General features: G+C 50.4%; 33 protein-coding genes across 33 annotated transcripts; 17 read left to right on the top strand and 16 right to left on the bottom strand.

Annotated features, from left to right (window-relative positions):
- Positions 1-18189: 18189 nt before the first annotated feature.
- MIND_01001100 (Glycoside hydrolase/deacetylase) lies at positions 18190-19912 on the top strand (the record flags this gene model as incomplete). The annotated part of the gene is made up of 7 exons (XM_037366613.1): positions 18190-18228; positions 18277-18379; positions 18430-18701; positions 18745-18813; positions 18860-19324; positions 19371-19686; positions 19734-19912. 7 exons carry the CDS (start codon positions 18190-18192, stop codon positions 19910-19912), a joined length of 1443 nt encoding a protein of 480 aa, XP_037216007.1.
- Positions 19913-20905: 993 nt separating this feature from the next.
- On the top strand, positions 20906-23071 carry MIND_01001200 (uncharacterized protein; the record flags this gene model as incomplete). The annotated part of the gene is made up of 11 exons (XM_037366614.1): positions 20906-20992; positions 21044-21106; positions 21158-21239; positions 21289-21303; positions 21349-21407; positions 21453-21555; positions 21598-21869; positions 21917-21985; positions 22036-22479; positions 22529-22838; positions 22890-23071. The coding sequence occupies 11 exons, from the start codon at positions 20906-20908 to the stop codon at positions 23069-23071; spliced, it is 1686 nt and encodes a 561-aa protein (XP_037216008.1).
- Positions 23072-23156: 85 nt separating this feature from the next.
- On the bottom strand, positions 23157-26059 carry MIND_01001300 (Nuclear pore complex protein; the record flags this gene model as incomplete). Its single annotated transcript, XM_037366615.1, has 13 exons — positions 23157-23337; positions 23384-23486; positions 23540-23618; positions 23663-23877; positions 23926-24301; positions 24349-24466; positions 24514-24636; positions 24685-24995; positions 25042-25151; positions 25202-25349; positions 25398-25722; positions 25770-25874; positions 25926-26059. 13 exons carry the CDS (start codon positions 26057-26059, stop codon positions 23157-23159), a joined length of 2328 nt encoding a protein of 775 aa, XP_037216009.1.
- Positions 26060-26812: 753 nt separating this feature from the next.
- MIND_01001400 (uncharacterized protein) lies at positions 26813-27792 on the top strand (the record flags this gene model as incomplete). Its single annotated transcript, XM_037366616.1, has 3 exons — positions 26813-26933; positions 26988-27189; positions 27237-27792. 3 exons carry the CDS (start codon positions 26813-26815, stop codon positions 27790-27792), a joined length of 879 nt encoding a protein of 292 aa, XP_037216010.1.
- Positions 27793-33855: 6063 nt separating this feature from the next.
- MIND_01001600 (uncharacterized protein) lies at positions 33856-36541 on the bottom strand (the record flags this gene model as incomplete). Its single annotated transcript, XM_037366617.1, has 12 exons — positions 33856-34232; positions 34444-34522; positions 34572-34633; positions 34683-34788; positions 34834-35145; positions 35190-35407; positions 35456-35593; positions 35639-35727; positions 35779-35962; positions 36014-36184; positions 36234-36295; positions 36348-36541. The coding sequence occupies 12 exons, from the start codon at positions 36539-36541 to the stop codon at positions 33856-33858; spliced, it is 1992 nt and encodes a 663-aa protein (XP_037216011.1).
- A 178-nt stretch (positions 36542-36719) lies between these two features.
- Positions 36720-40400, top strand: MIND_01001700 (CCAAT-box-binding transcriptional factor; the record flags this gene model as incomplete). Its single annotated transcript, XM_037366618.1, has 10 exons — positions 36720-36896; positions 36944-37686; positions 37736-37850; positions 37897-38016; positions 38063-38676; positions 38724-39108; positions 39162-39287; positions 39334-39660; positions 39704-39937; positions 39984-40400. 10 exons carry the CDS (start codon positions 36720-36722, stop codon positions 40398-40400), a joined length of 3258 nt encoding a protein of 1085 aa, XP_037216012.1.
- Positions 40401-40480: 80 nt separating this feature from the next.
- On the bottom strand, positions 40481-41260 carry MIND_01001800 (uncharacterized protein; the record flags this gene model as incomplete). The annotated part of the gene is made up of 4 exons (XM_037366619.1): positions 40481-40782; positions 40833-40856; positions 40904-41213; positions 41258-41260. The coding sequence occupies 4 exons, from the start codon at positions 41258-41260 to the stop codon at positions 40481-40483; spliced, it is 639 nt and encodes a 212-aa protein (XP_037216013.1).
- A 3306-nt stretch (positions 41261-44566) lies between these two features.
- Positions 44567-46405, top strand: MIND_01001900 (CCAAT-box-binding transcriptional factor; the record flags this gene model as incomplete). Its single annotated transcript, XM_037366620.1, has 7 exons — positions 44567-44608; positions 44650-44708; positions 44758-44872; positions 44919-45038; positions 45085-45698; positions 45746-46130; positions 46184-46405. The coding sequence occupies 7 exons, from the start codon at positions 44567-44569 to the stop codon at positions 46403-46405; spliced, it is 1557 nt and encodes a 518-aa protein (XP_037216014.1).
- Positions 46406-47032: 627 nt separating this feature from the next.
- Positions 47033-48382, bottom strand: MIND_01002000 (uncharacterized protein; the record flags this gene model as incomplete). The annotated part of the gene is made up of 1 exon (XM_037366621.1): positions 47033-48382. One exon carries the CDS (start codon positions 48380-48382, stop codon positions 47033-47035), a length of 1350 nt encoding a protein of 449 aa, XP_037216015.1.
- A 1055-nt stretch (positions 48383-49437) lies between these two features.
- On the top strand, positions 49438-51421 carry MIND_01002100 (uncharacterized protein; the record flags this gene model as incomplete). The annotated part of the gene is made up of 3 exons (XM_037366622.1): positions 49438-50401; positions 50459-50646; positions 50702-51421. 3 exons carry the CDS (start codon positions 49438-49440, stop codon positions 51419-51421), a joined length of 1872 nt encoding a protein of 623 aa, XP_037216016.1.
- A 258-nt stretch (positions 51422-51679) lies between these two features.
- Positions 51680-53377, top strand: MIND_01002200 (DUF4211 domain-containing protein; the record flags this gene model as incomplete). The annotated part of the gene is made up of 6 exons (XM_037366623.1): positions 51680-52139; positions 52186-52569; positions 52618-52871; positions 52926-53059; positions 53107-53248; positions 53300-53377. The coding sequence occupies exons 1-6, from the start codon at positions 51695-51697 to the stop codon at positions 53375-53377; spliced, it is 1437 nt and encodes a 478-aa protein (XP_037216017.1). The 5' UTR covers positions 51680-51694.
- A 199-nt stretch (positions 53378-53576) lies between these two features.
- MIND_01002300 (Aph phosphorylate) lies at positions 53577-54820 on the bottom strand (the record flags this gene model as incomplete). The annotated part of the gene is made up of 4 exons (XM_037366624.1): positions 54758-54820; positions 54393-54708; positions 53955-54341; positions 53577-53908 (listed from the first exon to the last, which is right to left on the bottom strand). Exons 1-4 carry the CDS (start codon positions 54806-54808, stop codon positions 53577-53579), a joined length of 1086 nt encoding a protein of 361 aa, XP_037216018.1. The 5' UTR covers positions 54809-54820.
- Positions 54821-54919: 99 nt separating this feature from the next.
- Positions 54920-56230, bottom strand: MIND_01002400 (uncharacterized protein; the record flags this gene model as incomplete). Its single annotated transcript, XM_037366625.1, has 1 exon — positions 54920-56230. The coding sequence occupies exon 1, from the start codon at positions 56225-56227 to the stop codon at positions 54920-54922; it is 1308 nt and encodes a 435-aa protein (XP_037216019.1). The 5' UTR covers positions 56228-56230.
- Positions 56231-56463: 233 nt separating this feature from the next.
- On the bottom strand, positions 56464-58342 carry MIND_01002500 (uncharacterized protein; the record flags this gene model as incomplete). The annotated part of the gene is made up of 4 exons (XM_037366626.1): positions 56464-57618; positions 57667-57893; positions 57940-58017; positions 58066-58342. 4 exons carry the CDS (start codon positions 58340-58342, stop codon positions 56464-56466), a joined length of 1737 nt encoding a protein of 578 aa, XP_037216020.1.
- Positions 58343-58504: 162 nt separating this feature from the next.
- On the top strand, positions 58505-61043 carry MIND_01002600 (uncharacterized protein; the record flags this gene model as incomplete). Its single annotated transcript, XM_037366627.1, has 8 exons — positions 58505-58640; positions 58693-59110; positions 59161-60125; positions 60170-60323; positions 60372-60457; positions 60507-60526; positions 60574-60901; positions 60949-61043. The coding sequence occupies 8 exons, from the start codon at positions 58505-58507 to the stop codon at positions 61041-61043; spliced, it is 2202 nt and encodes a 733-aa protein (XP_037216021.1).
- Positions 61044-62163: 1120 nt separating this feature from the next.
- On the top strand, positions 62164-63451 carry MIND_01002700 (uncharacterized protein; the record flags this gene model as incomplete). Its single annotated transcript, XM_037366628.1, has 6 exons — positions 62164-62221; positions 62284-62708; positions 62757-62881; positions 62933-63118; positions 63166-63269; positions 63318-63451. 6 exons carry the CDS (start codon positions 62164-62166, stop codon positions 63449-63451), a joined length of 1032 nt encoding a protein of 343 aa, XP_037216022.1.
- A 381-nt stretch (positions 63452-63832) lies between these two features.
- Positions 63833-64863, top strand: MIND_01002800 (Alkyl transferase; the record flags this gene model as incomplete). The annotated part of the gene is made up of 5 exons (XM_037366629.1): positions 63833-64027; positions 64077-64219; positions 64271-64537; positions 64584-64704; positions 64753-64863. The coding sequence occupies 5 exons, from the start codon at positions 63833-63835 to the stop codon at positions 64861-64863; spliced, it is 837 nt and encodes a 278-aa protein (XP_037216023.1).
- A 178-nt stretch (positions 64864-65041) lies between these two features.
- Positions 65042-66408, bottom strand: MIND_01002900 (Clavaminate synthase-like protein; the record flags this gene model as incomplete). Its single annotated transcript, XM_037366630.1, has 5 exons — positions 65042-65204; positions 65257-65541; positions 65591-65885; positions 65932-66102; positions 66153-66408. 5 exons carry the CDS (start codon positions 66406-66408, stop codon positions 65042-65044), a joined length of 1170 nt encoding a protein of 389 aa, XP_037216024.1.
- Positions 66409-66626: 218 nt separating this feature from the next.
- MIND_01003000 (uncharacterized protein) lies at positions 66627-67298 on the bottom strand (the record flags this gene model as incomplete). The annotated part of the gene is made up of 2 exons (XM_037366631.1): positions 66627-66981; positions 67030-67298. 2 exons carry the CDS (start codon positions 67296-67298, stop codon positions 66627-66629), a joined length of 624 nt encoding a protein of 207 aa, XP_037216025.1.
- Positions 67299-67331: 33 nt separating this feature from the next.
- MIND_01003100 (Peptide chain release factor erf subunit 1) lies at positions 67332-68925 on the top strand (the record flags this gene model as incomplete). Its single annotated transcript, XM_037366632.1, has 6 exons — positions 67332-67453; positions 67504-67543; positions 67589-67827; positions 67876-68308; positions 68357-68573; positions 68624-68925. The coding sequence occupies exons 1-6, from the start codon at positions 67371-67373 to the stop codon at positions 68923-68925; spliced, it is 1314 nt and encodes a 437-aa protein (XP_037216026.1). The 5' UTR covers positions 67332-67370.
- A 2643-nt stretch (positions 68926-71568) lies between these two features.
- On the top strand, positions 71569-72838 carry MIND_01003300 (F-box domain-containing protein; the record flags this gene model as incomplete). The annotated part of the gene is made up of 2 exons (XM_037366633.1): positions 71569-72015; positions 72068-72838. 2 exons carry the CDS (start codon positions 71569-71571, stop codon positions 72836-72838), a joined length of 1218 nt encoding a protein of 405 aa, XP_037216027.1.
- A 456-nt stretch (positions 72839-73294) lies between these two features.
- On the top strand, positions 73295-77075 carry MIND_01003400 (uncharacterized protein; the record flags this gene model as incomplete). Its single annotated transcript, XM_037366634.1, has 11 exons — positions 73295-73898; positions 73951-75168; positions 75221-75841; positions 75888-76036; positions 76084-76228; positions 76279-76381; positions 76424-76483; positions 76530-76777; positions 76828-76850; positions 76898-76988; positions 77038-77075. The coding sequence occupies exons 1-11, from the start codon at positions 73418-73420 to the stop codon at positions 77073-77075; spliced, it is 3177 nt and encodes a 1058-aa protein (XP_037216028.1). The 5' UTR covers positions 73295-73417.
- A 3018-nt stretch (positions 77076-80093) lies between these two features.
- On the top strand, positions 80094-81237 carry MIND_01003600 (uncharacterized protein; the record flags this gene model as incomplete). The annotated part of the gene is made up of 5 exons (XM_037366635.1): positions 80094-80141; positions 80192-80258; positions 80304-80449; positions 80502-80630; positions 80680-81237. 5 exons carry the CDS (start codon positions 80094-80096, stop codon positions 81235-81237), a joined length of 948 nt encoding a protein of 315 aa, XP_037216029.1.
- Positions 81238-84470: 3233 nt separating this feature from the next.
- On the bottom strand, positions 84471-86520 carry MIND_01003700 (FAD/NAD-P-binding domain-containing protein; the record flags this gene model as incomplete). Its single annotated transcript, XM_037366636.1, has 7 exons — positions 84471-84515; positions 84560-84613; positions 84661-84796; positions 84843-84981; positions 85033-85713; positions 85762-85914; positions 85959-86520. The coding sequence occupies 7 exons, from the start codon at positions 86518-86520 to the stop codon at positions 84471-84473; spliced, it is 1770 nt and encodes a 589-aa protein (XP_037216030.1).
- A 1364-nt stretch (positions 86521-87884) lies between these two features.
- Positions 87885-89441, bottom strand: MIND_01003800 (Gtp-binding protein ypt3; the record flags this gene model as incomplete). Its single annotated transcript, XM_037366637.1, has 12 exons — positions 87885-88012; positions 88064-88144; positions 88193-88386; positions 88437-88470; positions 88520-88642; positions 88689-88697; positions 88746-88780; positions 88833-88898; positions 88942-89084; positions 89134-89252; positions 89307-89352; positions 89409-89441. 12 exons carry the CDS (start codon positions 89439-89441, stop codon positions 87885-87887), a joined length of 1011 nt encoding a protein of 336 aa, XP_037216031.1.
- A 687-nt stretch (positions 89442-90128) lies between these two features.
- Positions 90129-93123, top strand: MIND_01003900 (Glycoside hydrolase family 81 protein; the record flags this gene model as incomplete). Its single annotated transcript, XM_037366638.1, has 10 exons — positions 90129-90409; positions 90458-90635; positions 90682-90856; positions 90903-91218; positions 91268-91482; positions 91528-91576; positions 91625-91811; positions 91865-92057; positions 92107-92383; positions 92430-93123. The coding sequence occupies 10 exons, from the start codon at positions 90129-90131 to the stop codon at positions 93121-93123; spliced, it is 2565 nt and encodes an 854-aa protein (XP_037216032.1).
- Positions 93124-93317: 194 nt separating this feature from the next.
- MIND_01004000 (Glycerol-3-phosphate dehydrogenase) lies at positions 93318-95828 on the top strand (the record flags this gene model as incomplete). The annotated part of the gene is made up of 6 exons (XM_037366639.1): positions 93318-93639; positions 93692-93872; positions 93935-94883; positions 94939-95074; positions 95121-95692; positions 95739-95828. 6 exons carry the CDS (start codon positions 93318-93320, stop codon positions 95826-95828), a joined length of 2250 nt encoding a protein of 749 aa, XP_037216033.1.
- Positions 95829-96348: 520 nt separating this feature from the next.
- On the top strand, positions 96349-98299 carry MIND_01004100 (uncharacterized protein; the record flags this gene model as incomplete). Its single annotated transcript, XM_037366640.1, has 7 exons — positions 96349-96757; positions 96805-96996; positions 97046-97480; positions 97534-97802; positions 97856-97995; positions 98046-98181; positions 98228-98299. The coding sequence occupies 7 exons, from the start codon at positions 96349-96351 to the stop codon at positions 98297-98299; spliced, it is 1653 nt and encodes a 550-aa protein (XP_037216034.1).
- A 963-nt stretch (positions 98300-99262) lies between these two features.
- MIND_01004200 (MFS general substrate transporter) lies at positions 99263-101333 on the bottom strand (the record flags this gene model as incomplete). Its single annotated transcript, XM_037366641.1, has 8 exons — positions 99263-99715; positions 99767-99905; positions 99954-100022; positions 100073-100578; positions 100628-100686; positions 100739-100889; positions 100942-100953; positions 101004-101333. 8 exons carry the CDS (start codon positions 101331-101333, stop codon positions 99263-99265), a joined length of 1719 nt encoding a protein of 572 aa, XP_037216035.1.
- A 5065-nt stretch (positions 101334-106398) lies between these two features.
- MIND_01004300 (uncharacterized protein) lies at positions 106399-108949 on the bottom strand (the record flags this gene model as incomplete). Its single annotated transcript, XM_037366642.1, has 7 exons — positions 106399-106828; positions 106876-107097; positions 107157-107517; positions 107573-107591; positions 107638-108549; positions 108593-108856; positions 108914-108949. The coding sequence occupies 7 exons, from the start codon at positions 108947-108949 to the stop codon at positions 106399-106401; spliced, it is 2244 nt and encodes a 747-aa protein (XP_037216036.1).
- Positions 108950-109147: 198 nt separating this feature from the next.
- On the bottom strand, positions 109148-110430 carry MIND_01004400 (uncharacterized protein; the record flags this gene model as incomplete). The annotated part of the gene is made up of 6 exons (XM_037366643.1): positions 109148-109221; positions 109274-109388; positions 109436-109538; positions 109587-109772; positions 109820-109944; positions 109990-110430. The coding sequence occupies 6 exons, from the start codon at positions 110428-110430 to the stop codon at positions 109148-109150; spliced, it is 1044 nt and encodes a 347-aa protein (XP_037216037.1).
- A 2984-nt stretch (positions 110431-113414) lies between these two features.
- Positions 113415-114858, bottom strand: MIND_01004500 (uncharacterized protein; the record flags this gene model as incomplete). The annotated part of the gene is made up of 8 exons (XM_037366644.1): positions 113415-113444; positions 113498-113663; positions 113711-113775; positions 113822-114017; positions 114065-114157; positions 114205-114604; positions 114652-114718; positions 114766-114858. 8 exons carry the CDS (start codon positions 114856-114858, stop codon positions 113415-113417), a joined length of 1110 nt encoding a protein of 369 aa, XP_037216038.1.
- Positions 114859-118312: 3454 nt separating this feature from the next.
- Positions 118313-120662, bottom strand: MIND_01004600 (IZH family channel protein; the record flags this gene model as incomplete). The annotated part of the gene is made up of 5 exons (XM_037366645.1): positions 118313-118434; positions 118482-118622; positions 118672-119406; positions 119459-119712; positions 119758-120662. The coding sequence occupies 5 exons, from the start codon at positions 120660-120662 to the stop codon at positions 118313-118315; spliced, it is 2157 nt and encodes a 718-aa protein (XP_037216039.1).
- Between the last annotated feature and the right edge of the window lie 15056 nt (positions 120663-135718).

Here is a 135718-nt window from a genome sequence, read left to right on the forward strand (position 1 = left end):
GGGATCTGTTCTTCGCGAAGGAACCCCTCAGCACGATAATGCTTCCGTTCGTCAGCTTCTTCCCCGACTAGGCCGGTCTTGGTACGGTAACATTCTGGTTGTCCGTAGCGAATCGAACTCCTGCGACCAACCGGACACGGATGGTATCGGAGATATAAGTCGTCTCGATCTTCTCACCGCCAGGGCGATTGTCAAGTAGTTCGTACCGTTCTGTCGTTTATTGGACTCACTGCTAATGTCATTTCCCAGTCTAATCCGTGGGCGGCTTCTCGGAGAAGATATCCTCGCCTGTCAGGGGAAACCCTGATGCCGTCACTTGATCCCATCAAGCGCCGCGTCTCCGCTCGCGTCTCCGCGTCTCCGCTCGTGTCTCCGCGTCTCCGCACCCTGACGCTCTCCCTCCACTGCCCGCACCACATCCCACATCCAGTGATCCCCAGTCTTCGACTTCCCTGGCCACCCCTTTCCGGGAGTCTCTCCGCCGGCGGAGTCACCATCAGGGATCACTAATGCCATCGGAGACCCCTCCGGATGTGGACGCACCACTTCCCTCCGAGACCTTGAGCCTATGGCCTTCTAGCCTCTCTGGGCTGTCACTTATCAAGGTCTCCCTACGATCTCTACCTGCTGGACCTCTTGGGTGTCCCCAACCCATGTCAGCGTTCGGGCTTATGTTCGGATGGCTGAGCCTTGCCATGGCTCCGCTCTCCACTCCGCCACCACGGCCCCCGTCATCGGGCCTTCCCCTGGGTGAGGCCTACTGCCGTTAAGGCTCGTGCCTACTGCAGCGCCCCAGGCTGCACGCCCTCACACCTCCACCTCTCTGGAGACGTCCGGGGACGTCTCCGAGTGACCCCTGTCGCTACCCTCCAGTTGTCATGGCTGGCCGCCATTCCCATTGGTCCTCTTCGACACTCCCGGCCCTTGGGCTAGACCAGACTCCTTCCCTTTCCGCTCCACGCCTTCCCTCTCCGTTTCCGGCCGTCACGTCACGGTCACACACCCGGAGTCGATTCCGATTCCGATTCCGATTCCGGTTGTCACGGTCACGGTCACAAGCGGAGACGCCCAGAGGCAGCCTGGACCTCCCGAAGCCCTTCTTAGGCCTTCTAGGGATGCCTGGGCCCCTCCCTTGGCATCACGGTCCCAAACCTGCCTCTCCGGAGCTTCAAGGGCTACTCGACACTCACCTAGGGTCCATTAGCGATGCCTGACTTCTTCCATCCGTCATCCGTCACTATGCAGTCACTCTATCATTACTCCGGTCACTGGTATATAGTAGTGCACCTGGGCAGAGGGCTCCTTGGCTTGTTCTCTAAGGATTCCCCCTCTGCTCAGGTGAGTCTGTAGCGTCCCTTCCTGTTGTAGTAGTTCACTAAGGATTCCCCCTCTGCTCAGGACTCTGATTTCGAGCCTCGCGAGGTTGCCCTTACAGCAGAACAAGCCCACCAATACGGACCTCACCTCCCAACTCCGTTGCCAGGGCCCGCAGTCTTTGACGCCCCCTGCCGGTAACCTGGAGGTGGCCTCCCGGAGGGGCTGCATGCAGGAGGCTCCTGGTGGATTGCGACAGATGGCTCCGTCCCGGCCCCACCCGACCTTGCGCTGCACAGCCCCAGCCCCCTTCGAACACTTTGGTCCTCGTGAGGCCTCAATACTTCCTCCTGCCCGGCCCTTGGTGTTCTCCTCCGGCCGTGGTTTAGCTTTCCCACGCCCCGCGCCCTATGGCCCCGGGCCGTCCTGAACCACTTCCGGACCCCCTTCCCCCCCGATTCCGACCGTGGCCCCGCCTTCCTTCCCTTCACCCACGGCTAATGCTGGCCTCTCCGGCCACTGCTGGTCTGTCCCTAGCCATTCCTGCTGCCAGCCACCTGTCGGAATGGGCTTCCCCTGCCATGCGGAGCGCCCTGATGGCATCAAAACGACTCCGGATTCCGATTCCGATTCCGATTCCGCTTTTCCGCGGTTGTCGCTGCGATGGCCATTACCTCTGCATGCTCCCCACTCTTACTGCCAAAGACACTGATCATAGTGTCTTTGCCGGTGCGATGACTTTCCCTTCCGCACCTTCTGCCATCACCATGCACCTCGCCTCCTCTGTCTCCTGCTTAAACCGCACCCCCACCACGACATCATGTGACCGCCTAGATTTTGGCAGACATGTGACAACTCCACCGGAATTTAGGCGGCACATGATCCCTGGATTGATTCCGGGGGCATCTCCGGAGACCTTTCCGCTGATGCTGTCATCGTGGCTTTGACATGAGACCGCTCACACCCCGAGCAAAGGCTTGGCTTTCTTGGGAGGCAAGTCTCCATACTCCATCACCCGTGTGCCCCCTACGCCACGTGTCTCCCTGGGCCCCACAGCCCGGCCCCGATTCTCATCGGACTACCCGGGTGACCTTCCCTACGTGTCCGGCTCGACGCGTCCAGTTCGACTCTGGACCTTGGGATAACCGCGAGATGGCTGATCCCTTTGATCGGCCTGCGACACCTTGGCATGACACCACTCGTTGCTGCCCCGCTAGGTTCTGGGCGTGGCCTACTGCCGTATAGGCCCGCGCCAGATGCGAGATGACGAGTCCGCTCGCCTAGGGCCGCCCTACTAGGCCACGAGTGGCAGGTGCTGAGTCGGAGTGCCGACTTTCCCCTCACTCTCCGGAGACGGACTCCACCCCACAACGTCATTCACATGGCATCGGAGTTCAGCTAGCACACCCCCCGGAGACGTCTCATACGTCTCTGGTATCAACATAGCTGCCCCAGGAGGGTACCCTTGCCTTAGAGGATCCACCCATGGTGTTACCTAGGCAGTCACTGCAGTTCAGGGCTCTGCAGGTGCCCCTTCCGTTCATGGGACCCCTCTCCGCTTTCCGCCTGTCACGTCACGGTCACGCGCTCGGAATCGCGTTTCCGTTTCCGGTAGTCACGTCACGGTCACGTCACAAGCGGAGATGCTCAAAGGGTCCCATTGTACAGCCGGACCCCGAACAATGGAATCGCTTCTGGAATGCCTACGTCAACCCGCCTCTGCCGCACAACTAGGATGGGTCGAGCTGTTGCCACCCAGTCCGCAACACTAGGCTTAGTGCCCCGGCTGACAGCGCAGTGTCCGGAGTCACACTGCAATTCCTTTCCCCCCAACCTGACATCTGGGTGCAGTAAAAGTGAGCTCGCCACTCGCTATGCTATCACCCCATGGCAAGTCATTTGCCGCCCAACGATCTCCAACAACCAGTAGAGATGGTCGGAATCGCCCTGTGACGTCACAGGCGTTTCCGGTCACGCTCGGAGACGTTTCCGGGCACAAACGGAGACGTTTCCGGAGGTGTACTTGGTGCTTTGGCTAGCGCAGACCCCCTTTTTTTTTTTCTGTGGTGCGTCGGGGGCGCCGCACTCTTGAAGGGGGGATGGAGGAGGTATAGGAGGGGACTCGCAGAGGACCCTCCCCGGAGCAACATGCGACCAGAGCGCAAGCGGGCGCACACGAGCTACGCAAAGGTGTAGTTGCACCATCTCTCGGAGAGGCACCGGGACCGCAGGTCTCCGGGGCGTCTCCGAATATGGGCGCGCAACCAGTGGAGAACGCAAGTACTCCATGGGTTGACCTTGGCAACAGCAATCACTGGAGCAACGCCAAGGTACCGTCACACTGGCTCTTGGAGATGGACAGTCCCTGGACATCGACAGAGACAGGAGCTTGGCCACCGGAGGACAAGGGACTCCGGAGGACGAGCTCAGTGACCCCCGATTTTTTTCCTGCATCGGGCGACGCAGCTTGAAGGGGGGATGATGTCAGGGGAAACCCTGATGCCGTCACTTGATCCCATCAAGCGCCGCGCCTCCGCTCGCGTCTCCGCGTCTCCGCTCGTGTCTCCGCGTCTCCGCACCCTGACGCTCTCCCTCCACTGCCCGCACCACATCCCACATCCAGTGATCCCCAGTCTTCGACTTCCCTGGCCACCCCTTTCCGGGAGTCTCTCCCCGGCGGAGTCACCATCAGGGATCACTAATGCCATCGGAGACCCCTCCGGATGTGGACGCACCACTTCCCTCCGAGACCTTGAGCCTATGGCCTTCTAGCCTCTCTGGGCTGTCACTTATCAAGGTCTCCCTACGATCTCTACCTGCTGGACCTCTTGGGTGTCCCCAACCCATGTCAGCGTTCGGGCTTATGTTCGGATGGCTGAGCCTTGCCATGGCTCCGCTCTCCACTCCGCCACCACGGCCCCCGTCATCGGGCCTTCCCCTGGGTGAGGCCTACTGCCGTTAAGGCTGTGCCTACTGCAGCGCCCCAGGCTGCACGCCCTCACACCTCCACCTCTCTGGAGACGTCCGGGGACGTCTCCGAGTGACCCCTGTCGCTACCCTCCAGTTGTCATGGCTGGCCGCCATTCCCATTGGTCCTCTTCGACACTCCCGGCCCTTGGGCTAGACCAGACTCCTTCCCTTTCCGCTCCACGCCTTCCCTCTCCGTTTCCGGCCGTCACGTCACGGTCACACACCCGGAGTCGATTCCGATTCCGATTCCGATTCCGGTTGTCACGGTCACGGTCACAAGCGGAGACGCCCAGAGGCAGCCTGGACCTCCCGAAGCCCTTCTTAGGCCTTCTAGGGATGCCTGGGCCCCTCCCTTGGCATCACGGTCCCAAACCTGCCTCTCCGGAGCTTCAAGGGCTACTCGACACTCACCTAGGGTCCATTAGCGATGCCTGACTTCTCCCATCCGTCATCCGTCACTATGCAGTCACTCTATCATTACTCCGGTCACTGGTATATAGTAGTGCACCTGGGCAGAGGGCTCCTTGGCTTGTTCTCTAAGGATTCCCCCTCTGCTCAGGTGAGTCTGTAGCGTCCCTTCCTGTTGTAGTAGTTCACTAAGGATTCCCCCTCTGCTCAGGACTCTGATTTCGAGCCTCGCGAGGTTGCCCTTACATCGCCACTTGAATGTTTTACTACTTAATGTGATGCACCTTGTCTCTGTGTCCCGCACCCCTCTCTCTCTCCGGCCTTACCATGTTGCGAGACGCCAGCACTCTCTACCAGATCTTCTTCTCTACCGAAACTTGTGTTGCGGCAACGCTGGAAGCGTGTCCCTGGCCTTCGTTCCTCCAATTGGCGCAATGCAATCAGACGACTATGAAAACTGCCAGAAAAGTTTTCCGGGAACGAGTCGATGCTCGTCTACGAATCTTCTTCTATGACTCCCTTGTCACTGAAAAGAAAGCCATGTGCGCATTAGTCGACATCTTTTTGACGATGCTGGAAGAAACGGAGTCTGTTTTAACCGGCGCCATTCCGTTGGCCCTCTTCACTTTTTCGGCTCAGGAAGACCGAAAGGGGTGCATCACCTGTTTGGACATAGTATGCCCCCGCGTCGCTGTTAATCGCTGGCGTACTTTCTTCGAGATTGTGCTAGGTTACATATCGTAGGCGTCGCACCACCTCACTTGCTCAACGAAACAAGCTGACATGTTGAAGATCTTCTCATCTTGGCACACGCGTTGAGTATACTTTGCGATGTCGGGCGGAGCATGACTTTCATGCATCCTCGTCGCGTGAGTCCCCAATCCCCTCCATTGGTTACTTCCAAATATCTCAATGCTGCTTTCCTTCAGCGCCTCCAGGTCTCGCTCTTGGCTTCCCATTCACACAACGTGATACCCGTCGTGCTGTCGGGGCGATTCACTTCAAAGATGAATTTTCTTACCGGGCGGAGTGCTATATGCCCTTATCCGCGGCTCACCCGCGAAAGACTAGCGTTACCCGGGTGGAAGCACCCAAGCTCATGGTCATGGTACATAGATTTCATGGCTAATGACGTCGGGCCGCTGTTCCCGTGGATCAGATTGCTCCCCGGGAGTTATCGCCTGCATCGCCCATGCGGCGCAGAGTGCCCTCGAATCAGTCGTTCCTGGATGGGCTTCAAGGGAATTCGCGTATTTAATTTCGGTGGCACTAACGAGGACAAGCCTCGCCTCCTCGAACGCAATATTGAGCTGGAGTGGACTCTATCGGGCACCTGCGACAATCGCCATTGTGACCACCGAGGCTCGGATAAGGAGTAGTTAAAGCACCAGGGCCGCAGACATATTTAAAAAGCTTATGTTAAACGTCACATCAGAATCAACTTTTCTCGTCGTATTACTCAGCGGCTTGGTTACCGTAAACAAGTCACCGCGACATTTGTTTGCTACTATTTACCCATCGATGTTTTGACTCTTTTCAACATACCCTTTCCATCTCACTCGTCCTTCCTCCAAATCTTATCCGCGAAAAGAAGTGCGTAGACGGGCGTGGAGATGTTTGGGAGTCTGTCGAGACTCAGGCTCCCTCGACCGACCAAGAAAGACACCAAGGCAGGTCCGGTCAAGGCCGACGTCGTCTCACGCACGCGATTCGTTTTGAGAGAAGGGTTCCGTTCCCATCTGTCAAAGTCCAAAGCTGTTAGTAGACGTTCTAAACGATCAGAGTCGATCTTAGATGACGCTGGCGCGAACCCCACGGAGCCGAATCCTTTTCTTCCCTTCATCGCAGCGTCGATCGATGACTTGACAGGCATACAAGGTTCTCTCCTCATCATTCGCCCATTGCTTCGGTTTCAGTTTTTATATCTGTTTTTCTTTAGCGTCAGGGCTGGACGTTCAAAAAGAGAGGCGCTCGACAGACAACGCGCGGGTTCCGTGTCCTCAGACAAACCATCGTAATTCAGCATTGACGATGTCGACTCCCGAAAGCCAACTCGTAGCGAAGTCGGTCGATGGACGTCAAGAAACCCTTGCGACTGGTGATACCTCTAACCAACCTTTTGTTTTGTCCCCCCCCACTGTCACTGACTCCCTTTTGGCGTCCGGGCCTTCCCAGCTACCCGCCTTGAGTGTTGAATGCGATAGTCCCCCACAAGGCATTTCCTCCCCCCCCCCCTCATACCCTCAACGCTGAACAGCTCGCTTAGTAGGTTCACCCGGGGGTTTTACTGGGGAAATACCTGGCACTTTGGGACAAAAACGGGTCGCGATTAACCAGAAGTTCCTTCAAGACTTAACTTCACCTACTCGTTCCTACCATTCTTGCGAGTCGGCCGGGTACTCAGCCTCTGGCCGTCCACCATCCCCATCCGAACTCAGCCATTCCCTCGAAGTAGTGCTGGAATTTCACGAATTGCCGCGTGCGGTAAAGCGGGCTCGCAACGAGGAAGACAGGGAATCCAACGCGGGCGAACAACTCAGTGCCTCTGGTAGATTCTGCCCCCAACGGCGACCGTACCGTGAACTAAACCTTTGGTAGACACCGCCGCTACTCAACGCGATGAGAGCACAGAGTCACCGCTTTCCGTGCCGTCGTCGGTTACACCTCCTCCGATACGCAACCTTAGCGTTACTTTGATCAGTCGCAGTGCAGTGCCTTCCTCGACCAATGGAACCCTTAACCAAGGACCTCTACCCCCCGAGCTGTACAAGGACGTTTTCGATTACCTGCCTTTTCCGACTCTAATGCGACTGATGCGCATCTCCAAGTTCTTTCGCTCCACGGTGAAAGATTATCTGCGTAACCGCTACCGTTCCCTAGCGCGTCGTGTGTTTGGTCCAAACGCGCGAGACATCACAGCCGTTATCACGGCCCACCATGGGGGTTTCATTGGAGAGACAGCGCGTTGGCTGATGGTCGCACCTTTCGACAAACTTCGCTTCTTCCATCTGCAAGTGGTTTCTGTGGGTGTGGGTCCAGGCGCGCTCTTGGTGCTCGAGCCAATGCTGAAGGCAGCGGGCCTGATTCGAGGTCGCCGATTCCGTCGCGTCATACCTTTCATGCACGACACGCAAGCCGGCATGCTTGTCAATGCGTACGGGGCTAACTTCGCAATGGGACACAACAGTTGTCGAGTTCACCAACGGCCCGCCTCCTAAACCTCAGAAAGGAAAGCTGCCTCGTCTTTGGCGCATGGAGGACATAGCGCAGTCTGCGGATTATTCGACTCAACCTCGTCACACCGTCGTACTCATCCACGAGGGAAGGGGAGCTGTTTATCCTCAAGACCTGGCCGTCCACGCAAATGACACGTACCAAGGCACCATTTGCACGGAGTCAACACTTATAGAACCTAACGTGTCGCAATTCGTTAAGGACCAGGTGTTTGTGAAGGACGGAACAGTCGAGACAGCTCGCGACTTGAACCTTCAACGCTATACCGACAACCTGAAGGCTCGTCATATCGACGTCATCATCGGGGACGATGAACTTCCAGACGGTAGCCTGCCCCAGATTTGTCGCGGCAAATTTTGTCCCATGCGAGTCCGTTGCTTTCAAGGGGAGGACGAGGACCGCGGGATAGTTACCTTCAACGACGAGGCGTTACCTCGCGATTTCATAGGTCGCCAAGCGCAAATTGGTTTCCCCGCTAAAGTTTTTGCCTTCAACACCACCTTTGGACCTTGCGACCGGCTCAGCTGCCCTCTCCACGTACTCAAACAATCTTTCGTCGTGCTTGATCATAGTTTGCTTTGGCGGGCTAGCAACCTGAGTGACTTGAAGGTCGTGGCTCATGCACAAAACATGGCAGTCGTTAGTCGAGATGTACGTACAGTTTTGGTCATTTTTCCTTCAGCGTAATCTGATTGCGTCCCAGGGGTATCGGGGACGCACCAGACCCGCAATCTTGTATGCGGCGCAGAGCACACACCCGAATTTCGTCCGCGTCCCGGTCCTGCGTCACATCTCCAGCGACAAAGTGACTCTCAACGGGCTCCAGACTGACTTGTGGTTAGACCGACCTGAACAGGAGGGTGTACACCGCACTGTGGCGCTCTTTTCGTTCACCCCTACGTTTCCTTGGTGGATTGACATTCTGCCCCTACATGGTTAGCTATGTGACTCCCCCTGAATCGTCGGTGAAAGTACCAGGCATCCGCCTTGCCGTGATGTTCAACTCTGACGACCAAGACCATATGCGCAACAAGTGCCTGCTCGACCCTCGGGACCACGTCAAAGGAGTCCGCCGCGTTCGTTGTGTAACCGGAGACGTCCTGGTCTTAGCACTTCGGGGAGAGTATGTTGTGGACCCTCGGGCGGGTTTTCCACAACGCCAACGACATCACAGGCTTGCTCATTGAGTAAGTGCTCGAATACCACCAGTCTCATGAGCTCACCTGTTCGAATAGTTGGTGGCAAGAACAGCCCGATCTGAATTTTGATCGGGATCACCCGATGAACGTCACTGCTAACTAAGCCTACACCTCCTTTGATCCGTGCTCTTATGCTGTTACCTGCTTCGCTCTCCACAGTCTGCTCTCGCTCGCTATCTAGAATCGAATCTTGCTATCTAAACTCAAATTTGGTTATCTTACGTGTACCTGAACTCCCGCTACTCAGATTTTTTGGTTTTTTGGTCTGCTTCTCTCTGATGCCTGATAAGTCTCAGTCGTCCCTTCTCGCTTGCTTGTCATCAGACCTGTTGTAATATATGCTGAACCTAGACTTATCGGTGTGGGTTTCCTGCTCTCCTCTATGGCGTTCTACCACCTCTCGCAGTACACCCTCCATGAAGATATTCGTCTTGGTCCTCCTCAACCGATTGGCAATGAATCTTACGCTCGATCTTACCTGCGAGTTAGAGACGACAGCGTCCTACAGGTTGTTTTCCCCGTTCAGTTGATGGACTATGTAGTGGGGGGGGACGGCTACATGGTCAACATCGAATACGAGCGCAAACGTTTACAACTGACCGCCTTCCAGAAACTTACCATGCGCGCCCCTTCGCCGAACTCTGAAAATCTACGCGGTGTTTTCCACTCGACCGTCAATGCTCTCAACTTCATCATGAAGTGGGAGGAACCTTCCGATGCGGTCTGTCTGCCGCGCCTGTTAAACTTTCGTAAATATGACCAACTCAAAGCTCCACGACGCTATGTACAAGTGGACCCATGTCGAGCGCACTTCTCAGACATCCACCCTCTTTGTCCAGTGCGATAAACACACACGTTGGGTAAGTCATGATCCATCTCTACTCCCCTACCCATTTTTTGTTCCCCTACTTTTCTTTCCTTGCGAACAACTCCTTCAACTGGCACGATCGTTACAGGACTCCATCGATTGGAACTCGAACGCGCGTCTCCGATCCTTGCTTTATCAGAAACGCGAGATTCCTTGGGGACCTAAAGAGGTCAACCACCTGGAACGGGGCGGACTGTTCTCACTCACGGCGGAGTTGCGACGCACAGAGACAAAAAGCGGGATGTCAGATGAATGGATCAGAAATGTGGATTGTGGTAAGCTCCGACCCCTGAAACAATCGTAGAACTAACTGGTGTTATCAGAAATGGGAAGTTTTGGCTAAGAAACTGACGAAGCTATTCAAGACGGCATTGCTGGAGGAGGCAATAAGTACCGAAGAAGCGTCGCCGCTGACACAGGAAGCGCAGCACGTTCTGGGGATGTAAATTGACGATAGACAACGTCTCAGTATTGGCCATGCCTATAGCCAGTAGCATCAAATCATATCTGTTCCCGGTTTATTACCTCGGAAAGAAGCACAAGTCGGAATGAGCGGTCTGACAGCGAAGAAGATCCATCTGCAAGTTATCGCCAAAGAGAAGGGGACCGCTCGGCTGTCCACCTATCGACATCTGCCAGGGGTGGAAGGCCAGAGTGACACCGTGACCACGGTGATGTCCGGACTCACGCTTGCGGATGACGTCGACCTTACGTCGACCGTAAACGAGAACCTGTTACCTGACGTCGGAACTTGTCGCGATGTAATTCCCACCTCGCAGCCTGCGAAACTTTGCGCCCATGGGTCCCAGAGAGGATGAGTTTTTTTTGGGCACTACGGGAGGCGCATAGGTACGTTACACGATGTCGTGTTGGACAGCGCGTGTTCTCTGAACTGGCTCGAGCAGCACTTCTTTGCCTTAGATGTATTCGAATGGTGGAACGGAGGCTATGTCCGTCGTCCCTACCGAGCGCTCGCCATCCAAGACCTTCTGGCTCCGTGAGTCTTTCCCAGACTACTGCCTGCGAAACAGCAACTTTCTTGTGTGCAGGTGTGTCACTGGAAGGGTCCGTCCACGAACGGACCAGCACGTGCAAAGCCCGCTGCCGTCTGAGGGGAGCGCGGGATCTACCCAAACAAGCGGGATTGCGCCACAACCCCAATGCCTTTAAAAGGGGCTGGCCTCTGACCATCGTCATCGGCACCTCTCTCACTCTTGCAACTCAAACAACATGCTCGGTTTTACACGCTTTTTCTTCTGCATTGTCCGTTCTCATGCGTCATTCAGACCTCGTTTCGTTACGCGAAAAGATGATCAACTCGCCCCTTTACTTGGCCTCCAAGAAGTTAAGCTACACTTGGAAGCGCAAGGAAAACGGGCACATTGTATGCTTACTTGACGGGACGGGCAAACGGGGGAAGTTGGCAGTATTTACCGCTATCGGCGCGGTGTCGGAGGCGCATGTCAACGTCGATGGCGTAGGAGGATGGCGTTCAAACTTCACGGACGGTCTCGAGAAAGCCAAGTTCTCGTTTATGTTGGAGAAACCTGGTAAGCACCATCACTGTTCGAGCTACCATACTAACCATGCCGCTGCAGAGGGGACTGTTTTCGCTGCCGATTGGGACCGCCAAATCGAAGCTGCGAACCGCATTCAGATGAGCATATGCGACAACACCAAGTCTCGTTATTTTATTGCGACAGACGCGTCGGGGAAGGTCTTGCGCTTCTCTAAGCCAGTGTTCGAGAAGAAAAAGGACACTGATACGGGTAAGTCATTCCAGTTACTCTGCTCCACGAAATTTGACGCTTGTTAGTCGCAATATGGCCCATGGAATGGAGTGTTCCGATGGATTGCCAAGAAATGTTCAACGAGGTCTGCAAGAGTCACCATATCCGGCCACTTGTGGTTTATAACGAAGACAACGAAGAAGTCACCGGATCTGGCATGAAGGAAGCTTTGGTTGGTAGTCTCGTAGAGGTCAGCTTCGCTTTGAAGCACTACACGATGAAGGACCACGAAGGGAACCCCTACGACTCCTTTACGGGTGCGCGGGTTTTTTTTTCGTCTCTGTTCGTGTACGTTAACAACCTGCAGCGACGGTTGTTGCCATTACGGTGTTGCAAGCTGGGGGGCCTGACGACTTCTGCGATTTCGTCACGGCGCGCGATATTCGAGACGCCGCCAATATGGAAGACATCAATCCGACATTGCGTGAGGATTCGGTCGCCACCATGGATGGTAATGCCTCGGACACTGGGGACGTACCAGTGAACCAGTCCCAAACCGCTACAAGCGTCGTGGTCCCTGGTTAGTGCACCGCTTAATCCCTTTGATTGAAACTGACAGCAAGTGAAAGGCGCGAATGCAGTCGGCACGGGCGCTCCGCCTGCTGGTCGATCCAGTGCAAAGAAGCCCAAGCGTCGTGGTCTCGAAGGTCAAGGTGAAGCAGACGACAAGACCGTAGAGGGAAAGAAGGCCTTGGACAACGCAGACGGGTTTGACGTGATCGACACTCCTGAAGTTTGACGTGACTGTGAATAAGTACCAATGAGATCGCATACATAGAAATGTTGACTTGTGTTTATCGAAGAGGTTTCCTCACATATATTTCATTCGGATGTCCGAGAATACTAAACAATACCCCTTGCCAGGGGCGCGGATTTAGGTTCTAACTACGCACTCACACCACCAACGCCGTGCTGGAGCCGCTCAGGTCCAAGGTCAATGGAAGAGAGAACAATGCTCACGAATAGCTGATTCATGGCTAATATCTCCTGTGCCTCCCGTAGCCACGCAGAAACCAGTCCGGCGGGTTCCGCGGCGTGACGCCGGTCTTGCGTAGAGCCAACTGAGAATGTAGTAAATACACTTGGTTGGTTTTGCTGTTGAAGCTAAGTGCACCTTGGAAACAGAGGTAAGGGAGGATTTTCAGAGCGGTAGAGGTTGTCAGAGCCGGGTTCGTCATGCGTGGCGCCCCATTCTACTTCGAAAGACGAGGCTGCTCGTACCATCAGCCCTTGTAAGGTTTAAACGACCACGGCAAAAACGAACCTGTTGAGCGATATGAAAGTCCCAAAGCAGATTGTTGTTTGGTGGAACCGAGTGCGGCGTAAAGTGCACTTAGATACTCCTCTTTTCGCTTAGTCTGGTGGGGGATTGGACAGTGCCTTGAACTGGGTTTGTCCCGTTTGCCTCTGCGTAAGCGGAGCCCCGGATGACTAAACCTATGCGATGTTCTCTCTTCCAGGGCCTTTCGGATAAAGGGCTGACGTTCTGAATTGGATAGCGCACGCCAGACCTCTCCTATGGCTGTCGACTTGAGTACTTGAGAATGCTCGGTATGCAGGTGCGTGGCTTTCAAACACTCGGATCTGGTGTGCCCGTCACCCATTAGCTACACCCAGATATTAAAACACCATTCGTGGCACATACCTGAAGATGATAAACGGGTTACGCGGAGGACGAACAACAGGTTGTATGTCGGGCTGAATGTCTTTGGGACCGCGCTATCTCAAAAGAGGTTAGAGAAGGACATGAGCCGCAGTAAACAAACTGACCACTAAGTCGTAAACACACAGGTGTTCTCTGCCCTTCTTCAGGTATCGGCGACAAGGAGATTCTCCTGTACATGTAGAATGGGAGGCCCGACAGCACGCACAGATCTTGAAACTTGGTGTACGCCTAGACAGTTTTTGAGGTCTCACTGTGGTAAGAGGACTATACAGTGACTTACATATCTCGTCTTCGAGGAACGAGACAGCTTGCGGAGAAAGTACCCCTGCTTTGTAAGTGAATGAAAGACAAAGAAGTCGTTATCTAAAGGCTGTGTCGCGTGACCATTCTTATGACCCAAAAAAAACATCAATCAACAGAGTACAATTTCACACGACCGTTGAATCCGATCACAGGCATCACTTCGTCGTCACACTACCTTGTCACCTTCGTTCTCCTCTGCAACCTGGACAACATCCACGTCCCCTTCCCCCCCCTCTCTTGCACGTTTCTCCTTGCATTCGTCACACTCCGTCCCTCCCTCTTCCTGGGAAGCGGACCCAATGTCCTCGCGACGCATGCGGGCAATGCGATTTGCACCTAGCACCCAGGTCTACGAAAATAAGAGTTTGCTCGACCATGGCAAACAAAAACCCTCACCGTATTCCATACATGGTCGCCCAGGTCAGGGGCATCCTCACGATAAATGGTCACATCGCAACGCCAACAACACACCCTTTTCCATGACTTCGTCACTAGCCTCCTCGACGGGGACGAAGGGACTAAAATGGGACAAAGAAGGCCGTCCTTTCCAGATGTTGTTGCACTGCGAGCCCGTGAGTCAAAGGAACTTGCGCCTTAACCAAACAAACGAACCAACATAGTCGTAGCGTCAACTTGCACCAGAATGTAATTTCGGCCCCGAAGATGGTCCAGCTGCACGCAAGAAAAAACTTGCATGGGCGTCTACTCAGTCATCTCGATCAGTCAATATCCTGAAATAGCAACGGAGTAACCGACACGAAGCTGGTCGCGCCAAGCCTGTTCCATATCGTGCAGGAAAGTCACCGTACGCAAGAAGGCGTCTGCGAACGGCCCTTCAGGCGCTTCCATCAAAAGGGACTGTAAATACACGTCAGTTTCAGCCTTCGTTACGCTTTGCCAACTCACATAATGCCCAGGTCCGTTTTTGTATAAGCCGACCATAATCCCGTAAAACGCGAGCGAAAACGCCGCGACGCCCGTTCCGATTGGAAACGACACGACGAAGCTCGGTGCCAGAGTCTGCCACAAACAGGCTGCGGTCGAGTTCAAGCGACCTTTCCTGTCGCAAATGAAGTGCGCGCATATTTAGGAGGAAAGAGGCCATTACTGACTCACGGATCGTCTAGTGTCCTGCATACGGTACTTAAAAGGTTGTGTTGTCGCAACGAAATCTCACGACGGTTGCCTGTCATAACCCGCGAATCGGACAAATCAATGGGCAATTGGGATCGCATTTCCACGCCTATCCGTGAGAGCGACCTGCACGGTACTCTGCCATCGATGCAGCCAAAAACCGTGTATGCCTGTCCGATCACGGAGGAAGAACCTGTCCATGTGGGAGAACTGGTGTCAGTTCGCTTGCGCAGTTCAGACCGCATAACTAAAGGCAAACTTGCGTTCAAATTAGGGACACCTCCAGTGACATCCCTTATAACGTCTAGCCACCTCTTGCCTTCGACATCGCGAAATGCAAGCACTCGGAGCCTCCTATCTCACCGACACCGATCGTTGTATCCAACAAATAGGTCACCCTTTGAAGGTACCGTCATTGTCGCTGCTTCGTTTCAGGGCCTAACGAACACAACGCAGACTCCTGCACAAAGGCTGTTGACCGGCGACCCTCAACTCAACGACTGCTCAGTCATACTCGTATACGCCTCGACCACCGATAATTGGCATCTTATGTGGCCAATACTGTTCGCATTGCTCGACAACTCGCACCTCCCCCCCCAAACAGTCCACTTCGCTCAATACACCTCCTTGCACAAGACCCATGCTGAGATCGCTTGGATGATCATCGTCGAAATGTCCGAAAACGATACACTCTGGGGTCTGTCCAGCCACATGGTATCCATATGGGAACGCTTGTGGCCTTGGCTTTATATGTTCATGCAGAACACTGCGTATCCAACAAGGCGACAAGCAGTCAACTCGCAAGGAGTACATCGTTCCTTGATCTCCCTCGCCACCGTTTCCCGTTTCATTCGCAACGACGCTGTTCGTGCACGTATGATGGGGGAAGTGGGGTTACTGGGACTTCTCATATCGACGTGGTCGCGCTGTTGTGAAGCCCAAACGCGTCAAAGCAGATGGTCTCGCTTGTGTTTGCTGGCGATCTACGACCTTCTCAGACTGGTTATCCCTCTTATCTCATCTCAGCTCGGCGTCATAGTCGACGCTGCTGGTTACTCCGACTCTGCAATGGCAAAGTTTTGTACGAATTCGCTCTCCCTAACTCTAGAGTTGGACGACGCGTCAATAACGGACTTCGCTATCGTATCAGTGACCTGTTTCTGGAAAGCGGTGGACGACGGCCTTGCCTCCAACACTTTTCGACACCGCCTGATACAAAGCCAGGTTTTGCGCGAAACAGCCCGCGCTCTCTTGAGACTTACCAACAACGGGCCTATGTCAGACGATCGTGATAGGATGGTAGGAGAGCTAATGGTATTCATGCTGAAAGTCAGCCAGAATCACTGGCACCTTGGGGTGTGGCAAACAGCCGTGACGCATCACGGTATCAATGCGGCATTACAGATAATGCAGAGCACAGGCATGGAGACGAACCAACGTCTAGTGGACATGATCTTATTCGCCGCTCTGGGCAGGAGCATCTGGCGTCACTCCATGCTTCGACGAATAATAGCAACCCCGTTCGACACTGTCATGCTCCGCGCTACTGAACGCCTACATAGCGACGATCATCGCAAATTGCTCGACATATTCCTCAAAGGCCTTAACAACAGACTGCACCAATTGTTGACTTTCTCAAGCGCGTCGGACCGCCGGATGTGTTGGACGGTGCAACATTCTACTCTTACGTTCCTGTTCGAAACTGACCATCGTTAGTGCGGTACCATCTCCGAAACGGGCACGCTCAAACGATGCGGGGGTTGCAAAGAAACGCACTACTGTAACCGCTCCTGCCAAAAGGATCACTGGCCAAGTCACCGAAACGAGTGTAAGATACGCGGTTCCAACCAAACAAGTTAGTCCATGTTATCCATACCCCGATCACCCAGTACCTTCTCTTACATTGGTCAGTGTACAGGCTGGACGGACCGACTCGGCGTCTCTTGCGCCATTTCATGGATCAAGATCTCGTGGCAGCGCACGACATCCTCAAAAGATCTGTACCAGCCGCTATGACGGAAGACCCGGTCAACGCTGTAGTACTCATCTTCGACTACCGTTCTCCCAACTATGGCGTAACGTTTCGTTCTAGCAACAAATGCGTGGAAAGCGGGGTGTTCGGCAGTTATGGTAACCAGGATTTGACTAAAGAACGAAACCGAATGGGGGATCGCATAGCTTTGGATATTGTCCGTTTTGCGGGACAGGAGACTGACCACTACTACGTAGTTCCTCGCTACGCGAAGGTCGCGATGGACAAAACCTGGTGGGAGCAGCTCACCGACGATACAGCCCGCGCCTGTTTCCACTGACCATCATATACTTTTCATACTTTGTTTGGTACACTACATTTGAAACTATGTCCTTTTCCTACACGCACGCTTCCCTTGAAAGCAAGGTCCCTGTTTCCGGCCGGCACGCCGGCAACCCCTTGTCTATATCACTTTTTCAATTTGTCACGTGCACGGGCTTCAAGTTTTGCTTCCACGATGCTTCAACCACACTCCACACACACCCTGCTTTATGTTGCATGTTCAACATTCACTGTGCCGCTCAGGCTCTCGAACGATTCCACTCTTCTTCAGACGTAAATTGACCGTACCATGATTCCGATACCCGACAAAGCCTTGGCTTTTTGGGTTATGAGGGTAAGGAACAATTTCCTATCCTTCATCCCTTTAATTGCGACTTTCATCCTGAAACGGCAAGGAACAACATCCTTGGCTCCTACCTGTCAAACGCGTGTAAATGAGAGGGACCCCCATAAATACTGGACGATCCCTTTGCCTGTCGTCGCCCGAAATGTCCTCTTTGCGTTCGGTAGCATCCACTCTTTTCACCCTGTCCATCGTTTTCTCTCTAGCCCACGCTCATCACCACTCTCACCTCGTTCGTCCCACAAACTAACCCCATTCGCCTCACTTATGTCGTCCAGGAAGCCCGTGCCCCCCAAGTATACAGCAAATGCGTCAAGTCTAATCAAATTGCGCTGACCTTTGTGGGTACTCTCTTCTTCTGCTGGGTCGACTTTGATTGAGTTAACAGGATGATGGTACTTTGATCCACTCTCCCTCACCATCGTCTTCACGTTCCTCCAGGACCCCATGATGGCCTCCGTAACATCTCTGACCAGTTCACTGCTGCTGGTGCCAAAGCTACTTTCTTCTGGAATGGCAAGTACATCGCTTGAGTTGATTGGGATGAAATTTAACTATTACAGGCAATAATTTCGGCTGTAAGCTTGCTCTCGAGGGGGAAGAAGGCGTTCCTTGACGTGCGACAGGCATCTATAACCCCACCCGAATGGCCGATGTACAATATGCGTTTGGCAAAGGGCATCAAGTAAGTTAACAGGCTTCGTTTCGACGCTTTCATCTCAGACTTGTCTAGGTCGCCAGCCATACTTGGTCTCATCCGACACTAACCTCTCTCTCTGCCGACCAAATCCATGATAACATGTATCGCATCGAGGAAGCTTTCTCTCGTATTCTCGGTATGATGGACATCGCTCTGTCGCCAAAGCTTCCCTGACCATCCTTCCAGGCATTCGCCCCGCTTTCATGCGACCTCCGTTTGGAGCTTGGGATAGTAATGTCCAGTCTGTCTCCGCCGCCCGTGGTCAATCCATTGCTATGTGGGATGCCGACACCAAAGACGCTGATGGTGGCACCGTGGCCTCGGGGAAAGCGGTTCTCGATGGTGTTGCCAATGCGAACGCCCCGAATGCCATCGTCTTGGCCCATGAGACAGTCAGCACGACCCCCAGCGAGCTGGTGCCATACGCAATCAGCCTCTTCAAAAACAAGGGCTATCAAGTACGTCTGAATACGTTATTTGCTCTTCGTTAACATCGTCTAGCTTGTAACTTTGGCGGAGTGTCTTGGTGTTTCGCCCTACCAAGTCGTAGGTGTTCCCCAACAACCGATGGTATGTCTTCATCTTGATCCTTTCCTCTGTTGTCTCATGTCGACAGCCCCACTGGACTTGCGACGGTACTCCCAAGCCTGGCCTTGCATGTGGTGGAAACAGCGGTATCTCGTGCCAAACCGGCACTCCCATTGTTGCGAGTCCTCCTAACAACGATCCTCCGACTCCCGAACCCCTCACTAACCAATACATCCATCCGATGGCCAACTCCGGCAAATGTCTTGCGGTCGCCTCCAACTCGGACGGTGCTGCCGTTACCGTCCAAGACTGCCAGACTAGCAACTCCCAGGCATGGACGATTACTGGCACTGGTCTCATTTCCATCTACGGAAACAAATGTCTTGATGTTCCCAGCGGTTCGACGGCGTTGGGCACGAAGCTTCAAGTGTGGACTTGCTCCCAGAGCAATGCAAACCAGCAGTGGACATTGGGCGCCGCTCAGACCCTCCAATGGACTGGCAAGTCTCGCTGCCTTGACCTCACAGACGGTTCTGTGGCCAACGGTAATCGGGTATGTTCTGGCTGTTGTTGATTACACTCTCACTAATGCTCGACAGATGCAAATTTGGTCTTGCGCGAACAACCAAAACCAACAATTCACCCGCACTGATGGTCCTGGCTCTGGAGGAGGAGGAGGCGGTGGAGGCGGATCCGCTAAGACTATCCGCCCCAACAAGAGCGGCAGCACATGTTTGTCAGCCGTCTCGAACAACAACGGAGCGGCGGTCGTCGCTCAGCCTTGCGTCACTGGCGCTGCGAATCAACAATGGACCCAAAATGGAGGAACTCTCCTCGTGCACGGAAACAAGTGTTTGGATGTGACCGACGGCAATACTTCGAACGGCGCAAAATTGCAGATCTGGGCGTGCAACCGTATGTTGCCCCGTTTTTATGGTTTCGTGTTCTAACCGTGCTTGTAGCTGGCCAAGGCAACGCCGCGCAACAGTGGACTGTCTCCGCTGCGAGAGCGATTAGCTGGAATGGCCGCAACAAATGCGTCGATTTGACGGATGGCCGCACGACGACTGGCAACCGCATTCAAACGTGGGATTGCTCGCCATCGTCGCCAGGCGCCAACCAAATTTGGAACTTGGTTTGAAACTCACATAATACCTGCATTACACAGCATGGACAGATAGTACAGTACATATCCTCATAACTACACACTCTCCCTTATAACACTTTCTCTACTGGTTCTAAAGCATCGTTGAGTTAATTGGTGACACTAAACAAAGAAGTCAACGTGTTCGCCTTGAAAAGCAAGTTGTGGGTTTTCGGGTACTTGTGGTCTTGGGCTTTGGCCAATAGAGCGACGAATGGTAATGATCGAGACGTGATTCCTCTTTGTCTGCATATGAATTTGTCCTTGCAACTGGGGAAGATTTAGCACGCGTATAATGCCCTGCGGTCAGCATTGGCCGCGACAGGCATCGCAAGGGTGAGACGGACGTGATGGTAAGTTTAAAATGCGAGGCGGTTTGTATTGAGCAGAATTCGAACGGGGGTAGGTGTCATTGGAAGGCGGTGAAAAATGGACAGAGAAGCACAGAGAAAGTTGGCGAGAGTCTGAAATTGCAGCGTCGTTGACTCAAGTTGCGTGGTTCGACCTGGACAGGATTGGGATTTGCGGGTAATACTTTGGCTTGGCGATCCAGCTGCAGACGCATCGTCGCCTGTACTCTATGGGGCAAGGCCACCACGAGTTATTGTTAAACTCAAACGCTTGTCTGTCGGCAATTGCTGTGTTGAGTGTCCTCGTTGATGTGATGCGCGTTATGGTCACATCACGAGGTTGCTGTCACATTTTTCTTGTTGTCCGCATCGATGTTGGGCGAATTCACTGGACGTCGAGCAGAAGCTTTTCACCTCATTCTTTCGCGAATAAATGCAGCTGCTATGGCTCAAGCTCCGTCGACGAAGCGGGTCGTACTCAATTCTTCGTCTTGTCTTGTCTCGTCGAAAAACATCTTGGCCTTCGCTAACATCGCATAGCATAATCTTATCCATTTGTCTCCTACCTGTCAAGCGCAAGTGAACCGTATAAATTCTGCCTCCAGCTCGCAATGCCTGCACCTTACGTCGTCCACCCACCATGCTCGCGATGGTTTGGCCACTGCTCGCTCTCTCTACTTTCGCTGCTGTTCTTGCTGTCCCTACTCCGCAGAACCATTCGCATCTCGTTCGTTGTCCGATTTCTCTCCGCTCTTGTGTTTATCGCCATGTCTAACAGGAAGCCCGCGAACCTCAAGTCTACGGGCATTGCGTCAACTCGAAAGAGGTCGCGATGACGTTTGTAAGCTCTTCGTCGTCGATTTGGGCCTCTATCTGATGACACGCAATACAGGATGACGGACCCTTCGACCATCTTCGCAGCATCTCTGACCAATTCACGGCTGCAGGCGCAAAAGCTACTTTCTTTTGGAACGGTAAGTTGATACTGCTTCGATTGACTCAGGTCATCTGACTGCCTCTCAGGAAATAACTACGACTGTGTGTCTTTCAACACAGCTGGTGGCCGTTGCTAACGCCGTGTAGGTCTCTATAACCTTGGTCGAGCCGCCGACATGAGATATGCGTTCGCTGCTGGGCATCAGGTCGGTACCCTCTTTCTCTCATGAATTCTCTCTTAATTGCTGCAGGTCGGCAGCCATGGTTGGACCCATGTCGATCTCACGACCCTCTCACGACCCCAAATTCGTGACAACATGTACCGCATTGAAGAGGCCTTTTCGCGTATTCTTGGTAAGAAGTCTTTTTCGCTCACGACCTAGCTTATTTGTCTAGGTATTCGCCCGGCTTTCATGCGTCCTCCATTTGGTGCTTACAACGGAAATGTACGCGATGTCGCAACTGATCGTGGTCAATCCTTGGCTTTATGGGACCACGACACCAAAGATTCTGACGGCGCTACCGTTTCGTTCTCTCGAAGTGTTTATCGGCAAATCACGAACTCAATGAAAGACAACGGGTTGGTTCTTCAGCACGAAACTGTCGGTTCGACTGCAACGCAGCTGGTGCCTTACGCAATCAACCTCTTCCAAAGCAAAGGCTACAAGGTTTACTGATTCGTAGCCCACTATCTAATTGTTCACCATTCACCTAGCTGGTCACGTTGGCGGAATGTCTCGGAGTCGACCCCTATCAAGTTGTTGGCTTCCCGCAACAGCGAACGGTACGTGGTTGCACACATCTCTGAATCATACTTGCTCATCTGAAGTATAGCCTGCCTGGACGTGTAACGGCTCTCCTGGCCCTGGTACTGCTTGTGGTGGCTCCAGCGGCATTGCCTGCAAAAGTGGAACGCCTCCAGTTTCGACAGGCATCAATATCCCCCTCCCCAATCAGTACATCCACCCAATCGCCAACTCAGGAAAGTGCCTCGCAGCCACCTCCAACTCGGACGGCGCCCCGGTGACCATCCAAGACTGCACGACTTCTGCCTCCCAGTCTTGGACGATAACTGGCACGGGCACTCTTTCCATCTATGGCGATAAATGTCTTGATGTGGTCGATGGACGAACTGCTTCTGGCACGAGGCTTCAACTGTGGACATGTGCGTCTGGAAATGGCAACCAGCAGTTCACACTGTCTGGCCAGACAATCCAATGGACTGGCCATTCTTCCTGTGTAGATGTTACTGATGGTGTCTTGACAAACGGCAATCGGGTACGAGACTCGAAAGCCTACTTCAGCGAACTCTAATTCCTGATTATAGATGCAAATCTGGGAATGTGCAGCGGGTAACCGAAACCAGCAGTTCACTCGCACGACTGGTCCTGGCTCAGGCAACAACGACCCGACGCCCAAGACCATTCGCCCCAATAAGAGCTCGACCACTTGTCTGACAGCTGTCGCAAACAACGACGGAGCGGCAGTTGTCGTGCGACCTTGCACTAATGGTGCCGCCCCTGGTCAAATTTGGACCCAAAATGGCGCAACCATCGTGGTGCACGGCAATAAGTGCTTAGATGTGACGGACTTCAATGACTCCAACGGCGCAAAGATGCAGATTTGGTCGTGCACTCGTGCGTTTTCACCCTTTTCTTCTTGCTTTCCACTTATTTGTTCGTTTGCAGCGGGTCAAGGGAATGGTGCGCAACAATTCACCGTCACCCCCGAGAAGACTATTCGTTGGAATGGTCACAACCGATGCGTTGATTTGACTGAGGGTCGTACTACGACGGACAACCGCATTCAGAGTTGGGAGTGTTCGTCGCCTTCGGCACCGAATCCCAATCAGATTTGGAACTTTGTGTGATGGGACTTCGACATTCTTTTTCGCTTTACTTTTGGACTGTTATGTAGTTTGTTGGTTTTTTTCGCAGGAGGACAATATCATTTTATCACAGTGACAATATCCTGAATGGATCTGACCCACCGCCTTCAAGGCCACCCAAAATCGTTTGACGGACTGCCCCAAGGTAGTCACCTAGCCTCCGCCCGTCCTCGTTGACAAAGTCCTCGTAAAGTCGGTATCTTGAGTCTGCGACGATGTTCGCCAAATCCAGAGTCCTTTTGAGGTTCCTAAGTTTGCGTCAGCACTGCACGAGACGAAACAAGCAGATCGCACCCTGGGAAGTGGCCCCGCGACGAAAACAGCACAAAGTGTAAACGAATAATCAATTCAGGTATGAATATTTGTCGAATGCGGATGAGGTCGCGGCGGCGCCGGTCTGTGGGATAAACAGTGAGCTCTGGTTGTGCTTGTAGCACGAATGAAAAGTACCTAATGATTCATCGACATCAACCAGCCAATCTGATGTTAGTAGCTTTGTAATCTGGTCATGTGCCTGATCGATCAACCCCTGCAGAAAATTAACGACGGAAAGTTAGCTCGAATAAGCCTGACCTGGTAGTCCTGTAACCATGCGGCCTTCGTACTCCGATTCATTTGAGGTGTCTCTAGTGCCTGACAGTCAACCACACGCTCCAAAGTCTCCCAAATCACGAAAAATTGCCGGTAATGGAGATATTCAGTTGCGCGTTCTTCAGGTTCGGGGATGGATGCGAGCTCGATGGGAAGGAGAACGAGGAGCTTCTGGGCGAGTTGTACTCGACCAGATCCTACAAAGCGCCATCAATACGCGATTAGAGGAAATGAAGCATGCGGACCCAAGAAGTAGCGAAGGATGACATTCGCCTGTTCAAGGGCAGTTTCGTATGTCTTGTCATCGAAAATGGTCCATTCGATGGAACGAAGCAAGAACATTTCCTCGTCTGTGGCTGGCGGAGGCAATGCGATAATTGACGGAAGCCGTCCCTTGAGAGGAGGAAGCACTTGGAGGGCTTGGTCAATGGTACGCTCTGCCGTGACCACAGCAACGCGGTCCATGTCCAGTCCATGCTCACGTGCCCGTGTAAGCGCGAGCTTCCGCTCATCAATATCGACAGATAGTTCGAGGGAAACGAGAAACAGTGCATAGCGCTCCACAGCATTGTCGCCTAGAGCACCAGCATACATGGCGATCAAATCTCGTTGACCGGCAGCCTGTAGAAATGGTCAACATATACTAAGAGAAGTAGACCAGCAACCACCTCGAGAACTTGCAGATATGATTCAAGAATGACTTGAGTAGCAAGTGGCGGGACTGGAATGTCGATCATTTGGAGGAACAGGCACAGGTGGGCGAGAAAGCGACACATGGTTGTGTACCTTTTGTTCTTGAGCAACTCGAGTTGAAAGGATAAAAAAAAACGCACTCGAAAGAATCTGGAGAGTAAGTGCCATCCTGGATACCCGTTGCGAAATTATCCATTAATGGGTCGATTCGGTTCAAGATTATCTGAAGCTGAGAATAATGGAACGGATGCTGAGCACCAGGACTAAAAAAAAGTCAGTGTTTACCAGGGAAGTCTGACATCCAAACGCACCCGTCCATTACGCCAACACTCTTCAGAGCTTCTAGAGACCCTCGTACTTCCCTCTCCCATTCCTCAGTTTCTATTTCCTCTGTCTCTGCAGAGATGACCCGGACACCACTTTCGACAGCGGCCAAACCGCCCTCCCAGAAACTCCCTCCAACTCTGTTCATCTCCATGCTCTGTTTTTCTTCGCAAACAACACTGACTTGAGCCCACAGATGGTCTTCCCATGTCCGACAAGCAGCCTTCAAAACATTGGATGTCTGTGGCGTCGGAACGAGCGCTGCATAGAGGATTCGGTCGTGCTCGGGTACATGGGGCTGAAGACAAAATCAATCAGTATAACCAACAAGTGTCGAAGCATACATTAGTTGCAGCCTTCGTACACGTTGACTTCCATAGCTGTCTTCGTTGGTTGCCTTGCCAGACGTCAGGGAAGTCCTCCTCCATCGCCTCGTCCTCGTCATGCTCGTTAGCTAAGTATTGGTTCAAGAAATCTGCCAATAACGCGTATAGACACACGCACAGATCGCTTTCCATTGGAATAACAAAGACCCGCGTATACTCGCGGCGCGCCATGGCTGATGAGCATTTCGGCATAGCTCGACGGCCTCCTCTAGCCGCCCAGAACGGATGTAACCATATAAAGCCTGGCTCAGGCCTTTTTCGTGACTCTATGTGGGATCAGAATCACCGAGACACATCTTGGCCATTGAACACACCGCGTCATCTGCCGCAAGCATTCTCCCGTCGTCTCTATTGACCGCGTCGGGGTCCATTTCCTTCACCAGATTGTCCCTCGTGGCACCACCCATCCGCTGGCTCTGCATGATATTGTGTTTCGTGAACTTCCAATAGCCTGTTGTCGCTTCTGGATGTTGGGGCAATGGAGCACTGTCTTGCAGCCATTCTCGAACGGCCACGAGTTCAGAAAGAAGGGGGGATGCAAGGAGGACTGCTTGTGCCAGTGTTGATGTGGGTGTGTAAGGATTTTCTGCGAGTAGGTCGCGTATCGTCGGCATTGGGGGGGTTTCGGTTTTGCGGGCACTGTGTAGAGTCTCAAATCGAGAGATAAAATGGTATAGAAGACGCACGGCATGACTGCTTGCAATAGTCCCCAAGTATCGCGCTCCAGACGGAGAAGCTCAAGCTCGTCCTGAGTTGTTCGCGCGTCGCGGTTTTCCTCGAGGTCCAAAAGCCTAATGACACGCTTTAATACACGCAAGAATGAAGAAAATAAGAGTGCTTACTGGTCATGGCATATTTGGCGCAGTCGCGGGGCAAACCCAGTTTCTGGATGGAGAATAGCCTCCAGGTCGTCGTTCATGGACTGGCATATCGAAAGCACCTCTGCACTAGAGACATACAGGGCGGTCTCCGCCATGAGTAAAACGCGTCAAAGTCGTCAATGGTGGTGGTTGTGACTAAGTTAGGAAAGCAACACAAAAAAATTTCTATTGTTTACTCGACGACGAGAAAAGCTATCTAGCATGTTCGAGCCATGGTTTCACCGGGCCGTCAAGGCCACATAGTAGCGTACGGCTGGTTATGGTATATGGCGCTGCCTCTGCTGCAAAACCGAAAGTCAACGCCGAAGCGGACAGTGGCCCGACAGCAGAGACTCCTTCTCGTGAGTGTTCTCCCGAGGATAACACCTTGCCTCCTCAACCATGGATGGCGCAATGGGCCGAGTGAACGACCACGAGCGCTCCGGTAGTTGGCGGACACTTGAAAGAAACACTTTTGCCGAGGCGAGCCTTTTATGCAGAAAATGTGGTGGCTGTGTTCATCAGCCTCTGAGGTAAAGAAGTACAAACACGCGATGTTTCCGGAGAATTCATCCCCGAGTCGGTCTTTCGACTGCCCCCACCCTTCAACGGGGCACTAGAGGGACTTTCAAGCTGAAGTTTGGCTGAAGTTGACGCTGTTGACTTGAATGATGACCTTCTTTTCCTGTACCTTCTTTTTTTCCTGTACCATCAAAAGTGAGCCTTTATTGTCATTCCTTGATTGGCACAACACCATCTATTATCTGAGCTCGTCAAGAACAAGGACACGGCATAGCAACCATTTTGTTTGGTTGTCGCGGTGAAGAACTATAAAACAGCTCTGGTAATGGAGCTATGTACCAACAAACATGCCCACCAACGGAAAGAGTGAGCGGCAGGACCTTTGGAAACAGTGGTGCCTAGAGCATGCCTGGCAAGGCCCACGCTCACAGTTGAGCGATGACGATCAGGTTATTTACAAAACAGTAGGTGAGCGAGACTCTCTCATATTTCACTCGTATTCTAGTACTTATGCGACCTCAGTCTACGGCAATTACCCAATAAGAAAAGACTACGAACTTGCCACTGTCGAAGCGTTCAAAGTTGGTCGTCTGACGCTCTTCAGACACGAGGAAATTGTGGACCTTTTATGGCGTAAATTGGCTATTCTCCGATCTGGTCTCCTGCCTCTGGATGAACCCGGATGGAAGGATGAGCTGTTTCGACAAGGATTGGACCCACCAAGGTCGGCATCGTGATTTTCATGGTTGCGCTAGATAAGCTCGTTTGCAGGACATGCCAGTGGCCCACCATTAAAGATTACCGCGACGTCAAAGATCGTTTTGAGAAGACGAGGAAAACCTCAATTCATCTTGACCAACAACAGTCGGAACCAGGATTCTCCCCCAATCTCCCCCAATTTGACGAAAGATCGCAAGAGGAGTTTTTAGAAGACGAGTCATACGAAAATTTATTTGATCGTTTTGTGCGGACAGGGTCGCAACAAACCAACTCTGAATCCACCGTCAATCAACTTCGAAGTTCCATCCTGGAGTATGAAGCGGTCGATGATCAAGCTGGAAAAACCTCTTTAGAAGTCAACCAAAAACCTGGATCCCGCCTTCATTCTCCTCCGATTGACGAAGGCGAGTCTTTTGAAGATTACCTCGATCGCCTTCTGCGCGAGCGGCCGAGAGAGACGGAGGACGACCAATTGACTGAGTGCGGATCTTCTCATGGCGAAGAGCCCCCTGACACCGTCCATGACCTTCCGAGTGCTGGTCTGCGTATTGAGGGTCTTGAATCGCTTTCAGCACACTTGGAGAGTTATCTGTACTTGAGAGCGTAGCCGCTGGCAAGAGATGTCTGTAATAATTTGTACTTGGTGTAGCCTTGGAACACAGATTGACGGAGACTTCAATCCAGTAGACGGCTTCTCTATGTAGACAATTCGTCCGTTCAAGATGAAATCCATGTTTGCCTTCATTCGGAAACGGCGTTGTAGCGCGAGTGAGATCGACTGGGCGCGGCACGACCTTGCAGGGTGATTACCCAGCCAGATAAGAAGTCCACCTGCTGGGCGGCTCTCAACCTGGCTGGCGAATGGTTTGCAGGCGCATTTGCAGCGCGAAAACCTGGCTTGATCACATGATGTGATCCAGCCCTGAGTGACGTCACGATTCTCGAAGTCGTCTCTCTCGTCTTGTTTAGACCGCGTGTATCTCACGAGGCAAGCGCGCTGATTCCCTCAAGCAGTTTAACTTGCTTGCTCACTACCTAACAGAGCGCGCCATGATGCTGAACAGTCTTCGCAAACTTGAGAATGAGCGTCCCGTGTCCGTCCCACCCGCCATAGCTTCCTCAAGGTCCGAACCACTCAATGCCCGACCTACTTCTATCCCCCCTGGTGGCATGCACCCTACTCGCGCATTAAGTGACGCCCAAACTCTTTCAAAGGCTCCGCAGACAACTTCACTCGACCTTATGGCTCAATTACAGCGCTCAGAACACGCGGTTGTCAAATCCAGGACAGGCAGCGTGTTAAGCAGGGGCTTTATCCTCAAGACAGACCACTATCCCTCAGGTGAGCCTCGCTGTTCCGTCAACATCAACCCCAACTCTACCAGGTCGCGCATTGGACCTCGATTTGAACGTTCATGGAGCACCTAACTTTCGAGCATCGCGTGTGGGCAATTTGAATGTGTTTGGTGTTGCCCAGCCGCGAACCCAAGGACTGCGTGCCATCCTGGCTGTCTTGAGATGCCGACCTGGTACCCCAGATCCTTCACATGTCGTTTGGTTCTCAACTCGGGAAGAGCCGATAAGTATGGGTCAATGCCGCTGCAGTGACACCACCCTTGACTACACATCCAGTCTACATCTCTGGCAGACCATTTGTTTTGCGCGATGGGACACAACCGCGTCGGACATTACTACTCTCGGACCGTGCCGAGAACTTGGAGGCGATAGAAAACCGGATGAAGCATGACATTTTGCAGGAATCTACGCGGTACGAAATTTTGACCAGCTTGTTTCAAGCCAGCTCACACTCAATAGATACGGAGGTTTGTCGTAAATCCCAAGTTTTTCAGACGTCATACGAGTCTACAGGTCTCATCTTAACACACAACGAGATAGGTAAGCAGCTGCTCTTTTTATCCTCGTATGAGCTGACTGTCTTTGTGACCACAGCGGCAGAAACCGGCGAAGGAGCTATTCTACCGACGTGGACTTCAGTCGACAACACAAACGTCAGGACTTCTCGTGAACTCTGGGGCCAGATGAAGGCAGACGGATGGAATGTCGATGTAAGGACCCACGATAAGCTAATTCTTCCCTCGCTGATCTACGATAGTACCATAGGTCAGTTTCTCTCTTCAACACCACGAACGTTGGACTTCATCTATTCCAGGATACCTATTGCCCCCGACCGTCCCATTGAGGACAACTACCTCGACGCCTATCTACGAGTGATACGCGCGACAGATCCCTTGCGAACTTCACTTGTGTTTTCTTGCGGAATGGGAGCAGTCCGAACGACATTTGCAATGGTCGCTGCTTCCATCGTTCGTCGGAAGCAGCTTATCGTTCGTGGTTTTGCCGATCCTTACGCGATAAAGGGAAACGCCAATACCCCTTTAGCTATCGGAACACCGACGAGTGGTGGTTTGGTATGTGACACAATATCGATCAAGTTGTTCTTTCCTCAATAGTGCCGCCAGCCCTCAAGCCAAGAGACCGAATTACGGATCATCCAGGCTCTAGAACAGGCCAATGCGCAGCAGGATCTCAACAAGTCACTGTTGCGACTGACCTACCTCCTGCAGCAATGTACGAGTCTATTTCAAACTTCTCGCATTATTGATCGCTCAGCAGGCCTCGAGAATCCAAACTCTCAATCAGCCATAGAACTTCTGATGCGACAGCCTGCGCTGCTTGAAAACCTTCGCAAAGCACATACCGGAAGTTATTCCGTCATTTTAAGCCTTCTCGGCTGCCTCGATCATGGACTTCAAGCAAAACGACTTGTGGATAGAGTCATTGACGCAAGTAGGACGGCTTTTCGTTCAGTCGTAATCTCGGTCGCTGACACCATTAGCTAGCTGACCAAGTGACTAATCTTCGTGAGGATATACTTATTCACCGGCTGAAATACTCGATGACGAGTATGGATGCCAAGGGCGATGACCATCTCATCAAAGCTGTGAAGGCTATCGAGAAATAGTCAGTTGTTCTTGTCGAAGAGCTCATTCGATTTTAACAGCCATTAGTTTCTTCATCATCGCCTTCACGTCATATGTCGACAACAGCAATGATTTCTCGCAGAGCTTCTCTGATTGGTTGAAGGTTCGCAGGTCTCTCCTTCCCAATGCAGCGTCTGTATTAACTTTGTCTAGGATCGCACAGAGATATGGAAGTCAGTGACGCATATACCTGCCCCTGCTGCATTAACACAGAAGGTTACAGCCAAATCAAGTTTTTACGCAAATCATATGGATCCAAGCTGAACGTCTTTGCGCCAATCAATGATCTATCGTCGCTTTCTAAATCCAACTGGGAAGACCGCACCCTCGTTCCTGGTAAAAAGAACGATGTAGCTATTGCTGGAGGACAGATCTTAGGAGACGAATATTCGACTCATGTTGTGAAGGTGTGTTTGCTGCCCGCTTTGCCGAGCTCGGTGAATCAAATGGTTACAGAACCGGAACGGTATCATATTACGGGAGGGGTGTGTAGAGACTCTCTTGATTCTCTTTTCTTGCTGAACGATGACAGCACGCTCCTCAAGTCAGATCAGTGGCTCCAGGAATCTGCTCACGTTGATCACGATGTGCGCGGGGCGATCAACTTCCGTCGAGTGCCAGGGACTTTGTTGTATGCTTTGGGCCAGCCGACTCTGGAGGCCATCAATGAAGTCGTTTCTCGGATCAAAGCGGCACACCCTTCCGCTCGCCGAATCGTATGGATCACATTGAGAGAGGAACCTATAGTGTACATCAATGGGTCGCCATATTGCTTGAGGAGAGAAGGCTTCTCTCTCAGGAACATGAAAGGCAGGTCCACTCTGTCCACTACAATCAACGCTTAATGTGGGCAAGATTATGGTGGCATTTCCGCTTCACGTCTCGAAATATTGGAGGAGCGCTTGCGAGATGATGTTATTGCTGAACTCAATACCTTTGGTGGTCGGTTAGTGCAAACTGTTTGGACTGCTGAGACCAAGTTTAACTATCATTTTAGCCTTTTGCTTCACACTGAAGCTGACGATGGCACCGTGCTACCTGTATGGGAAGACATCGCTAATGAATGTGAAGACGTGGTGGTGCTTAAGGATATCATGGCAGCCCACAAAGCAATCGATGGACTTGAGCTAGACTATCATCGAATCCCCATCACGGCCGAGAAACCACCAGACTTTTGCGACCTCCAGGATCTGATTGACGTTGTGCTTTCTTCATCCAAGAATACACCAATTGTCGTGAACTGTCAACTCGGAAGAGGCCGAAGCACCCTCGCATCGGCAAGTTTATATGCCAGGCCAATCATTATGGCTTACCGCTCGTAGATCATCATCCTTCTCATCCGTCAATGGCTGGACTCGAGACGGCCGCCTACAACGCCTGAGGCACCTTTTACCATCATTCGGTCCTTCTCCAAGCTTTCTATCCCGCCCTCCATAGAGCTGGATGAACCGTCGAAGAAACGGCATTCATATCAAGTCATAAACAGTACGCCACTACCCAAATTGAGCACTGTTCGGTGATAAGTCATCTAGATTTGCTTCGTGTTGTTCGCAGGGGCTTGCTCGTCAAGAGCGTCGTCGACGAGGCTATTGATCGCGCTGACGTTGTGTACAATCTGCGTGATGCTATCGAGGAAGCGCGGACGAGGGCAGACCAAGCCACGGATGAAAGGGAGAAACGAAAACACGCGCAAAAAGGTTGGCATCCTCTTGGTATTTTCTTAGTGTCATGACTTTCTTCAGGATTGCAGAACTTGCATCGATATTTTGCGCTTATGGTGTTTCAATCATACCTTCAATCCACGGAGCCCGACACTAAACAGTCGTTTGAGACGATTGAGTCGTTTGTTCAACGGCAACCTGGTCAGCAGATCATGTGATTAGGACCTGACTATTGATACCATCATTTAGTGATCGGGACCTTCGAAAAAGAGCTTTTCGCAGACGGACAGAACGCGTTGAAACCATTAGAGCGCGCTTACGTGACAGATGGTGTTGCCCATCCAGATGAGGTGAACCTCATTGTTGCAAACAGATCAGGCAGTATTCTGTCGGCATCGACTATATTGAAGAACGATATGTTTTTGAACTTGCAGAAAATGACACTTCCCGAACGCATAGACGGCGCGCCGAACTTTAGGCGACTTCCGCTAACCCTGCGATCCTCTGACTCGCCTATTGCGACACCCACTAGCACAGAGTCGTCGGAGTCCCTGGTGGCGGAGAAAATGGTGTGCGGCAGCGGGATGCCAACAGTTGAAGGGTGAGTTTGCTTTTGTGCGAGGAGTATCTTTCTGATCAGTCTCCCAGTCTACGAAGAGCTTTGTTTCGAGTCGATGCGGGTCCTGCTGGCGACAACAACGTTATATGGACCTCGCTTCGTGAGGTAACATTTCGTGCATTATACTACTTTCCAGGTTTGAGCGTTGTGGTTCTAGGAGCCTGTCATCTACATTGCCGGAAGCCCACACGTACTACGTCTGTCGGATAATCCTTTAGAGAATGTCCAGTCAGTTGACTTGAAACCCTTTTCTTGGATCACTAATATAGTTGGCACAGAGCGACTGGTGTCACGACTAGCATGGTAGAGCAGATGGAGGAAAGCTTCAAGAAGGATGTTCTGCGAGAGCTGCGCGCCAATGAGGGCAGAGTGTTATTACACGACGAAGTCGAGGAGCGGCCGGGAACTTTTGCTATTGTGCCCATCTGGGAGACGGTTCTGGAGGAAGATATTCTGACTCCGCGGGATGTGTTTACATTGATGAAGAAGGAAGGCTTCAAGGTATGTGGCTCTTGTTTTGCTGCATCAACGTTAACCTCAACAATGTATAGATCGACTATGGGCGAATCGCGATTGTGAGTGAAGCGCTCTTTCTGATGTGATAAACAGTCAACATTGGAACAGACCGACGAGCAAGCTCCTCTACCAGACGCCCTTTCACAACTGTTCGATAGAGTCCACTCCAACCTGTCCCGCGCCGGAGACTTTATCTTCAACTGCCAGATGGGCCGGGGCCGGACAACAACGGGGATGGTCTCCGCGTGTCTCATTGCCACAATCGGCAAGTGGGACGGCAAGGAGCCCCACTACGACTTTGACGAGGCCCGAGGAGACGCGTATGACTCGATGGATGGGCCGTCAGAAGAGGAGGCATATCTTCAGGGCGAGTACAAGACAATTTTGCAGCTCGTCGGTGTCTTGTCGTATGGAAAGCTGGCCAAACGCTTGGCGGACCGTGCTATCGACCTGATGCAAGACGTTCAGAACCTCCGCAAGGCCATCTACGAGTATGTATTTCTCCTTGCAGGGTTGGCGGTTGTTATAAGCCCTTGTAGCTACAAACTCAAAGTGGACGCGTGTGAAAGAGGGACACCCAAGGAGCAAAAACTGAGGAATGTCGGGGTCAACTACTTGTGGGTTCATAGCTATCCTTGGCTGGGCTTGCTTGCTCAAGGCTTCAGATACCGTTATGGCTCGCTAATCGTCTTCGCAAACTACCTTATCGGTCGACAACATGAATCTGAGTCCACTACCTTCACCGCCTGGCTAAAAGACCACCGAGAAATCACAAAGCTTCTTGAGAGGCGGTCTCTGGACTGATCTTGTCTATTATTACATACAGTGTGCTGACGTACTATAGCTATTGTAATCATAAAGCATCAAAGTAATCATAAAGCATCAAAGTTGATATGGTGTGACGCTCTCCTCCTCTCCAGCTCATCCTCGCGTTTCTCGTTCAAATGTAGCACGAGCCATATGATCGACAGTAACAGCAGTGTGCCCACCGCGGTCGTCAATGTCACATACGGCGTCCATTCCCCAGGTCGCAAGAACAGTTCTCGTTTCCAGGCATCGCCTGTCTTCGATGGCGGGAGAATAACCAGTTTCGAGTTGGGTATCACTCCCTCGATGTTGATGAAGTGCTGTTGTGTGTGGATCGTCGACCCGACAAATAGGTTTTCAATGTAGTTGTTCGTGCGCCCGAGGCCAAAGAAGGAATACGGGGTTTGGAGTGATTGGTATGATGTTTGAGGAAGTTGAGCAACTGGTCTCATTGTTAGTGAATGAAGTTGAATAGGACTGAGGGTATGGTCCTCTGGCAGTGCCCATGAAGGTATATGTCCATCGCCAAAAGAGTGAATGACCCCTTGCTTCTTTAATGCTACAAATCTCATGCAGCAAGGAGTGACCGGTACCATACCCGTGAAGTTACAGGAAGGCACTTTGGTATGCCCCAAAGATTAATATCTGCTTACCTTGCGCAGCATGACGACCGCCCTTCGTGTCCAGAACGGTGTACTTGTAGGAAGCCCCGGAATAGCTGACGCCATAAGGCTACGAACTGAATCAGACACCCGAAATTTCTGGAGAAACAGGACCATACGTGATATTTGTCGCTTGCGTTGTGTCCGTAACACCATCCATTGCCGCACGCGCCATTCAACACTAGGGGATGATATAAGCAGAATGTTGAGGACCCGGCACCGAAACACACCAATCGCTTTCAAGAAGAACGCGTCATAGTAAAAGTTATTTTGCACAAATTGGATGTTGCCGCGGCCCGCAGCGCCAGTCCGTTGCACCAGTATGTCAAGGGTACCCTAAGCCACATTAGCCAGCAAGACTGAATAAACAAGCCGCCGCACATCTTCGTCAATGTCCAAGAAAGCGACCCCTCGAGCGTCTTTGATGGCATCAAGCGCTTCGGTGCCCTTTTTCACAACACTCCAACCATGCCCGCGATTGCAACCAACAACGCCAGAGCCACAAGGAGTAGAGATAACCATTTTGGGAGTATGGTCTTGTCCGGAGACAGCAATGAACAACAAGTCAGGGAATCCATCGAGGTTAGTGTCTCCAAGCTTGAGGGGAATAGGGACGGAAGGTGTTTGGGTAACATCAGTTACAAGTAGCGAGGAGCCGGGGAGCAAACTTTGGAGCAGAATCCGAGCGAAATACTGTGCTTGATTGGATTGAAACTTGGTCACTAAAAATGGCATACCTCGTTATCTGGTCTTTGTGAGAGGTCGAATGTAAATGTAGAGTCAGCTGTGCACAGCTCTTCCGGAGGGCGACATGACCCAGTGCTTGACCCCAGTCCCTTGCAGAGCGGCAGTTGCTTGTTGTACGCGATATTGATGGCGCAATCACTCCCTACACCGGTGGACGAGGAGACAGATGAGCACGTTGTGAAAACCATGTCCATAGTCCCATCGCGGTCTGGATGCGCTCAGTTCTGAGAGATTCACAACGTGGGGGAGAGCTTACCGATATCGGCAAAAGACACAGATTGTACCCCAGCGGGCATCGCGCCTTGTAAGGCCAGAGAGAATCCTTCTGTCTTCTTATTTACCCATATCTGATATGTCATTCCACCTCGCCCATCATCACAAAGAAGGAAAAGGTCTAAGACGGTCAGTACACAGGTAAAGAGTACTATGGTTCACATGCCTGCTAGACAATCACCATCGAAGTCCACGACGGCGTTACTGTGTGGATTCGCGGGCTTACATTGCGCTCCTCTGAACGCAGGCTCGCGACTAAGAGACATGATCAATTGGAGTAGAACAAAAGCAGAAAAGTACGCATACATGTCGAACAAGGAGGATTGTGATTCTGAGGCATTCCAAGTATTCAGCCAGACTTGTAGTGGTGAGCTGGAGCCTTGAGATGAAGGAGTCATTCCTAAAAGGTCTATCTTCATGTCGCCGTCGACATCAATGGGTATTGGTTGTGAAAGAGAAGAAGCGGGAACAGTCAGAGGATGTGATGCATCTGCAAATGCGGTCGTAAGAGGCACAACGAATTGGAGATAATATCACACACCAAAGCCACCAGCAGGAAGTGCGGGGTATACGAAGAGGTCAAGTTGCTGGCTGGAACTTCTCGACATAACAAGGAGATCAAGTTTTCCAGAATGCGTAAAGTCCCCAGGTACAACGTTGTAGACTTTGTCGGAATGTTTGATGGGGGGCGTAGATTGATAGGAAAACTCCTCTGAGGTGGGTATAAGCAAAGCTAGGTCGGTTGACATTGGGGACAGTACCATGATTCCACAAGTGAACTGTGAGCGTTCGTTGGTCGGAGTCAAGAGTCAGCGCGTCAAGACTATACGTAATGGTGGGTCAGGAATATAAACCGGACTATGGGAATGACTAACAATTGGTCGCCGTCGAAATCGCCAAATGCCACGATTCGACCATCTACATTGATCCCCATAGACCCAGCGTCGACAAGAGTGTTGCCCGAGAATCTCTTGGGTGGAAAGGGCCATATGGCAAGGACTGACTGGGCAAGGTATGGGAGGAGAAGGAAGGACAATGTCTTCCTCCGGCCAAGTAGATGACGGTACATGGCAGCAAGGTGTTAGTAGCGTGATGTTGTGACGGACCAGCCTGTGCGTTCTCCTCTCCAGGTCACCGGAGAGGATTGGGCAATACGCAATGAAGGAATGCGCAACGCGCAGAACAGTGTCGAAAGTGAAGCGAAGCAATCAGCTCGTCACGTGCCCAATTTTTCCTTCTGGACCTCGATGGTCCGTGTCCGGAAAGAGAAAGGCGCGTCTGCCTCGTCTGCTTCGTCATCCAAACGTCCAGGAAAAGCAGGGAGTGGTTTGGAAAAGCAGGTGTTAGCATTGGGTGGAACGAGAGCTGACTTGGATCTCGTCAAAAATGTAAAGGATGCTGCAGGTGGGGAAGTGAACACCGATGTAAGTTGCGAAACGTGTTGTGGGGTTTACAGCTCTGACTTCAATAGCCTGCTCTCTCGCACGATGTGTCCAAGTTTCTCAAGGAGCTGAATTTGGGTAAAACGAACAACCCGGCCACAAAATCTAAAAAACAGAAAAAGGCGGCAACATCGACGGCATCTGTGAAGAATTCGGAACCAGCACCTCACTCAGAATCCCCCAAACAGTCCAAAGAGAAGGGAAAAGCCTCTAAGAGCGCAAAACCAGCTGTGGAAGGGAAGAAGTCATCCAAAAAGAAAGGAAATGGGCCGCCGACGCCGAAAGTGCAACCTGAACCGACAGTACCCGAACCTCCCAGCGTTCAGCTTCCAACCAAGGTTACACTCGATCCAAAATCTCGTTTCGTGGTCTCTCCTTCTGCCGAATGGTATTCCTCCCTCCCCCCATTACCTCCTTCACCAGCGTCGTTGCCTGCGCCATCTGCCACCCAAGTGTCCTCACTTACAACGCGGGCAGCTCAGCTTCATGAGTCCGACATCAAAGTCTTCCAGACATCGTCATCTTCTAATTCTTCTGCCTCCGAAGCCAACTTTCTCTCCAAAATAATTCAGTCTGGCACTCTGTCCGATAGACTGAGTGCATTGACGCTCCTGGTTCAGAGTAGTCCCCTGCACAACATCAAGGCGCTCGAAACCTTGAAGGGAATGGCCGAGCGGGGCAAGGGCAAGGGTGGACGGGACGAATCGTTGAAGGCTTTACGATGTATCTCGGATTGGTGGGTTGGTGGTGGTGCGCCCAGTCGCAAACTCAAGTTTGTTGATTTTATATTACCCTTTTTTATCATACTCAACTCTGAGCAGATATTTCCGAGACCAACCGTTAGGACATCCTGGCGTCACCGATCAACACCTTTTACTGTGGTACTTCGAAGATTGGCTCAAGAAATATTTCTTCTCCATCCTGCAGATACTCGAGGTAGTGGTCTTCACAGATTTCCTTCGATGTCTGACCTTTATCGTAGACCCTTTCACTCGATCCGCTCCCATATGTGCGGACGCAATCCATTACCTTACTTTGCACTTTGCTGCGGGAAAAACCCGAACAAGAACAGAATCTGCTGCGCCTTCTCGTCAATAAACTAGTGTGGTCATTTTTTGTTGACATTGCCCAAGTTGACGTAATGCCAGGGAGACACCGAGAAGTCTATATGTTCTCGAGCATCCTACCTCATCCTTCAATTACTGCAAACCCATCCAGCCATGAAGCTCATTGTTGTCCGGGAGATCGTTGCTCTCGTTCTGCGCCCTTCTGCTTCCCGCCCACCGACCTCATCGGCCCCGACTCCCAAACACATCCGATTCACGGACGATGACAAGCCGAAGTCGAAAGCAAAGCCAGAGGAGAAAAAAGTGGCCGGAAATGCACATGCACGATATTACGCGACCATCACGTTCAACCAGATTGTACTTGCTCCTGGAGACCGAGAGGTTGCTTTGCAGCTGATCGACGTATATTTTGTGCTGTTCAAGGAACTTCTGGGCGAAGGAAATTCCGATGAAGACGAGAATAAGGAGGATGACAAGCACGAGAAAGACGAGGGAGAAACTGTATCGGCGGACAAGGCTGGACGAATCCGGGACAAAAAGAAAGGGAAAGGGAAGGGAAAAGGCAAAGTTGTGGAGACTCGTGGAGCAGCAGGTTTCGCAGAAGTAGAGGATGCACACTCGAAACTCATCTCGGCCATTCTGACGGGCGTCAACCGGGCCTTGCCATATGCTAAGATCGTGGCCAGTGATGCTGGGTAAATAGTTGTTTCTATCGTCATTTTCTTGTCTCATTTTCTCGCAGGATAAACAAGCACATCGACACCTTGTTCTTGATAACCCATACCTCGACCTTCAACATCTCCCTCCAAGCGCTGGTTTTGATCCAACAAATCTCCGCTTCTCTTTCCGCTTCCGCGCCATCTACAGCTTCATCATCGTCTGCCCCAACATCGAAATCTATAACTGATCGCTACTACCGAACGCTCTACTCCTCTCTACATGACTCGCGTTTGGCTTCGTCTTCAAAGCAGGCAATGTATCTCAACCTGCTATTCAAGTCCATCAAGGCAGACGCTGACAACATCGACCGAGTCAAAGCTATGATCCGTCGGTTTGTTCAAGTGCTGGTTAGTGGAGGTAACGGTGCGACGGAGTTTGTCGCAGGCGGACTATTCCTTCTCGGAGAAGTAAGTCTTTGATCCGTTTCATGTGGCCTTTGGTTGACACGCGAGTTATTTAGCTTTTTAGTAGTATACCTGGGCTACGCGGTATGCTGAGTGGTGCCAGTCAAGAGGGCGAAGAATATGATCCTCGCAAACGCGATCCTCAATACGCTCATGCATCTGCTTCTCCATTATGGGAACTCGTGAGCACTGCATACGAAGTCATTTTTATCGTCTGATTGTTTTCAGACACCTCTGCTCAACCACTACCACCCAGCCATCTCACTGCACGCCCGCCAGCTCATGGCCGGCCAACCCCTCACTGCTAGCGCCGATCTCTCCCTGAACACAATTTCGCACTTCCTTGATCGATTCGTCTATAAAAACCCCAAGAAAATCAAGAATAACAATGCGAACGTCGTGATTGGAAAGGGCAAAGGGTCCAGTGCCATGCAGCCTGCGGCGAGTGGGCTGGAAGGCGTCAAATTGCTCAAGGGCGAGATGGCCGATATGGAGGACCGGATGAACGACAGTGCTTTCCTGAAGAAGAAGGAATCAGACATTCCTGTTGATCAGGTATGTTTGTGGTCGTTCCCCAAATTTGAGTCTGGCATAACAGATGGTGCAGATTTTCTTTCACCGTTTCTTCTCCCGCAAGAACGAGAAAGAGAGGAACGCCAAGTCAGCTAAACCCGAGAACGATGAATCGCAAGCAGAGGACTCAGGGAGTGCCTCGGATGAAGACGAAAGTGGTGATGAAGAGATGGATCTCACCGGAGATGAGGCGAAAAATGCTGGAGAATCCGATGAAGAGGATCAAGGCAGTGATTTGGACGAGGATGAGATTTGGAAGGTTCGTGTTTGACAGTCACGTGACTCATAATTGACGTCGTGGCCAGGCCATGAAAGCCAGCATGCCAGCTGCAGAGGGAGACGAAGACCTGATGGACGATGATAGCGATGGTATTCCTTCGAATATAGACTCAGAAGAAGAAGAAAACGACGACGACGACGACGACGACGATGGTGAAAACGACGGCTTTTCTCTTGCAGAAGATTCGGACAACGAGGACCTTGTTCCTCTTAACGAAGAGTTCCCTGGGGGACTGTTAGAATACGATGGCTCAGATGCCGAAGCTGTGGCAGTGGAAGATGAGGAGGAAGAGTGGGGCGGGATCAGTGGTGACGCTGTGAAAAAGAGAAAACGGAACGAGTCTTCTGGTGCTAGTCGCAAGAAGCTCAGGTCACTTCCGACATTCGCGAGTTACGAGGACTATGCGAAGATGATCGAAGATGGGCCAGAGGATGATATATGACGTCACAAAAGGATCTCATTCTACCGGCTCAGCCCGAGTTTGTTGCAGGTAGCCTTTACAGTTGATGGAAAAATACATTACTAGCACAATTCCCCTCTATCTTCTACACGCATCCCACAGCCACGCGTCGGTCCAGTGAAGGCAAGGTGGTCGTGGATTGCTGGATACGGACTGATGTCCACAAGGGGCATCGACTGGAGTTGTGATTGAGGGTCATAGTTGCCAACGCGCTGGAGCGACAGTCCTGAAGTGCGAGCAACACTCTTTGACAACTGTTCTGAAGAGTCGATCGCTGCGCCCAACGTCTGCATAACCTCTGTCAAGGAGGTAGTCATCGGTGTAGAGTGCAAGTTCAGACTGAAGCTTTCGAGTCCGGACCACGCTATGTAAGGATCAGATGATTCAAAAAAGAATGAAGATGAGCAAGCGGACTGATAGCATAGAAGTGCTCAGCACCTTATTGAAAATTAGAGGATGTCACTCTTCCGAAGGGAGCTACGCACCGTTGGTTTGAAAGTAAAGGTCGATGATACGGTGGAATCGGTCGATAAGAAATGTGTCATCATCATCCCAACAACAATACAGTGTGCCCTGCAGCAAGTAGCTTTCGAGCTGGTGTCCCGATTCACCGATTGGGTCATACGGGTGATTTTCGGGCGTTTCCCAAACTTTCATTTCTTGTGGTGTGAGAGTGTCGGCAAGGATATGGCGCAACCATGTGTGGGCAAGTTCATGAAGCAATGTCGTGATGATCATGGCTTCAAGAACAGAGCGCTTATGTCGTGTGGTAGGAGAAGATTCGTTTGCAACACACTAGGAGAGATTTAACTTCGTCAATCAACCAAGGGACAACTTACCATGTCCTCGTATGCGGCAATCAGCGCGCCATTTAAAGCTGGGCAAAGCAGTCCGCGAACATCTCTCAGAGCTGGATCCCGGTTTATGACACCCCCAGGCAACGGTACCCGTCCACCACTGATCAAAGTCTGTCGTCACACAGACAGTGTGCAGCTTAGTGAGGACATATTCTTCGAATGCTCCGAACTTATGCTTGGGAATAGGTCGATCAGGGAAGTTTTGTGCCAGTCGTGGACGCAACATAATGTAGATTTGATCATAACAGGCGCATAGGCTTTGATCGTTGGCTAATGCATGGAAGCATGTCGTCAACAGTTTGAGGGTGTGTGGGAGGATAGGGGCGGTGGAAGTTGCCGAAGGAGGCTTGTTCAAGGCGATGTATAGGAATGACACAACAGGTTTTGGCAGAGGGTTGGGTGGGTGACGGAAATTGTGGAACCGCAATCCTTTTGGCGCGGAGGCGATTGGAGGACGTACGCCCCTGATGCGACGAATTATGCCTCGGAAGAAAGAACCAACGTGAAGGAGAGCGGGCGAGTGAATAAAAGAGTAATAAGGTCCAAGGAGATAACGAAACCAAGCCATTTGTCCTCTTGAGAATGACGAGACGAAGTCAAAAGCGAAGTATTTCTGTGTCACGTGCCGTGAGCTGACACTACGGACATTGATGCATTTTCCGCCCCAGAAAATGCACAGAAAATTTGAAATTTTCTGAAGATTTTCTGAAGATTTTCCGAGAATTTTCTGTCACGGAAAATTTGGAATTTTCCATCAATCTTCTGAGAATCTTCTGGAAATTTTCCGGGTCAGAAGGATAGGATAGGATAGGATAGGATAGTATTACGCGGCACGGTCCCACTGAGGAACGCCGGTTTCCGGGGATTGGCCCGATATACATAGTACATAGCCAGTACAGTAATATGAATATCTTCGTCCCGGGATTCCAAACAGTTTCCAAGTCGAGCTCACGCCCAGTCTCCCAAGCGCTGTAGAACCTAGTCTGTGAGTGGAATCAGAATCAGTGTTAGCCCGTTGAGTCAAGGAAGGCGAGCAATCCTTGGTGGTAACCTGTAAATTGGAGTAGCATAGTAGACCTCCAGTACATCGTATGCATGTTTTGCCAATATTGCTATTGTCGAGCGCTCGTATAGCACCATTCGAAGAAAGTCGACCGGATCCATCAGCATGCATTTGGCAGCGAGTTTTGGTGCTTTCTCAAAGAGATTTCCCAGGAAGTCAAGACGTAGTCGCAAGAGCAGAGGATTTGACATGCAAGTGAGTAGTGCATGCTCTGGAGTCTCGACAGCCATCTTGCAGAAGCGACATACGCGTCGTTCACGGTCGGGTTCTCTCTGATGTGCATGATCTGGATAGCGGAGTTCTTCAATCGCCAGTCGGTGCGTCGACAGCAAAAGGGAAATCAGAGCATTACGATGAGGCTTGGTTTTCACCATGAATAGATAATGTCTCATGCGTAGAGTCATTAGCTTTGGTGCACGGCCTTCTGGTTGGGGTTCTAAACGCTGTTGGATCAGGTACATTTTGGGGCTGTTGTCAATTTCACTCTGAAGCCACTGGAGCATGTGGTCATAGACGTGCTTTGAATGACTGTCTATCTCAGCTTTAGTGGTGTCCCGTGTTAGGACAAGTGTTGTGCATGCATATTCCAGTTTTGACTGGGCTGAAATCAGGTCCTTAACCCATGAACGCTTGCCTCTCCCATGTAGGTCTATAGCACTGTTCAGTGCTACACGGGCAAAGTGCGTAGGTTGCAGATCCAATATGTAGCCAAGGTAGCCAAGAGTGAGAAGGAAGCGGCGTGTGCGAATTGGGACAACGGCGGTTTCCGTATAAAGCGGAGCCACCATTGAACGACTGTGAAGATTGAGAATCTGTCGGAGGAAGCTTTTCTGGACATCTATTAGGCGATTTACATGCACATCCTCGCAGTCTGGCGAGATTTCGCAGCCATGAATTAGATGACAGTCCACACGCGCCATGTACAGGTTTCTTAGTTCCCTCGGGGTAACAGATGCCTTATCTTCTACAGCCATAATTCGATGGGCACAGTACCGCGCAGTGCTGGCTTTTTGCTTGTAGTGCTCATCAAGAATGTTTGATGTTGTCGCAGTTGCATGGAAGTGAATACCTACATAGCGCTCGAGTTCTGTGATCTGCAGCAGGTTTCCATTGATGTAAAAAGATGGCGCTTGAAGCAGACGAGGGCCAAACAGTAGAATCACCGTTTTGAGCATGTTGATCAGAACGAAGTTTCGAGAGCACCAGTAGGCAAGTGCATTCAGCTTGAGTTGTAAAGCTAGCACCGTGAACGCCAGCAGTAAGATGTCATCTGCTTGAGCCATAATCGCAATCCGTACTGATTCAAACAGGAAGTCGTCCGAGTCAGGTGGGAGGCACAAGTCAGACATGAACAGGTTCCATAAGATTGGGGAAGCTGGATCTCCGGTCAGCAATCCCATCGCCGCCTTGTATGAGTCTGCATCCTCACCACCATGCCGGACAGCGTAGGACATGCTGGCATAGGTTTTTCGCAGCCAGTCAAAGATTGGGCCCGAGAAGCCTAATTTGTGGAGCTTGACCCAGAGCGAGGGTTGATCAACCGATGGGAAAGCATTGGAGGCATCAATGGCAGCCACATAAACAATCTTACTATGTGCTCTTGCCCAGTCACGAATGCATCGGAGAACAAATGGGTTGTTGTTAGTTCTGTATTTGGCGCGAAAGCCGTTCTGCCAGTTCGGAATAAGACTGCGTGTATCCGCCCAAAATGTCAGCCTTTGATGGATGAGGAGCGTGAGCACTATTTCCAATTTTCTGTCACAGAAAATTTTCAGAACATGTAGCACTCGGATCTGTGATCCGGCCAATGACATTTTTTCCCGGCATACACATTGGTTATCAAGGCAATCAGTCGGACCACAATATTCACTCTGATTTGTTGTAATTGCATGTAAGTATGCATGTAAGTACACAAGGGTATAATATTCATACTGATCATGCCGCGTACACAGCCTTTGGCCCAGCAGCAGGGCGGTGGAAGCAAATGCAGGTGTGTTAACTCATTGGACATGCTGGGCGACAGGCTCGGGAGGTCTGTGATATTGTCATGAGACGAGCAACAAAGACAAAAGCAACAGAGAACGCACCATGTTCTTCATCCGGAGAAGCCCTCTGCGTGCGCATGCGCTGGTCGTGGATATCTGTCAGCATTCTCGCCGCTAGCAAGCGACTGGGTGGGTAAGGGTGGGGGGGCGGTCGTGGTCAGAGTCCTCTGTCAAGCTTGATAGATGATCGTCATTAGTCGTGGAACGGACAGCCTCATGAGTGCTGTGAATGCCTAAGCTGGAGTGTCCCAAGAGTATCGTTGAAGGCTTTACGATGTATCTCGGATTGGTGGGTTGGTGGTGGTGCGCCCAGTCGCAAACTCAAGTTTGTTGATTTTATATTACCCTTTTTTATCATACTCAACTCTGAGCAGATATTTCCGAGACCAACCGTTAGGACATCCTGGCGTCACCGATCAACACCTTTTACTGTGGTACTTCGAAGATTGGCTCAAGAAATATTTCTTCTCCATCCTGCAGATACTCGAGGTAGTGGTCTTCACAGATTTCCTTCGATGTCTGACCTTTATCGTAGACCCTTTCACTCGATCCGCTCCCATATGTGCGGACGCAATCCATTACCTTACTTTGCACTTTGCTGCGGGAAAAACCCGAACAAGAACAGAATCTGCTGCGCCTTCTCGTCAATAAACTAGTGTGGTCATTTTTTGTTGACATTGCCCAAGTTGACGTAATGCCAGGGAGACACCGAGAAGTCTATATGTTCTCGAGCATCCTACCTCATCCTTCAATTACTGCAAACCCATCCAGCCATGAAGCTCATTGTTGTCCGGGAGATCGTTGCTCTCGTTCTGCGCCCTTCTGCTTCCCGCCCACCGACCTCATCGGCCCCGACTCCCAAACACATCCGATTCACGGACGATGACAAGCCGAAGTCGAAAGCAAAGCCAGAGGAGAAAAAAGTGGCCGGAAATGCACATGCACGATATTACGCGACCATCACGTTCAACCAGATTGTACTTGCTCCTGGAGACCGAGAGGTTGCTTTGCAGCTGATCGACGTATATTTTGTGCTGTTCAAGGAACTTCTGGGCGAAGGAAATTCCGATGAAGACGAGAATAAGGAGGATGACAAGCACGAGAAAGACGAGGGAGAAACTGTATCGGCGGACAAGGCTGGACGAATCCGGGACAAAAAGAAAGGGAAAGGGAAGGGAAAAGGCAAAGTTGTGGAGACTCGTGGAGCAGCAGGTTTCGCAGAAGTAGAGGATGCACACTCGAAACTCATCTCGGCCATTCTGACGGGCGTCAACCGGGCCTTGCCATATGCTAAGATCGTGGCCAGTGATGCTGGGTAAATAGTTGTTTCTATCGTCATTTTCTTGTCTCATTTTCTCGCAGGATAAACAAGCACATCGACACCTTGTTCTTGATAACCCATACCTCGACCTTCAACATCTCCCTCCAAGCGCTGGTTTTGATCCAACAAATCTCCGCTTCTCTTTCCGCTTCCGCGCCATCTACAGCTTCATCATCGTCTGCCCCAACATCGAAATCTATAACTGATCGCTACTACCGAACGCTCTACTCCTCTCTACATGACTCGCGTTTGGCTTCGTCTTCAAAGCAGGCAATGTATCTCAACCTGCTATTCAAGTCCATCAAGGCAGACGCTGACAACATCGACCGAGTCAAAGCTATGATCCGTCGGTTTGTTCAAGTGCTGGTTAGTGGAGGTAACGGTGCGACTGAGTTTGTCGCAGGCGGACTATTCCTTCTCGGAGAAGTAAGTCTTTGATCCGTTTCATCTGGTTTTTAGTTGACACGCGAGTTATCTAGCTTTTTAGTAGTATACCTGGGCTACGCGGTATGCTTAGTGGTGCTAGTCAAGAGGGCGAAGAATACGATGCTCGCAAACGCGATCCCCAATACGCTCATGCATCTGCTTCTCCCTTATGGGAACTCGTGAGCGCTGCATACGAAGTCATTTTTGTCGGTGGGTGGCGGAAATCGCGGAACTGTAAGCCTTTTGGCGCTGAGACGATTGGAGAATGTGTGTAAAAAATGCTCAGGCTCCTGATGCGACGAATAATGCTTTGGAAGAATATACCAACGTGAAGGAGAACGGGCGAGTGGATGAAAGAGTAGTAGGGTCCCAGGAGATAGCGAAACAAAGCCATTTGTCCTCTTGAGAATGACGAGACGAAGTCAAAAGCGAAGTATTTAATTCTGTGTCACGTGCCCTGAGCTTGAGATCAAGAACGCCCGCGATGTTTCGTAGCCGGAAAGAAAAGGGCGCGTCTTCCTTCTTGTAGAAGATTCGGACAACGAGGACCTTGTTCCCCTGGACGAAGAGTTTTGTTAGAATATGATGGCTCAGCTGCTGAAGCTGTGGCAGTGGAAGACGAGGAGTGGGGCGGGATCAGTGGTGACGCAGTGAAAAGAGAAAACGGGACGAGTCTTCTAGTGCCAGTCGCAAGAAGCTCAGCTTCTGACATACGAGGACTATGCGAAGAAGATGGCCTGATGATATATGACGTATGATGTCCAGTTTTCAATTTCTCTGGACAAAGGAATCTTGGTTCGTCAAGTTGTCGTGCGCATAAAAGGATTTCATTCTACCAGCTATAAAGACTGGGAAGATACTATTCAAGTTGTGAATACTTACGGCGATCCAAGTACGCTTCACTAGGTATGTTGTCGTAAGGGCAGTGCTTCAGTGAGGCCTTTGAATAGGCCGAAGTATACTTGGAGGCCTCGACGACGGAGCTTCTCAATATGACGCGGCAGCTTTTCGTCCAGCTCAACACCATTGTCGAGCTTCCAGATATATTCAAAGCGGCGCAAAGGTGCATTATTGTGCGTCGCCGTCCAGGCCACTGAGGTGCGTTTGAAAAGAAGTGTGATGATATTAGCCATCGAATTGCTGTCGGGAGGCCCCCGGGAAGAGAAGACGAGCATCTGGAGTTGGGGCAGGAGGACATTAAAGGTGTAGCTTAGAGGCGCGATGTTGCAGTCCCCATTGAACGAAAATAGCTCTAAGAATTCTAGCATTTGAAACATGGGCAGCCGCTCGACCAGCTCCTCCCATTCGTTTGTCGAGTTGTTCACGGAGAAATGAAGGTGGGTCAAATTGCATACCGACCGGAACAAAAAACTGTCGAAGATTGACCAGACGATGTTGTCGGTGTACACTTGCTTTTTTGAGCCCAAGGATAACGTTTTCACGTTGGGGAGTGTCAGTGACAGTATCAGCTCTATATAATTCTCGGCAAAGCTCCCGTCCAGCCGGAGAGTTTGGATATGGGGCAGCAGATGTCGCGAGACCGATGCATTGCTGGGTGTGGCGGGTCCCTGGAGAACGATATCGCGAAACTCGCATTCGACAAGATTGGCTGCCTGAAGCAACACAAAGAAACATTCCTGGGTAGTGATAAGTTGGCCCCGGAAGGTCGTCAACTGACACCAAGGAAGGCTGATTTCTTGAATATTGATAGCCTCATCGGAGTCCAGGAGGATGTCGACAACCTGTAGCCGCGGGGCTGTCGCAAACATCGCGATTGAGCGGTCCGGAACAAATTGGCGGTCATCATCGCTTCCCATCTTCAGTCTTTCTAGCATATCCAGCGGCTGCTGGACGTTAAGCCGGCAAATCATAGTGAATGTCGCATTGAAGGTCACGTCCCGCCACCGACCCGCATGTTGACAGAGTTCATCATAGAATGCCTGCCGAGGTGGTTCAGGTTTTCCGAAGACCGAGTCGTCCACGGAAATTGACAAAGGGAAGGTTTGTGAGCGAGAAAGCCACAGTTTGACGGCCGCCAGCGGAATCATATCTTCCTCTGCTCTCACATCAACAGAGAATGTCGACCATAATTCTGGTGTAGCGACAGCAACGTTGTACCACAGTCTGCTAACGCGTGTGAGAAGCAGCGGAGAGGTGGATATTTTCGGCTTCGACTGGTATTGCGGAAGAGAATGGGTGAATATCTCAGCCAGCAGCTCAACTGGTAGACTGGACAGGGTCGTTGTCATCATGTTCTTGCGCGATCATGTGATTTTGACGTTAAGTAAGAGTCGAACATGAACTGACCAGACCTTGTGTAAATTTGGCCAGGCGATATCGGGTATAAAGCTTGAAGAATCAAAGATAATTGCAACCAAGCTGAAACTTGAAGCGTCACGCACAGTGTAGCACTAGTAAACTTGCGACGAAATATAAATGTGATTTTGTGGGGGAAAATCGCGGTCATGTGATTCGAACGGTATACCGACTCAAGTCTGAACATATGCATATACACAAGATATACTTATTTACAAGTTGAAGTCTATCTGCGTTCGTTTGTTTGACGTAATAATATGTATGTAATTGTACTTGGGTGCCAAAACTTGATTGGTAATCAAGACCCTCCTAAGCCTCCTCCTTCAGATCTTTCAGAGACAACTGTCAAGACACTCGAGAAAGTGCGTTCCGCTAACCCTTTTATTGCGAACACTCATGTCGAAAAAGCCTACCCCGCCGCAAAAATTCCTCGTAGGGATAACTGAGGACTCGCTGGAACTTGCGGCCCGGGACTTCAAGCCTGTCGCCGACAAAGCGGCCAAAACACCTTTGGAACAAACCGCTCTCGCTAATAGGCGTGCGGAGATCGAGGAGACTGGTCTCATCGAGTTCAAGCGCATGTACGAGTATCTACAAAGCGATACTGCCGGCTCGAGCATTGACGGTGCCGAACGTACTACCCACTCCGTCACACCTCCCACCCCCCACCGCGTCTCCTCACACGATGATGACCATCAATACCAAGTGGTCGACCATATTCGCAAACGAATGCTTTTGGAACTCAGCCACTCGTGGGTCGAAGAAGACCGCACGACTTGCCCTCTCCAGCAACACATCATATCAATGGCCGCGCAGCTTTCGCAGGAGAAAAAGATAGTCGACTGGATTCAGTCCTACTCCGGTTTTAACCGGCGCTGGAAGCACATCCCCACAAAGCCAGCCAACGAAAGTGTCCTCTATTCCCCCACCGTGACGCTCATCAACGACATCATTGAGTACTTTGGTCATGACCAGCTGATTTCCGAGGACGATGAAGCCGTCGTTAAACGACGCTTGGCAAGGGATACTCATCGGGTCTGTATTCAGCATAACGTGGACGGTGGCGGGAGCGGCTCGCTCCACACACAACCCGACATCTCTATCCTCCTCGCCGGAGGCTGCGCAACCCCTTCTGCGCATTTCCCCCCCAGCTCTCTCGTATGCTGACATCGGCGAAATCTACGACAACAAGCTCTCCGACAATCTGGGGAAAGCAGAACGATCGCAGATGGCAGTTTATGCTAGAGAGGTGTTTATTCAACAGCCGAACCGAATGTTTGTGCGCGTCAACATCATCACCCCAATGACTGTCCGAATCCTTCTTTTTGATCGAAGTGGTTGTTATTATTCGCAACCTGTCAACTATCACTCGTCTGCTGGCGCCATCTTCCTCGTCAAACTTGTACTGCTTGGCAGTGCATTCGACGAATCCTTGATTGGATTTGATACGTCAATCTATTGGGAAAACGGTCGTCGTAAAATGAAGCTCATCCCGCCGCGAATCTATGACAACGACGCTGGCGAATGGCGAGACAACATCACCAAGACAGTCTATGTCTTCGTTATCGATCCCAAGCCACTCTTTTCTCGTCGTACCATTCGCTCTCGAGGAACAGTCTGTTGGCGTGCCGTTTGCAATGGTGTTTCATATGTGATCAAGGACTATTGGCGCGGTGATGGGCGCATACTTGAGTCCGAAATTCTCCAAGACCTTAGCGGAATACCTGGCATTGGCCAGATGCTCTGCTTTGAGAATGATCGCTTCTCGATTAAGGAACTGCGAGGCATCCCATCAACTGAGGCAATGAAGCACGACTCCCCTCCTTCGTCCGAGTACCCACCGACGGTCATTAACCGATATTTGATGCGTATCGTTGTGGTTGAATATGGTGCCACACTTGATGAGGCAGTCTGTGCCCATCAGTTCCTTTGTGCGATTCGTGACATTGTCAAGGGTGAATATTGCTAGTTTTTCTTCCTCCGTGTCTCCAGAGGACTAACTTCTTCTACAGGTCACCATACAGCCACCATAGGCTTGGATGAAGACAAACGTGTCCTCCAAAGTGACATCAGCCCTTTCAACATACGTCTTGCCTACGACAGAGCAGATCAGCACGCTGTTCTGATTGACTGGGATCTCGCAAAACGCATGGCTCGCCTCATTGCTGGGGATTTGGCATCTTCTTCTGACCTCAGAACAGTGTGTTTCTCTACCTTTTCGTACCTATAGCTCGGTTTTCTCACACTGCAACCAGGGCACTGAAATTTACCATTCAGTGAGAGTGCATATGGGGGACGCTGAGCGCCTAAGCCATCTTCAACCTATGGACGACCTCGAGTCGATCTACTATGTCATCATCTACGTATTATGCGGCTTCGACGAGCATGGGGAAAAAATTGCGAAACTTCCCCCCTCAATCCAATCCTGGATGGACGGCGGGAATACACCGAAGGCGATGGCTTTAGCCCCCATAAAACGCTCCTTTCTTCTATGTGACCTTGAATTTCGCGTCACCCGGTTTCCACTCCAACATGACATCCTCATGGCTGTCATCCACCAGCTTCACCATTTCTTCCGAACCCGAATAACTGCAATTGGGGCAGCAACCCGGATATTACATCCAACTCCTCTGCCCCCCTACAATGCTGAACAAGCAAAATCGGACTATGCTGCCTTTCTCGCGCCGATAGAGCAGGGCATTATGGACTTGGAGGCTGGAGGTGTCCTTGAGCCATATTCACGACCTCCCCCAACGCTCAATCAACGACAAAGCAAACGGAAGTCCAATTCAGTTGATGATGTGCCCGATGCGCCGCCCACCAAACGCGTTTCTGGTCGAACACGATCTTCTATTGGAACAAGTTATGCAGAGGCAGACACTTCTGGATCAGAGGACCAATCTTCGAATTCAGCGGAAGAGAACATGCCGGAGTCGCCCTCAGCTGGACGGAGAAAAGGCAAAGGACGAGGGTGATATGTTAAATTATGTAGCACGTAGCATTGTAAGTACATATGGCTCATTAGCGCTAGCCGTGGCCCGTGGATGTATCCCAGTTTCTTTGACCATTATGATTTGCCGTTTCTCGTCAGATTTTGACTTCGCTTCGGATTTCCGCTATATACTGTTCAATTCGAGACCACTCATAGCCATTTGAAGCTAATAAATGAGATGCATGCACCCATAATTTTACTTAGGTACGACGATGTGTGACTCGCGTGACGCAACGCGCCTCAACACTCGACGAGTATGGGCAAACGAAAGCACCCGTCAGCTGAAGGCGCACCACCAGCCAAAAAAGCACGTCGAGCCAAGGTTTTGAAGTCCGACCCAGACGATTCAGTAATGGAGTTCAAGAAACGGAAGCAAACTGCGGTAGTAATGGTGGATTTAGATGACGACGAGCCCCAGATACCGAAACAGAAGCATCAGCGCGAGACAAATGTGAAAAAAAAGACAGCCAATGTGCAAGATAGCGATAGTGAAGACGCTACCAGACTGGAGAAGCAAACGATTATGGTCGACTCGGATTCCGACGAAGAACTGTTGCCGAGAAGGAGAAAACGACTCATGAGGGGCTCTTCGCCAGTGGAAGAGGAAGATGAGGCTGCTAAGCCCAGTAAGGGCAGGCTCAGACGGAAAAATGACGATGCAGACAAGTACAAACTGGATTCAGACGACGAGGACCTCGAACGTAGGTGGCATTTGTTTCTGATTTGTCAACTCACCTTCCTCTATAGTCCCAGAAGCACCATCTTCTACTTCAAAACCGACCAAACGGCAAGTCCTGGCAGGAGCGCTTGAGAAATATGCACGCGCACGAAAACATCGGTCTTCGCCTGCTCCAATTCCCTCTGACGCGGTCAACGACGAACCGGAGCTCGACTTTGACCCCATTCCAGAGGTGGATCCAGATGAGGAAAATGAAGCGGAACAAAATGAGGACGATGACGACGGTGAAGATTTCATAGTCGAGGAGGGAGAGGATGAAGACGCGAAAGCTGCTCTGGATCGGATGCGATATACCAGCCGTGATCTCGAAGAAAACTTTGGCATCTTCGTTGAGTACATGGTATTGCTACACGACGACCCCAAATGGCGGGAAACAGCTTCAGAAGACGACAGTGTGTCATTTTTTTGCTCCTCCAATATCGTCGCTAACATTGCATCAGAGGAATACTACCAAACAGCTGTGGCAGCCCTCCGAAAGACCATTGAGCCTCTCTCTGATACTTTGGTTCATACGACGTGGAAAGCGCCGTTCATCGCCACCCTGCAACTGCGGCCTTCTCTTCAGGACGGAACTTCATGTGACAGTACAGGGAATTGCCATGCATGTTGGACGCGTGGGATGTACTCGTGTGACGTCAGTGGGTCCTATGAGCTCTCAACACGCAAGGGGACATACGATCCAGACACTTTCCAGGTAGGGTTCCTGCTTATATTTCAATCAATTGCCATTGAAGTGATACCACTGCAGAAAAAGAAAGAACGTGGAATCAAATACGGAACACGCACTTCCTTCGAGAACAATGCCGAAGCAAGGAACTTGCCCTATCCTCCGCAATTCAAGCTCTTCATCGGCGCTCGCTGTTTCAGACGGGCGACAGCTTAGTGCGTGCTTGCTAATGTGATGAAATAGGATGCTCAAGCTCTCTTAGTCACGAAGTTCGACATTATCTCTATAACATCTCCGTTCGCGTCAAGGAAAAAATCGAGGAGCTGTGTGCGGAGAACTCGGAGCTGGAGAATGACGTGCGCGCTCAGATGGAAGCGTTTAAAGAGCAAGGTTACATTGATCAGGTCCTTTGTTTCGCTCGAATGTCTGAACATTTTTCTGATGGTTTTATCTAGCTGTGGGGTGTCTTCAAATTCGACAAGAAACGGTGGTCCTCGATGGCCAATAGAAAGGACCCAGATGTCTGGTCGTAATGTTCTACTTTTTGATTCTTGCGCGACTTGATGTGATTTCTGCTCAAATCCCCAACTACTCAACATGTCGCTCAACACTTTCTCGACTTTGTGACGCTCAGCAGACATATCGTGCGCTTTCCGCCATGGCTCTTGACAAAAGTACCAACTACGAGAACCTGTCAGCTTTTCAAAAAAAAAAAAGGGACGGAGCTGATATTTACGGGCAAAGATTCTCTAAGAATGAATACGCCCGCGCAGTCGCGTCATATTCTGGCCCATCAATGCGGAATGCATCTTTCCATGCAAGGGCAATCTGACACCCGTCACTGAGCGCAAGGCTGTAGTCGTCCCTCTGGCACGGCCAGCTGGACTTCGCGTCCAAAAGGTGCAATTGTAGACCTTTTGGTGGCGGTTGCAGACACGTATGGCCGCGGAAGTCTTCAAGACCGTCCATGAGCTCCTCTGGTGCTGTGTCGATACGGGCGAACTCGAAGTCAAGCAGACCAGTGATTTTGTGCGTGTCAGGCGAGACGAGCATGTTGCGACAGTCTTCATGACAAACATCAGATGCAAGACGGCAGCCAAAGAGACATACTGAAGTCACCATGGACGAAAACGGGTTCCGTTGCGGCTTGGTTTATGATAGCACTGAACTTGTGGCTTGCAACAAACGCCTCGATTCGATCACGGAGCCCGTTTGCTTTCCAACCTTCGATCACGGAATTTGCTTCAGCATCCCTCAGACGGAGCGTCAGCATCGAGAGCCATTGCGCGTGAGCTGAAGAAAACGGGCCACCCAATCCATCTGGGTGCATGGAAGTGGTTATGTCTCCCGAAGGCGTGAACGACAAGCCACCAAAGGTATCAACGCTAGTTGGACTAGGAATAGATTGCAAAGTCTTGAGGATTGTCGCGATCTGCTGGACAATTAGCAGGCGCGCAGGGAGGTCGAGCGTCGGCCAGATTGTATCAAGAGGTACACCTGTAGAGCATGAGTAAAAGTACATGGGAAGCTGGGAGCAAACTTGAATACCCTCGAGATGCTCCATGATAATGAAGGGAAACTCGTCCGCGGTTGTACTCCAAGCGTAGATTTTAGGGACATGGACCACCTTGTGTAGAGGCCCGCGAACGAGCGAAAGTGCAGCAACCTCGTTCTCTGTCCTCTCCAACAGTCCGTCTAACGCGGTCTTGAGCAACCGGACCACCACGGTTTTCGCGCCACTTGCCGGCGGCACAGTCCCTGCTTGCTGTGGCTTGTGGTGGACGACCTTGAACTCGTCGTGGTCAACGATGAATAGGTCATTGTTGTAACCTCGGCCGATGGGACGAATTCTGGTTGCGGGGACCTATCAGGCGAAAGTTTAGTGTTGAAAACAGACGTAAAACTGTCCATACATCTACTCTAAGCGTGAGTTTTAGCACTCTAAGCACCTTTGCTAGGGTCATTGCCAGAAGTTGAGCCGAACGCCGCGTCGATCACATGAGCCACATCAAAAGAGTTGCTGATGTACAAAATGTATTGGATGAAGACAAGATTAGATTATATGCGACACCAAGCTAAACAAATGGCTCATTCGGACGGAATTCTACGTGCAGGCCTCTGTCACGGAGGGCCTTGATGCGGCTCTGAACTGTTTCGTCAGGATAAGGGTCGCCTAGTCTCATCCAGATGTAGTGAAAGTGTTGCAAGGAGGCACCATGCGCCGTTACCCACTTGTCGGAAGTGCGGACAAACAAGAGAGAGACTATGTCATTGATCCAAGGGCTGCTGGGTGAGTTTTCCGAATAGAGAACAAGTGTGTGGAGTCGAGGCAGGAGGGCATTGGATGTTTGGAGCAGCGGGGTAATGCTGGATTCTTCATTGAACCAGAAAATCTCCATATGCTCTAGTGAGGGCAGCAGAGAGAAGCACTCAACCAGTGAATCTGTCCATTTTATGTTGTTGACCGAAATGTCAAGCCGGACAAGAGAGCAAGAAGATCTCGACAATAGTGAATTGAACACAGACCAAGAAATCTGACTACGGCCTTCGCGAACCAGCGATCCCAACGCCAGCCTTTTCAAGTTGGGGAAGGAGAAGAACGGGAGAAGGTCCAAGCAAGTTATCAGATTTCGCGCATCCATTTGGAGTTCGCAAAGTTGGAAGTGTGGTTTCGGAGGGCTATCTGAGACCATCCCAGTAGATACATCGCTGAATCGACAGTCAACGAGATTAGTCGCCTCCCTTAAAACAAATGCACATTCATACGTGGCAAACAACGTGCCACGGAAGGTTGTCAACTGGTGCCAAGGGAGATGGATTCCTTGAATGTAGACGGCTCCGGAAGCGTCTAGCGTAATATCAACAGCGCGCAGTTGTGGGGCGGTAGCGAAGCTCTCCAGGGCCTGGCCAGGAACGGGCTGATCCTCCTCCTCGCTCCCAAACTTGAGCCCCTTGAGTAGCTTAAGCGGTTGTTGGGTAGGAAGGCACCAGATAGCGGCGAACGGTATGTTGAAAGTTACGCTTTGCCATCTCTGAGCGTGTCGACAGAGCTCCTCATAAACCATCCAATACTGCGGGTCAGCCCGAGGTTCCTCGCAGCCGGCGTCGTCAACGTTGATAGTCAAGGGCATGTTTTGGGAGCGCGAAAGCCACAGTTCCAAACTTTCGGATGGTATCATACCCTTGGCCGACGTCAAGTCGATAGAAAATGTCGTCCATAACACTGGGGTTGCAACAGTAATATCGCGCCAAAGTCGACAGACCCGCATTAGAAGCAGAGGAGAGTTAGATGTAGCGGTCGGTGTTGCATTTTTGGGGAGGCAATGGGTGAATATTTCCGCTAGCAGCTCAACTGGTAAACTATGCATGGTTGTTGTGGCCATGTGTTTCACGATCATGTGACTTCATGTCGTAGTTTGGACTAGTTTGGACTGGAATCAAAAACTTCGAAGTTGGCTCCAACTGCTACGCCGAAAAAAAGGAAATTGTGAGCTCCACGCAAACCACTGTCTATATTTTAGCTGTTTTCAAGCTCAACCAGCACACAGAAGCACAGGGTACATGATTTGTGGCCCAATGCATCCTCGGTGAATAGAATAGACTCAGTGCACGGGCAAGACTAGGATCCAGCGGCCGTGAGAAAATCGAAATCAGCACCGTGCTGCGCTTGGTTCACACTCCGCTCGTAAAGCCCTCGATATCCTCTCTTCTTTGCAACTACTGGCTGATTCTCCTTCCTCTCCGCAATCCTGCGGGCAATTTCCTCTTCTGACACTTCTAGGGATAACCGGCGACTCTCCAAGTCACACTTGATGATGTCCCCATTCTGAACAACGCCGAATACAGAGTCCAATTGAGCCGACTCGGGTGATATGTGCAAGACCACGGTTCCCCCGGCTGTACCAGACATTCGGCCGTCAGACAGCCGAAGCATATCTGTGACCCCCAACACGCCGAGCTTTCTAGGGATTGGAATTAATCCTGCCTCAGGCATGCCGGGGTTTCCAATTGGCCCGATGTTCTGAAGAACAAGCACAGAGTCTGGCGTGACTTGTAGGTCTGGGTCATCGATGCGAAGAGCGAGGTCTGTTGTGTTAACGAAAACGACGGCAGGACCAGAATGACTGAGGAGGCGACGGTCTTGGGAAGCAGAAGCCTTTATGACTGCCCCGCCGGGAGCCAGATTACCTCTCAATACAACAATCGAGGAAGCCGGATAGAGCGGGTGGGCTAATGGATGGATGATTTCACGAGAAAACGGAAAGTCGTGGTTTGTAGCAGCATCGAGGACTTCTCCCAAGGTTTGTCCCGTGATGGTTAACACAGACAAATGCAACAGTGGTCGTAAATGATGCAACAACGCAGTCATCCCGCCCGCGTTATGGAAATCGGTCATGTAATTGTCCCCGCTGGGTTTGAGATCTACCAGCAGAGGCGTGTTCCTGCCAATTTCGTCGAAGGTGTCTAAGGTGATGGTTCCCGCAACTGTAGGATGTCGATTGATAATGGCCATGAGATGTACTACAGCGTTGGTCGAACCTCCGATTGCTTGGAGTACAGTGATTGCGTTGAGAAACGACTCGCGAGATAGGATATGCTGGGGTTTGTGCCCTTCAGAAATGGCTGATACCGCGTTTCTTCCCGTTGCTTCAGCAATTCGGAGACGAGCGGAGGAGACGGCCGGTGCCGAAGCACCTTCCAGTGGCATAAGACCCAATGCTGCAGTGATAGCGGCCATCGTGCTCGCTGTCCCCATCACCCCACAAGTTCCGGACTATAGTCATAATCAGCCCAAACTAAAGGATTAACGAAGCACTCTCACCGTAGGCACGAGTTCATTGTTTATGGCCGCAATTTCCTCGATATCGATGATTCCAGCACGGTAGTCTGCCCAGTTGTTTCGACAGTCAGTGCATGCGCCGAGTCGCTTGCCTCGGTAGGAGCCAGGCATCATTGGGCCTGTGAGGAGAGGAAGGACGGGTTTGTTGGCAGATATACCTCCCATCAACTGTGCTGGTACTGTCTTATCGCATCCGCCAATCATAATGCCTAATACTTGAGCAACAAGACATTTTGGAAGACGGCAAGAGCTCACAAGCATCCATAGGCTGAGCCTTGATCATTTCTTCGGTGTCCATACTCATTAAGTTCCGCAAGAACATACTCGACGGTGCTGCAAACGACTCGTGAAGACTGATTGTTGGGAAGTCAATGGGCAAACCGCCAGCCTGTTGGACTCCCCGCTTCACAGCTTCTACGAGTTGGGGAACGTTTGCATGGCACGGATTGTAGCCGCTGCCAGTGTTGATTATTCCGATGACTGGTCTAGAGAGTGCGTCTTCGCCATAACCAGCTGCTTTGATGAAGGCTTTGCGTAGGAAGAGCGAAAAGTGTGGGTCTCCGTATGAGGTTAGCCCTTGGCGAAGCCCGGAGCGCGTGTCAATGGGATGCGAAAGGTCATAGTCTGCCAGAGGGTCGGTGCCTCGCGTGGGAGGCATTGGAAAACGCCATTGGTGAGGGAGAGAAGCAAAGATTATGATTATGCGATGGCATCATTGATGCTTACGGGCCGAGCGGAGTGATGAGAACTTTGGCTAGAACCACGATGCGAGCAGTGTGAACGCAGATAGTCTCAAGGTTCTGACTCTCCCTCAAACAGCATGGCTCCGCCTGCTCCTTTCGACTATAGCGGGCTCGAGTTCACGGAACCTGCCGAGCAGATAAAAGCTTTCAACATGAAGGCTGTCCCTCAACGTATTTTCGAAGATATGCGGAAATATGAGGCTGCGGCTCGAGGTCACACTGCTCCTTGGACTACTCTTTTCTTATATTGACCACCTCACCCAAGGATTTGCTTTTACTTGTTTTGAAAAGCCCCGTGGAAGCGATAATACCGCAAATAATGCAATCATTCAACATCGTCCTGAAGATTCCCAAGTAGCAGAGCTTTACCGTATCTCGCTGGATCCTCAAGTCAATAGCATGGAGCGAATTACTCATTTTGACTTCAAAGGCGGCAGAATCATTGGCTCCTTCCATCCCATTGTCGGAGAAGACTGGCGTGGAGTCTGGAGGTCTGGGGGACATGTATTCACCATGGACCTCAACGGGAACGAGTATTTCCAGCTCTGGCGCTACTGGGAGGACGGTGACACCCCGCTTCCGGCGATCGATGGCGAGCTACAAAATTCCCCCGGTGGTCGTATCGAGCGTTTAACGCACGACGAAAATAAATATCTCAACATTGTTATATCAGACTCGCAAAAGTTGACAAATCCACTTTTTTTCAGTCGTATGTCTGACGGCTCGAGCACAGAATCATGGCATTTGTTTCCAACAAAGAGAACGGAACCGACCTTCTCGTATACATCTCGCAAATGACTGACTCTGATACTGGCGCCACAGCAGACTCTAATCCGCTTACTTTACCTTCGCGACTGGTGACCCCGTTACCCGAGAATGGTCATTCCCGATGGAGCATCGAGTCAATTTCAATCGATGACGAGTATCTCGTCCTGATTGACGTGCAAACCTCAGCATTCCGACCGCTTTTCATCGTTCCTACCTCAGGCGGCCATCCTGAACGAATCTTACTCCCAAATGCTACAGAAAGTGAAGCAGAAACCGCGTTTGCATCCGCGTCCTTCTCTCGTGATCCCAACCAACCACATTTACTCTACTTGGTCGGTGACGCGTTTGGTGCTTTTCAGTCTATCTGTACCTATGACATCAAAACTCGTTCAGTCATACACATAACGACGCCTCAGCATGATCTTCGGTCCCTCCGTCCGATTGACTGGGATTGCTCGCGTTTAGCAGTCAACTCCGAATGCGTTTACTTTCAAGCCAACGTTGATGGCTATGCTGCTCTTTTCATCTGGCAGTTGCATGGTCCCCTCAAGGGCAAGGTTGTGCAAATCAAACCGCAGTGGGAGGGTGGCCAGTTCACCGTCCACACCAACGCCAGGAACGGCAAACCTTATGAGTTAATAGTAACTCTACGATCCCATCTATCCCAGAATCGCCTTGCGCGTATGGACCTCGACGGTTATATCATTCCCGAAAATGTCAAAACAGACGAAAATGGCGGTTCGTACATTCCCGTGCCCGTCTTTCCTTACAAACAAGCCACGCCCGTTCCGCCTTCCTACCCAACCTTCCCATCGAAAATTATCCGGTTCAAGAGCTTTGATGGGTTGGAAATTCCCTGCATGTATTATCATCCTACGGACGGGAAGACCATGGCACCACTCGTCGTCGACATCCATGGTGGCCCAGAATGTTTGTGTTCTATTTCTCTTTCGCTGACTTTGACCTATGTTCAGCTCAATCCGACTCGAATAGGCGGTCGCCTATCCATTGGTACCTTATGAACGAGCTTGGGTGCGCTGTAATCCTTCCCAATGTTCGAGGTAGTCGCGGGTATGGCAAACACTTTATGGCGGCCGACAGTGTCGAAAAGCGGGAAGATTCAGTCAAGTAAGCGGAAAGTGTTATTGGTTCATTTGGTTAGACGATAGTCCATAGGGACATCGGCGCGTTGCTCGATCATGTCGAGACCTCTATGGCAAACGAGCTTGATTCAAAGAGGATTGCGGTGATGGGAGGTTCATGTCAGTTTGTGCTTTTCCAAATCCTGTTTGGTTGCTAAACAGCTTACAGATGGCGGGTATATGACCCTTGTAAGCCCATCCTCAATCCAAGAACAAAATTCGACGTTTTTTTTCAGGCTACCCTCATCCACTTTCCCACTCGATTTGCCTGCGGAGTAGCGAACTTCCCTGTGGCTCACTGGCCCTCGTTTTTGGAAAAGACAGCGCCCAGTCGCGCGAATCACCGACGCGGAAAATACGGTGACGAACGCATCCCGGAAATCCGTGCATTTTTAGAGCGCATATCACCCATCAACCGCGCTTCGGAAATTGCTGCCCCCCTGCAAATTGCGCATGGAGACTCCGACAGCCGTATTCCCGTTGACCAGGCTGTCCGCATGTGGCAAACAGTGACAAAGAGTAGGGTCCATAGCGAGCTGATGGTCTGTGCTAAGGAGGGACATGGTGGGGGATCATGTTTTCTCCTGCCGACTGCTTAACCGTGTTTCCAGGATTTAAACAGCGAAGTGTTATTGAGTTTACGAATGCTGCTAAGCTTCACTTCCTTGAGCGTTACCTTGTCTCACCACGCAATGCTGGTCTTTAGATTGCATAGTAACTTGTATATTCCGGACCAACCCAGAGTGCACTTGCAGTAAATTTTCAATTGCAGTTTGAGAATACCTGGTTCGGAATTCGGAGCGATGTGACTGTCACAGACCCTCCAGTCATGTCAGGTTGCTTTTTTCTCAGTTGGATTCTCACTTTCATCGATAGTGGAGACATTGAACGCGCCCCCTGGCATTACCTTTGCCTAATGGCGCAACTCCAGCTACTCCGACACCCATGATATCTGAACTCGAACGAACATTATCGCACCTCTCGTCGCATCGCGCAGTGATTGGCTATCTTCTCATCAGCCGCGGACACCCCGTGGGCATTGCTCGACATGCGGGGGGTCGTATTCGATGGCGAGCGGGGAAATAAATATGCAGCTGCAATTGGGAAGATGCGTGGAGGGTGTTTAGGTAGGTTTGGAGGACGTCCACCCAGGCGAAGGGGAGTCGGTGCGTTCTTGCCGCTGCCTCCTTCTTAGATACTTGCTCATTTCGGGGGCAAGGGTGACTTGTGTTTCCTCAGAATAAGGACAAAACGCCACGAAGTCATGATTTCGCCTGGGTGGTGCGCGAGTTTCGGTCCAAGTTTGCTCTGTCCGTGAATGCTTTGGTTCTAGACGAAAAATACCTTCTTGCTGTACTATACGACCCTTCAACATAGTGCACCACTTTCACAAATGCGTAGAGCCGCCGAGCGCCACAACATGTGTTTAGCCTATCCCCTTGGTCTCATGCGACGAATGTCACTTCCCTCTCCAGGGCAACAGCGCAAGCAGAAGAGCCAAGGAAATACACACCTGCTTAAAACTTGCTGGCAAAGGTTGAGCGCTCCACTAGGATTAGTAGTGGTAGCCGCGGCAAACCATCGCGCTTCAAAATGGCTGAGACGTCAGCAAGACGTCAGACATCTAGTAGGACAATTGCTTTGGTTTCTTTCGAACGTGGTCGAAATCCTAACGAACATTACAACAGAACTTGGTACTTGGATAAATAATTCTTTTAGGAGCAAACGAAAACACACCAAGAAATAACCTGCACCCAGTAATATATGTCCAGCCTCATGCTGCGCTCACTCAAGTCTACAAAACCAACGAATGCCAAGGCAGTGGCATGTTACTCAGGGACATATCGGTCCGATACGAGGTTGGAATGGAGGCACTTATGCTCAGTAAGACAGCCCCACGTCTAGAACAGAACTCATCTGAGACCTGCGGCCTGGGCGTTCTCCAGACTATATACCTCATCTATCTGGTTTCCCTCCTCCCACTTCGCCAATGCTAATCATCGAGCCACAAGACTACCTTTCACACCTCATCCTATGGAATGCATTCCAGACCTGCGCGGCGGTGGGTAACAGCGTGCTCTTCATCGTTAACATTCTCAGCCGAAATACCACCAATCTGGTACTCCTCAATCTGACCCTCGCCTTCATCATTGCCTCGATTTCCTTCAGTATCCTTGCATGGTCAGGACACGCGCTAAATCAGCATCCACCTTTCGAAGTTTGTCTCTGGAGCGGTGTTATCGCGCTAAGCAATGTCCCGCTTATAGGCGCCTCCGCGTTGGCGCTCAGTTTAAAAGTTTGGGCAGGCGTTATGATGACGGGCTTTCCAGCCTGGCGCGGTTTTTACGAGCGGGTTAGCTGTACCCCATTAGTGCGTCACCTGCTACTGCAACGGCCTTCACTGAGATATTTCTTCTAGTTGTTGCTGCTGCCCATAGTGTCCGCGCTGCCTGTGTTCTGTGCTGGACTTGTGATAGGCCTCAAGGATCGGAGTATCGTTTATCGGGGCTCGCCAATGTACTGCGTTGTCAACAATACTCCGCTGTGCGTTTTTTTTTCAAGTGTGAATTGTTGTGTCTTATAATGTTCAATTAGACAGTACGCTTCCCTGGGTCTGGGTGCTGTGTATTCGTTGACATGCTTATGCTTTGCTATCGGGATTGTCATCCGCCTCCTCTACATGCGTTGGCGCATTTGTAGTATCCTAGACCACAGTGGGATCTCGTATTCGCTCATCTTGCGCACTTTGCTGTTTTCAGTGTTTGTGGGCGTTGCGGTTGTGTAAGTAAGTGTTCAACTCTCTTGAACCATAGACTCAACATTTTCAGAGCCAACATGGTCTCTTTTACATCGACTTTTGCTGAGGTCATGCCTGATGTCGTTTTTCTCTACCTGCGGCGTCGCAGCATTTCTCATCTTTGGCACTACCAAGGTCTGTCCCTGGTCATGGCTTTTCAACTTGGTCTCACCTTCCTCCTAGCCAATACTCAGCTTTATCTTCCGGTGCCGACGAGCAACTACCACCAGTGCTGTACCGTCATTACCAACGTCAATGCCGTCCTCGTGCTCAGCCGCGTGGCGACCTCCCCGTCCAGCCCCACCGGTGTCGATTAGCGACTCCCTTGAAAAACCGGTTTTCAGTCATCAAAAACGCCCCACTGTAACCCAAAGCGACGATTCTGAGTCCACAGTAGCGGCTTGTGATTTGAACGAACCGGAGAGCGCGAAAATTCACCAGGGATTCGGGCGACAAGGCTGAATTTTCTGAACCGACCACATGGTTGTAACTTGTAAGATTTTTGTGTACTGGTACTTGTAGTTAGCCGGATGAATCAAATAAATTCTGTGCAGCATCGGTTGGATGAAAGTTGAGAGCCCCTCAGCCGGCAGGTCAAGTGTATCTCTGCCGCAAGAAATGGTTTTTTGTCGGAAGGCTCCGCGGACGGAAGTAAATCTTTAACCAGAGGGTTGCTTAGTCACAAAATATGGCACGTCATGCTTTTGCGCTGTCTTCGATGGCTTCGCGCCAAGGTTGTACAACGAGCCGAGCGTTTGCTGCTTCATGTCCTTGCCGCCGGGCCTATTCCCAAACATGTCGCGTTTGTCATGGATGGCAATCGCCGCTACGCCCGTATGAACCACAAAGCGATCTCACAGGGCCACAGCGACGGGTTTCTGACTCTGCGACGCGTATGTCGTCTGTTTCTAAACTAAAGCGTGCCTGACACTGCGTTGGAAGCTTCTTGAAGCGTGTCTCCGCCTCGAAATCCGATGTGTTTCTGTCTACGCGTTTGCAATGGACAACTTTCGGCGGTCGCCAGAAGAAATAGACCATCTCATGCACTTGGCCCACGACAAACTGAGGGAGCTGTCCCAACATGGGTGTGTGTCGTATGAAAGTCTCCCAATTTCTTGGCCTGAAAACTCGAACAGTGATATTCTCGAGCAGTATGGCGTGCGATTAAACGTGTTGGGCAAAACTTCGCTGTTACCAGAATACGTGCAAGAAGCCATCCGACACGTCGAGAGCATCACCCGGAATAACGACAGATGTGTCTTTTCTACACCGGTCTCTGCACGAAAGGCTGAACTGGTCGTTACAGCGATCCTCAATATCCACATGTCCTATTCTGCCCAGGATGAAATCGCCACGGCCGTAGAGTCTGCTATTCACATTTCTTTGGACAACCCATCCGATATGTGAGAGCTGCGCTACTCGTTTGGACCACGATTGACCAAATAACAGCCACATTACCGAAAAAGATGTCGAGGACCAACTCTTCACGTCGTTGTCCAGGAGCCCACCACTTGAAGTGCTTGTGCGAACCAGCGGGGTAAAGCGTCTGAGCGACTATCTGTTGTGGCAGGTGCGTTCCACGTTCTCCTTCCGTCGTGCTTTCCACAACCCTGTCCAGTGCAATGAAAACACGCAAATACACTTCGTGTCGGCCTACTGGCCGGACTTTGGGTTGTGGGACTTTGTGCCAATCGTCTTGAACTATCAGCGCAAAGCTTGGGGCAAGTAGACTTGCTTGTGCCTTGCTTTACTTTATTTTTTGCTAATCGAAGGACAATGTTACCCCTATCTCGACATACCAACTTGTTTTTTTTTCTGATACTCCTTATCGAAACCAAAATAATCGTCCGCTGCCCTTTCTGTTGGTGCCCTCTCCTCATAGGCTTATCTTATGTTGCTCCTAACAATTATTTCGTCGCACCACTCGCTGTTTTGCGGATCTCTGGCTCCAGAGGAAACCGCTGAGCATTTGCGGCCACCGAATACAGCAGGGCCCATGTCTTCTCAAGCGGTTTTGGAGTTTTCCACGCAAGCTCATCGTTGCGGAGCCAGAGGCGAACAAGATGGCGTCTATTATTTCTCTTCAACCACACACACGAGGGACATCGGGAACAAAACTCACGTGTGCTCAGGATCGTCGACAAAGGCATCGCGGGCGTGGAGCAGCCCCATGCTGTTGATGTATTGGATGTCCCCTTTCTGGAAGTTGAGTCCCAGCGAGTGCTTTTCTGCGAGGAAATGCAGCATGTCCAGTGCTTCCGCTTGCGCTTCTGAGATGGGGGGAATATTGGTGCTGCGAATCTGCTCGCCGTAGCCGGTAAAATGACGGCGCGAGTACTGGATTACAATATGGCCATCTTCGTTGTACAGCACCGGCCGTTCGGTATAAGGTGGGTCACCACCGAAACTTCAGAGCGCGAATCAGCAAAATGGAGTTAAACCTGAGAAACACATACCGATCGAGAGGCCAGTTATCTTTCAGAACATGGATCAAGTCTGGTCGTGTCTTGGCAATCTCGTTGTAGATAAAACCGCTGCTTGCGAGACGGGAAACCCCACCAGAGGCCGACTGTTGAATGCTGAGGAGGGCAATGAGATCGCCAATATCGGTGTGGAAGACTTGTTTGTCGGTGGTATACGCTGCATTACCAAGTACTCCTTTGTGGCTGGTGCGCAGGTCTTTGATGTGGGCGAGGACTGCGTTGGTGGCGTCCTGCCTTCCACGCCCAGACCCAACGTGAGATGAAAGTCCTGCTACAAATGAGATCAGGGTGAGCAGACAACGGAGGCTCCCGACCGGCATAAACGATAGCCAAGTCTTTGCGCGAGTATTTGTCGATGGGAATTTCGCGCAACACAAAGAAGCCACGACCGTTATACAACGCGTCAGCGAGTTTCCAGAGTTCCGCCGAAAGAGTGGGGAGTGGGAACGTTTCGCGACTGATGAATCCCATTGGTTTATCAAGGCCTTGGAATAGCGTCAGTAGGAATGAAAGATTATCAGACTGGGCAACCCACTGTTGAAATGCGCCAGAGCTCCGTCTATCTCATTGAGTTGGGTCTGCGAGAGGTTGTAGACCCATTGAGATTCGTCTGTCCAGTCTTTGCCCTCCCAGACGATTGGGCCATCGACACGGTCAGGAAAATTGGCAGGGAGAGGCTGCTGAGGTAGCGATGGGTCTTCTGCAAGACGACGAGCAGTCCGGGCACGGAATTTCTTTGCGTCTGGATGATACGAGATATCTGGCTGCTTGGGGCCTTCAGTGGCGGTCATGAGGAAATATTATCACGAAGCAGATCCAGTTAGACGCTTTTTAAGCACCAACATGGGTGAGAAGGAAGTTGCACCTTGCCCAAAGGGAAGAGTCACATTCGCACAGATAGTGGAACAGCAGGCCCAGTCTGATAGTGTACATTATTACATGGCCTGAGCGAAATCAATCACCATTCCATGCCAAGAAATGAAGGGACATACGGATATTTCTAATGAACTCAAATGTCCATGTCTTCTTGGTCTGGCTCAAAAAAAACAACAGGTCCGGACCCTTCACCACCACTTTTTGTTGCTGGCCGAGGTTTGGCTACTTTAGACTTTGTTTTAACCTCTGGGCCATGGCCATCGCCAATCCGAATGACCACCAGCAAAGTTGACTTTCCACGGGTGTTGTACTGGACATCATCCTCTTCGTTGTCCGGATTTATCTCATCTTGGACGTGGACGGTATTAGTCGAAACTTCGGTATGCAACTCAGAAGGTGAGAACGGGAGAATGGGTGGTAATGCAACTGAGAGTTGGAGAAGATGTGGTATCGCTGCACCCATCGCACTGAGATGAAGGGTTTTGTAACTTGCTGTTCATCAAGAAAAGGACGAATGACGCGTCGAGAAAACGAACCCATCCTCAAGAATGACTTTCTTGCATCGTCGTAGATAAGCGGCTAGTGGTGTTTTGCGCGTTATGCAGATCATATTTTTTCCTTCTTTGTGAGCTGATCTCGGACCCGTTGCAGAGACAGAAGTTGGTACAGTTGGAAACGGGCGAGGAGGGGCAAGTTTGGTGATGTTTGGGCGACGCAGAACCGCATCATTTGACTCGGGAACAGGAGCGTCGGTGCGGACGCGCTTTCGGGCGGTCGGTTGCGAGTCAGGATGAGCGCGTTTCATAAGTGCAAGGCAGCGTGACCACTACGTGTGACACACAATTTCCCAGCCTTTGCCTCGATTTTTCAGGACGACATGAGCCAGCCCGATGCTGCTGAGCAAAATATCCAGATGTGGAAGGTCAAGAAGCTCATTAAGAGCCTTGACTCGGCCAGGGGGTATGTTGGTCGTCTTCATGTCTTTTCTTCATTCTCATCGACCTCTTCAGTGCCGGCACTTCGATGATCAGTCTCATCTTGCCTCCCAAGGTACCTTTTACCTCCCAATCTCAATCCGATGTCCAATCTATATAGGACCAAATCTCCCGAGCGTCTGCGATGTTGACGCAGGAGTACGGGACAGCCTCCAACATCAAGTCTCGCGTGAATCGACTTTCTGTCCTTGCTGCAATCACCAGTACCCAGCAGCGTCTCAAGCTATACAACAGAGTTCCTCCAAATGGTCTAGTCCTGTTTGTAGGCACCATCCTCACCGATGAAGGCAAGGAAAAGAAAGTGTCTTTTGACTTCGAACCGCACAAGCCCATAAATACGTATGAATTTATTTACTCTCTTTGCATATCGGACTAATCGTCAACTAGCTCTCTCTACCTTTGCGACAATAAATTCCACACTGAAGCCCTGTCGGAACTCCTCGAATCTGATTCCCGATTCGGATTCATCGTCATGGACGGAAACGGCACTCTTTTCGGCACTTTGGCTGGCAACACCCGCGAGGTGCTCCATAAATTCACCGTCGACCTCCCCAAGAAACACGGCCGTGGTGGTCAGTCAGCTCTTCGTTTCTCTCGTCTCCGTGACGAGAAGCGCCACAATTATGTCCGCAAAGTCGCCGAGCTTGCGGTCCAGAACTTCATTTCCAACGACAAGGTCAACGTTACCGGGCTCATTCTCGCAGGAAGTGCAGATTTCAAGACTGAGCTTGGCCAGAGCGACATGTTTGACCCACGTCTGGCAGCAAAGGTCATCAAGGTCGTTGATGTGAGTTATGGCGGGGAGAACGGATTTAATCAGGTACGTCATGCTTCCCGCACCTCCATCCGAGTCTAAACTTCTCTCCAGGCTATTGAGCTGGCAGCGGATGCCCTCGCCAACGTCAAGTTTGTCCAGGAGAAAAAGCTTATACAAAAGTACTTCGACGAGATCAGCCAGGATACTGGCAAATATTGTTTCGGTATCGATGACACCCTGAAGGCCCTCGATCTCGGTGCCGTTGAGACCCTGGTTGTCTGGGAGAATCTTGACATCACGCGCTACACTCTCCGCAACGCAGCTGGCGGTATGATAGTGTTGTTCACCTCATTGCTCCAACACTGATCATCTCATCAGAGGAAATAATCGTCCACGCCAACAAGGAGCAAGATAAAGACAGAGAGAAATTTATCGACAAGTCGACAGGCCTAGAGATGGAACAATCTGCTGAGCCACAAGCGCTCCTCGAATGGTTCGCAGAGAAGTACAAGGAGTTCGGTGCTGCACTCGAGTTTGTCACCAACCGATCGCAAGAAGGCGCGCAATTCGTCAAAGGGTTCGGTGGAATTGGCGGACTTTTGCGTTACAAAGTCGATTTCACAACGCTCATGCCCGACGAAGAAGACGAGTTCTACGACAGTGATGAGGATGTCCTTTGACGTTACTGTTCTGGGCTCATCAGAGGCCCATCTGGTCGGGGCACGCCAGGTGGGGTGGGGGGAGGGGAGGGTGTTGGAGGAAGTGAGAGAGAAGGTTGCGATGGAGGTCTGTCCCGAGCGAAAACTCCACTTCATAAAGCGGGAGGAACTGATTGCGGCATTCAACGCTCTTCGCGTCAGTGTCGCTGCACGTAAAAGGAAATTGTAAACATTTTTTGTCTTCCATCCAGGGTATGTCTTCGCTTTCGACAGTCGTCAGTCGAACTCACACCTGATAGGGATTCGATGGAGCCCGTAGTAAACATATCTATATGCAGTGTTGTACCACCGTACATAAGTCAGAATAACACGGTCTCTGGTGCCTAAACAAGGTCAATCAGCATGAAGAGTTGAAGCAAAATAGACGTACTATTCCCCTCGTTTCGAATGCTAGCCAATCGCCTGTCCCAGTCGGCAGCAACCCCATAGACCGACATTTCCAAAGTCCGACCGCAAGCGTTAAGATGTTGCACAGGATAAATAGAGTCTTCTGGCCAATCAGGGTCGTGAACGACTTGGGATTCGAGGCCGTGGTCGGGGCAAACTGGGCGAATGCTGGCCAAGTCAGTCAGCCCAGAAGAATGGGCAGTGCAGCCACGCACCCTCGTTCATTCCAGCGATGTTCTTGAATGGACTGAGAAGCAACATGAAGACGATCCCCATGCTGAATATCTGCACTCCGCTGCCCGACATGTACAGCATAAACGCCTGCATTGGAAGCTGCTTCGCCGGCCCCAGGGCGAAGTCGATGGCCCGCTTCTCTTTGAGGGTGTTGTATGACTCAGGAGACCGGACAGCAGCGGCTTTGCCGGTGCTTTTGGACTCGATGGAAGTGAGTTGCGCAATTGGTGCAATCAACGCCGCGTACCGACGTGGCCTTGGAAAAGCCTGGCGGGGGAGGTAGATTCCGCCATCTGGAAGGGGTGTGAGTGGGCAAAGAAGAGGGGGACTGCGTAACTGACCGCGACGCGCTTTCCAGAGTGGAATACGGGAGAGACATGAGTGATCGCACGTGACGCTGATAATGGACGCAATCTTGAGCTCAGGTAAAATCAGTACAGTTTATGCTACATAGCGCGTAATTATATATAGATTTCTATGCCAATCCATGTTCCGAAAGAGCTCTCACCAGCTTCCGACGCATTGTCTTTATCTTTGACCTGGACTTTATTTTGGGTGTCGATGGGGGAGTGAGTGGCGCTGGGGAAGGAGGAGGAAGTAATGGAGGCTCTAGCGGCTCAGGTGTTGGTGGTAGTGGTACTGAAGAGAGCTTAGGCGTTGGGGGAAGCGGTGGGGGCTCCTCGACTTCTTCGGGGACCAAAGGAAGCGAGGGAGATGAAGCAAGTTGAGGCGAGAATACGAGCAGGGGGGTGTAGCTGGATGCCGGAGACACTGGATTGGACGGGGGAGGGAAGTCTCGCGCATGCCATGTACTTGGTAAGAGTGCTGGTGGAAACAGCCATGTTGCGGTCAGGATCACACCGTGCCCTTCAAGTATATTGAGCGCTGTTTCCAAGCCAGATTACTGCATACCTTTGTCGAAGCTTCTGATAGTGCCCCAGCTCCATGATATAAATGTCCCAAGATAGCTGACGAGAGGAACAAGTCGCTGGAGAAGCAGCATTGCCGGTTGAAGTGGGGGCGGAAACGCAGTGATCGGTAAGTTTGAGAAAAACCATGTTAGGGCACTGGTAAGGATGGTTGTTTGTCGTGCGGCTTCTACAGACTGGTCATCGAGTATCTCCAATACAGGGGGCGGAAGGTATCTAGATATTATTAGCAAACTTGAAAGAGCTTGATGACTGCGCCAGACATTCGATAGCCCCACCACATTGTTTCGAACGACAACTGGGTCGTCGATGGAACCCATATACGACGCACAGCTACACTTTCTGGTGAAGATGTTATAGAACTTGTCTCTATAGAAAGAACGGTTGGTGATGGTCGGGGAGTGGCATCCGGTTCAGCGGGTGGTGAGGCCCCAAAGCCTGTAAAAGGCCAAACAAGGGGTAGAAATGAGAACCAGCCTGAGGAAGGTGGGCTTGCAGGTACAGGAACAATCTCCATTTCAGCCAATTCGACCACGGAGTCGGTTGTTGGGATGAGTGGGGAGTACATCATGACACTGGAGCGGTCTGAATCCACATGAAGCTGGGGAGAGAACTCCTCAAGCATACTCCAAACGCTCTGACGACGCGAATCGACGCCGTTCATAATCGCGGGGTCGGAGAGTAGTGAAATGAGTTCGGGATCCTGGATTGGTGTTGCGTCAGGAGGGGGAATTGGACGGCCGTTGTTGCGCGATGGAGAGGGTACATCGGATTCACGAGAAATGCGCTGTTGAAAAGGCTGAGAGGCGAAGATGGTTCGTATTCGTCGCGTTAATGTGTCGATACCGGAGGTCATGACTTACAAGCGCGTGGGCACGTGCATCATTGATCTAGCGCTTAAGCTTGTCCTCGACGCCCACTTTCATCTTGTCCGCTTCAAGACCATGCCCCAGGATGGTGCATTTCCGCCAAGCGGACTCAAAAATGGGCGTGTGACGCGGTTTGATACTAGGAGGTACATTTGATCTCAAACTCCCAGCCCTCGTCCACCCCCATGGCCAATATCTCCTCCATCCCAATCGAGCTTACGCAGCGAATCATGATAGAGACGCTTGCTGCCTCACTGGCACCCGGTGATGCACCCCTCCCTCTTCCAGAAAAATTCCCGCTGCTCTTCACCCAAATTTCCACCGCATGGCGAAACATCAGCCTAAACACACCTCAACTCTGGGCCGCGATTAAGATGGATAAGGACACCAAGCACGTGCCCGCACAAGTGATAGTCCAGTGGGCCTCTCGCGCGGAAACTCTTCCGCTAACAATCGTGCTCGATGAATGGCGCCAACAGCGCGGCGCTCAGCTCCTATCTGCGAGTATGCAGTTCTGCGGTAGATGGCAGTATATTCATCTGCGTCTCGACTTTGATGCATTTACGGCGCTGGTTGCACACAATGGATCCTTTCCTCTCCTGCAAAACCTCATGCTGTCCATGACATCTAGGGTATGGGTGGGCGAAAAGATCCTACGGATAAACGCCCCCCCTCTTGCGCAAGCTGGACTTGAGGGCATTCCCCGACCTTTCCGTTGAAACTGCCTCTCCAATCTGGCAGCAGTTGACGACGCTCCAGATGGAAGTACACGATGAGCTTGAAGGACTGGCGGCCTTGCAACGTTGCATTAATTTGCAGGAGCTGCATTTAGCGCTCATCGTTCATCGACAGACTTTACCCTCGATGGCTCCAATTTTACTTCCTGCGCTGCGGTTTCTCGACAACATGGGCATGACCATCTTGCCGTTCGTCACCGCTCCTAACCTTGTACACCTCGGCTTGTGGGGCCCAGGATTCGGTCCAGCAAGCGAGATGGAACAACTCCTTCATGACCTAAGGGAATTGGTGACACGTTCCTCGTGCACAATAACCCGCCTCATGTTCCGCTTCCCTCCCAGCGTTACCACGGTTCAGCTCCAAACACTTCTAGAAATCATGCCATCAGTCGTCGACCTACACATTGTTGTCCACTTTGCAAAGCTGCAAGAAATCAGCACCGTCCTGCGAAATAACGATGTTTTGCCGCGGCTCAGGATATTGCGCCTCATGTATGGTCCCAGACAGGAAGCCTCGGATTCATCGTTCCAACCCCTGGTGGATCTTTTGCAGCTGCGAAGACAGGATGCGGAAGGGCGGGTTACTTTGGAGGAGTTCTACATGAACAAAGACCCTCAAGGGCACCCAGATGAGCCCTCTGTGGTCCCGGCCACCGTGCAAGCAGAGCTACTTGCGCTTGGAAACCAGGGTTTGCGTGTCGAGCTTGATCTCGTGTGAAGGGGACCAGGGCTTGGATCTGTAAAATAAGAAATGTACATTTGGACTATCTAAAGGGAGTCTGAACTTGTGCATATAGGAACTCTCCAGCGGCTCATAACTTGAAAGTCTTGAATGCGCTTGTCCAAGACGTCCTAAATGTCATGACTTGCAAGCGCGCGGGCACGTGCATCACTGATCTAACGCTTGTCCTCGACGCCCACCTTCATATTGTCCGCTTGGCCAGTCTACAGCCTCTTAAAAGAGTCGTATATCGCGTCTCATAGTACGCTTGAATACTTACGCCCCATTGCCAATGATTTCAAGACTCCAATCTTGGATAAGTAATTACTGGTCGGCTGTGTGGTCAAGGTTACATAACCTGTGTACTTAAGTATTATTATGTTCGAAACTAATATTTGCCTGTAGAGGTGGGAACGCGTCGTTACGTTCCCAAGCGCTGACGACTCGGAGTACTCCTCCCGCTTGGTTAAAGACCGACTTTTTCGTAGAAACAGTGTGTATCTTTGGCGCGTTCTAGCTCGTCACGACGTGACAGCTTTCCTTCAAACTCTCACCTTCCACGCAACCCTGGTGGCTATGCCCACCCAGGCGCCTTCAGAGGACGAGAATCTTGATGATTTCCCATCTTTGGCGTCGCTTTTGGGTATCAAGGATAGTCTTCGCCTTAGACGAGACCCCATTGGCATTCGTCAACGGCCACATATCATTCTAAAACGCGTGGAAGAGTCGGACACCTCAAGCGACGATAGCGACGAACCTCATAGCGACACCGTCCAGTTCAGAATCTACACAGCCAAGCATCTAAACCTAAAACCCGGCCGAGAATTGCTCTTGACTGTAGAATCACTTGACGAAAAGTTTGAAGACCAACTTTTCACTTTTGAGGGGACCCTTGATGCCTCTAGCGACTCGGATGACTCCGACGCTGAGAATACCACTCAAGTAGAAGAAGAGCCTCTAATCCCGGACGGAGAAGATGATACTGTGCTCCCATGTGCAACCATGCCTCCCAAAATGCGCCGTAGAGAATGGATGAACAAAGACCCGATCGCACCTGGTAAGTTTCTCGTTTTTATTCACGTCGCGGCGCTTTCATCATTGTTCGGAAGTACCTGTGAAGCAATCGGCAGCCTACGCATCCGCTGGAGTGCAAACAACCCAAGCAACCCCCATCCACCGGTGTTTAGCATCTATTGCTGTGCAAGCAACACCCCCGATGCTCTCAGCTTCAACGCAGGCCACCCCTTCTTACGTGTCGAGTTCCGTTCAAGCTCGAATCGAAACACATTCCCAGAGCATTCAAACCACAACAGTGAGCTCGTCCACGGCACCTTCGAGTCGGTTTGCAAAGAGCCAAGAGCCATTATCCGCTTTGACTATCGATATTCCGACTTCTTCTCCTTCTGTGGACGACATGGAAATCTCGCCAGGCGATGCACTCGAAGAAGATTCGCTCGTCAAGTCGTCTCTTCTCACCTTCAAGTCGGTGAAAGAGGAGATTCTCGACGACGACATATCGTACTCTAGTCCCATAAACCCCACATCCGAGAACGGAAGTTCTTCTCCCCTCCTCCCCGCTTCATCAATATCCCACCCAATTTCGTCACCTGTCCCAGCCGTTGTTTCCACCTTGGATTCTGGACCTATCTTCCACAGACAACACACCGCTTTAACGGGCATCCCTCCGACGGAGCCCGCCTCGCTCAGACATGGATTCCCGCCTGCAAAGAAGATCCAAATTCATCCACATCCGCCGCCTGACGCTCCGCCGCCTCTTCCGAAGTTCAGTCTCATGATTCCTCGTGGAATACAGACCAAAGCGAAAATGAAAACGAAGCCAGAACCGGAAGTCACCGTCACAGCAGTCAATATCGCCGATGCGAAAGAAGCTATTGTCATCTCGACTGGGCCGTACTCGAACTGCCTCAATATCCGGCCATCTTCCATACATTCGCGCACAACTGGACCTACGACGACCGCTTCCTCACTGGCAGCTTCAAGCTCCAAGAAAAGATTGGTCATTAATAGTACTGGACCGCTCAGTGCACGGGTCAAAAAGACTGCGAATCAAGAGCCGAACAACGTCGATTGCGATAACACCACCATTGACAATAGTATTGATATCGGTATTGAAAGTCCAAGTTCGTCCTCGTCTGTTCCAGCTGCGAGCAGATGGCAACGCATCGAGGCAAGTCGGGAAGTTATAGGCGAAAATCTGAGGATCAAAAATAAGGTCTCTGAACCTCAATCGCGCCCTACAGTGCCTCGTTCAATGCTATTGCCAGAGGAATCCTCATCTCGTCTTACAAATGACATCAATGCCTCTCGTGAGCAAATCTAATTGAGCCGTGCGACTTGTAGATGTTCATTCAGAGCCAGTCTTGCCACAAATCTCACCCAATGGCAAGAAACGCAAAGGGGAGAATGAATCGGAACGCCAAGTCGCTTTTCCCCAATCGGAATCATCTTCGCTTTCTTTGAAATCTGGTGCATCTTTGACCCATTTCGTTGTGTGCGTTCTTGCTCAAATGATTTGTGTTGTAGCGCTCAAGCATCCCTTGCCTGCCCGGCCCCTAGACATTCCTTCTCTCTCGACATTGGAGCCGTCTCGGGTCATAAAGCGAGAGCGCTCGCCATCGCCCAATATTTGGACAGCGCCTGGCATTGTTCGCGTTCATAAACGCTCGAGAAAGGCTTCACGTTCGAAACGGAGGAATGCCTCACCTGGAAGGAGGCGCCGTGAAAGTGATTGTTGGACAGCACCAGATGTTGTCCGTCTGCAGCCCGCAGCATCAACTAGTGCTCGTCCAATTGATGTTGATTTGATTCCAGATCCTCAGCCAAGACGTGTAAAACGAGAAGAATCTCCATCACCAGGCCTTCCGGCCCCACAAGATACCTGCAGAAAACTCAAGCCAAGTCATACGGAAACCCTCGCTGGTGGACCCGGGGTTGTCAAGATAGTATTCAATTCGGATGGGTCAAAGACTGCAGTGCTATGTGGGCATTTCATTGACCTTCTCAATAGCTAATTCGTTGTGTCTAGGTCAAGACAATACTGTTCGTATTTGGGATTGTGTGGCCATGACTGAGATAGTTTGTTTGTCCCAATTTGCGAACGCGGAACTGGCGTGGCTAGAAAAGGACTTGGTTTCGCTTTCTCGAGATGGCGTCCTGCGTAAACTAGTGAAGAGGGTAAGTTAAACCCAGCTTACTCTCATCAGGGTTTTGAAGGGGCATAGGAACGAGGTTGGGACCGCATCCCCATCGTCTGCGTCAGTCCAGAGCAATACTCGCTAGACGATGAGCTGCGCCTCACGGTGCTTGGGGGTCGAATTGCGATATCTTGTCCTCGATTCGGAGTTAACGTTTGGATATGGAGTAAAGGTTCGATCTTCGCTTACCGACGATTGAAAGGACAAAGAGATGTATTCCAGGCTCTTGGGTTGCGCAACGATCTATTTCGAGAAAGAATATCACAGCGCTCAAGTTCATTGAAGGAGGTGATGCGTTGATTGGGGGGACTCTTGAGGGTGTTGTGTACGCTGGCCAAGTTGCTTTATTTGATTTGACTGTTTGCAGGTGGCATTGTGCGGTTCCTAATGGCATGCTCAAGGCGTATGCCTTCCTGCCATCCAAAATGTCAGCGTGGTGTTCGGCTGTCTAATTTCAACTGATTTGGACCCAGCACATCACTCTCCATCAATCCAAGATGCATGCAGGCATTGGCCTCGACAGCGGATGGGCCTGTTTGCGTGGTTGATCTCGGCCCGCAACAGACTCGCCGATTAAAATATGATTATTCGAGCTCGTCATTTGACGGACAGTTTGCTAGTGAGGGTAATGTTGTCATTTGTGGCTCCCGACAGGACTGTCTAGCGGTCTGGGATGCACAAAAGGAGAACCTATTAGTTTGTGAGATGGAATATGGGCATGGTAAGCTCGGTTTAGTTGGCACCTTTCACCGTCACTCACCGGCGCCCAAGATAACTTGATCCAAGTCGTGGCAGTGAGCCGCATTCCCCTTTTGCGATTATTGTACTCAGATGCTGTTAGACTTGCGATGGCCCGCGGGCCTGTGTCCTTGCAGGCACTCGCGATGGTCAATTATTGCGGTGGGATACTCCCAAACATCATTCCAGTGGCTGTGGGTAATATTTCAGGTTGGCGGCGTTAAGTTTTGACGACGGTTTCAGCGACTGTCTCGGTTCAAAAGCTGGGGAAATTTAGGTAGCTGAGACAAAAAATATTATCCCTTGAGTTAGCCTTTGCGTGTCGTGGGCGTACTTGCTATATTTTGCACCGTGTAACCAACCGACCAAACTTCGTGTTTTGATTCAAGCTCCACGTGATGACACATCAAACTCCAGAGCAGCTCCCTTCCTTCATCTTGCGACCGGCAGCGTGCTTGTTTCCTTGCATAAACCAGGCCGTTCTCGTTGCCTCGGTGAGTCCTACTCTCCTTCCTGCTACCTTTCCATCCACCCTGTTCCTTGTCGCCGTCTCCAAGCAAGTGCTGTCGTTTCTAACTGAGTTTTTACCTCTGATCTAGGCGCTCCGGACCACTGCTTCGTTTCCTGTGAGTGTCGCAGTCTGCCACCCCCACTTCCCAACCGCCCTCTATCCTCCCACTGCCGACGATCCAATCCTGACGTTACATCGTCACAGCTGTGACCCGACACCTCGACAACGACGACCACCTTCGTCTGACCATCGACTTGTCTTCCCGTCGGTATGCCTGTTGTCCGTTCACTGCCCACAACCAGCTTACGCAATCCACCGTTTGGCAGCCTCTTTCACACTCCTCGCATCACTCTTCGGAAACGGTCAACCACTCTTCGCCAACCTCTTCCAACCCCAAATCCCCCAAATTTTGACCCCAATGCAGACCATTAAATGCGTGGTATGTCTTCATTGACGCTACTTCTTGTATGTTCCCTAAAATTTCCCAAAGGTAGTCGGAGACGGAGCAGTCGGAAAAGTGCGCAGATTTGGTTGGATACCGGACGATGCTTGTTTCTAACTATGGGACCAACAGACTTGCTTGTTGATCTCTTATACGACAAACAAGTTCCCCAGCGAATATGTACCTACGGTGCGCGTCCTCCTGTTTCCCCCTTGTTTGGCAGCTCAATCTCTCCCCCAGGTATTTGACAACTATGCGGTGACGGTGATGATTGGAGATGACCCATACACTCTGGGGTTATTTGATACCGCTGGTGCGTTGAGTTATTCTCTCCATTGCATCTCGACTACATGCGCCAAACAGGCCAGGAGGATTATGATCGTCTGCGTCCGTTATCCTACCCCCAAACCGACGTCTTCCTCGTTTGCTTCAGCGTCACGTCACCCGCTTCATTCGAAAACGTCAAGGAGAAATGGTTCCCTGAAGTTCACCACCACTGCCCCGGCGTGCCTTGCCTCATTGTTGGCACTCAAGTCGATTTGCGGGATGACTCCCAAGTGATAGAGAAGCTGGCTAGGCAAAAGCAGCGTCCGGTCACAACCGAGCAAGGTGACCGACTTGCAAAGGAACTTGGAGCGGTCAAGTATGTTGAGTGTTCTGCTCTAACACAGAAGGGGTTGAAGAATGTCTTTGACGAGGTGCGTCATAGTCCCACGAAAACTTTCTTTTCTTATCTGATGTGTGTGCACCAGGCTATTGTTGCTGCTCTCGAGCCCCCCATGATCCGCAAGCCAAAAGTCAAGTGTGTTGTTGTCTAGACATACTTACTTCATGGTGGCTCTTCCCCCATCGCGGATTCCCTTTTCACGAATGCCGTTACGCCACGACAGCCCTATACTTACTCGGTATTGTCGTATATCACCCTTTTCTTTTGTCTGCTCTGTCCTAGTTAAATCCATATCTTCTGGTCTATGTTAAAGCCGTTGTTAGGTGGTTTAGTAGTCCGAGTCGCTCGGGTTGACTCGCTAGAATGTTGCTATTGACTTTTTCCCCAAAAACTAATCTGTTTATTTGCGACACGATGTGGAAAAAAAAAGGGACTTTCATGATTACAAAAGACAGAATCAATGCAAAGCTATGAGGGAGGGCCAATGTTCAGCTACCACCAGCGATGCGTATATTATATGGCACAGTCTATCGGGAAACCAAAGGGGATTGGTTGAGACGGGAATGAGGACGATATGTTCTGGGGGGCGGTCGCTTTAACGTCTGTAGCCCCTGCAGAAGCGATCAACACGCGTCAAGGACAAGGAGAATGATAAGTACTTGGATGGTTTGGGAAGCGCAGCATCGTCTCTCTTGGTGACACTAAAGAAGATAGCAGGTGTCATGAACATGGATCAAGGCAGGAGAGTTGTCGACATACCCACGGACGGCGTAGCCTGATGGCTTGGGGGAGCGACCGACACGAGCGGGGGTCTCTCCACGTTTTGCCTTGTATTGTTTGAGTGCCTTCTTGACGACGGCGCCATCGACCAGGACTGGGATGGGGGCAGCCACGGCCATGGAAAGGAAGAGGAACAGGGCAGTGAGGATGAGGATAGCTCTGGCGCCAGTCATCTTTCTGAAAGGACCTTTCACGCGAAGAGGACGAAAAGTGGTGGAAGAAGAAGCCAGACGGGTTATAAGGGACCATCTATCTGTGCCGAACGTAGGCCGCACGAATGGACAATCACCCTCGAACACAGCTGTCGAGCCGCAACATGTAAAGATTGTGTTGTCAGAGGCGAGTTAAGACCGTGCAACAAATATATATCCCCGAAGACAGAGACAGCGTTTTGACATGGAGAATTGTCGCGCGAAGTCGGCCCCAAAGCGGAGAGCAGGGTTGCGACTTGGTTCAAATCTTGATAATAAGTTCCAGTGATTGGAAAGATACTGAGCGGGGCGAGGTAGGATTTGAGAGGGTGGTTTGCGGCTGGGGATGTGCATTTGGCAGTGCAACCCAGGCATGTAGACAGTAATTCGGATTGCTGACTGGCCAAGAACATCGCGCAGACTAACTTGCTCAAGACTCATTTTCTTGCGCCATATTTGCGTTGATAGTAGGATAGTGCGGCAACAGGAGAAAGGGGGGGGCAGGAGAGCGGACAGCGCCAGATGTTGTTTTGATTCCGGCCATCTCTCTAGGTCGTCGCAGAAGTCAAGCGCGTTTTGAGCGAATCAACGTCACAAGTACCGTCACACATCTGTCTGCAACTCTCTTGTCGACCGGAGTCAACGAAAAGTTCGAGACGCCAGCTTGTGCCAGCATTGACTTCCTACCCGTCTACATAAGCTCTTTCTATGTCGCGTCCACAAGATGATAGGAACCAAGAGGCAACGGTCTACCTTGTGGGTGAAGTTGCTATTTGTATCCTTGAATCTAATATTTGAGTTTTTAGGGCAACCTCGATGAACGCTGTACCGACGCACTGGTATGGGAGTTGATGCTACAAGCGGGGCCCGTCGGTGAGTTGTCGCTATTGTGACGCGTGTTGAGCTCAAAAATAGCAGTCAATGTCCATCTTCCCAAGGATCGCGTTTCTATGGCGCACCAAGGCTACGGGTTTTGCGAGTTCTTAACAGAAGAGGATGCGGAATACGCGTGCAAGATAATGAACCAAATAAAACTATGGGGCAAACCGATTCGTGTTAATAAGGCAGGTTAAATTTTGTCTTCTTTGTTTCTGTCTTGGCTGACTCGTCTCCTAGGCCTCTTCTGATAAGAAACAACTCGATGTCGGCGCCAACTTGTTTATCGGGAATCTAGACGAGAATGTTGACGAGCGGCTGCTATACGACACTTTCAGTGCCTTCGGCATCATGGCATCTACTGCCAAGGTATGTTTTCATTCTTCTTGACTTCTGTACCTAGCTCATGTTGTCTAAGATTGCCCGCGACCCGTCCACTGGTACCTCAAAAGGCTATGGTTTCGTGTCCTACATAGATTTCGAGGCGTCTGACGCTGCTACCGAGGCTATGAATGGATCTTTCCTTATGAACAAAGCCATCACCGTTCAATACGCGTTCAAAAAGGACGGCAAAGGCGAGAGACATGGAACTGCCGCTGAGCGTCTCTTGGTCTCGCAAGCACGCAAGAACAATGCGATACCTGCTGGTCGGCCAATCGCGCCTCTTGGTTTCGGTCCCGTCCCAGCATATCAGTTCCAAGGTCAATTTGCTGGTGCCCTGGCTCAACCACCCCCCGCCTCCTGGATTCACGCAACAACAAACAATCTTACCCCCAATGCCCATGGGTGTTCCAGCTATGGGTGCACCAATGCCTCCTCCGATGGCTATGCCTGGAATGCCTATGATGCCTCCACCTCCGCAAAATATGCCAATATATCCTGGTACCGCCTTCCCTCCGCCTCCAGCTGGCTTTGCAACACCATTCCCTGGGCAAATGATGCCACCTCCGCCTCAGCCGCAATTCGGATAAGATAGTCGACTCGTGTACCCATATATCTCCCGTCTCCGAAATCAATTGGTGACTTGGTCTTTTTGTGCCAGCATACTGTCTCTTCTTTCGACAGATTTCTCTGATATTGCGCTGCTAGGGCCGTCGCAAAACCGACAGCAAGCACTTTTTGTTTGTGGCGTCATTCTCCAAGGACCAATGGATGTCCCTTGCATCGCCGCAAAGACATTTTTCCTCGGTGAAACGGAGAGAAGGTTGCGATATGCGCTGATAATCGGGCAGCTAAATGCGGCTCTTTTTATTGCGGTGTTTTTACAATGCTGCGACCGTGTGGTTTGTCGAGCGATTCGAGCTAACGCCGCTCGTCTCTCTGCTGCGACCTTGATTGGTCATTGTTGGTGCGACCCACGATCTCGCTGATGACGTCGCTTGACATGGTTTAAGTCTCTTCCTCGTCGTTCAATAATGATGAATGCAATTTCTCTACTTTCGTATCACCCCGGCTTGCGATCGTCTTGGACAGAGGCCAGCTTACCATTATCACAAAGGGCGAAAACTAGTCGCTCGCTTTGGCTTGCCTCTTGGTGATGAGAAAACTTCTTCGCTGAAGAAGCTTTCAATGTCATCGTCCGGGCCGGCGGAACCCGTCGTCATTCCCCCCGGTCTATTAATTAAGGAGGATAGGAGGAGATGGTGCGGGTGGTCTATTCGATATACTTGCAATCTCGGTTGTGTGTTCAGCTCATCTTGAGCGCATACGTATAGGAGGACCCGGCCCCCATGATAAGATGAATTCGGGCCTTGTCTTTCAAGACAACTAATCTTTCTGCCTAGTTATTGCTGACCGCACCCGCTATAGATCTCTATACTACTTTCTGTCAACACCGAGATCCGCCTTGGATTTACCTTTGATCCACCCCAGCAACAATGCGTTTTCGTCGTTCGCAATTCACTTATACTCCTTTGTCATCCGTTCATAAATTGACATTTGGACGAGATTACTCGACCTTGTGCAAACGTCGTCGTAGGTTTGGATCATTCATTGTCAACTGTCGAGCAAACATCCATTTACTTATTTATCAATACTGTTCTCAGTCAACGAGGCAGCTTGAAGGTTGTTCCGCTAGGTAGAATTGGCCTCCAAGTTGCCTTGAACACTTGCAAAATCCACAAGGTTCTTACAATTAGAGTTACAAGATCATCGTGAGCGCCAACGGAAGCAACAGAGTACGTACAGATTTTTAAATTTTTGCGGAGTTGCTCGGACCTGCCGTCTTTGATCGCATCATGAATTTAAGCTTTGTTTCATATCGAGAGATGCAAAGCTCTTGGCGCAGTTTTTTTGGTGGTACATAGACCGTGTAAGTCATATTACATTGGGACCATGATATTTATGACCTGAAAAAACTTGTAGAGACCAAGCTTGATGCGTCTGTGCACTCTGGGTCAACTTTGTCAACAGTCCGCACCGTCCTGGTCAGGCTGGTATTGATAGGCCCAACTGTCTCTTTTCCGAGTCGGATTTGATTGGCGAGAACGCCTCTTTCCCGTTGTTTCACCATCGGCTAATGAGTTCTATGTACTTAAGTACAAGGTTAGTTTTCTCTGCGTCAATTCTGTCTCTTCTCCGCCCCAGCAGCCATGGCACAAACCCGCAAGCCCTACCCCTTCCTCACATTGGACCCGATTGGTGTGGTTCCACACAGCAAGCACACTCTATTGACCCCACTCTCTGCGCCGGCGGGCGTCTTGAGCCGCTCTACTAGTATAACTCCAAGCATGTTGTCGCCCAGGCCCAGCAGTGCGATGAGGCCAAAAAGCCCTAGCAGCCCCGGCTTCACGCGTCTGATACATAAAGCGCGTTCGTTGACGTCTCTTGGTTCCAAAAAGGCGCGAAGACTCGATTTCGCCGTGGCGACGCGCATTCCACCAGAGTTGTGGATCCAAGTCTTCATGTACATCCCACTATACCTCCTTCCCTCCGTCACCCTCACATGCCGGACATTCCGCTCCCTCGCCCAACCATTGCTCTTTTCAACCATTTCCACGCATCCAGCGGCCCTTTCTTCCTTGGCCTTACGCGGGCCACAAACCTCCTCCAAGTACCGCAAGCGCATAATCGAGCGGAAGGATTTCTTCTTCTCTCCCCAGATTGCTCCCTCCGTATATGAATGCTGGATCTCTCCTCCCTTCCAAGAAGATGGCAGCGATGATCTTATTGACACCATCTTTGACTCCCTTTCCCTCCTGCCCAACCTCCGGATACTCAGCTGTCGATTCGTCCGGCTCACCCCACGCAGACTAATCATCCTCCAGAGGCTGAAATTGAGCACGATCAGGCTCGACGCGTGCTTTGGGGACATTGCGGACTTTGATGTTGCGCCCGCGGTGCCCATCCAAGCCGTCACGTTTAAATACCCCGAGAATGCCACGCAGGCCAGTCCATCCGGGCTGTTCCTCTCCCCGCGCCAGCTTGAATACCTCCACGCGACCACAACGGGTGTTCTGCCCACCCTCGCCAAGTCAGAGCCGTTCAGCAAGCTGCGCACCATCGAACTCCCCATCGAGTGCATTTCGTCAGATGCATTTATCCCAGCACTTGCCCGATGTCCGGTTGTTGACCATATAACATTGCACGTGCGCGACACGATCCCACACTCGCACCTCGAGTCCCTGCCCGAGGGAATACTCCCTCTCCTCGCTTCCTATCGCGGGCCGCATCATTTTGCGCCCGTCTTCCTCCGCAATCGCAAACCAAAAAGCGTCGAAATCTCCATCCACAGCAAACCAGCGCGGCTTGAGGCGTCGCTCAAGGGCATAGACTCGTCGCTAAAGTCCCTCGCTTTCCTGCTGGACGGCGCCGAGCTCCCCGCCACGCTTCTCGCCACAATCCACCGCCGCTTTCCGATGCTCAAGTCGCTTTGCGTGACCGAGCCTGCCCTCTCCTCCTCTGACATAAGCAGTACCCTTGCTGCCAGCCCGCCACACTACGCACTCGAGGAGCTCACGCTGCACATCCAGGGCCGCGACAAGTTCAACCTGTGGATCCCCCCAGACGAGGCCGCGGCAGATGCGGTCTCGTGCTTCAAAAAGACAGGCCCCGCGTTGCTCAAGACGTACCCGGGCTTGAAGGTTATCAGTCTGCTGCATGGCCAGGAGGGTGCACGCGTAATGTGGCGCCGCTCGACCGCAAGTGGTCTTTTTGTCCAAGTTTCCACATAGAATAAAAGTAGTGTACAATCAACGTCTTGTTACATGCTCACAACTTGAGGAGGCCCAACTCAATGGCCTTGATTTGCAACGCCTTGAGGAGATCAGTCGCGTTCATCCAAGTCTTGACAGACACACCAATTGCTTAGCATACGCCCGAGCAGTAAAGAATTCGCCTGCCGCAAACCATAGCTGGAAATACAGGTCAGAAATCCAAGTGCGACAGCAAATAGACTTGCGCCGGGATGCCCGCTCGGCCGGTAGACGCCCCTCAGCTCCCCCTCTTCATCGAGCCCCCAAACTGGGCTGGTCTGGTTGATAATGTCATGTCCAAATACGCCCCGCATCGTGTCGCGCATCGACTCGAACGATGTTCTGCAAAGTGTCAATTTTGGCGCAACGATTAAGCAGCCCAACTGACGCGAAAATCACCACATCGGCTTCGAGGCTGGAGCCGTCCGTGCAAATGACGTGCTCTCTCTCGAACCGCGCCAGTTCGACCCCTTGTTTCACCCGGACTTGGCCGTTCTTCATGAGCTCCGCGCAGCCCACATCATACCCTGAGAAAGCAGAAAGTAATCAGCAGAGGAACGACGCATATGCCAACCCACAATAGCCTCCGTAACCACTGTAGAACACCGTAAAGATGTCATCGTCCGTGCGGAGTTTGAAGCCCGCCGACTCGACTGCGCTGTGGAGGCCCTTGAAAGCCTCCAGTATCAGTGGTTTATTGGCGGTATACCTCCTCTTTATCAGCGGAACAGGCATGGCCATCAGCCGCAGGTCCGACACGTCTGTCGTCCGATGAGGGGGAAACAACTCGTCCGTGGCCTGTCTGACTGCCTCCACCGGCGACACAGAGCTCTCTGAGCGCTGGACCATCGTGACAGTTTGGGCCCCGTGGAAAACAAGGTCCTGGCAGATATCCACAGAAGTATTGCCTGCACCAACGACAACGACGCGTTTTCCAGCAAACGGCGCCCCCCCGCGGTAGTTGACGCAATGCAACGCGACCCCAGCAAATATGTCCTTGTTTTCGACATGTGGTGTGAATGGCGCGCCTAGTGCACCACAGACAATAACGTGGGCGGGCTCAAGTGTGACCAGTTCTCCGGCACGATCGATAACGATGGTCCAGCGACGAGAGGCGGTATCGTACGTTGGGCCAGGTAGCGGTCGCGAGTTTGTCCAAACGACAAGATCTTGTGTGGATGCATACTGCTCCAGCCAATCAGCTATCTTGTCACGGGGGGCGTAGATGGGCCATGTCGTCGGGAATGGCTGGTAAAGCACTTCTGGGTTGTAAGGAAAACAAAAATGCTGACAGGTAAGGAACGAACATTCTGAATATGCTTTTGCACTGTGCAGCGAGAGTGTTGGGTAGCGCTTGCGCCAATTATCTCCAACACGTTGGTTAGTTTCGACCACAAGCGTTGGGATGTTCATATGCGTCAATTGAGCAGCAAGGTTCAAGCCTGTTTGACCCGCTCCGACTGAGAAAAATGAGATTGGCCAATGCAGGCGACGTTGGACTCACTTATAACGACGTGGGGCGTCTTCTCGATGGCTTGGCGTCGCTCGCGGCGTATGTCTGTCCACGCAAGGGTGTGCCCTCCATAGACACCATTCTCACACAACCATTCCTCATGTCCAGTGATATTGTTGAGACGCATAAAGACCGAAACCGCTTGCCACGTGCATCCACTGACAGGAGCATCCGCCGCTGGTGCGAGGAAGACAAATCCCTGGCCAGGCCCGACTTGTTCAACATCAAAGGTGAACCCACTTGTGACAGCTTCTCCCATGGGCACAACGAAGCTGGTGTCTGCCCCACTGATGCTTGGCTTGAGGTCTGGGCAGGTGTCGAGTTGGATGTTGCGAATAGCTGAGGGAGAGTTGTTTGTTTTCAGATAATCGGCAATCTTCTCCCGACCCCCAAGACAGCGTCTATTCCAGGTGAAGGTGTTGATATCCCGGAGAAACCCGTTGGGTTGGAAGCATTCAGCGGAGGCTGAGGCGTCGCCGGAAGTAAGTGCTGTTGTAAAACCTTCGAGCCATGTCGCTGCGATGGATTGAGGGTCGATGTCGTTCAGCGGCATGATGAGAGGAGGGAAGGAAGCGAATTGACCACACAGTCAGACTCCAATTTGAACGATATGTAGCAGATTCCCATGCTATGTGTACTCTCTCCCCACTTGTACAGTCTGATGCATGGACGGCGAAGTTGAGAGCACATGTGTCAACACAGAGTTCACCCAGGAATGACGCGCGAGAGAAGAAAACCGAGTCCTTGCCACGGGATCCGGTTCACTGTCGCCGGGAACTAGAACACCTGAGAAGCGGGGATCCGGCAGCCAACTTGAAAGTTGCATTCGGTGTCTTGAGCAAGTGTTGCGATAGGATGTAGATTCTCATTTCTCAAATACGCGTCCTCGTAGATCGGTCGGGGTTATGGATGCTTTCCCCGAGTTCGGTTCATGTGCTATAGAGTGGCGCATTCGAGACAACCGTGCAGTGTTTTGAACAGAGAATGGATAGGGAGATGAATGTGGTTGAGTTATGCTGGTCGGATCAGCGATTGGTCAGTCCGGATCAATAGCTAAGGAGAGAACTTTGGTTGCAAAACTTGCGATGGTCAACTCCAGAGCTCTGACACAGTAATAGACATAGGATATTGAGCATCTAATTACTCCTGGGATTACATAAACAGCAAGACTGAGATATAATGGTCCAACAAGGCTAAGAAATAAACAAGTGTCCTTTGCCGATGCGCAAGGTATTCCACCTTGCTCGTCATCACTGTCGATGGATCGACTTCATCAAGTAGGCAACTAGATACGAGGAAGAAGCACTATGCCACCGTCATTTCATTGACACGGAAAGTAGGAGGCCACTCGTGACTACGGGCCATTTTTCAGTAGAACAGCGTCGTCGCGGGTTGTATTTATCAGCATTCGAGGGTGGATTTGAGTTGAGCAAGGTTCGGAGAGGTATGGGTCTTGAGAGAGAGCGGAAATAGCCTCAGCGCCTCAGCTTCCATAGCATTCTCAAGAAGAGCAGACAACTCGAAACTCGAATTTGATTTGTAGCTATTAAGCCATAACCTGACCGCGGGAGACAAATTTGTAGCCATTGCGCTGCGAAGAATAACGTTTCTCCTCGAGCAAGCCCTTCCGGTCAGAAGCATCTAAGTCGGGCCGCAGCCAGAGAAATTGACGTGATGACATTGAGCAAACTTAGGAGTTGAGACTGCTGCGAGTTCCTTGAATTCACTGCGTAGAACCCCTGTCGTGTATCCGATGGGCATCAAGTCAAGTTTCAGAGTGCACGTGCCAAACCTTGCAGCAAGCCGTCGAGAAAATATGTACATTCGAGAAGAACCAATAATACTTATATACGGTGTATAGGGCAAACAAGAAACAGACAATGAAGGTCCCACTAATCTAACAGCGGTATAAAGCGCTTAGCAGCACTTGCTTGCGGGTTGGGCGGTGGAATCGACGCTGGGGCCAACGCTGACACTGTTGTTGGGGAGGTCGACGGTGTTGTTCGACTGCTCAAGGGACTTGCTAGATACGATGCGGTAAATGTCTGATTATCCAGGGTTAGATGACTGCGTCTGATGTAGATATGGAAACTGGCCTGTCAGGATCGTTTGGAATGCACTCTCGACATTTGAGGCGTCCAGCGCCGAAGTTTCGATGAACGACAATCCATTTTCCGCTGCGATGATTTAGTGATAGGATTAGTCTATGTGTCACTTGTACTCACTCGAAAACGTCTTCGCCTCATCTGTCGGCACAGCCCTGAGGTGCTTCAAGTCACTTTTGTTGCCGACCAGCATGATGACGATGTTTGAGTCGGCATGGTCGCGCAACTCCTTCAGCCACCGTGTTACGTTCACGTAGGTTGCATGCTTGGCGATGTCGTAGACTAGTAGAGCGCCAACGGCGCCACGATAGTACCTATTCGAAAGCAATGAGAAATGAGGCAGCGATGGCGTGGTCTTGCTCACGCAGAAGTGATGGCGCGGTATCGTTCTTGGCCAGCTGGAGAGCAAATTCAGGAATGGCGAGACAATAGAATCATGTGTCGCACCTGTATCCCAAATCTGCGCCTTGACCGTCTTGCCGTCGACGTCAATTGACCGGGTCGCAAACTCGACACCAATCGTTGACTTGGACTCGAGGTTGAATTCGTTGCGGGTGAATCGCGAGAGCACTAGGTGGGGTGGTTGAGGAGGGACATAATGGCGAGAGAGAGCAACGAACGATTGCTGTGGACTGTCAGCTGGATATGGGGTCATGAATATACTGCGACGTACGATTTGCCGACTCCAGAGTCACCAATGAGAACGACCTAGAGACCGAGCTTAGTGCTAACAGGAAGCCCTCTCCATGAATGAGCTTACCTTGAAGAGGTAGTCGTAGTTGCTTCCTTCAGCCATGGTCGTTTGGGTGTGTGTAGATGGACGTTTCTGGAGAGTTACAAATTGATGGTACAGCTACTTTCCCTCGAACCGAAACACTTCCTCAGTGTCCGCCCACCAAGGAACTTCCTTTCCACTCCCGCTAGCGCCTTCGACCAGAGTTTCCTGCATAATATCGGTAATTTGCCACCAACGCTGGGTTTCCGGATCTTCAGCGACTTTCCTCATATCCGCCTACATATGAAGCTCTTCAACCACTTTTTAACGGACACAACCGACAGACCTCATAGTCTGAGCCCGTATATTTGAAGTTGGCGATCAGCAACTGCAGTGGAGCATAATAATGGATCGAGTAGTCTTCAACGTGGGCTCGCTCCAATGCTGCAAGAACGCTGGGCCACACTAGACAACCATTGGAGTTTATCAGAAGGGGTATGGCGCCTCAGTGACCTTTACCTTCCGCATGAATCTTTCGATATTCAGCTTCAGCGGAAGGCTTGAGCTGTACATCGCATCAGCCCCATCTGCCACGTTGTAATCGCTAAACATTGCTCCAACCTTCACCAATTGGCAAACTCGCTTAACGGACATGATGGGTGAGTTGACTAGAGTATTGAGGAGCAAACAAGGTACTTCATCCCGGCCCGTATCTCTCCGTCTTTCTCGAGCAACACTTGGCATTCTGACGGAACATTCGTCAGGGAAATCCCGCAACAGACTTTTCACCACCTAACGTCTCACTCCGGTCCGGACAAGTTGAAACCGACCGGGGCAGAGTGTCGAATTCAGTTGTTGTGGAGGACGCAAGACCAAGTTGACCTTTTGAGACCTCTCAGTTGGGCTTAGGCTCGGGGTTTCATGACTGGCCGTGTCGCACTCGTGAAAGTCTTAAAGAGGCCCCATTGCTATGGGAGATGCTTTCGTGCTTTTCTAACAGGATCATGTGCCACCGTGGCCGCAAACTCTCTTCCGAATCCCCTTCATTGCGTTCGTCTTGTGTTCGTCCCATTTACATACCTCTCTCTCAGCACGGCAACCCTGTCTCACGACTCGCCATACTCGGGCAAACACACTTCTCGGACCTTCCCCCAGATCACCATGTGGTCCGGCCTTCACCATCATCTGAACAGCAACTTCACCAGTCTCTGCCCGAAACCAGCGCCGCTGTCGCCAACCGCCCCATCCTGACCATCTTTCTCGTTACCTTGTTCCTTCTTCTGGTTTCGCCTGAGGAGACATGTTGGAAACCCACTGCGGCCCCACAAGTCGGCCACAAGCATGGTCCAATCTTCCCGCATGACCGCTTGCGACAACTACTTATATGGAGGTGTAAACCATCGGTGGACCGAACTCCCTCCCATGCTCGCGTTTGTGATCCTTTTGCTCTGTGCATGCCTAGTTTCTGCGGTAATCGGGCCCATAGACACCGCTGCCCCTTCCATACCTGGCGGCACTGTTGTTAGCGCCGCTCCTCCTGGACCCTTCTTCCAAGATTACAAGCCGCCATTCCCGACTACAGGCTGGTGGGTTGGCTATGCTGCTGCACCCTCACAAGATAGGTGAAGCTTTGTTGATGTTGATCTTATAATAAGTCTGATGGCTGTTAGCGTCGTTGCTGGCCCATTTCCATACATGAGTCGATCGCTTGATACTGGTCTGCAATTCGGTATCTCCAGTGCAAGGAACTTTGATGGGACATCAATAATCCAAACCACACAAATGGATTGGGAGGCTTCCTATTTAGAGAACCCCAATACACATACAAGCCATAAAGCCTCTGCATGGGTAACCATCAATCTATGTCCCTTGTCCTTGGCTTATTTGGTGTCAGGACACACAAAGCGTCACTATCAAGTACTTCGCGTCGTCGGGAGCAGGATTTACGACCTATCTTGTCCCTGGATCCCCATATATCACCCTCAACTATAACGCGGCAACCATTATTTTAACGAGTAGGAATGGCAACGTTCTTTCGGTCAACGGCAAAAATGTGACTGCGACTCCCAGTATGCCCTTTCAGTCTAGTTCGAGTTGTTGCTCATGCTCTCGTAGCTTCTTTCAGCGGCACCAAATTCACAGTCATCAATGGTGCCGGAACCTACGTCATTTATTCTCTCAGCGGATCCATAACGTTCAGCGCAACATCTGTATCGTTGACTGCGACCGCAACTCACAACGGAGTCATTCGCCTCGCCCGCGTTACGGCAGAAGCAACCAGCCAGTCAATCCTCGACCAGTACTCGACAACATACCCAACTGGCGTGGCGCTGGATTACTCGTTTTCTGCCAACAACGCGACCCTTTCATTCACTTGGAATGTTGTTGGAACAGCCTCGCAACTTCTGCATCTAACTTGGCCCCATCACAGGTCTGCGGTTTTACAAAATACTCCTGCGCAAATTTATTATCCTACTTAGGAAACGGCTGATCTCGCCCACAGCAATTGTGTCTGGTCTAAGCTATCTGACGACGAAAGGATACATGAAGCCTACGTTAGGAAACGTCTGGAAGCTTAACTACGCTCTTCCTACTATCAATTGGCTGGCTCCCCGTGCTCCTCAAGCATCTTGTACATCTCAAATTATCCAGGCGTTGGAATACGAGGTGCAACATCTCACTGTTGCCGTTCCTGGTCAGTTCAATGATGGAAACGGTGCATATAATGATAATGAACCAGGTGACTTTTACTTCTGGGGCAAGGCTTTCCAAGGGATGGCTCGTTTAGCGTGCGCCAACCTCCATTTTCTTGCGGCTTTCGTTTGATTATGATCAAGGCTGATTGCGGATCATGTCGGCAGACCTGATTTGATCAATCCGGTTATCTCGGTGATGAAACAGAGCTTTGCCTATTGGCTGAATGGACGTCAATCATCCACTTATGCCGCCTACGAAACAGCATGGGGTGGTGTTGTCGATGGTCCTGGCGCTTCTGATCCGAGTATCGATTATGGGAATGGCTATGTGAGTACCGTAAACATTCCTCAGCGATCGCGGATTAAATCAATCGAACGCAGTACAACGACCACCATTTCCACTACGGATACATGCTTCATGGCGCTGCGGTGATTGCCAAATACGACACAACATGGTGGAACGCGAATAAAAACTTTATCACCGCCTTTGCACGGGACATCGGGAACCCCTCGACAGCCGATAAATATTTTACGGTTTCAAGATGTAAAGATTGGTTTGCTGGTCACTCATGGGGTAGGATTCAATCAGATCCAAGAGTTTATTGACTTATTTGTGACTCTAGCGTCAGGTATTGCCAACGGAGCAGGTTCACGAGATCAAGAGTCTATAGGGGAAGCTGTGAACGGATATTATGGGTTGATTCTCTTCGCAAACATCTTAGGGAACCAGGATCTAATGAATTGGGCACGGTTGCTTTGGGCTACTGAGGTTGATGGCGCACAAACGTATTGGCACCTATATCCAAGTTCTAACGATCCAGACACCCCATATCCTGAACCGGGACTTCGAGCTCTAACTACGATTGGAAATGTGATGGACTATCAAGCGGGCGCATGGTTGTAAGTACCCAATTTCTCGAAGGAAACAATCAACTCATAAAAGTAGATTCTGGGGAGCTCAATGTTCAGAAATTGCGGCTATTCAGATTTTACCCGTGACCCCAATAAATGAAGGGATGTATGACACTGCCTGGCTGAACGGAATGTGGAACTACGTGTCGTCTGAGTTGGCAGACCCAACTATCGGAGACGAGTGGAAAGCGGTGATCTATATGGCCTATGGCGAGGTCAACCCTCAAACGTCCTTTTCACGCTCGACGAATATCACTGGCTGGGGCGGCACCACATCGCAAGCCCTTCTGCTCTACCACTTGGCCACGCGAAAGAATAGTTCTGGGGGAAATATCTGTTCCGCAACGGCATCAAATCCAAGTGGAACTTTCACAATCCGTGCGCCTAATGGTCATTTTGTCTCTTCGACCGGTGCCGCACCCAATCTTGTGGCTACCGCAACGGCAGGAACGCCATTCACGTTTACGTTCATGCCGGGCGGTGGCTCAATATTCAACAATATAACGCAGCAATATGTAACTGCCGACCCAAATGGGGCCCTGCCACTTTCGTCTGCGCGGCCAGTCGCGCAAGCTTGGGAGAACTTCAAACTCTTAATCCAGGCAGATGGGACATATATCATCCGGGCGGGGGTCAATGCGGCTTACGTGGGCTTAGATGGCGCAGGAGCCTTGGTAAATAATGTTGCAAGCACTTCAGCTGCGACAAAATTTACTCTTGTACATTGAAAGCGCGAATTGGGAGAGTAAAAATAGTTTACAATAAATCACCGAAATTACCCAATCGGGTGCTGTGACGTCACATGTGTCATACCGGACCGAACAGGCGTGACGGGCCGCGAAGAATTGTGTAATTCACCGCCGATGGCTTGGTCTCACTCGAACGTGCTGGTCATCCATCTCTATTTCTCTTTCCTTCTCCCATGTCCGTCTTCAGGGCCCTCTTTTCTCGGCGGGCCCTTGCATTTGCTGGAAGTGGATCTGTGGTAGCTGTTGCGGGTGGGTATTGGTTTCTTAATTCGGGTCCAGCCTACCCATCGTCAACACTCGAGACACGACGCCCTCCTCCACCATGGACACCGCCTTCAAGAGAACATATGATGAAAACACTTCGCTCTTCGGCTGCTGATGAGGAATTCGACCTTCTCATCGTTGGTGGTGGAGCCACTGGTGCTGGAGTTGCGGTTGACGCGGCGAGTCGGGGCCTCAAGGTTGCTCTTGTCGAGCGTGACGATTTCAGCGCCGGTGCGTGTCTCCAGCTATTCATAGTTTCTGGTTTTTGTCTGACAAACAACAGGCACGTCATCAAAGTCAACCAAACTTGTTCATGGCGGCGTGCGCTACCTGCAGAAAGCCGTGTTTGAACTCGACTATGAGCAATACAAGCTTGTCCGCGAGGCTCTCCATGAACGCAGGATATTCCTCCAGACCGCACCCTACCTCTCTGCGATGCTTCCAATTATGCTCCCAATATATAAGTGCGTTTTGTCGTCATAAGACCTCTGACCCTCTTGGCTGACCTCGCTATTTGCAAAAAAAGGTATTGGCAAGTTCCGTACTATTGGTCGGGGTGCAAGATGTATGACATCCTTGCGGGGGAGGAAAATATGGAGTCGTCATACCTCATGAGTAAGGGCAAAGCACTCGAGACTTTCCCCATGCTCAAGAGCGACGGACTGGTTGGCGCGCTGGTCTACTACGACGGTCAACACAACGATTCGCGGATGAACATGGCCTTGATACTCAGCGCTGTTAAGCATGGGGCAACCGTCGCCAACTACTGCGAAGTCACCGACCTGCACAAGGGCTCAGATGGCAAGTTGAATGGTGCCCGTGTCAAGGATAACATGACTGGGAAAGAGTTCGACGTCCGCGCCAAAGGCGTTATCAATGCTACTGGTCCCTTTGCCGACGCGCTGCTCACCCTTGACAATCCTGCTCACAAAACTATCGTCCAACCGTCTTCTGGAATTCATATCACGCTCCCCAACTACTACTCTCCACGGAAAATGGGCTTGCTCGATCCAGCAACCTCCGATGGACGAGTTATCTTCTTCCTTCCGTGGCAAGGCAACACAATCGCTGGTACTACCGACTCTCCGGCTGAAGTAGAACGCGAGCCTCGGGCTCAAGAGGAGGAAATTCGCTGGGTGCTTGACGAAATTCGCCGGTACTTGGCTCCAGACATCAAAGTCCGTCGCGGCGATGTACTCAGTGCTTGGAGTGGCCTACGACCGCTAGTCCGTAACCCCGCTGCTGCAAGTACAGAGGGTCTTGTTAGAAACCATATGATCTACGTCAGCGACAGTGGACTGCTCACAATCGCTGGGGGCAAATGGACGACATATCGCGCAATGGCCGAGGAGACGGTTGACGAAGCTGTCAAAGTGTTTGGGCTCAAACCGAAAACTGGTTGTGTTACATCTACCCTGCGATTAGTCGGCAGCGATGGCTGGAGTCGGAACATGTTCATTGGTCTTGTTCAACGGGTTTGCTTATTTTTTTTTTTCGAAAGGTTCTTTTACTTATTATTATTTTATTTAGTACGGCCTTGAAACGGAGGTAGCAAAACACCTATCGGACAACTACGGCGATCGTGCGTGGACAGTGTCAGACTTGGCAGAGGCCACTGGCGAGAGCTGGCCGCTACACGGTGTCCGGCTGAGTGCTGCATATCCATGTTTGTTGTTCCAACTTTTTTTTTTCGTTCCTAATACCATCCACAGTCATCGAGGCTGAGGTCCGCTACGCTGTTCGTCACGAATACGCACTCACTCCCGTTGATGTGCTTGCGAGGAGAACGAGGTTGTCGTTCTTGAATGCCAGAGCAGCGCTTGAGGCACTTCCCCGTGTTGCAGACATCATGGCAAAGGAGCTCAACTGGTCCAGCGCGGAGAAATCACGTCACATGAAGCGGGCTGTCGAGTTTTTGGCAAGCATGGGCCTGCCTCCGGGTACGATTCTGCCCCCACAAGGCGTCCGCGAGCGTGTCGAACACGCGATTTGGGGTGCTGCGCGTGGCCTGGGGCTTGTTGCTGCCTCCCCGTCAATCCAAGAATATAGTCGGGCCAAGTTTGACGGGGCCGAGCTCGCTGCGTTGAAGAATGCGTTTGCACGTGGTGCGACGGAGGTGGCCGGGCCGACGGGGCCCGAAACGCGGTTGAAGAAACAGGCGCTGGGGAGCGTTCTGGCGGAAGTCCCGGGTTATGAGGGGATAACCGTGAAAGATTACGAGTATGTGCTGGAGGAGGCCGGTTTCAAGAAGCAAGGGGATGTGGATTGGGATGAATTTCTCGAGGTTTGACGTTTTCTGAGACCAAAGATGTTTATTGACGGTTTTATAGATTTGTGGGAGTGTAAAAGAGGTCTCGTTTGCGCCTGTGCTGACCTCTCGACGTGTTATCCCTGTCGAAAAGAGTGGAGGGGGAGTGTAAGAGTACAAAGGTAATTTTTTTGGACTGTGGCATCCCAATCATGTAGCACTTGAAATATTCCCCACTTTAACTTATAACCAGAAGCTGAAATCCAAATTGCTCGTCGGGGTGAATCTGCATAACATAGAGTACCCCATTACTTGTCCCCTCTATTCACATGTGGTTCTGCATTGTGTAAGCAGTATAAAGGTTGGTTTTACACTCTGATCTGGCCCGGGGTGTCCCACCAAGGACCACCTATTACTCCTTCTTTACCGTCTCTTCTCAGCTTCTCTCTCGCACTTTCCAGTCTTTTCATGACCTCCTCTTCCATTCTCTGTTGCAGCACTTTGGTGGGGTGTCTGTCACTGCCTTGTGTTTGCCAGCTGTACCTCGCTAGAGGGCACTGCTCCTTGCCGCGGGCTTGCTTCTGATCACATGGGCGTGATGTCACGCGGGCCGTGATTTGACTCGGATGTGATGACTCGCACGCGTCTTACGCTTCAACCACCACCTATCGGTTGCTGAGGAATATCCATTCATGCCCAAGATAATCTCCAAGCAAAATGTCCGTCCGAGCTTTTCCGAAGCCGACGAGTTCCTTCCCGATCGTGCTGGCAACCAGGGGCTCACTGAAGAAACGTCAAATGCAGACTCTTCAGACGATTCTCCGTCCAAGAGAACGAGAAAGCCAGCGTCAAAGCGTTTGAGAGTCGAATCGAGCTCCCCAGAGTCACGAAAGCCCCAAATGAAACGACGTCGGATTGGCGTAACCACCCCAGGCAAGAGCGAATCAGTCCCTTCAACAGCACAAGCGCCACCTCATCCTCCCATTATCGATCAGTCCCTTCAACAGCACAAGCGCCACCTCATCCTCCCATTATCGCACGAGACGCGCGGGAGGCTTCAGACGACACCATGTCTGAATCCCCGCCCAAAAGACCGCGAAAGTCTGCTTTGAAGCGTCGTATAATCGAGTCCGAGACAAGCTCACCAGAGCCGGAGGGATCACAACCGAAACGACGTCGAACCGGAACCGCACCGGATCCAAGCGAGTTATTTAAAGGCAGCACTGAGAGTGAGCAAGACGACGAAGCTGGGGCTAGTCAGCAGTCATTAGCTGAGGAAGATGAGGGGCACGCCGACCATGAGCACAGAATCTCTCAGCAGGAGGTAGATGATCTACGATGTGCGTTCACCAAGATATTGCAACCTCCACACAACTTATTCTGGTCTAGTGTCGAATTCCCCTTCTACATCTTCGAAAACAACTCGGCAAGATCGCAAACAAAAGAACATCGACACTTATACGCAACAGCGACGGCGAAAACAGGCAGGCTTGAGATTGGAGCTCCCAGAGCCTGAGGAGGGGAATCTCGAGCAACACTCTCAGGACTCGAACTTGGCAGACGACGAAGGCACGCAAGAGAATGGTGGCTCAGAGAGTGCGATCGGCGACAATTTTATTGCGCCGGACTCTGATGCTGACTCAAATGACAACTCAGAATCTTTCGTAGTCGACGATGTCCAATACCCAGGCGGGACGGAAAGCACAGACGATCAAGAGGATGACCGTCTTGGTCCAAACCTCGGGCTCGCGATGAGGCAGTTCGTGCAAGGAATTGTCAAACTCGCGTTTATTCCTGATATTTTGGTCACCAACCCAGCGGCTTGTTCGTCTCCATCCATCCCCGTCTTCTGTACATGTACTCAACCCCTTTTATAGTGAAGGACTACTTGGACGCGAAGCACTTATTGGAGTCTCGCATCGAAACTTTCCTCCCAATTTTTGGCGGAGCCACTTGGATCGCCCCTTTCAAGTACACGTTAGACAGACGAGGTCAGCTCAACGGTCCCACCGCAACGTCCGTTCAGAACAGTCTCGAGGAACGCAAGTGTGATGCTTGTTACTCTGCCGGGACGCATTCTTGTCGCACCTCTCGTATGTCGATAGTATCGACCGCAAAGGGTTTTTACGACCCCGAGACTTTCATGGTGAGTCGATTTCATTAATGAATTCGGTCGAGCTTTCCTTATGCAAACGATAGGATGTTCAAGAGACTAGCCAGCAATATGGCACAGGTACCGCAGCAGATCTGAAAAAACGGACCGAGGCGCAGAAGATGCTTTATCCGCCCTGCTTTCCGCTGGTTATCGGTGAACGTTGTGCTAGCCAGGCGTCCCAATAGTAGGCATAATCCTTTCCAAGGGTCGAGCAACCTTTTTTACTGTGGATAGCCATTACGTCCGTCATCGGTTGTACCACATTGCACAGCGAATACGCCACGAAGTCGAGCATCTGCGGGAGCAATATTCTGAATATAACGAGGAACGTATGCTGGAAACACTGGATGAAGATCAGTTGGCTCATAAGGCAAGTGCTACTGCTTTTTTGTGTTCTATGGCTCATCCGGTTAAAGCTGTGGGGCAACCTTCAGGACGACCTTGCACATTCAAGTTGGGAAGGTTTCCGGCTCAAAGGCAACACTTGACGAAGCCAACCGCTCTATCTAGCATTGTTTCAGCAAAGTATCTGCTTTCGGACCACTTTGCGTTGGACTAGTCTACAATTTTATACCCCTTGAATGCGAATTTTGGCTGGCCATGCTCGCTGACGGGTGCCGGATTGCCTTGCTCGGAACGACATCCCCCACCAAGTAGGAGTGAGTTTAAGATAAGATTAGATTGCATGATCCAGGAGGTAAGCAGAATGTTGAAACTAAGCTTATACTTCGAGCGTTCGAAGTCTACTTGGCTTGCGGTAGTCAGCAGTCACGTCGATATGAGGCGCAATCGGAAACGGCTCGACTTCGTAATCAATTCCGTTGATGCGAAGGGCGATTTGGTGGCCCGTGGTGCCGTGCAAAGTCTTGCTTTCCTCTACAGTGGACTGAGCAATCGTGCGGTGCGAAAGATGAAATGAAAAAAAGGTTACCCCAGTCACCGTCGCCGCGGAGCCACCCCTTGTCTCCCATTTGCAGCAGCTCAACGCCCTTCTTCTGCAGGGAGTCGATGTACAGGGGCTCCAGTGGCGCGGTGCTTAGAGCGATATGGAAATGCCAAAGTCCGGCCACTCTGGTTGCGCCGTTGGCCCACAGTACAGATGTGTACGGAGTTCCTTCGATATCAATAGCCTTGACGTGATCCTTGAGTGGTTTCGCGTAGGGCGTGCCCCAGTCGGCCTGTTGGTGGTTCTCATACCGGTGGCACAGCTGGTTTATTTCACGACATACCCCAAGCACACCATATCCAAGCGGATCGTAGGTAGGATCGTAGACAGGTAGGTCTGGTTCAGGAATGAAGCCAGTTGGAGATGTGGTCGAGGTCATAACAAGAACAAGAGAAGAGCACGTGACTAGCACATATCCACGAATCCAATTTGGCCCTCAAAGTACTAGTTCCATCTGACTGGGGCATGTCGAATCATGTAGCGTTAATAGCCTCCCCATTCTCACTTATACTGATTCTACCATCTCTGGCGCAACCTTCTCCTCCTGCTCTTGTAATGGAGCCTCCATATGCTCGACTGTGGCCTCCACATGCTCCGTCATAAGGTCCTTCACGTCCTGAAGACACACGATTGCGACCATGGCCAGAATCACGAACGGGATAATGGGAATCCAGGCAAACCGGTAGGCACGAGCGTATACATGATGCGACTTGTCAAGTGCGGCGGCAATTATTGTGGGTGAAATTCCAGGGACGGCTTCTGGTGTTACGGGACCACCAGCACGCAGTGCTTCGATGAGTGCTGGGGCGGAGCTTGTCGGTAAACCAGCGGAGACTGCAGCCCCGCCAACATCTTGAGCGTACGATGTAAGTTTATTGTTGATAATGGCGTCCAAGATTGCGCTGCCAAAAGCACCACCAATCGCGCGCGCACTGAAAGCCAGCCCAGTTGCAGTAGACTAGAAGGAACATCTCAAAATACGTCAACGGGTGAAAGGGTTATGACAGACCAGATACTGATGTGGCGCGGTAAATTGGGTGAGAGCAACAATGAGAGTTAGTGGGCCAGATTGTCCGATGCCAGCGAGGATGTTGTAGACGATTTGGGCGTGGTTGAGCTGGGGAGTGATCGTGGCATAGCATATGGAGCTGTGAGGGAAACATTAGAAGACTCCGATATACGCAGATAAGACCAACACGATGAGGAAGAACGAAAAAGTCACCAAAAGAGGGCCTTTCAGGTCTTTGTATTTTGTTGCGTACCATCTGTGCAAACACCGTTGAGACCAAGCTGCGGCGAAATGTAAAATACGCACGTGACAGGAATTGAGGTCGTGATTATCAGCAGGTTGTACGACAGCTGACGCACACTAATCCGCCATGCATTCGACTCGAATCCAAGATTGAGGACGATTTGTGGCACCACTGAGTTGACTGCGCTATAGAACACGAAACCTTCGACAGCGAAGGCGAAAACGGAGAGAAGGAAGTTCGGTCCGCGAGAGAAGAAGACATGAGCGACAATCCCGTCTGTCCTGCCCTTCCATTCATACAGACAGAAGAGCAAAAGAAGGACAACCCCAATCACGAGCGGCGCGACAACGTGCGTATCGTGCCAGGAAAATGTTCCCCCAGCCCAATCGAATGCAAGAAGGAGCAATGTGGTCCCACCGGTCATCAGGACGGAGCCTATAGGATCACAAGCCCAGATGAGCTCGCGGGTGTTGAGACGAGGGTAACCAGAGGGTGGTGGCCAGTAAAAGCCGAGCAGACCAATGGCTGTCGTTGCATGAAAAGCAGCTTGAATCCAGAATATATTCCTCTGAGTCGAATGAGTGCCGGATATTAATTTTCGCCGGATGAATACCCACCCAGCCAGATGGATTCATGTTCGTCACGCCTCCAGAACCCAGCACTCCAACCAACCCGCCTGTTGAGGAACAGTTTTCAGAAAGGCGGAGGAGATTAGACATGAATCATACCAAAAGAGCCTGCAAGAAATGCACAACCATTCGCGAGAGCGCGGTACTTCAGTGGCAGAACTTCAGATGGGATTGCTTGGACGATAGCAATGGTGCTAAGCGTTGTCCCAATTAAGATGCCTCCGCCAATCAGTACGGTCATATTTTGAGCCTGAAGAGAGACTGAGTTCCATGATAGCCAGAATGAAGACTAGGAAGGATACTTTGGCTGACATCTACAACTTGGTGAGACTTGACTTGAGTTGAAGCACAAGAGCCAAAGTACCACTGCTCCAGCAAATGCAATGAGAGGAGGAATACCTGACAGATATTTGCGGTCCAGGACATCGGAAAGACGGCCAACGATTGGAGAAAGAACGCTTTGAATCAACAACGGTCCTTGGATGATCCAACCCGCGATTTCTGGCTCGCCCAAATCTCTTATGATGAATGCTATGACCGAGCCTGCTGCCACGACAACGAAGACTTGAACGAAGATGGCAAAGCAGGAGATCCCCACGACCACCCAGGACCTCCAGGTGAGTGGTACATGTTCGTTGTCGAGAAACGAGTCGGTGCGAGCGAGCTGTCGTTTGTTGTCCACACTATTAGACATAGTGGGTGTGGGGAGTCGAAGTCATCCGATACCGGCATTTCTGTATATTTGAGGGCATGAGCGGTCACCAGACAATTCTCTCAAAGGCGTGAGGGTGGCAATTCAAGAAGAGTCCCGTTTTGATGGCGTCACACACTTCTGATTACTACACACACATCCACTTTTCTCGACTTCACGAGGAACGCGTTACTACTGCGGCCTTGTGCTTCTTCGACTCGCCCGCCGTGTTAACATCGTTAAAAGTGGCCCATACCCGCGCGAAGTTATCTTGCAGTATCTTTTTCTGGGCTTCCCGATCCCCCAGAAGCGTCAGCAATCCAACACCTTGAAGTCGGAGCTCTGGTGACACTAAACTGGTTCGCTTGTGTATCTGCAAAGCAGTCAATGACCTTTGTGGTTCGTTGTTCAGAAATACCCGCGCACCTTTAACATATATGGCGTCGACGTTTTGAGGGTCTCCCATGTCACCCCAAGCTGGTCCAGCGGTGCTAATTTCAGCCCTGTGATGATATGGTTCCGCAATTTGTCTTTCCTCTGAAACGTGATAGAACTATGCTGATTTTCTGCAAAGAGAAAGTCTCTGAGTGCTGGGCAATCAGCACAGGAAGCTTCGGAGCAACCAATTTGGATCGTCTGAAGATGTTGTGCGGGGATATATGTTGCACATCTGGCGAATGAAAGGACCACATTTTGTGCAAACCTTTTGAATGCGGGGCTCTCCCAAGACAAGCCGTAAGACTGAAGAACGCGCTGCAGACTGATCAAGGTCGGAACGAGCACCGTAAGGACATATCTATCGTTGGCCATTCCCCGAGGAGTCGTTGTAATTCTCAGCAAGAAACGCTCATAGGTTGGCGCAGACGCGTCATGCTCCAGGCAAAATTTGATGTTCTCGGTTACCTTGTCACTTTTTATATTTTCAAGGTCTTCGGCGCTCATGGCCGCATCGAGAAGGAAATCTTTCACCACCTTGAATTCGCGGCCGCCGCCCACGACGGAAAATTTGCTCAAGATAGTTTTCGCGAATGCTTTCAACGAATCGGAATCGCGTCCATGTAATAGATGCGGCTGAACGAGTAATCTGTGTCTCTAGGTTAGTCTGTTAATTCGCACTTGGTTTCAATTTTATACTCACAAGCTGTTCAAGAAGGGCATCCCCCCAGCGCGGGCTACAACATCGACAATTTTTGCAAGTGTTGTCTCGGTGAATTCCCAAGGAAACACCATTCGTTTTTCTGCAAGGCTATGAGGTGACAGCAAAAATATTGTCGCATCTTGGAAAAATTGACGATACCACAGGCTGTGGTGTTCGCAGTCATCTGCGTAACAGAAAGGTGCCAATCCTATGCACGTTCCCATGGGACTGTCCCATGGGAATTTCCTGCAGGAAGCCTACATTACTTCCTATAGGATACTGTATATATACTGTAGGTAACCCGAAATGGTAAATCGAAGGCCTGTAGGAAAGTACCCTGCAGGAAACTAAGAAACTTATCCTACAGGAAGATAGTTAGTTATCCTATAGGAAAATTTTGAAAAAAAAAAAATCCCGTAGGAAGCTCTAAGAAACAATCCTGCAGGTAACTATGTGATTATCCTGTAGGAAATTTCTGAAACCAATCCTGTAGGAAGAACAATCCTGCAGGAAACTATAGGATTCATCCTATAGGAATATTTTGAAACAATCCTGCAGGAACCAGTGAGATTCATCCTATAGGAAAAGTATATTATAAATCAAAGCGTTCTTATCTTGATGATATCTTGATAACTCTTGTTCTCAGCTCTCATGGCTATAGCTCTCTCTGAACTTGCACAAATGGCACTAGCAGCACCTGAACAGCTGCATAACCTCCTCCTTTACATATCTATAGTCAAAAGACTTTGAGATTATATCAAGCTATCTCATCAGCCGAAATATGCTGGCCAGTCACTTAGTCTTCTAAAGGATGTTGCAGATTTGCTAGCCACTTTAGTGGGTTCACCACATGAAGTCTCATTGCTATGGGAGACTCTCAGAGATCATATTGAGACTTGGAAGGGGTTGTTACTTCAGCAAGAGGTCGATGAATACCTAAAAGTGCATGGACCAGAACATAAATGAGGAGGGATAAGGCCGCAAGCGGCAGGTGCTGAACCTTACATAATAAGCCAAGGAAGACTGTGGCCAGCACCACATGATATGACGTAGCTCGTCCCAAAAGGGTTATAGAAATGCACAGCCATTCCCGATATGGGGGGGCTGGTTTCAACATGATTCTATAGAGCCAAACCTTAGGTTCGGCAATTAGGTATAAATTACTATCTTTATCTCTCTGTAAATCTCGCCTTTTTCAGGGGCTTATATGCTATTGCCTCCCTATAGGCAATGTCAAAATCTTAAATGTGATCACAGGGGCTACCGTCTTGGAAACCCATATACAGTCTTTGCCCGGCTTTATACTCTCCGGAATGGTGTATTACCAGTCTATGAGGTCCCATTGTACTGCCGTTGTAAGGCTTCTCTTTTTCAACTTCTATTCTATTAAGTTGTCCTTGCTCTTGCTGAAGTCGAGTAACTGGGGCCCAGGCACCGACTCATTGCGTTTACCATGAAAAGCAAAGGGTCCTAAAATAACCTTTTGACCTTGAGAAAGACTAGTAAGAGGTGTATCACGGCCAATCCAGACATTCTTGACTAGCACGCAGTATACGGTCAACTCTTCAGCTTTCAGTCCCGAAACCCTTTGAACTAGAAGTGATTCGCTGGGATGGAAAGTGGGAAATTTAGGTGCAGATGTTGTACAATAGACAGGCATTTCATCTGTAAGGGCAACCCCGGAGGCCTGAGATCAAGGTCCTAGCAGGGGAGGATCTAAAGCGTGAACATTGGTAAGCGAATACAAATGAAGCTGACCTAGCAGGGGAGGATCCAAAGAGAAGAAACTCTAAGGGTCCGCCTGCTAGGGAGCTGACTATATACTGCTTGTCCGTAGCTGTCGCTGTCGGGCACAGAAGGCTTGGGCGGCGTCGCAGGCAAGGTCCCAGGGCGACCGTCGGGAGGGCGTTGACGGATCGGTGATTGTGCGGGGCGAGATGGAGGGCCGGACCGGAGTCGGAACCGGAATCGGACTGGAATCGGACGCGTCTCCGGGCCGAAAGGGAGGTTCCCCTGACATCATCCTCCAAACTCTATTAAATGTTAGCTTGACCATAATGAATATAGAGTGAAGCCAAAGGCATACCTTGTACCACGCCACTTCAATTGTTCGATTTTGCCCCTCGGGATAGGAATTCAAACTAGATGACTTAGATTTCGATAGAGAGTTTTCAATGAAGTCTTGGGGTAAGCTACGCCAATAAGGAGAGAGATTATGTCCATGAAGGGGGTAGTGAGCGTGTCGCAGATATAGTAGATGTAGGGGTATTCGATATAATGTCTTGACTTGAACCTGCAAAGAGGTTTATATTGAATTTCTATATAAGATGTAACTCACCTGGGATAGCTGGCTGAACACTCAAGGAGAGAGAGTCGGTACTGGTGGCGGGAGTGGATATCGATGCAGGTGTTGATGGCATCAAACTGCTCAGTGGCACTGTTGTGGGCGTTGTTGGAAGCCTAGGGCCAATAGCAATTGGGAAGGAGGTGTGGTGTGTACTGAGGGCACAGCAATGATACCCAGAATATGCCTGAGCATAGCCTATACAGCAGAGTTTACATAGCCAGTGAGTGCAACTTGCATTTCTGGCCCCCTTGCCATTGCAGTGACTGCCCTGGCATGCGGTAGAACCTGTTGGCTACCCCATGTCAGAACCTTATAATGAATAAAGAGTATGGTTGCACACCTTAGTATGGGTACCCTCTGGCACCCACCAAAACCCATTACATTTTGCGTCCAGAGCTCCTTGTGAGAGCCAACCACTAACAGGCAATATACCTCCAAAGTCATAATAATTATTAGAACACTATTGGAAGGAACATGAGTTTGAAGTTAGAACATGAAAAGTCGCATACCTTGATATAATATTGACTATGATGCTCTATATTGTTTTTGCCAAAAGCACGTCTGCTGAATAGAATAGTGCCTCTATGACAATTCTGGCAGGTGGAGCCAAGAGCTGGTAGCAGTGCTGGTGGTGGACTGCTCATATTGGGGGGGAGAAGGTTTATATGTCACAAATTAAGAGAGCCAGACAGAAAACTTTGAATCAAGACGCGTAACTCATGCTTCCTACAGGAATGTGTACTGATCACATGATGGTGTTTTTCCTATAGGATATTATGACTTGGCCAATTTTGTCTTGTTATCATATACAGAAGTCACAGTTCCTTTAGAACGAGTTAACGACTCTGTAAAAATAATAAAGTCATAGGAGATCTATCCTATAGGAAAGCAATGTATCCTATAGGAAAGACCCTCAAGTTATCCTATAGGAACACAATATATCCTATAGGAAGACATGCTCAAGTTATCCTATAGGAAAGCAATGTATCCTGTAGGAAAGACCTCAAGTATCCTATAGGAAAAGACCTCAAGTTATCCTATAGGAAAGTAACCTGTCCTACAGGAAACTGGAGTGGAATTAATCCTGCAGGATACATTTGATAGGTAAGCCAGTGGACAAAAAGCTAGAAAGCAGAATTGAACACAGAGCAGTAAATATCTCAACACCAGAAGATCTAACTAAGCTAGGAAGCTGGACAAATGCTAAACTCATTGCAATAAAGAGTGTATTCAGATTCTTTCCTCTAGAATCGTCATATATATTATAGTTCTTATTTATGCTACTAGCCTCTTTATTTCCTTAACCTTCCTATAGGAGCCTTTCTCTTCTTACTGCAGGATCTATATTCATTCTATAGGATTCTTGATCATCCTACAGAATCTATATTATTAGTGAAATCCCATTGTTTTCAAGTTTCCTATAGGACCTGCAGGGGTTTTTTCCTGCAGGAAATATATCCTGTAGGAATGAACCTTTCTTATGAACCGTATATATATTATTCTCCATTGCAGTCAAGAAACCTACAGGAAACACAACTATCCTGTAGGAAATAAAACCCTTCCTGTAGGAAAATAAACCTTTCCTATAGGAAATTCCCATGGGAATCTGCACAGGATTGGCATGGCTCTCCTGCGTAATGCTTCCGGATTATGTCAACCATGACGTCGTAATATGGCCATGGAGACGGTTTTGGCCATTCTCCTCTTGCAGCGGCGTCGTGCATCTTGGAGGTGAGAGCGACACAAATGCTTGTCCCGTGATCTATCTCGAGACAGCAGCACATAAGCTCTGCGACGATGTTGACGTCTTGAACTTCCTCGTCGCCGACAAACTTGGTTGGGAACGGGGAGAGGCATGCTGTGACGTGCTGAATTGCCAGTTCAATGACATCGTATACGGCCTTGGGATCTTCAAGGTATGGTATCCGTGCTCGATGCTCGTGAAGACCCCTCATAAAAGGAATCCAGAATGCTTCAATAGGAAGCCATTGGCTCACAAGGTGGGGATATATTCTGTTGGAAACCTAAGTATCAAACCGGAGAAATCTTCGCCCGCTTACACATTTCTCAGATACTTGCCGCCCCCAGACATGCAAAGGGACATCAGCCACGGTATGTCGCTGGGTTGCAGCTCTGCCAACGAAGATAAGAGTCGTGACTGATGGCCCTCACACCACGCTTCGAGCTGCAAATCGCCATACAGCATCGCCTTCTCCCATAAGCATACAATTAAACACCATTTTCGGAGTTTGGAGTTGTCGTTGATGAGTGCTGCTTCGCACCTACGCGAATTATGTTCCATTCAAATTGTTCAAGGAATCAAACTAATCATACCACTCACAGATTTCGAATCGAATTGAGCCACCCAAACTCGAGATATGCCGACACGTAACCCTCTGGGCCCAAGACTGCGATGGACTTGTCACAGCCGCAAGCCAGCGCCGCGCGAAAGAAGAGCTCTGGATCCCACCATTGCCGGCTACATTTCTGGAGAAGGCGGGCAGGTAATACCACTGCGTCACTGTCCTGGCTCTTGCACCAGCCCAACAATGCGTTAAACAACACCTTTTCTTTGCGACTAGGTGTCATCGTCTGGCTATCTTCAAGCACCTCTTGCGCGTATTCGACGATTTTGTCGGCCGCCTTGACGGAAAGCCCCTTCGTGCTGTGTGGCCACAGTAATAAGCCGGTGTGACGATACACTGAAAGACGGATGACACTGCTTTCGTTTTACATGCGGAAATGACGAAAGCTTACTTGAGAATATGTGGGTCTTCTGTTCAACCATCAGCTCAACATACCACTAAAGTCACCTGGCTCACCTCGGCGCTGTAGGTAACCGAAATTGCCGGTTCAAGTTGGATGCCGTCTTGTATGACTAGATTTTCTTGCTGTATCAACCCTTGTTCAAGTTCCTCGACCGCGACTGGGATCCCGTTCACGTCGAATATCGTTGCAATGCTGGCCTTCTCGATCTCAGAGTCCCAAAACTGCCGGTTCAACTCGCGTGCGACCTCGCTGCGGACAAGAAGTTCAATCTGCCCGAAAAATATATGGAAGCCCAACTCGCGGGCGACGATGCAGAATAGTTTGAACAACAGCTCGTCGGATGTTCCCGCAAGCGAAGAACTATCAAACGCGGCCGAATGGGTGTAACTGTGCTTGAGTAGGCAACCGAGAACACCGTGTGGGTAGCTCCATGTCGAAACGACTTGCGATGCCCACGGCGAAAGAAGACGAATTAGTCTTTGCTTGGGGCTGAGGAGACTGGGCAACAGCCAACTACCGTCATGAAGTATGTCGTAAAGCAGAGAGACGCGGAATCCGGTAGTGACTGGGGAGACGATTTCGACCACACCGGCGTGAGCTGAGATGACCGAAAAAGTTTGTTTGCGTCTGTTGCAGTCTTGGGTCAGGTCCAGTGGGAAATCCTCGTCGAGATGCGCATGAGTAATGTTTCCGTCAGTGTAAGAGCACGGGAGGATCACGACGAGCTCTCCTAATTTGTTGCTGCTGGTTTGAATTGTTCTGCGAGCAAGTCTTTTTTGCTTCGTCAACAAAAGACTTGTTGACGGCACAAAGGAAAAGGCGTACTGTGAGGCCTCGTGGATCACCAAACCCTTGAGAACGTATTGCACTCTTCCACTTTGTTCGGATGCGCCAATGCAGTCGAGTGATTCGGGTCCGCCCACATCTTGCAGCCAGTCGAGAAATACGGAGTTGGAAACCGAAACCTATGTTTTTGAGCTTGTTTATAAAGGCAAATGTGCTGCCCACCTTGTCCGCCGGTATTTCCCATATACCAGGGATATTGAGGCTCTCAGACGGAGACCCTGGCGTCTCGTTGACAGGCCGGTGGGCCTTTACGGTCGCACTTGAAATGAGGGCTAAAGCGTCAGCCTCGTCGACTGGAATGCGAATCGTGCCAAGTTCTGCAAGCGCTATTTCTGGGTCTGGCACCTCCTCTTTCTCGTAGGACGTCCCAACCGCCAGAGGGAACGAACGGCCAAGGCCAGTGCTCAACAGCGATTGTAAACCATACTGTCAAAGATGAAAAGCTTAAATGAGCAATGCTCAGTGCATCCAAGCAGTTCTGACTTTTATGGGCACCGGACTTGCGCTCGCGAGATCCATGGAGACGAAGAGACAAGGGCTCGGAAAATGCCATCACAGAAGTTTGAACATTTCGAACTGCGCCTACCGACCCGGCTCGGCCCGGGCCACGTTACATTACATGGCATCTACCAATAGTACAGGCAAAATAGTATTTCAAAGGTCGACCGTTCGATATTCCTAGATCATAGCCCTTCCAAATTAACACTCCCCCTCTCTCTATTCGCTTTTTTTTTCAAACCCATGGTGCATCGTCCGCTGTGCGCTTCTGAGTCGCGCTGCTACTCTGATCGCTGGCGGAGAAGGAATGAAGCTCTTGGGTGGGTTCGACGTGTGATCCCTTACGGACTACGGTTCGCTGCCACGGCGTCACGAGAGATGTTGGTGTTGAGGGCGTCACATTGACACTGCTGGCGGTTGTGGTCACCCGTCGACACTGGAAAACGAAATCGAGTATCGGCTAGGATAGGGGCTGTTGAGATGCACGAAGAACCGAACGTTCCACACCTTGGAAGTACAGAAAATGAAAAACGCGGCGACGCTGCAGGATGACAGGACAACGTCTGGCACAATGGCGGAAAAGGTTGATGCAAATGAGAGGATGCCGACACTGTTCATGCTCTCAGTAGTTTTTGGGATAATTGACAAGAATGCTCACACAAAGGCAACGCCAACGACGCATGAAAACAGTAGTGTACGGATGATGAATGGATAAGAAATTCCACCATAGTCAATCAAGCGACGAATGCGCCAGCGTGTGAGGAGGAGGCGAATGACGATCCAAGCAGCAAAAAACAAGCTTAAGAATGTATAGGCTGCCCCGAAACCCAATGAAGCGTCCTGTCTAGCTCAATAACGTCAGGCTAGAAACAGTAGAGGTGTAAAACGCACAAAGGAGTGTGATCGACGGTGCAGTAAAATGGACCGCCTCGGTAAACAATGCTCCGGTTATTGATGCCCATTGCGATTCCTACGCAGAATAAAGCGACGGCGGACACCATGGGCAGCAATAATAACTAGAAGAAGGTCAGCGAGAAACGCTACAATATCAGATAACGCACAAATGGGGTCCAGATGACCCACTCCAGGACGCCGCGCCACGCTGGGTGCCCGACAATCATGACGCTTCCCCAAACCCTCAATATGAGCGACAAAGCAGAGCCCCCTATGAGTGGAACATCGCTCATGGCGACAACACCACTCCAGAGGCATATCCCAAACGGCGGATGTAAATCGAGCGCATGCCCTGACCACGCCATCATGCTGGAGGAAATCGAGGCTATGATGAAGCCAAAGATGAGATTAAGGAGGACCAGATTGCTAGTATTGCCGCTAAGGATGGAGACGACGAGAAGTATTGTGTGGCTTGCTGCTCCAAATGTGTTGAAGACGTTCCATAAGATGAGATGCGGGAGGTAGTCTTGTGGGTCGATGATTGGCATTGAGGTGGAAGAAAAGAAAGCACTGTCGGGGCGATGAGGGCGCCGACATAAAATGTGCATTCGGGAGATAGTTTAGCTTTAGTAAGGGGAGATTTTTGGGCCAGATGTCCCATGCTTGGCATTGTGGTTACTCTCCTCTGTTATTCGGTGACGTTGCGGACCGTCGGACGTCGACGAGAGTTTCCAAATGCCAATGATATGCCAGCGCGGAACAAGTAGTGGTTCACAATCATGAAAGGAGGAGAGGACTGACAGTTGATTGACAGGCTTGTTCCGTTGTCAGCCGCATCTGATAGATTTGATCTATTAGTCAGACACGCAAAAAAAAGGTTCGATTCACGCAAAACTGTGACGTCCTTAAGGCACCTTTTAAAGCATCGCTATGTGCAGAAAAATCTTCAGATAGAGTCCACAGGACAAGTTATGTATGATAAGTATGTGATCAAGAGTGCAAGATGCTCTAATTCGGGAGAGTTCGACTCGGAAACCCAGAAATATAATTGGCAAGAGCGACACCTTGATCCATGGCAAGTGTGGCGCCGCAACGTCTGAAGGAGACACGTGAATAACGTTGGACGCGTTTTCTCGACAGTAGAGAACCGACGAGTTGCACCAACATCGGTCGTAGCAGCCGCTGAACTGGAAGAGACTGTTATTTTGGTCGTCACAGTCTCCCCCTCTCAGACCAAATTCACAGTCTGACTGCGGGAGACAAGGAAGAGACATACTACTTAGAGTCACCCACGCAAAGTTTAGGGAAGCCATAGATGACGGCTATTATTCCTGCAAGTGCGTGTGTTGGTAGCCGTTCCTCGGATGTCGGCACCAAGTCGGCACAAGGAGGAGTAGTACCTCGAAATTCGCAGCTAGATATGCCGGCACAGAAAAAAGGAGCAGTAGCAAGATGCTGCGTCCTGTGGATAGTCATCCAGCGCTGAAGAAGGTAAAAAAAGAATGGCGCTCCGAGTCACCCATTGGAGAGCTGGAGATTATGTCGCCGACATTTTCATGGACGCCATAGTGATAGACTACGACTAGCTTCTTCTGCAGTGCCGGGGCCGGGCCGCAGTCTTATGTACGGTGAACTTTATGAAGCGAGTTGGTTGGATGAAAGGAAGTTATCTGGACGCATTCAAATGTCACGTGGCAATCAAGGAAAAACTGAGAAGTTGCTATAAGTAACCTTGAACGACATAGCGAGAGACGGACCGGATGGTACCCTGATTCGATATGATTTTACCTTCTCCACAAATCTTTTGCAAACTTGGACTACGTTCTCCGCAACGAGAAGTCGAGAACAGAAGACTTGTAAACTCTGCTTTATTGATCCTATAGCTACATATATCTTACAAAGTTATGCCGTCGGTTAGCCGGTCCTTCAGACGTTAGGCATCGCCGCCTTCCTCCCCAATGTGTTTTTCGTACTTTCCGGATCTTTCAAATCCGCCGAGTCAGAGTCCAAAGTGACCGTGCTGCGCTTTCGGTCACTGTCAGTGATGTGGAAGGTGATTAGTTCTTGAGGAGGGTCGCCTGTCGAGACTGCGCGATCTGCTGGGAAGGGACGCCACGGGATCGAGGACGCAGGGTTTGTTGGTGATGTCGGCACAGTCGTAGCCATTCGTTGGCATCGGAAAACAAAAGTGAGTATCGGCTATAGGGGGATAAAACCAAGTTATAGGGCCATGCGAGGAACGGACCTTGGTAGTGGAAAAGATGAAAAACGTTGCGACGTTGCAGGTAGAAAAGACGACGTCCGGCATGATTGCAGAGAAACTTGATGTGAATGAGATCATGTTGGCTCTGAAAACGTTTAGTGCATGCTTTCGGTCAGTTTGCATGATACTCACACAACAGCAACGCCCACAAACAGCGAAAACACCACGGTCCGGAGGATGAGTGAATATGAGATCCCACCGTGCACGTGATTGATTATTCGACGAATGCGCCAGCGCATGTAGAGGAGGCGGATGACAATCCAGGCAGTCAAACATAGACATGTTAGAGAATATGCAGCACCCAATCCCAGAGAAATGTTCTGTCTGAATCAATATTTTCAGACGGAATTAGTTCAAGCGAAGGAAATGGCGCACAGTGGACTGTGGTCGACAATGCAGTACAACGGCGAGCCCCGATAAACGATACTCCGATTGTTGAGGCCAATCACAAGACTAACACAAAACACAGGCACTGCGGACACAATAGGCAGTAGCAATAACTAGGGGGGTTGATTTCAGGAAAGGACGCAACGAATAGCAGATAACGCACTAATGGAGTCCAGCTGGCCCATTCCAAAACCCCGCGCCAGGCCGGAAAGCCGGTCATCATAACACTGGCCCAGACCTTCAAACCTAGCCCTAACGCAGAGGCTCCTATGAGTGGAACATTGCTGAGCGCGATAGCACCACTCCAAAGGCATATCCCGAAAGGCGGATTCAGATTCAACGCGTTTCCCGACCATGCGATGACGCTAGAGGAAATGGAGACAATGATGAAGGCGAGGATAAGGTTGAGGAGGACCAGATTGTGGGTATTTCGACTGAGGATGCTGACGATGAACAATGTAGTGTTGCCTACTGCCGCGAACGTGTTGAACGTGTTCCATAGGATAAGATGTGGTAGGAAGTCGTGTGGGTCAACGACTGACATGGAGGTGCGAGAGAAGCCTCGAACATAGCAACTATAACGTCCATGAGCAAAGATATCAGTGAGAACTCTATAGTAGATAGTTTAGCGACGACACTCAGGGGACCCTCCTCCTTTTGGTCTGTGCAATGTTTGTCGGTGTTGGCTTATATTAAGGGGATTAATGTCTCCATTGCATGAGCTATCGAGCCTGGTACTTTGCTGATACGTCGGAAAGAGTTTCCGAGTTCACTGGTTATCGATATCGAGTTGTAAACTTGTCGTCCTATACGGAAGCAAACAGTAAGTTGGAGATGAACCTGCGTAGATCACATGTCATCTGGGTGATCACATCAATTGTTCTTCTCGCTCTCTGATTGGGTGTCGGCGCCAACCGAGCGTTGTTGCTACACGACTACAATCTAGTGGACTTCATCGTCCAGCGGCAAACACTTGAAATAGAATCAATAAAGACACCCAGTGGTCAAGAATTGCAAAAACTGACTCGAAACTCAATGAACCCATCAGAGCTACCATCCGGTTTGTTCGGTTTGCGTGGCGCGGGCATGAGAAATTGTAGGCTGAGCAGACCTTCATCGTCTATCCTGAGAGAGGTTTTACTGGAGCTCTGCAAGGCACGAAGTGTTCGGTTTATATGCGCCACACGGTAACTGGGAGTGTCAGAAAATGGCAACGGGCTTGGAAAACTGTTACCAACCTGAAGCGCACAGGCTGAATGCATTCAAAGGACTCCAACACCTCTCGGTCGTTGGGATATTCCATCTATCGACACAGTTTATAGCGGACGAGCACAGTTGCTTGTCCTCACCTCGGTACTGCCAAAGGTTCCTGACGCTTGAATACGCAGTAGCGGCGCAATCGAAGTACGTAAGGGTGCCCGTTGTCTCCCGTTGACAGCCGTATCTGGTGGTGGGTTGCCGATGAAGGTGAGTTTCTCGCATGAAGAGTCGATCTCGGAAAGGGCATCGCGGAGCCAGGAGGACTTGAGAATGATTTTAAGTACCCTGATAACAGTCAGTCTTACTTCAAACTCTGAGTTTCCTCAACCAACGTGCGTTCAGCCACGAAAGGCAACTCAAGATGAGGTTCGGCTTCGTATGTTGTTAGTTCACAGGTTGTAGTTGGGCCCGCTGAGTCTTCCATTCTATAACGATTGTCACGAGAAGAAGAAACCAGTAAAATCATACCCACATTAGAAGCGTTAAGGGATAGCCAGATCCTGGGTAGCTCATCCGCATGCCAGTTCCCTTCCCTGACCCACCAAAATACTGGTCAATACCTTTGGCAGTCGAGCGTCTTCTGTCTTTTCCACGCGCGTTGTCGTCTTCGTCAGCATCGACCTCATCATCCGAGCCCCCATCTTGCTTCCACTGTGTAAAGCGGCCCTGCTTGGCTGTACTGTTGTTTCCGGCCGTTCCAAAGATATTGAGGCATTCAATCAGCGTGTTAAGTGATATTTCGAAGGCAGCATTCTCCTCAAGCTTCTGGCTTTCGTCGCCGTCAGAGCCTTGAGAGTGTGCCACAGTTTGCTCAGTTGAATCTGAGTTGTATGTGTATTCGTCAAAAATCTCGGAGAATATATACGCCGTAGCTGTAAATTAGGTCAGCAGAGCGTTCTCGCTAGCTTTGTACCCGCACCGAGCAATGTTCGCGCCTCTTCAACGACAACAACGAAGCCCGTCTGGGTAATTGTGACCGTGGCACGCTGAAAGGAGGTTAATAGTGAAGGCGGTTCAGTTTGGGCGTAGTGACATTGACAAAGTTGACGCCTCGCAGCAGGGTAGAGAAGTATCGCAGATCGTGGACAGATGCTTTCAGGACGGGTGGTTGCTGAGAATCAGACATCAATGATCACATGACCGTTATGTCACGCGTGAGCGGCTAGTGATCCTGATGACACACGCGTCCTATCTTAACATCCCACCACCACGACAGCGATCGTTTTTAACTTAAAACATGCCTCCGAGGAGGGTCCATTCCAGCTCTCCTGAAGCCGACGACTTTCTTCCTGTCAGGAAGGAGCCCATGCGACAAACACCAGATGATTTAGACGAAACTATGTCTGAGTCTCCTTCCAAGAGAACGAGAAAACCCGCAAAGCGCTTGAGGGTCGATTCAAGCTCACCAGAGCCGGAAAGCCAAGGGCCACAAGCGAAACGACGTCGAGCCGAGATCACCCACAACCCAAGCGAGCTGTTTGAGGATAACACTACCAGTGAGCAAGACAACGAGACTGGCACAAGCCAGCACTCATTAGCTGAGGAGGAGGAGGATGGATACTCCACACCAGAGGAGCATAGAATTTCTCAGACGGAGGTGGATGATTTACGATGCATGTTTCACCAGCATGTTTGAGTGTAGGTTCTGATTCCAGTCTAGTGTCCAAATCTCCTTCTCCTGCATCTCCAAGAACGACTCGGCAAGTTCGCAGACAAGAGAACATCGACAGCTATACTCGACAGCGACAGCGAAAGCAGGCAGGACTGAGCTTGGAGCCTTCAGATAGAACAAATCTTGATGAACTTGAACACTCCCAGAGCTCAGAACTTGGAGACGACGAAGGCACGCAAGATAATGGTGGTTCGGAAAGCGAGAATTTTATTGCGCCAGAGTCTGACGCTGACTCAAACGACAACTCGGGATCCTTCGCGGTCGACGATGTCCAACACCCAAGCGGGACAGAAGACACGCATGACGAGGATGACGACGAAGCTCCTGGGCCGAACCTGCTGCCTGCTGTAAAGCAGTTTTTGACTGGGATCGTCAAGCTTGAATTCAAATCAACCCTCCCAGTGACCGATGCGGCTTGTTCGTCCCCCTCACCACATGCTCCTTTTATATTCAACTTGGTTCATAGTCAACGATTTCCGAAACGCAAAAGATGCACTCCACGCCCGTATCAGCACCTTCACCACATCTTTGGCCGGCACGTTTTGGCTTGCGCCGTTCAAATACACATTAGACAAACGCCCCCATCTCGCTGGCCCACGAGAAACGTCCCATGACCGTGATTGTGATGTTTGTTACACGGCTGGTAGGTACGGTTGCCGCACCTCGTATATGGGAATGTCGATTTTATCGACTGCGAAGGGTTTCTACGACCCCCAGACCTTCTATGTGGGCTGTTTCATGCTACTAGTTTGGACCGTATTTTGATTGTTTTGTTCTTCAGGATTTGCAAGAAACCGGCCAGCAATATAACACAGGTACGGCTGTAGATCTGGAAAAGCGGACGGAAGCGCAAAAGATGCTTTACCCACCCGGCTTCCGTCTCGTCGTTGGGGAGCGTTGTGCTAAGCAAGCCTCTCAATAGTGGGCAAATCACCTAATTTTTCACGGTCTTCTGATTGCGTGTAGTCATCATGCATGTCACCGGTTGTACTTCATCGCGCAGCGAATACGACACGAAGTCGACGATCTAAGGGAACGCTACCCTGGATATAATGAAGAAGATATGCTGAAAACCCTCCAAGACGATCGGTTAGCTGAAGAGGCGAGTCTTCGTGTTCTTCGTGCTTAATGCTTATCGGAATGTAGTTATGGAGCGACCTTCGGGACGACCTTGCGCACTGGGAGCATTGCTTACGTCTAGCCAACACTTGACGTTGTCTCGGTTCATGTGAATTTTCGGGATTCGTGCTGTAAACCTATTATGGTTCGATAGCCTGGTACACCAGCGGGTCAGTCTCCAAGGCTGAGCGCGATCGAGGTCAAGCCTGCCAGTGGGGCGGATTGGCAACGACCGCTATAATGGCGACGGTGTGGTGCGAGGAGAGACAGATGGCTTCCCGTTGCAGTGGAGACAACTCAATGTTATCGGAAAACCTTCAGCAAAAAATTAGCACCTGTGAATCCCTGAGGTAGCTAATCTCTTGAGACTTGAACAACTTCACCAAAGAACGAAGATGGCGAGCTGATGGAACTACAGGGCGGAGAGGCAGAACCAGCCTGAGAAGAAGGTAGAGCTCATTTCTTTTTCTTGCTCTCTATTTTGTGTCTAATTTCTGATTTGAAGTATCAACGCTCAATGTCGATATCGCTGTGGATACGTCAACCGTGTTTCAGGCGCGAGCGTTGAATACTTGCTTTCGATATGATCATGATCATAAACGGTGAAGCCAGGGTAAACAGAAAGTGTGGTTCGAATCTTCGATTTCCGCATCATGTGGGATTAATTGGATTGCGACACAAACCCTCTTACACCCGAGTATAGCCGCCAAACATCCGCGGTCTCGTTTCAGACGAGGAAACACATTTAAACCCAAACCCAACTCCATTGCTGTTCTCATATCCTAGGAGCGGCCAATCATCAAGCCTGGGCAGCGCAGACTGAGAGTCTCATTTCACCATAGGCCCAACAACTTCGACGAGAGCCCCCTGATAGTTGGCGCACCCAGTCCTCTACTGCCTACCTGACTACGCTGCATAGCGATCGGGGTTGTGCCAGTCGGGGAATGCGGTGCCAACATGAACGGGAGGTGGGCCAAGTCCTACCTGCTTGCACGTGACTCTCGAGTCGGACGAGATGAAAACAGGCAGCCTGCTTGCTGCAAGCAGCTTGCAGGTATCCTTTGGTCATGTAAGACCTGTTTTTTCGATGAAATCCGCCAAGATATGTTGGGCACGAACGCCACATGACTAGCTACGACGTCTGCGTGTGTTCCATGGCATCGGTATGGTGGGCAGTGACCTACTCCAAATTTTGGTAAGCTCTGGAGGAATTTGAAGTCGAGATGGACACTACCTAACGTTTTGCAGGCGCCGGCCCTCAAACTTGCTATGACGTCGCCTCTAATGGTCGCTATATGCACCGTTGTCCTTTTTATTAGGCTGCCGGGCCGGACCTCTTTGCCACGGGGGCATGAGCTCGTGTTGCGTAGGGTTTCGCATCTAGTGCGTTGCGGAAGGTTGTGGATTGAGGACAGGAGGACTTGTGATATTAGTTAAACGGAACAACGACATGATCAAAATATAGGCGTAACCAGCAGAATCCAGCGGTCAATGCCCCACCTAACCCGAAGAAATATGCTGTCTGTGGTTTTCGTGTCGGCAACACGACCTTTTGATGCGGAACCATCCGTTCGTCGGGATTTCCAAGACAGGGAGCAAGCAATGCGACTAGTACTTGGTAAGAGACCTTGAGGTGTCAATAATCAAAATCAATCAGTAAAATCAGGTTAAAAAGTAGTAGCCCTCAATAACTAATCAGACAGTCAAACACATTGCTCTTGATTGAACATTACCCTTACGTGGTCTACAAGGCCATAAACTACATTATACACAGAAAAATAAGATACCACTACCACCCAGCCACGCCAGCAGCACACCCTCCTTCCGCTGCTGCCCGCCGCATCTCTCTAATTCCGTCTCTATGTGCACGTATCGCAAACACAATAAAGACATGCCAAATCGCATGCGAGCCTGGTTGCGAGGGTCAGAAGAGTTGTCTCAACAGAGTCTCTTTTTACCTGCTCCACAACGGTCGACCAAGAACCGGACGACCTTGTTCTTCCCCCGGCTTCCATCCGGCCCGAGCAGACATTCGGGGAACTGCGTGGCGTAGACGACAAGACCGACAATGTAGAAGAGGAGCGACGGTGCAACGGGAGCTGAGAAAAAATTCGTCAGTTGCGCGCTATACTTGAGCGACAACCCTACCCATGAAGGTCAACGTAGCATCCAGCCCTTGCAACGCAGCAATGCCTGCAAGTGGTGCCAACGCCGAGCACGAAATACCGACAAAGAACCCGATCCGCCACAGTCTGTTCTCGACCCTGTTAAACCACTCGGAGAACGGCAAGATATTGCCGGAGACTCCGCAAACGAAGCAAAGCAGGAGACACGCTGCGCCGAACGGGTGGTAAGCCAACAAAAACTCCGCTTGGCCCAACGTCGCGCCGTATATCGCAGAGAAGACCGAGGAGAATACTGACAGACCAGATGAAAGCCCAGACACCAGCACCTCAGGCAAAGACTCTTCAATCTGCGATGCCCAGGCAATCGAAGTCGGAGCTGGCATGGCAGACCGGTGTGATGTCACGTGAGCCTGGATTTGTTGCAAAACCTCCGCGGGGTGAAGAACTTTGTGGCCCAACGGTGTCGCCTCGACAGCAGCTTCAGCACAGGCATACCCGTAATGAACAACAGTCGCGATGGATGTCGCCGTCAGCCAGCCAATGCCGACATAGTCAATTCGGGCACAAGTCTCCATCGGTCCTCGGCGCGCACATCCGGCCATAGTATGCCATAACACACTACACGCGAGACAAGCAAGCGCGAAAAGGGTGAAGAGGTTCTCAGAAGGGTCAGGCGGTGTTTGCGGCGATATTGGTGGATACGGCGAAGAGAAATAAGAGAATGGGAGGGACTGGGAAGATATCGATGCGGTATAGGCTGTGAACAAGTTACTTAGACACTAATGCATCAGAAGATGGACACTAAGTACCTGAGAACGGCGTGTAGCGCGCAATGTCGCTCGTTGACCACTTGGGAAACAGCCACACAAGCGGTGCCAAGATACTAGCAATGGAGGAGATGATGCGATCCAACGTAGAGCTCCACCCAGGAGCCACCCACATTCCAGCAAACGCTGAGCTCCATAGTAGCAATGGAATGAAGTGTGTGTGGATGTTGAGTGTCTCGTTATGAAAACAGAACACAGATGTGACCAGGTTGGGCCATTTGGAGAGTGGAATGAATCTATCCAATTAGATTGGAATGAAACCGACGAGACAAGTTGCATACCTGTATCCGCCTTGTACGAAAGGATTGTTGCGCCAAGCAACTGGCAAATCGTCGTAGCCGATCAAGTTGCGACCATGTGCAGAGAGGGCAAGCGCACGAGCGATATCACTCTTCTCCTCGTCGGAACTCTCGGGTAGTGGAGACGAGACAGTTGATGATGATGCTCGAGAAAGGCTTGTGGGGAGTGACGGGAAGGAGAGGGAGGTGGGAAAAGAGGGTAGTTGCGGAATATCCGCCAAAAACGCGTCAACGTCGGCACGGAAGGCGTCAAGAACGTCTGCGAGGTCCGCCAGAATGGGAAGGTCGAATCTGAGGTCGGTGAATTCAAAGTCGAATGACGGGCGGCTGAATTCGAAAGACGGTTTACGGAGCTCGAAATCGAATTTGGGCCGACGGAACTCAAAGTCAAAGTGTGGGCGGGTGAATTCAAAGTCGAATGTGTCTGCAATGTGGTCGTGCAGATGACGGAGGTGCTGCGAGAGTGTAGGAACATAGGAAAGTGGGGTGGAAAAGTCAAGCCCCGAAATGAGTGACTTGAGCTTGTCGATATCAGGTAAATGCGATTTGAGGTCATCTAGGTCTGGCAACCGCGCTGCAAGACCGAGGTCAACGTCAGGCAGGTGTGAACGTACTTCTGCTTGGATGGACCGAAGCATCTCTAACGCAGTGCCTGCCTTCTCCATTCCAGCCAAACGTCTTTCAAGTTCCGCAAGACAGGAAAGAATGAGGAGGCGCAACGATGCGAGGATTTGAGCCGGTGAAGCTGAACACAAGTCCAAAGCTTCGAGGGAGAGGGAAAGTGGCCGGCATTGGGGAAGTCTGGTTGGACTTGGCCGCGGCGGAGGAGCCGACATGCGACGACGATTGAGTCGAGGCCGCATAGTTGCAATGCTCTCAGTCGACATAGTTGACGTTCGGCAAGAGTGGTGGTGGTCCGTGGAGCAAAATCAATCGAGTAATTTTCACATGATAGATGCATCATTGCACGTGACGACTCTTTTTTTTTGTACTTGGGTATAAGGCCAATAAATGGCAAACACGAGTACTTGAATTTATGTATCACATGACAACGACGCAATAAAGTATTTGCAATAGGGGCTCCTAAACCTTGTCTATGTCTAACCGCCATGCGTCCCAACTGCAGCGTTGCTTGCGTGGCTTGAGTATGAGCTCAAAGGTTAGTAGCAGGCACACAGGTTTCGTTGCTAACGCAGAGGTCAGGCAGCCGCTACTCGTGCATTGAATCGGCAGTCCAAGTGGGCTGATGGGGAGGAACTGTACGGTAAACGTAAATTTTCCAATGTGACATGGGCACAGAGGCTTCCATTGACAATGGCGCTGTTGGACGACGGACGATTATCCGTCGAAGAACAGACAGCGGAGCAGTACGGGTCGTGTCTAGATATGGCTTGGTGGATAATGATGGCTCTTGTGAATATGCAACTTACCACAGAGCCTCAAGCCTGGTTAGCACCGCTCTGGCCAAAGATCTATCGATGGTTGGAGCTCTTCTCGCTGCACAATGCCCAAGTTGTCATAGGATCGGAAATCAGCGAAGCTGCAATAGCGTGTCTCACAGCAATGTGTCATTTTACCGCTGGGGATAGTATCAAAAAGGCGGTCGTTTCAACGAACGGCTGTGTTCAAATGCTACTTGCCAACTGGAAACGCTGCTGTCAGCCGAATAATCGACGCAAACAGACAACGCGTTTCGCTCTCGGCACAGTGTACCATCTGTTGCTGTCGATGGATGATGTACCAAAAGCGCAGATAACCGAAATAGTTGAAGGCTGTGGACCGAAAGCGAGCGATGTGGCGGATATGACTGTAGCGAGTATGCAGACTGCAACAATTGATTGGAATCAAGCCGACTCTCCCTTCCATGTTCTGGCGACGACGCTTTTCTGGATTGCTTGCGACAGAGCGATGGAATCATCGAGTCTGCGGCATGCGTGGACAAAACGAGGGGCGTTGATGGAGACTGTCCGCGTACTCGAACTAGTCGTCAAGCGGGTAGCAGCTTCCCAGCGGACGCAACTCGGTGCAGACATTTTGAAGTTGGTTTACCGCATGGCGTACGGGACTGGAGCTCAAGCATGGGCAACCGCCATAGAAGGAGGAATGATTGAAAGTGCCGCCAAGTTACTTGAAGAGAGCAGAGGAACGAAGCGAACGGGAATGTTGGAATTGTTTCGAGCCGTGATGTTTGATGGAGTGCGGTTAGCGATGTGGGATCCTAGAGTGGTAGAGGCTTTGACGAAGCGGATAAGCAAGATCAGGCCGATGATCGACTTCGAGGTCTTCAAAACCACAGAGAGCACTTACGAATGGCAGGGACTGTGGGAAGAAATAGGTGCACGCTCGGTTAAGTATCAACTAACCCTAGGATTGGTTCGAAGCAAGATGTGTGCAACGGTAAGTGAGTAATTGCAAGGGTCTATGGATAACGAATGTTGCTGTTAGTGTGGGCGTATCGCGGAAGGGCGTGGACTTAAGAGATGCGGGGGTTGCAAATCGACCTTTTATTGCAGTAGAGGATGTCAGAGAGAAGGATGGTTAGAACATCGGCAAGAGTGCAAGGCCAGAGCACAAAACAGGCTACGTGAGGTGTCGGTTAGTAATGGGTGGTGTACTGACGGCTTCTGTAGACGCACAGAAGATGGGACTAACTGCTGGAGTTCGGGCGCTCATACGACGAGTCATCGAATTCGACCTCGCCGCCATACCAAAAGAAACACGAGAAGGCGTCATGGCAGAGGCACAGGGCGAGGAGGTGGTGTTGATTTATGACTACCGGACTACCACCGTAGTCATCGACGTCGCCCGACGCGCAGGCATGTCAGGGACGAAGGATATTTTGAAAGTTCAGGAGACCAACGACCATATGTCGTTGACAGGCGACAGGGCGAGCGCGTGGGCACGGATGTCGTGCAACTGCAGACATTAGAAGGTGAGTATTGCTGGGTTGTCCCCAGATTCAGCTCAGAAAGGATGAGCGGTACGTGGTGGAGGACTTTGGATGACGCGAAGATCAATACAGTGTTCCATTAGGATTAGTCAAAATCTATTATGTCGGATGCAGCGGATCAAGCGGAGCATCATCAGTAAGACCGAGGGCAGTGTCACGCTCGGTCACCATACTCTTACCATGAAGGCATACCAATTGTCTATGACATGTAACGACGACTACACGGTCGAGCACCTACCCAAGCGATGAGTGATGAGATCGCCAGCGGGAGAGATCGCGGTTTTTCAAATCAGGGCCTTCGATAAGGTGCGAACGACTCCATTATGTGTCGGATTACCCCTGATGACCACAGGTTATGTCGAACCAAGCTGAAGAAACCAATATACGCTCAGAGTGTTGGAAACTAGTGGGTCAGACGGGTCAGACTTTTCTGGCACTTCTGTGGCTCTGACCATTAAACAATTAGATTGGGCCACTCTCGACCGCGCATGCCGTTTACAAGAAACTCCTTTCATCCCAACACCCAGGTTCCAAAACACACAGAATGCGATACCTACACTCCTTCAGCTCGCTATAAGCCGACTGCCTGTCAGCAGCGAAGTGCAGATATCGCAGATCATGCCGCATCATTGGCCACTGCTTCCCTACGAAACAGCACGGCGACTGTTAAAGCACGACCAAGAGCTGACGATAGACACTTGGTGAGAAGAGCAACGTAACCGACTGTTTGCTGATGACCAACAGGATACAATCCAACGAGCGTTGGTTACTGACGCAAAACGCAGCGGCTATGCACATGGCATTACTGTCTTTTCGACCAATTCGACAACATCTGGACAATAACCCAGAAGGATGGCACTCAAAGCACCATCGACACCGTCAGCATAGTAGAAGGGCTCCTCATTATGGATGAGTTGCGACCAACGTTTAGACGGATCGCTAACACGACGGACAGTTTTCGAAGAGTATTCAGCATAGTCACGGACAACGTGCTTCTGGGCCTCGATTGGACAGATATCTGGGCTACAGGGCCATGTGTGCTCACTGCGCTGCTGGGCAACGATTATCCCGGACCTGAATGGGCATCCACATGGAACCAGCATACGCTGCAGCTTGTATTCACCAGTTCCCGGCGGGTGACTAACGAAATTCGGCTACGAAGAGTCTTCACCGCGTACAAGCAAAATACGCAGAAAGTAGTACGAGTTTGGCGGGGGGTCAACACCATTTCTCTCGTCAGCGACTACGGGCCTCGGGTGGACATCTATTTCGTATCCCATACCGACATTGCCACGTGGATTTACCAACAACTGTTCGATCCGTTCGCTATGGCTTGGAACGACGAAAATCTTCACTGTTCTCCACGCGCAGCACGCAGCATTGAAGGTAGGACGGCACCACTGCTTCACATACTCCTGTTAACACGATGAGCAGTCTCAGCCATCCGATTTACACCTGCGATGATTAACCAGTCCAGAATAGATTTCACGACTGATCTATACGACACAACGTAGGAGCCATTACAGCGTCTGTTAAGGAGGATTTATTGTCTACAGGCTGGTCGGGTTGTCTGTTCAAGTAATGCGTTCCATCATCACAACACCCTCTTACAATGTCCCAGGGCTTCGCAGTACATTTCACGCCACGAGCAGCTAAACCGTTTATACGGAGCGAACATTCTATCTCCAGGAGGACGACTGGCAAAATTTCGACATTACCGCAACCGGATATACCACGATAGCCTAGAGACAGCGCGACAGAGACTGCGAGCTGGATATTTCTTTGTATTATCCGACCCGCCCTCTTCAGAGAGTCGACGGAATCGCGCACTCCCCGCATCTTACCTAGATACAGGCGAAGTCTTCCTCCGATATGCAGCGTTGGTGCCTCTTGCGTTAGAGCTGCAGTTACCGCTTTTCCCAACAGTGCGCCACCCAGATGGAGTATATCAACCGTTAACTGCACACTCTAAACTGAAACGCTTCCAGATCATGGATATCCACTTGTTGAGTCTACGCTAGCATCAACAGTCGACTGACTAGCAGACAGATTTAATAAACCCATGCTGTTTAACGCGCCAGCGCGCCAAGTGACCGACAGCCGGCACACTTTCGGAGACCGTCTTACGAGAGTGCCATTTCTTGCCAACTGCGCCCGTTTGTCGGGTTGGGTAACTCCTCGATATTTCAACACTGTCAACGATATGGAAGTGTTACTGGATGAAGACTTGTACCCGATCGCCATACCTGTGATAATTCCCTGGGCGTTTTATCTGCGCGTGCGCGGAACGATGGAGGCCGAGACAGAGCGAGCGGGAATGAAGAATGGCGGGTTACAGGTCTATCCCGTGCTGGGGCCGCTCCCTAAGGACCCGCAACGCGTGTACCCCATGCTTCGCGTTATGGTTATACCCCCTGAAGATGATGTGGATGCTGCAGAGAACAGACAGTAAAAGGTGAGCAGCGTAAGACAAGATTTAACAGGCACTCAGTAAAGCTAGGATTTGCCGACAACTTTTAGCGTTTCGTAGCGTCTTCAACGAGATCGCTGCTTTTTCTGGCGGATATCAGGATGTCATCGAGCCGCTCGCGATCGTACAGCGATTTTGTGCAACCATCTCAGACGAAGAGGCAGACCTAGTAGAGTGGTTTCGCAGTCGATAAGACCGCAATCTATTATTTGATATACCCAACAAGCACTATATGTATAAGGTCTTATTCGCTATGTCGCTCAATGAACATGTCGAACTCCTCGCACGACTGTCCTACCATAGCCAAGTCCACATCATTCAACTGTTTGACAAAGAAGAATCGAGTCCCGGTATTGGGCCAGTTCGTGCGCGGCTCTGACAATTTCCAAACAACTTCCGACAAAGAAGTACGTGTAGTAACTCTCCACACTTGATCGAGGTATTCGAACTCTTTAGTGGAGGGTCCAGCAGTCGATTGTAAGGCGAAAGTGGAGGGCTGCGTTCGATAGACGCCGGAGAGGAGGACCACCCGAAATCCATCACTACTGGCCTCGGCGACAAGAGTGGCTGCATTAGCAAGTGAAGCGCGGGAGCTAGCGATATTGACGAGCGTAGTTCGCCTCTCGCAGCAGTTCCCAATGAGGCATCACCAGAACATGGCCATCGTAGTGAACAAAGTGACAAGTCAACGGCGAGCGGAAAAGGGCAGCCCGAGCGGCTTCTTTCTTGCAGAGGTGGACATAGATCTTCAGCCATTCGTCAGGTCTATTGCGCCGGCGCAAAATCCATGTTTCGACGACAGGACCGCCCACCAAGGTAGAAGATGTGTTATCCTATGACAAGTGTCAGTATCGAGGCTTCAAGCCTAAGCGCGGTAAATCACCACATGATACTTGAGGGCCACCTCGCAATAACGCACAAAATTTTCGGCTGCGCACTTGTCCACATATATGTCCAAATGATCCAGCCCCTCGAACAGAACAGCGCCCTTCATCGGATACATCATCCGCAGAGCAGCTCGCCCTCCCAGTATTGCCTCCGTCATTACCAGCCCAAAGCGAAACTCCGCCAAGGGGATATCGAATCGTTCAAATGCATCCGCCGTCTTAGAGTCGATGTCCTCGAACGCTAAAGCTTTCAACCAACGGTCTGCGAGGGAATAAAATCGAATCGCGAGAGCAACCTAATAGACATACCAGCCTTCATTATTGCATCCAACGATAAGATATCCAAGTAGCTTATGATATTCAGCCAAATTTCGAGTGTGAAAAGTGCGGCGAAGGAATCCGGACCGACTGTCAACCGAGCATCAGAGTGTACAGACACAAGCACGATGAGTACTCACATCTCTTTTTTTGAACGAAAGCTGTCAGTTCCGGGGCCGCCCATGCAAGATAATGACAGATTGCCAGGTTGACACGAGCTGAAAATAGGCTCATGTGAAAGAGCTTAGTTGTCGAGCAGCTAGCGAAATAGGCCCGCAGCAAATCCGCCTTGATGTGTTGGAGGAACAAGTCCACGTACGACGCTTCCTTGCGGTAGACGCCTCCGAAGGACTGAGCAGACATTGAAAAGGGAAGAAAATAGTCTGATACTTCACAGGCAGCTGTATTTAAGACGATTACCATGGATATGCAGAACTCGATTGCACCGAACAGGGGCATAATTACAGTAAAGCAGTCAATCGAAAGAATTTCATACAGACGACCCTGAGGATGTGTTAAACAACCACCAACCGATCGGCGTCCCATACCGCCCAATTGTGCACGTCTAAAACTCGTGAGCACTGGTGCACTAAAGAAATTGGAAACGACGGACCAGCGTTATCGACGACATTCATTGCGCGGACAAAAAACTCCCCATGGCCGTTGCTGGTATTGCCACTTGACTCGGACATGTCGAGGCGCCAAGTAATATATTGCTTGTAGTGGGGCACGAAGGAGGCCGACATAGCGTATCGGAAGAATTGGATGCCACGAGTCGAGCGAACGAGAAAAGTTTCTGGGTTCTGAGCGATTTCTTGTATCATGCTGCGGACGCATAGACCACGCCGTAAGATGTTGAGTTCCCATCGAAAGAGTCGGCCAGCAAAAGGTACCAACGTAGTGTCAAGATAAGGACGGTTGACGACCGCGAGGCCAGATCGAGTTAAGCGTGGATAGGGAATGAACAGCCGTTCGCCATCATACCAACAGTGCTCCGTCGTAGTTCCGCTGCGGAACAGAGTGCAGGCGGGATCTTCATGGCGACAGACGTAAACGATGATATCAGGGTCGTATTCGCCCGCGCAGCGACTGACGAAGTAATGCACTTCGTAGATGTGAGAGGAAGAACCGCCTTCTTCGATATTATACTGTTGACAAAGATTAAGTCCCGAAAAAACAAAGCGTTGCACGTTTCCCGCACCTCGTCCCACTTAAGTCCGAAAGACATATACTCGAGAAGTTCCACAGAACGCCGGTAAGGTACGTAGATATGGAAAGCATCCAGATTTTCGAACATAGCGGCACCAGCGCCAGGAAGCAACATGTCGAGCGTTGCCCAACCGGCCAAAACAGCTTCGCATTGAACCAATGCAAACGAGAACAGGGTGAAATTGATGTTTTTGTGCGGCGAAACCCATGGATGTCAAGCGAGCAACCTCGAGACCGATTATCCAGCTCAAACCAGTACCTATCAACAGCATCAGATAGACAATAGCGTCAGTCCGAGGCGGCAAGCCCGTACTTTGACGGTGTTATTACAGCAAGCGAGTCGACAGTGCACCATTGGACTATTTCGGACCATATCTCACGAGGCAGGCGAGTTTCGTACTCAGCGACAGACGGCGGAGCTGAATATAGGTTTAAGCTAAACAAGCTTTGGGGAGAAATTATTCCTCACCTTGAACAGACCCGATTCCAGTTACGAGCAGAAAGTCGGAGACAATGTCGGCCACTGACTCGCTATACAGCGACATATGGAAGAGCTTCAACGCGGTGCAGGTCTTGAGAAAGGCTGTGACGGGTGAAGAGCTGGCAGTGGCGGAGTCAAACTTAGAGAAAAGTTCGACGGCAGCTGCCGATTGTTGCTCAGGATTGGTGAATACCATGTAAGTAGTGGGGTGCGGTAGATTTGGGGCTCGACTCACTAGTTATATAGCTCCAGCAAGTCGCCCCAGGGGTCCCCTTCCTGTATACGTCCCTGATCATATGCAGACCATCGACGGAGAAGGAATCAAGAAGACAATTATTAGTAATAGTCAATCAAGCCGACGATGATTCCTTGACCGACAATACATTGCAGAGCTATGCGTCTAAGTACACTATGCTATCCCAATCGTGCCAGTTGTATGCTGAGGGTATTGAACAGCTTGTCGCTACAAGTAACAAAGTGACATACCGAGGGGCGTAGTTGCGCTGAGGGAATCAGGCGCATATGCAAAAAAGTCGCCCGTATAGGGTGGAGACAGGGTGGAGGGAGGGAGGCCGAGCCGCCACACGATTCGTTTGGGGAGAACCCAGTTGTCCATCGGACCAACCCAGGAAGAAGTATACTCGATAGTAGTTGACGGCGTCTGTACACTGGAGAGTGAAAATATCAGGCAAATGGCGTAGTGCGTCGACCATCGATTGAGCGCGAAACCCATGAGAAACCAACTCTGCTTTCCAATGAGCCGCATCGCGCATAGGCAAGCGACGGCGACGGTCCACTTCAAACGTGCAGTTCGGGACAGCCAGCCGAGAAAGAGTAAGCGCGGGATAGGGGACATAGAGGTGTCGCCCGTCAAAGTAGGTGTGTTGGATTGTCGAGCCAGTGCGTAAAAGAGTACACCGAGGATCTTCGGCGGTGACACTCGTGCACCGAAATGCGCGTGATATTTCGTCCGTCCAAGGGAACATGTCGACCGAATTGGAGTGTGTGAATCGCCGCGGTCCAAGAAGTAGGAAGCGGTGCGGTACAGTCGACCTGGACTTTATGATTAGCTCGGGAGGAGCCACATAAATAACCACCTTCACCGAAATCCAGCCCATGGCCACGTCCATATACCGTAAAAATCGATCGATACGTTTGCTGGGCACATAGATATCGAACAAATCGAGCTGTTGCACAGAGCCCGACACAAAGGCATGTAAAAAGCTTGCCGCGCCCCAGCCCGCCAAGACAGCATCGTTGGCAACCAAGTTGAATGTAAATCGGTCCCAGTCGATATTATGATGTTGGAAAGACTTTGCCGTTAGAAAAGTACATTCTTCTGCAATCATGGGACGCAACGCGGGCACTAAACCTCTTCGGTTAGTAGCTAGACGATATACAACATCTGCTGCACGTACTTGCCCTGTTCAGGCTTACCACATCCTCGATGTCGCAGTATTTGATGATGCACTTCACAGCCAATTGCGAGCGACCACCCTCAACGTCTGTCGGGATAATGAGAAACACTAGGAGTTTCCGGTGTATTACCCACCCGTCATACGAGTATGCTTCAGTCTGTCCAAACAAGTCATAACGGCGTCGGAGATGATTCGGTTGTGAAGGCAGAGGCCATATAGATATAACAGAGATCTGGATGCCAAGAACCTATACACGACAGATGAGGGAAGCAAGCCATTGTCGATAGGCAGGAATAATTCCAGAGACTTTGCAGCGACATGATCATCGCAAGGGCAGGACAACGGAGACATTGGGGCGACGGTCAGAGAAAGGAGGAATAAGATCACGTGCACGGCAGGGGCATGCCGAGCGGCACAATCTGATTCTCGCAGTAAGGAGCATTGCGTGTTAGTAGCAATAATTCATCTGTTCTGTAAAGGAAGGATGTTTTTCTAAGTGGTTCGGTACGTACATGAAACCAACTGGTGATGCCAACTGCGCACCAAAAGTATGATGGCGTAAATCTGAGGTTGACATAGTGTCAACATTTCGTTCAAATACTGGGGTACCTCCAGCCTTTTGTCCATCGTAGAACCACACTGATCCGGAAGGGCGGACAAACCGTGCGGAAAAATGAGCTGAAGCAAAATAATAAATGGCACGAAGTTGGTAAGAAATAACAGAACCATCACAGGTAACATTGATTTGTAAATCAGGTAGCAATTGGCTTCCATTATTGGCAAAATACAATACAGGGGTCTGTCCGTTGAAGCGGGTGGAACTTGACAGAGAAAGACCACATGCTGGACAGGTGCGGTCACTTTGACAATGTTGTATCAACTGTATATAGTTACTCAGTTGTCTTGCACCAAGAGCAGTATTAGCAAGCAAATGTGGAGTTATGTGTACCATCTGATATACCTCACTTATATGATAAGTGATTTTACATGACAAGCACATATCAACCACCGTTCCAGCAGATTCGGTCCCTAATAGTTTCCACATAAGATCATTAAGAGAGATGAGAGTTCTACCTAGAGGAAACAATGTAGGATACATATGATGAAGCTTATCTCGAACCTCATGTCTGATGTCAGCGACAGATTTTCCTAATGTTTGGTTACTAATGTAGCCTGAAAACAAAGCTTTAATAAATATATTGTTACTTTGTAGTGCCCATAAACTGTTATCTGTATGCCATATGTCAAGCAATGATAAGAATATACAATCATATGCACAACTCCAATGTATGTCATCCCATTGTAGAGCCAGAGGTGTATTTTCAAGAACTCTATTAGTAGTCTGCACAACAGGTTCCTGTAAAGAACCCAGGGTACGTTTCTGAGATTGTTTCTTAGCGGAAGGGATTTCCCGGTCCAACAACTTCCACTTGACATGTTGAGAACCTAAGGAAAATGAGGGTAATATGCTAGATTCATGTAAAGCTGGATGCATATTAGGTAACACAAAGTTTCTACCCTTCCAGTTATAGAAGGAACCCAGCAAATCACGTCGATGTGCACCTTTAATGTGCTGTGGTAATTGTTGTGTATATTTCAGTCTAGTGATTTCATTGAGAACTTCCAGCTCTCTGAACTCTTGTCGAAGGAAGCCTGAGATACCTTTGGTTATTCGTTCAGCATTGACAGGCTGTAGCACTAAGGTGCCCTCGGCAGAAGTCCCACGGGAAAATGCGACATAATAGGCAAAATGGGTCCGCAGATTATGGGCGTCCACTACATTGAATTGCCGAGTTTTACCCTGAAACGAGTAATCGGTGCCTGCAAAATTAAGCATCAGAGGTACTTGTTCACGTTCCACTGGTATAATAGTGTCATCCGGCATCTCACATGATATCTTCTGGGTGCGAGGCATCAAAGCAACAATATTCGTTGCCAACCCTGGCAGATTGATATCCTTCGGTGGATTATTTAGTTTGACAAAGACTGTGTCTAATACACGCTGGCCTAGGTTGCCTATAGCATCCTGCCAGCCTACAACAAAACCCTCTTGACCTTTAGTGATGCAAAACTCAGTGGCCTCATTATATCGTATAATGACTGGTAAACCCACACATAGAGGTAACTTTCCTGGAATATTATCAGAAGCTGCTGGAGGTACATTCCATAAAACTTCTTGCATTGCCAGGGAAAAAGGATGAGTCTGCTTCATTAACCTACTCTTCCTAAGTCTTTTTCCAGTTAGAAGGTTGCCAGCAGACTTGGGATTAGAGTCATTTGAAAAATAAGTTGTTAATATCTGGTTAGTCCTTTTAGCAAACATCTCACAACCCATAATATTGATCTGATCTCTAGTCGCATTTAATGCCGTTATCACTGATACATCTGCAAATGAACCATCCTTGAAAGTGGGGTGACCAGGTTGATTACTGACTACACGTTGTTGTAAAAATTCCAAGTCAGACGGAAGTACAACACCCAAAGCGCATATTGGTCAGCACCTCCCGGAACTTCCGGTTTAACGGGGAGTCAGAACTCTGTCGCATATTCTGTGTTAGCAATACCACAGTATCAACCTGCTGCCATAGACACTTGCCAATTATATTCATTTGATCACTAAGGGTAGATTTTTTGTTATGAGAGTTCGTCATGTTTAAATCTCCCGAATAGAGTGCCTTAGCTTTGACCGGCGGTAGTTGACCAAAGTCCCCTGCAAATACCATATTCATACCACCATATGGAAGCATATGCTTATCTAACCCTAACGCCAATTTAGCGCTAATTTGATATAATGCACTACAAGATATCATAGACACCTCGTTAATAAATATATAATCTACACCAATCAACCGTTCACGTAACTGAAGTAAAGACATAGCACCCGAAGATCCATCCCCAGTAGAATCCCGTATACCAAAAAAAGAGTGATAAGTATTGCCATTAACCAGAGCCGCAGCTGTACCAGTAGGAGCCAACACTATAAAACGGTGCGTTTCCCCACGCCTACGAAAGAAGTCGCATAATGCACGGATAACTTGGGATTTTCCAGTGCCTCCTACACCACCTAGATACATCTTGAGTTGTTCAGGACTGCATGACATAGCATGATTTGTAATAAGTCTATACGCCCGTTCTTGTTCAGTATTTAAGCAGTACTCAGCACAGATACGGTCTGCCATAGCCTGCTCCTGTGGATTTGAACTTTTGTACTGGGAAGTATTATATCTTGCATCTAATAAAACTATACCATCCGGAGGATTCCGAAAATTGATATTACCTAATCTCCGAAGTCCTTCTTTCAACGTCTAGGCAAATAACTCTTTAGCCGTGGTCAGCCTAGATTTCCATATTGATGCTGATATATATGAAGACGGAAAGTATCTAGGACCAGGATCATTGAAGTCAGATTGATGTTCATTCCAGCCACATCTATTCATAACTTGTGATGCATCTCTCATAACACCCTCCCGGTTTAATTGCCTAGGTCCTTTAAGCTTCAAGTGATCAAGAATGTCATCCTCATCATCAGCATCCTCAGAATCAGGCAAGTAGGCTGGCAGAGGGCAATGTTCATGGGAACCATTCTCATCTGCATCATCTACAAAAGGTAAAGCCCGTCTCTTCTGCTTGTCCTGGAAGGCATAATCATCTCGAGCATCATTACACTCATATTTGACATTAAAGTTGTCCATTAATCGTTGACTCCATGCATCGAACACATACTGCTCAAAGGTTTCATGCCAAGAGAGCTGAGCTGTCTTAAGATCAAGACCACTCCTCCAGGGTTTAAACAAAGTCAGCATGGTTGCACAGTAATATTCCCGATCCCCTTGATCTCTCCTAGGTAAATGTCCGTATGTGAAATTCAGTACAGTATCAGTGAGACGACGCTCATCACATTCAAAGTAATGTGATGCTGCAAGAGGATGCCCAGGCAGAAAAGAAAATGGTTTAAGCAGCTTAGATAAATCTGAGTCTTGTATGCCCTCACTATCAAAGGAGCCTGGTAGGCCTTCAGATGATATTAAAGAGTCAATACCTATGTCAGCAATGAGCTTCGGAGGATTATCCCTAGGAATACGCTTTCGCTGACACATTTGCGTCCAGCGGTATAGAGACACATGTTCAAAACGTCTTGGCCGATAAATATAATCATCAACTCCTGTGACCCCTACAATCTCATCCTCTGAATTCTTCATTAGCACAGATTTTTCATTGGAAGGGTTAGTTGCACTGTCTGTTAAAGGAATCTCAATGACGTCAGAATCGTTTACAGTCTTGCTGAAATCAGGCCAACTAGATAAGACTGAGGAGACAAAAGTTTTCCAAGCGAATACCTTGAATTTCATATTTGTATAATGATCTGGTAGATGCAAAACGTATGCTGAAGCAAAAGGTGCCCCAATCTGTTGCATGGATGTGAGACCATTCACCATCTGAAGTATGATTGTCCTATTATTCTCTACAGCAGTTGCAGAGCTACCCATCGAGACAGACCGCTTATTAAGTACTAAACGAGCTGAGTTGAAAACATGATACATTTTCAAAGCATTTTTGGAAATATAATCAGTTACATATGCTACTACAGCCTTAATAGAAGTGCCGGACAATAGACTGGTCCAGTCAGAATTGCACCGGAGGAGATATGCTCCATCTGAAGAAAATGTGTTTAACATAGGTTCCAACTTTTTAACGTTAAGATGGCCATCTACTGGATCTATATCCGTCTTTTCGTAAATATCACGTGGGAATCTGGCGGAGCAGGAACCATCTTTCCTTAGGCATCCCTTAACTGCTTTCTTAAATTTCTGGGTTTTGTTGGATATAAGAACAGACTCAGAACCAACTACAGAGGGACGACAAGAATGTACATTAGATCGCAATATAATATCGTCAATTGTCCTATCTTTCTCCTTTAGCCAGAGTTGTAGAGTTGTACACTGAACACATGAAGCAGATTGATCTGATTTTTTGTGACGATGGCACAGAGCAGGAGGCTTCTCAGGCAGAGTGAGTATAGGATCAATGTATCCAGGTTCATGTTCTAAATCATGAACCATATTTCGAACTTCTGCCATTGAACCTGTAGTAAATTCACCTTGATGGCAAGACTCTAGATATGCAATCAATGAAGTTTGGAAGATCCCATCAGAATCTAATAGTCGATCTCTGATCTGTTGTGGAGACAGAGCACCTCGGATCCAAATAAGCATATGCATATGAAGAGTCAGCCTCCCCTGTTGCTCTACTGTACCGTAATAAGCATCGGTTTCTCCCAGGATACCTGCATGGTCTGTGTCAACACCTAGTATATGCTTGATAAATAAGTTAGTCATATAATGAAAAAAACGGGCAGCTGCTACTGGATTATTAGCAACCAATCTGAGCCTATCATCTGATGTCCTCAGGTCTGGCTGAAAATTTGTTTTGGTATCCGCAAAGTAAATACACAAAGGGTGTTTAATATCAACAGGGGCGAAAGTAACAAACCAAGACGGTGCACCCTTATAACTAATCAGGGACCAGAGTTCATTGCGCATATACTTTTTTGATGAGATAGACCCTTGAACCTTGCCTCCTACATATTCGAGATCATCTAAAAGGGCAAAACAGGCCTTTTCCTCAGCATTAGCAGGTGCAACCCGTTCTCCTTTTTGCATTCGCAAAGACAAATCTGCAAGAACATCGACATTTACTAGTGATAGTCGCTCTGCAATGGCCTGTACATTCTTTCTTTGTACCAACAAGAAACTGCCTGAGGATGCTCGCTTAATTTGAGAGTCATTGAAAGCAACCAATGGAAAATATAAATCTAGCTGAAACCGCTTATCATAATACATAAGTAGCCTTCTTCTTTCGCATATCCTCACTGATCCTTCTTTTATGAACAGTCTGGGCTATAGAACCTAGACCATAAGGAAAAAGCCAGGGAAACATTTGTGGATAAAGATGAGGATTATGGAAGAGAGACTCAGGATGTGCTGTCCGGCCAATCCCAACCATTTTGCCACCACGCTTGAGATGCTCCGCTGCCTTTGTTTTCAAAGTTTCTAAATCAGCTACGGATAAGGCATCAGCTGTTAACGTTGATACTGCAAAAGAGCATAACCCAGATGAAGTACCTTCATCATCACCTGTGTCATCCAAACTCATAGCTTCAGGAACTAAGTTCTCATCAGCACCATCGGTTTGACAATATTCTACGCCACA

The sequence above is a fragment of the Mycena indigotica genome, assembly GCF_014461135.1.
Source record: "Mycena indigotica strain 171206Taipei chromosome Unknown Mind.scaff0009, whole genome shotgun sequence".
Lineage (NCBI taxonomy): Eukaryota > Fungi > Basidiomycota > Agaricomycetes > Agaricales > Mycenaceae > Mycena > Mycena indigotica.